The sequence below is a fragment of the Paralichthys olivaceus genome, chromosome 8 (assembly GCF_024713975.1).
Source record: "Paralichthys olivaceus isolate ysfri-2021 chromosome 8, ASM2471397v2, whole genome shotgun sequence".
Lineage (NCBI taxonomy): Eukaryota > Metazoa > Chordata > Actinopteri > Pleuronectiformes > Paralichthyidae > Paralichthys > Paralichthys olivaceus.
This window is the reverse complement of record NC_091100.1, coordinates 12,138,125-12,253,344: the sequence shown is the minus strand read 5'-3', so window position 1 is coordinate 12,253,344 and position 115,220 is coordinate 12,138,125. Positions and strand designations below refer to the sequence as shown.

Below are 115,220 nucleotides of genomic sequence, written 5' to 3'. Positions count from 1 at the left end.
TGATTTATCTGACAAAATCTGAGAAGCAGATATTCACATCTATCTGCTTATATTATTAACCATCTGCTTTATAATTCATCATTATTAGAGTACTGTATAATCCAGAATTATAAAGGAATAATGCAACAAGAAAATAGGAACAGAAATTAAAAAAATGTTTTTTTCTTTCTTATCACATTAATTATTTAACAGTTCTTATCCCTTCATTAAATGTTGATAGAATAATATATGAATAGTCTCTTGGAACCCTTGGGTGTCCAGACTCACAGGTTGAGGACCACTGGTTTAAGACAGTCACTATTTAATTTCAACATCATCTTATGTGTACTCTGTAATAAGGGGAGAAAGACTGGGGGAAAAGAAACACATCATATCAAAGCAAGTGGTTTAAAAAGATGTTGAGGGGTAGATCCCAGCAATGTTATATGTCCTATGTGTGAAAAAGGCCCTAGAGAAAGAGAGGGGAGGTGCACAGTAAAGGAACCAGGCTGCAGAATTTTGAGTGCGTGTGTGTTTTATATTTTTTTTTCCTGCATCTGAGCTGAATCACTGATTATTAAAAGATTATGATTATTATATTGGTATATGTTCTACTTAGCATATTGACTTCAGAATCTACTGAACCTCTCTGGGTGTCTTATTCTGCAAAGCTAATTGTGATATCAATTAGAATTAATGACAATAAAGCACTTATGACAAGCAACTGGAAAGATCAAACCTTCCCCGAAGAGCGACGACAGGGTCGCTTTGGTGCAGAAGAAAATATGGTGATGGGAGTTTGGGTTAACAAATGCTGTACATCCGGTACATGTGAATGACTCCGGCACAGAGGGCCCCATATGGGTGATGCATGGGAGCCATTTTTGTTCAGAAGCGCTGATCCAGGGCGAGTCTTTTTTTTTCAGAGGGAATTCCTCCTGCCTGGCTGCTTTGATACCGGGGCCTGGTTATATTTACATACATACAGTAACAAGGAAGCCTGCACCAACGACAGAAAGCGAAGCAGACTTCCACTTACAGAACTGAAACAAGCTGATGCAACAACGGCTAGAATCTGCATCCGAGCAGATGCTCAGACAATCGGTTTTAGAGATGCAACTAACATTCACATTTTTGATGAATCTTTTTATGTATCTACAGACTTTTGTCATGGTTAATCAGGGTTTTGGTCTAAGGAGTGTCCTCAAATTGCAAAAAAAAAAGAACAATGAAAAGGTTGTGTCTCATTTCAATAGAAAATGTGGTTACTATGGTGACAGCAAGTGCCATTTACAATTAAAAGTAAATGGAGGAATTTCAGAACCTACCATCCATCGACACTTGGTTCTCATCTATACACCCGCCAGGCTTAAACTCAATTCACTGTGAAAGTTAACGAGAAAGTCAAATGACAGACAGACAGATTCGTCTGGCTATAGATTGATGGCATCACCAAATCTTGATATTTTTTACTTTAACATGAGATAAATCATATATCTAAATAGTCATGATATAATTTTACTTGGCTGGATTAGGTTTCATCATTTTTGAAGATGCACCTCAGGCAAAGAAAACAACAGTTTACTCAGAATTCTTTGAATTGTGGGTTTTGTACAAGAGGTATATATTAAACTGAACTGTCCCAAATCAAACACATAGCAGTTAGAAAATAATATGAAAATAATATGAATAAATAGCCAAACACTCCATAATTAAGTCTTAATCCTATAGTCTTCAGATGAGCACTTGTGTAAACCGATGGCCATCAGTTGGAGACCATTGCCAATACAACACAGCAGCTGATGAGAATCCTGTTTTGATGAAACACTCCATCGCAGTGCTGGCTGCAGCATCTGGTGCCAAATGGAAGCAGGAGCTACTGTGGCACATAAAAACACCTTCAAATGAGAGCAATGACATGCTTCTTTTAACTCCTACTCTTCAATAAAGATCATTCATCAGGCAGAACCATCCCTTTGGAATGTGTGATTGGAAATCAGGGGACTTTAAATCCCTGTCCCAGACACTCCATCCATCTTCAACACGCCACTGGTCTGGACACTCGGAGATGAACTGCTGAACCAGACGCCTCCATTCAGACGGCCTCCTCCACCTTTTTTAAAATAATAATAGTAAATACCGGCAAATGCATGGAACCCAAAATCAGGCAGACACATCACAATTTCACTGAGGCATTGAGGCATCCCAAACCTGCATCCAATTTAGAGAGATATGGGGAGCAGGGGAGGCAGAGAGGGGCCCCCGTATGCACTTCCCAAAAACAAAACAGTTGCAGGATATTGAGTGTGTGTATGTGTGTGTGTCAGATGTATACATGGGCTAAACGAGGTGATAGTGTTGAGACATGTGGTGCAGCCTAACCTTTGGAAGGAAACAATCCAACTCCATGATGGCCTTTCCTGTGTTGACACGCATGGAGAAACCCATGGAATCAGATGGCATTCACTCTCTGAATCGCTATCAAAGCGCCATCCGCTCACTATCATTACAATGCCGATGCCTATAGTTGGTTATACAGAGTTCACAATTATTCTCATGATATGGGGAAGGAGGAAAAGATGGATGTTAATGTTACACAGTGTGCAGGAGTGCCAGGATGCCATAATTTTGCTATGTGTTATAAATATGACTGATGGCGATAGCTAGACTGTTGAATTACATTTACATATAGATTTACATTCCCATCAACATGTAATAATAGCACAGGCCTGAAGGTCCATACTAGTCACTCAGACATGCATGCATACACCCAGTGTGCACACAGACATATTCTGACATTTCATAACTAATATTTGTGCCTCATTGAGAAAGGTGAAAATGCCGGGCATCCATCAGACTGACAATATAGTGAATGCATTGAGAAACAGTGCGAGGCCCCGCTGGACCTTTTGTCTGCAGAACGAGATACGTGAGCTCAGAAGTAAAGAAGTCCAGTTTACAATTCCATGTCAATAATGACATTTTATTATCAGAGTATACGTTCAACAATGAGAGAGTGAGAGAGGGAGGGAGAGACATTATGAACTGAGAAATTACCTGATGAAACTGTTTGGTAATCCTACAATTTTAGAAGAACTCCACATCACAGCACAGAACAGTTGGCTAGGATGCCTTTGATATTATAATGCTGATGGGGGATAAAACCAATATTCATGAAACAAGCAGTGTATAGATGCAGACTCTGAACATACCAAAACACCTCTGGAGACACCAAGGTAATGTCAACACTAATCACAAGGACTTTTAATGTCTTCAAACAAATAAAAATTAGTTTGTAGCTTTTTATTAGTCTTTTCATCATTCACACAGAGTTCCATAAATATATGTTTATACAAGAGACACAATAAAATGATGACTCATTGTTGCTGGTCATTTTTGCTTTGTTTTGTTTATTTGCATTTCTTTCGCACACCAGTCGAGGCTCCCACAAACTTTTGATTAATGTGTTCTAACTTTCTGAAGAAAAAAACTTGTGAACTTGTGTATTTGCCCTAGTGACCTAATCTGCTCAGTTATTCACCAGTTAGGGACCCTTGTACACATACTTATCAATAATTATTAAATCAACCAGTCATGTGGCAATAGCAACGACAACATCGGCAACAACAGCAGAATACTGCAGGTGTTCCAGTCCTGTCTGGCACCAACACAAACTGGACTCACAAATCTGGACAGTTGAAGAGTGGAAAAACTTATTCTGGTCTGATGAATCTGAATTTCTGCTGAAGCTCTGTGGTAGCAGCAAAATTTAATGTCAGCTGCATGAATCCATGGACTCAAGCTGTTCTCTGTGAACAGCCCTGGCTGCTGGTGGTGTAATGGTGTGAGGAATGCCGGCACACTTTGGGCCCCTAATACCAGTCAATCATAGTCTCAATGTCACAGACTCTGAATATTGTTGCTCACCATGTGCATCCTGTTATGGCCACAATTTGACCATCGTTGCATGGCTAGTTCTGGCGTGACAACACACTGTGGCACAAGGCAAAAGTCATCACAAACTGGTATTTCAGTAGAGCCCACCCACCCACCAGATCTGAGACCAGCCGAGCACCTCTGAGATATGGTAGTTAGGCCTGTCACAACTAACACTGCAGACACTTTTAATTGATTTTAGAGGATATCCATCCCACCCACCATTGCAGTCCTTCACTCAGGGCATTGGCATTGAATTTGCTGAACAGAACAAGTATCTTGGAACAATCACTGACAACAAACTGAGATTTAATGTTAATGCTGAGGTAGTTTGTAAGCAGGGGCAGAAACTATTCTGCCAAGCTCTGCAGAAATAATGTGATGCATTCTAATTATCATGGGGCAAAATGTTTTCAACATGTTGTGGAATCAATATTACGTAGAACCGATGTGGTTTTGTACTGCTGTTTTAATTCCATACAAAAGCAATAAATAAAATAAAAGTAAAAAAAATAACAATTCTATTGAATTGTTTTTTGATGTGTTTACTTTGTTACTTTACTCTCGACATTTGAGCCCTCGTCTAATGAAACCCAGTGAAACGTTATGGTCGACCAACCAATTTACGAAGGACAAACCCGGAAGTAGTTGTCCATCTCCCTCTGGATGGAAGAAGCAGGAGCAGCCAACCTCTCCTCTTTACCTCACAGAGGTGAGCTCCTGTTTTCTGACACTTAATCTGAACCCTCTTCAGTGAAGTCTGGGACTAAAGCGACTCAGGCTCCGCGTGTTTCTTTCATTTCTTTCGTGGTTCAACTTCAATTGTTTACATCCGACCGGCTGCTCAGAAACACGTGGACACACTGGAGGGTCACATGCTAACCTCGGCCTGTCGACATGTGGGAATAAACCGAAACTATCGCTGCTCTGGGACGAGTTTTGAGTTCGTCTGTGTTTCGGGGCGAAATGATGTTTAGACGCGTAACGACGGATTTACACGGAGCTAACGCGAGCCTCGGTTTGCATGCTAGCTGGTTAGCATTAACCTAGCTGCAGCTAGCACCAGGCTAACTGCAGTCTGAGTTAATCATTACTTGAGTAACACAGGGAGATTTCTGCTATTTGTGTTGTTGTGAACCAGTGATCGGTGTCCTCCGGACCTCAGTCTGTCCCTTTACTCAGTCTGTGTTCTCTTGAGCAGCCAAACAACAGAACACTGCATCTTCAAAACAATGCATTTATCCACAAGTCTCCCTGTCACCCCTCCTGATGACTGACACTCAAACTAGACTCTACTGTGAATCAAACATACACTGTACAGTAGTGCAGGTTAATAGGGATTGCCAGCTGATGTCACAGTGTGCATTCAATGTATGAATAAATGATTCAATAGTTGGATATAGAACCGATTGTATCTGTTTTCATCTGTATTGATGTGAAGAAGAGGCTTTGTCATCAGAGGTGTCCGCTCTCCAGAAGAAGTGGTGAATCATTGCACATGATTGTGATGGAAGCTGACAGGAACAAAGTCCTGTACTGTTCCTTGTCACACTGTGAGCTCCAGAAATCTCCTACTGAACATGCTCTGCTTTTTGACCAGCTAGCTGTGGAGGGGATGTGACATGTTCCGCATGATGTTCAACAGTTTGTTGTGTCACTGGCTCTGATGCAGTGAAGAACATTGCACTTGTCACCACAGGCTGGTAAAAGATCTGGAACTTCTTAAAAGGAGATAAGCTGCTTCATGAAGTAGCATCTGCTCTGTCCCTTCTTTTAGACAGCATCTGGGCTGCTTTCCCAGTCTGGACTATTGCTCAGGGGGACTGGACTCCATGGATTTTGTATCCCTCCATCTCTCCAAGAAAGGAAATGGTGTTTAAATCATTCCTTTTGAAGAGGTGACATTAACATCACTGGTGGTGACATTATGACTCTGTCATAAGCAGCAAACTGTAGAAACAACACACTGATGTAAAAGTCAAACTGTTAAAAAAGAACTGAGACGAAGTAGAAATACAAGACTAAATAAAGCACTTGGTTGTAAAAGATGCTGTAACAAGTAAAGCAAACTCTTCTGAAATGAGCCAGTAGCTGTTTCATTAGGTTGGGGGATCTTGGCGGTACGGAAGCAGCTTCAGAATGTGGAGAAGGACTCAAACTTGAGCAACAGCTGAGGCAAAAAGGAGCAGAGAATATTTGTATGTTATCCAGAGCTGTTTGAATGTGAGAGGTCAGGGTTTTGTGGGAAAGCGTTGTGAATGTGAAATAATAAAAAATTGTACATTACAATTAAAATCCTTCATTTGAAATTAATAGAACAGATGATTTAGGCACAAAATATGCTTAAATGATCCCAAATAAAAATACTCATTATGTAGAAGGACCTCTGTCAGTATTTAAAATTATTGTCTTGTTATTGACTCATTACATACAAGCAATACTTTAAAGTTGATGGTCAAGATGAAACTGCCTTTAACTGCATCATACTCCTTTGGGTAGTTTAATCAATAACATTATATTTTGCGTGTAAATCCTCAATCTGCAAAGCAGCATGTCTCTATGGCTGAAAAATAAATGTATTCCAATTTCCCCCCTGAAATGCAGTGGAGTATAAATGTAAAGGATAGTCTAATCAATGCTGGATGTTTGAGGCCGATACTCGTATAAGTATTCAGGAGGTACTTCTATAATTTACACCTGTGCTTTTTCAAGTGGAACATGTCAAAATGTGTAACACAGAAATGTATGTTTCAGATGTGAGAGATCCAATTTCTACAGATGCAAGCGAGCTAACAGGAAGAGATATGAAGATGTTGAGTACAGTTTGTGTGTGTGGACATACACTCACATATTCCTGAGCCGGGCTTTAATTAGAGCGACTGAAAACACCTTTATTGTTGGACCGTGACTGTCCAGTACTTTAAATTCCACCACTGTAAGACACAGTCATTTGTCAGGTCCAGGTCCATGTGCGCTGCTTAACTTCAAAACTGTCGCACACCCTCACCCCAGGCTCCTCTTTCTGTCCCTTTAATCCCCGGTGGGCAGCTTGTGACTGTCTAGCGTGGCGTTTCAACCGTGTGTGCGGTCTGGGAGCCAATCATCTCCAACCATCATGGCACAGACACGCAGGACTGGACAGAGCAATGGGCCAATGCTCCCTCTCTGCTCAGTGTGTGTCTGTGTGTGAGTGTGAGAGACGGGGTGAGAGAGACAGAGCTTGGGAGAATTAGCAGTCCAGTTTGTTTTAGAGTGTAATCAGTGGATGATTTCACTGTTTCTAGCACAGTCAATCAAAGTGGACCCCAGATTATGTCATGTCAGGTGTATTTTGAAATCTGCACCATTCAGATGATGGACCTGGATCCAAGCTGTTTACAGGTTAAAGATGAGCACAACTGAACCATGCTCTGTTTCAGCTTTGTTAACAAGCCCTTTTGGATTTCAGAACAAAACCGAAAACTGCACCCTTCCTGTAATGGCTGCTGTCTCGTGTCCACTTACTTCACTGCTGTAGACATTGTCCAGATAGTTCAACCAACTTTTTAAAGTTAGCATCGAAAGATTATTTTTGTTATCAATTAATCAATGAGTTTTGTCTATAGCTATAGTTTAAGAAAAGACCCTCACATTTGAGGCGACATCTTTTAAATATCTCGTCTTGTCTGACCTGTCTAAATATTTGATTTACTGTCATGTGCCAAAGAAAAGCATTAAATTCACCTTCATTCACAATTTTCGTTGCAGCAAATGTTTGGCACTTTTGCCTAAAAACAAATTGCTATTGCAAACTATTAATCATCATCACCACTGTTGCTCATTCATTTTGTAGCAATTAATCATCTAAATGAGTGATTTATATTTAACATATTAAGGCAGTAACAGTTCAGATTTGAGCCATGATTTTAAATTGGAGACTGAAGAGACAAAGGTGTTAATAGATGAAACAATTATTATTATTATAGAATTGACTTCAGGATCTACAAAAATCCTGGGTTCTTGTGATTTTGGGGCAAATATTGAGAGCAAACGTGTAACTGAGAGATAGCGTCAGATTTTTATGCGTCTGTGTCAGTGATGGCAGTGCGTGATATATTCAGGTTGTCCGTCTGTTCTAACCATGAACACAGTATCTCACAAAGGTGATGAAAGAAATGTTCACTTGGGCTCAACGATGAACTGATTAGATGTCGATGGTCAAAAGTCACTGTGGCCTCACAAAACATTCTTGGCCACAACTCAAGAATTGAAACACTTATTATGACCTTGTTTGACACAAATTTCTGATAAGATGAAGTGATGAGGTAACAACATTAAATATCTAAAAGGTCAAAGGTCAACATCACTGTGGTCCGAATCTGCAAATTCACTTTTTAAAGCAGTAACTCAAGACCATAAGGGAAAATTGTGTTTCCTTCAATTTGATTGGTTGGCAAGGGTATATAACAGTGAGGCTGTAATTAATACACATTTATAATTAATAATAATGATGATTAATTAAAATACATTTTTTCTTTGGGTTTTAGAAACCTGTGATTTAAATTGTGCTTTATTTTCTGATATTTTATAGATTACAGATAAATTACAGTTAAGATGATGAGCAACTATATTAAGTGTACATTATTAATAGTAAATGGGCTAAACATACAAAAGAGTATTTTAAATACCAGTTTAATACAGTGTTATGTTATTACCTGCATAAATAGTTTATTGTCACGAGTTGATTACTAACCTTTTTTGTATATCTTTTAACCACTGCAGTCGGCTTCAGCCCATGAGTCCACCGTCACCCCTGGAGTGTGTGTGTGTGTGTGTGTGAGTGGATGCTGGTGAGTGTGTGAGGGTGTTTTGGGGTGATGTACTCTCCATATCAAGACCGTGAGGAGTTGGAGGATGATCTCTACCAAGAGGAAGACAATGATGACTCGGATGGGTCGGAGGCCCACAGCGAGGTGGAGTTCCGCCTCTACAGCCAACTCCACTACTCCTCAAATGCTGGGGAGATGGAGGAGCAGGAGGACAGCGGTGAGACGCCGGAGGTGACTCTAGATGCTGACGGAGAACTGGAACACACAGAAGATTTTGGACTTCCTTCATCTAAACAACGACTCCTGAAGAAGAAGAAGAAGGTGGGAGAGAAAAATGATAAGCAGAAGAAGGGGAAGAGTGATCCTAAAGGTCAGAGGTCATCATCAGTCTATGAGGAGGTCATCGTGATTGACTCCAGTCCAGATGTTATCTCCATCTCCGAGGATGACACTGCTGACGATGACGGCGTCTGTATCATGAAGGGTCAAGGTTTTCACCGGCTGCAGACGTCCACCCCAGCACAACAGGTACAGGATCGATTGAGATGCTTGATTGCTATGTATGTAATTGTCTTTGTTTACAGTCTTGGTCATATAATTATTTTCCATCAGTTAAAAATTAAATTAAATATCTAATTGATTTTACAAACCTTATAAGAGTAAATTATTCAAACACCTGTTCAACTGTACATTTGCAGAAAAGTTCTCAGACTTCATCATCACCCCAATGTTTCAGCCACAATTTACTCATTGGACTAAAGGCAAGTTATTAAGAAGCTTGAAGTAAAGCTGTTTCTAAAATGTAAAACCAAATCAGTCATGTATTCCAAAAATGTTGTTGACATTTTGGCTGTGACAGCAACCCCCCCCCCCGACTCCCATACCGGCCCATCCTCCCAGCAGTGACTCCACATCAGTATTAAGAGAGAGGAAAAGAGAGGATTAAGAAGAGATGCTCATTATTTTCTCTGTTTTTACATCCTTTTGAAATTTTACTTAGTTTTTAAATTTTCGGGATACGATTAATTTTTATGAAGGATTAAAATTTTAAATGTGTTCCCAGGGAGATATTTGACCTTATAATGACTTTTCTAAAAATCACCGAAGATGCTTATGAAACTTTGTTTTGTTTATGTTTTGTTTAAGATTATGAATAACTTCTAATCCTCTTTTCAATGTAGTATGTTCTGCACAGTAATAAAAAAGAACTAATAAGATTAATGGTCTAATCCAAGTGAAGACCTGCTCCTCTTTAGGACTGTGTCCTTTAGATCATACCATCAAGTGTAAGTGTTAAAGCTGATGCCTCATTCTCGCAGTTGTGGCTGCTGATTCATTCTTTCCTGCTAAAGCTACTTTTACATAATATAGATAGAGGTAGAGCTGGAGAAAAATCTCTTACCTTCATCAGTGCACTTTGACTGATGGGAGTTATTAAAGGTTGAGGGCCTTTTTCTGCACCTCTGTATTGTAAAGCATGAGGTCAGACATATCTGAGTTTACCAGTCATCAGAATGTAATTTTGTTGCTCCTCTGCAGCTCTGCAAAGAATTGCTGTCTGCAAAAGCAAGAGAGGAACTCTCATGTAACTTTGAGTTATGTAACTCAGACTGCTGTAACCTAACTATACCTAGATAAAGTCAGATTATAGTTCTTACTTTAGGTCCTGTCCTTCACTATTCAAATTGGATGTTTGTCAGAAAGGGGTCTGTTAATGTCCAGGGGAATGATTAGTATCTATGGCCTTATATGTTGTTTTAAGACAGACTTTTTGAAGTTCTGTTTTTGACCAAATATTAGCCAGTAGGCCACTTAATGTTCCCTGTACTCTTAATTAACAGTGATGAGTGCTACTTTGTCAAGCTACTGTCCAGTGGGCAGTTGCAGCTAGCTGACTCAGTGGTGACATGGTAGTGAATGACTTTCTGCTTCACCAGAGCATAGACCAAGTGCGTGTGCGTGTATCACGCTGCAAAAAAGGTTCATGCGAAACAGTGGCTGAATGGACTGTTATATTGTTTTGTTCTAATTAACAATGGATGCATATGGTGCAACTGAAAGTTTTGTATTGACATCGACAATATGGTTGTTGTTTGGATTTAGGAGGGCCAGAAACGGAAGATGAGTCTCGATACGCCAGTGAGCATTGACTCCAGCAGCTCAGAATCGGATTCAGAAGAGTCGGAGTCCAATTCTGAGTCTGATTCTTCAGATTCATCGGATTCAGAATGTCTGGAGAACTGGATGATCCTGGGCCGAGGGAAGCAAGTCGAAGACCAGTCCATCTCACTCAACCTGGAGGGAGGGTCTGACGGCAACACAGGTGTGTCTTTGTGTACGTGCGTGCACTGTAGAAAGCTTTGTGATACGTTTCTGTGCATTTGAAAGAAGCCGTGAGTAATTCTGCGAGGTCCAGCTCATTCAGAACACTTGTCCAACGTGCAGCACGTTGATAAATGTGGTCTCAGTGCTGAGCTGCACTGGGAGCAATCTGTGTGCGTGCATGTTTGTATGTACATACGCAGCATCTGCATCTGCATGTTTACAAATTTGTAAGCTCTTAACATTCCTGGCACTGTCTGCCCAGTCGCTCTCTTCTCTGATCCATCTTTAAGTATGTTTGTGTGCATTCTGTATTGATATGTGCGCGCAGGTTTGTGCGAGTGTGAATATTTGTGTTTATAAAATATTCCCCTTCTAATCAGCATGCATGTGTACATACACACACATACCAACAGTTATGGCGCTAATGCCATAAACAAACAAACGGAGAGACAACAACGCAGGAGGAGAGGGAGGGGAGGTTGGGAGAGATGGGAGTAATCAAAAAATGAATAAAAATGTTCCTGGCAAATCTCTTCAGATCTACACATTATCTTAACCTGCAGCCTCAGCAAACCTCTCCAGCTTCTCTCCAGCTCCCCCCTCCTCCTCCCTCCTACCTAAAGCTCACCCATCTCATTCTTTTATCCTATTTTCTCACTATTGTGCTCTCTCTCCCCGTCTCCCTCTCTCTGTCTCTCGCTCGCTGTTTCTTCCTCATTTGAATTTCCCTGGGCTGATGTTTCTGCAAGAGTGCCCACTGCCTCCTTGACACACAACTGGGCTAAAGGAGGGGGTCTGGAGTTGGTGGGAAGGCTTGAGGTTTTTGGCCTGGTTTTTTGGAGGAAAGGAGGATTTTAGGTCTCTGTGTCTCTTTCTCCCTCTCTTTCGTCTGGCTTCTCTCTGTGATCTTTGGAGCTTGACCTCATGTCTGCACATGGGGGGCCATGGGTGTGGTGTGGAAGGGGTCTTAAAGTGGGAGGGATGGGGGAGGATTTTTTTTCATTAAAAAAGGAAATGAAAGCAAGGAAATTTTAGGGAAGAGCCTCAGCAGTCCTGAGCTGTGCCCCAATTCTACCACACACTCATTCTAAGGGGATTTTAGGTGAAAAAAGGGGCAACATAATTTTTTTCTTACTGTTATAAATCTCATAGAAATACCAAAACCAAAAAGTAATTGATTCTTAAAAGAATTGTCTGTGAAATCTGGAATAGCTTACAGCTCTGTGCCTCAGTGTGGATCATTGATATGTTTTAATTGTTTCATAACGTGACATTATTTCATTACAATTAAATATAATTTATTTTGAGTCCGGCGTGCTGCAGTAAATACCCACGAAGCACCGAATATGTATTAATCCGCTGGTGAAAACAGTCCCCAAGTCGTGCACCATTCACCCCAGCTTACCCTGGTTGAAGAGCGTTTGTTAAAAACACTTTACCCAAAAGTGTGAGCCCTTTTCTGGAAAAGAAAGTATATATTTGTGACCTGTTTTATAAGATTTACTCCTTAAGGTTGAGGGTAGGAAAGTAAGAAAGTTTGAATGGCTTTTGTTCACAAATTGTTGGTTTTAGTTTTTTTCATGGTAATTATATATATAAAAAGGAACAAAGATCACTTCTGCCAAATTCACCAAAAACAGTGCACGTCTATTAAATAAACCACAAAATCAGTTAAGACCATATACTTCATAATGATGAGGTTGTAGAACTGGGACACAGTTTTGATAATCTCTACTCTCTGCTGGTGGAGAGTTAATATGGTTTGAATTAGATCAAATATGAATATGGTCTGAATTAGATTCCCTTTTATTTTGAAAAGAATTGTAAGATAAGTCCAATGTGATGAATTTGACAGTAACCGTTACATCCACAACCTATAGGCCTGATGGATGAATGTAAAGATTGTTTTCTGTTACTGGCCATGTTGTGTGTCGACTCTTGCCTCGCTTGCCTTTTCACCTTTAGTGTTTGTTTGTGTGTGTGTCTGTGTGCGTAACAAGTTCGCGCAGGAGTGACTAATAGTATTTGTACGGCAAAACCCCATCTCAGCATCACCATCAAATCACATTCACTACACTTAGTCCCCCCCTCTCCCCCGCAGAAATTGAATCCCTTCATCCTCTTTCTCGGTCTCTCCCTCTCTCCCCTACATGGTGTCACTTGTTCACATACTTTTAAAATCTAATCTTTTCTCGCTCCCTCACAATATGGTTTTTATCAAATGCATGGAGACACATACACACACATGTCACAGCCCGAGTGGCTATCTTGTCACCTGGCTGTAAAGAGGCAGCTGCTGGTGGGTTAGATCTGTAGAGACACTGGATAAGGAAAAGAGAAAAGATAGTAGAGAAAAGGGGGATGAGCGAGGGCCGTCTGCCTGTCCGGCAGCCATGCAGCAGCAGCGAGATGGAACAAGAGAGGAAAAAGCAGGGCTTCCCAAAATCCAGCTCAGTGCCTCTCCCACCCGGAGAGGTGTGTGTGTACATGCCTGTGAATGAATACGGGGTGTAGGCGGGGTTCGCTGAAGCTAAACTTGAATCGTAAGTGGTTAAACTTCACTCAGTGGTCACACTTTTTCTTTTTTTTTCTCCTTTTTTTTGTCCCCTCGGTCTTGGTCAGTGCTCACCAAACTTTGCTCGAGGCTTAGAGTCAGCTCTGGCTCACTATCAGGGTGGCCGATCACATCAGAGTGTGTGTGTCTGTGTGTGTTTCACCTTCGAGAAGAAGAGTGTGTTTGTACCGTAAGGTTAGCTAGCTCTCTCTCAGAGGAGGAAGGTAAGCACTTCCCCTTCTCTTCTCTTCTCAAGAAGCTGTGGTACGAGTGTTTTCTCTCTGTAGATTCATGTGTGTTTGCAGACCTCAGCTGGCCTTTGTATCATTGTAAGTTAAATACCACTGTACAGTACAGACAAAGTGAAATATGGATTTAGTTTGCGCTTGTGTTTGTGGCTCTGATTATGAGTGTGTGTTTATGTTCAGGGAATCGGGATTATAAAATGAGATTACAGTGGCATGTTGGGTGCCACACTAGGCCTGTGTGTGGGTGTGGGTGGGTGTGTGTGGGTGTGTGTGTGTGTGTTGTGTGTGTTGTGAGTGTGTGGGTGTGTGGGTGTGTGGGTGGGCGGGTAGGCACTGCAGAAGGGAGGCATGGATAGGATCAGCTCTTATCTTGGCTGCCCAGTGCCACACGAGGTGTAACGCCACACCCACACTACCACACAGTGTGTTTGAACAGACACACACACAAATACACACAAGCACACACACACACTCACCATGTAATCGCTGTGCCATAGTTTGACTTGTATTATCCAGTTTTTACAGCGGTCATGCAATTTAGATGAGGCTACTCAGTACGCCTAATATTGGTGCATGCAAAATAAATGGTATAAATTCAGATGAAATTTGCCTGATGTTTAAAAAAAATCTGTACTCTGGAAAATGAAACAGCAGTTTGTTAGTGGGCGGCGGCCTCCGTTAAGTTCCTTTTAGTTCTCTTTGTGACAACGTCAAAAAATAGTGGCTTCTTGAAAATATGTATTTTTGTTGTTTATAGTCATTAGTGATGATTATATTTGGCTGAAGATGACATTTGGTCATTTGCCCTTTTTTTTTTTTCATGTCGTCATTAGTATGTGATGAGTACCGTGAACTCAAACTTCACTAATAATATGTTTCATTTTCTCATTTCACTCTTGGTTCTCTTTAGTTCGTGTCATTGCTGAACAGATTCACTAGATTGTTTCATCCGTCTTTTAACTTTTGGATAGATTTTCCCTGCGTTTTCCTCAGGAAGGAGGAAGTAGAAATTTAGCTCAAACCAGAAGGAATTTGAAGTAACACATGAGTTTGTGTCCAAAGAAATCTGTGTGGAAGGACGTACAGCGGGGTTCAGCATCACACAGAGGGAGAGAAAGAAATGAGAGCTGGTAAGCCAAAGTGGAAGAGACAGGCCTTGAAAAGGAGCGGCCACGGTGTTGCTGTCAGTCAGGCCCAGTTTGTCTCCAGGCTAAGATCTCAGAACGGCTCGAACATGGCGGGATCTCTGTCTGCACATCCAGCGCTGTCTGTCTGCCCCGTCTGCGTGTAGCTGATCTTTCTACAGTCCAACTCGCTCGTGTCAAAAAAGACCGCCGATCTGGTTTCAACGCCAGATGAAACTGCGGTTAATCCCTTTGAAATTGGCAACATGTCGGCAACATTTAAATTTGTTTATTTGGAAGCTTATTTTTGAGTCGTGATGATGTTGTTAAGGATCGGTTTTATTGGATATATATGTGTGTTTATTGGATTGGTGTTAGGTTTTTCTTCATGGTTCTGGTCAAATGTAAAAGTGAACAATGTGATATGGGCAAAAAAAGGTTTATTTTACATAATTCCAAAAATTGCATTTAATAAGGTTGAATGTATGAGTTATTTATCTCAACCATTTTCAAATGGAAGATTTACCATTCCACCCCTCGCAGACATTTTCTAAATGTAGCCGTTGTTCTGTTGCAGAAAGGTCTCAGCTCTCTTTTGTGTTGAACTGCAGTCTTTATTTATTTCTCAGCATCTGGAAGGGATGAGCCATCCTGTGTGAAAGTAATCTTTGTCAAAATAATCTATGAAAATTTCTCTTTTTTTCTTGGAACACCCACAGACATCTGTGGTTGCTGCTGCAGGTGCTCATTTGTATTAAAGTTCACTGTTTGGTCTTTACAGTAAGTGAGGGACAGCATTTAAATATAATCTAGTAGAAAGCAGTTTGGTTAAGTTTACACACACACACGCACACACAGACATGTATCCCTGCTTTAGTTGCCTTAAAAGTGGCATCTATCGGTTGATGGTAAGCAGGTTTTGATTTTAAGTTTGTTTAACCTTCTAATAATGATTTATATTATATAAAGATATATTTTATATATGAATCTTATCAAAGATGTTTATTATGGACTGTGGACTTTAATATTTTGTGTTGTGGAAATGAAAAAACATTGTTGGGTGAAAGTGAAGGTGTGAGGTATGATGTTGTGTGTGTTGGGGTGTGAAGGTGTGTGTATCCAAAGACAAGTTTGTGTGAGTGTGAGTGTGAGTGAGTGTGTGAGAGTGTGTGAGAGAGCGAGATGGTGTCTGCCTCACCACGCCTGAGGTGAACCCAATAACCGTGCCTGGGCCCACTGGAACACAGTTTCACCGTCTTTAGTTCCGAATAGAGAAAGAATGTGACACTAAATCAAATAGTCTTCAACATGTTACTGTTTTTATGTGCCGCTGGTGTTTTTTGATTTTTAAATATCAAATGTTCTGACAGGCTCATCAGGTATTTATAATCATTTCTTTTGTTATTAGTGAAAGTGCACAACCTCACCTTTACAGTAACTGCAGCCTGGAGAAAGAGGTAATAAACTGGAGACCGGAGGGTCCCTACTGTAGTTTTGTGTGTATGTGATGGTGGAGAGAGGGGGGTTAAATTAGGGAACCCCACTTTACCCGCTTTAACCTTTATTTAACCAGGGTATCCCATTGAGAGCAGAAATCTCTTTTGTAAGGAGACCTGCAGCAGACATTGTGCCCTAAAGCTACAGGATAAGACAGCCACATACACACACACACACACACACTGACACACACACACACACACACACACACACACACACACACACACACACACACACACACTCACTCACTCACTCACTCACATATGAGACTCACTCACATATGAGACTCACTCACATATGAGACTATAACAGTATTTTAAATATCACAGTATTATATTTGCCTATTTCCCCATCAAAACCATCTCCCCATTTTTTTCTTTCTTGTGCATTTTCACCACCACCAGACCTGGAGAGGAGGACAGGAAGGAAGGGACGAAGAGGAGACCAGTGGAGGGAAAAAATGTCAATTACAATTACCAATAATAATCATTATAATTAAGCAATCACTTAATAGGAAATCAAATTATTGTGGGGGGTGACAGAGTGACAGAGGGAAGTCCCGTGGGACTGTATTAATTTCTATTCTTTTATTTGGCCGGAGAACTTTTCGCTTATTGTCTTTCCTTGGCTTTTGGGCAGGGAGGGGTCGTTGAGAGGGCTTTATTAACTGGTAGCCTCGGGTGGTGATGTTTTTTTTTCTTCTTTTTTTTTGGGCAACAGAGGAGTTGAGGGGAAGGGGTTGGAGAGATATGTATTAATATTAATACGTTTTGGGGATGAGGAAGAGGGGTGAGCGGGATGGGAGGTTGCATGGGGGATGCAGCAAAGGCAGTCATGGATCCACAAAATAACCCCTTCGCCATTGGCCTCGATCTTCTCCCCCCTTAGTTCGGCTCCTCTCGTTCTCTGTGGGCACCGGCAGGGGTGCGAGCTGTTTTGGAATCAGAAGTTCAGTTAAACAGTCAACAGGATAAGAGGGAGAACCCCAAACACACAAAAGACACACGCTTAGGGTTAGAACACCAGCTCCAGTATGCAAAGGGTTGCCTAATAATAGCGAGGCAATGTTTTTCCACAAGGCCCCCAGAGGACGATTGTGCGTGTGTGTGTATTTGGCAGTGTAGCACACAGACACACATGTACGCCTGTTTAGCAGCTTCCTCTCCAGAGGCTCCTGGCAGTGTGTGCGTGGCCATTCCAAGGCTTCTCCCCATGTCTCTTAATTAAGGCGCTGTTCAGACAGAGACCAGCTGGGCCTGGTCTGGCCGAGCTGGCACTCACCACCATTTTAGTCAATCTCGCTCTTCCCTCGTCCTCCTGTCTTTTTCTTTCTATTTCCCTCCATATTTCCTCCTCCTTCTTAATTGATTTATTTTCTGTTTGTTCTCTTGATTGAATTCAGATTTTTACAAATTGTCACGTACCCTTTCACCGCTGTATATCAATGCCTGTGCTCGCCCTGTTTATGACACGTGTAAAGCTTAACTGGTTGACCTTTCCATTACACCTACCTTCAGTAAAGCACTAATTAGGAGTCCCATTAGGAGAGATTTCCAGTTAATAGTCCCTTAAATACCAGGATTTATGTGTTTGGTTTGGTGGAACGTGCTGAATACTTGAGCAGTTGTCAACGGAGATAAATGCCAAATCACAACAGTTAAGTCAGCAACTGTTTCTTTCCAGACAAAGCCCATATCTGAAAAAGGTCCTATATGTAGCAATGATAACACCAGAAGAATCGGATTAACAAGGATTTTCAGTTGTTTTCATACTATTCTTTCCTTATACTTCCTATTCACCAAATATAAAAGAATTCGACTGCTTCTCAGATTTTTGCTTCTGTGGTAACCTTTCCTTTGAAAACTGAATAATGAGACAAAACCACGACTACATGCTCAGTTTTGGCCTGTGTTGAACATTTCGGAAAAGAATACATGAGCGTGATATTGAATGAAAGTATTTAAATGCGGCTACGAGGGGAAAGGAATTCATCGGCGTGATCTCCTGCAGTTTTTATAAACGATCAAATACTGTACCTGCGCCTTTCTTCCCTATACCCTGCTGCTCCACCCATCCATCCATGCTTCCACTCCCATTGCCAACCATCCTTCCATGCAACATGACCAAGCCCTGGTTACGTGGCAGTTGCTATGCCCGGCCCTCTGGCTCGGGGTTGATGCTGTAGGGTTGCCTCTGCTAATGCAGCTTGTTTCTGACATTAGTTGGAGATGTCACACTGATGATGGTGAGCACTGTGTCCTCATTCTCCGTATTTAGATGTCCGCCAGAGAGGCTTGATGTGTGGGTGTGATAATTGGTGATTTATCGTAGGGGTAAGTTTCCTGTGTCGGCGAAATAACCCAGAACTGGACCGACTAGCTCACCTAACACATCTGTGTACCTGTTTTTTATAACATTGTGTCTGTGAGGGAAGTTTGTTTTTTGCTGGTGGCGTGTCCCTGTGTGCACACACACGTGCCTGTGCATTAGCACACCTAGGCTGCCCCTTTTTCCGAGGGATTATGGTTAAATGGAATGCTGAGATTCTGGCAGCGAGCGAGCGATAAAGCTGAAGTCGGCGTTGGGAGAGAAAATTAATTATTGAGGATAAAATCAGAGTGAAGGAGATAGTTACCGACTCGTTGGGGAGTTTAGTCATTGATATTTCAGCGCAGGCTTCCAGACAACACGCAGAGTTCATCACACCCTTAATGTGAGACCACTTTTGTGTGTTTCTGAGTGTGTGTGCATGAAGCTACGATTAGGGCTTTGCAAGCTCTTAAAGGTTCTGGTCAGACATCTTCAAATAGAAGGTATTGCAGTCATACTGATCAAGTGTTATTTTCATATGTGGATTAGCTGGAATGTCCTCAAGGTCTCCTGCAGCTCCAGGTTTCTCTTTAGAGCATTAAAACTTCACAGCAGTTATTCATGATAGTCTTGTATTTATCATCTAAACCACTATTTATTTCTGAAATATATATATTTTTGTTACTTCATTCATTTAAAACTGAACAAGATTTTCAGTCTTCCCAGAAAAAAAATCAATTTAAAAACAAATTAGAATTTTTTTAATTTGAGATAATCCTATTAACTCTTGATCAAAGGGTTTCCGTGGCTACTGAATTAAACCGTATTAAATGTCAGCTACAGTAAATAAGAAATATTATCAAAACTAGACTTTAGAAGTACTTTGTTTAGTTTTCCCACCTCTTAGCAGATTTAAATGTACTTAAAGCTGAAAAACATAAATAAACAAAATATGTATTTAATATAGGAAAACTCTCCATATTGTGCAAGTCAAGAAATTAAAGGATTATATTTTGGGTACACAAACAGGTGAATGTTCAGGCAGGTTGGGATTCAAGAAACGTACTGTAATAAATATCAAAACTTCACCAGCATTCAATTATTTTATTTCATTTCTTTAATACTGGCAAAACCACCTTGATGTGAGTCTGCTTTTTCTTCTTCTCTGGTTTTGCTTTATATTTTTCTTCTTTGTGCCAAGCTCTTGTTTAGCTAATCAGACCAAAATAAACCTAAATACATAAAGTTGCAGTAGATTTATCAACACTTCTAATGTGTAACTATCGTTTTTATACCAAGCATATGAAAATTAACCAACAAATCAGACTCTTGTTTAAGATTCCTGCATTTGTGTGTGTGTGTGTGTGCGCGCGCTTGTTTGACCGCGTGCATGTGCAGGTGAGCGCATGTCTGTCCTCTGACTGCAGACTGATCAATAGTAATTGGGTTGAGTGTCTCAAGCCTGTTTCTTCCCTTTGTACTGTGGCCCTTTTGTAGGCTGACACCGGGCCAGAAGAGAGAGGGGGACAGTGGGGAGAAAGAAAAGGAAGGAAGAAAGAAAGAGGGGGGGGGCAGAGAGAAAATGGCGGATGTTTGCAAGTCGACGAGCATGACCGACTCCCTCAACCAAATCTCCGGATATTTATTCAGCATTACTCACTAATCTAAAAAAATCTTCCTCCTTTCTGTCTCTCTCTCCTTTCTCTTCATTCATACGCCACACTGAAGCGATGTGTGTGGGGATACTGTCAAAGAGTTGTGATAAAACAGACGGATAACTTGTTCAGATATTAACCAGCTTCTCACCTCTTCGTCTCTTTCTCCTCCTTACTTACAAACACACTCCCAAAGCATCTCTCCATTCTCCTCTGTCTCTTTTATGACTTCAATAAAAGCAGCGTGTGTGAGGGCGGCGGGCTCCAGCAGTATTAGCAGGGAGGCATTAGGCATAAACTCTAAGGTATATTAAAGCAACGGCCCTGTTGTTCATATAAACACACCAATTCAATTTAGCCTGCCCCACGGGGAATGGGATTTCAGCAGCTACCGAGAACAAGAGGAGGGAGGGAGGGAGGGAAGGAGGGAGAGGAGGCATGAGTATTGGATGAGGTAAGTCGAGAAGAGGTGGGATGAAGGGATCTTGGGCTGTAGAGAAGGCAAGGTGAGGGAATAAGAGAGAGAGGGCATTGAGGAGAAAGAGAAGCAGAGGTCGGGCAGAGATCCAGAGCTTGGCGTATGGGAGTGGCGTGGTGGCTAGTTGGAGGAATGCATTATTTTTGTTATATTGACTACCATGACGTAAGCACCTCTGTGTTTGTGTACGTGCGGGCATGCAGAGATGAACACCACACACACACACACACGCACATACACACACGCACATACACACACGCACACACATACACACACATACACACACGCACACATGCACATACACACACGCACTCAAAAAACCCACACCAGAGGGGCTGCCAGTGTCTGTGCAGCACTGCACGCTTGGACAGAGCGTTCTGTGGGAAACCCTACAGTTATATTATTCAATCCAAATTCAAATGGGCTTGTCAGGGAAGCTCCCGCTTTTTATTACCTGTCAGAAAAACCAAGGGATGGACGGTGCAGAGGGGAGCAAATTAAACGACAGTAAATAAGACCCCCTATCTCTCCACTCCCCCCCCCCCTGCCATTCTTCCCTTCCTCCCTGAACGATATTTTGGAGACTCTGACAGCATGTTTTTGTTCGACTCCATCTCTAGTTTACGTTTCTTTCGCCTGCCAATCAGATGCAGGAAGGCCTAATTATTTTGTTCATCACTGAATACGATCTCCTGTCACGATGGAATCGACTTAACCAAGCAGTGGATTTGATATTAAAGGAAAAGTCGGTCGGACATTCATTGAAAAGGATATGATGCACATGTGATGTCTATAAGTAAAGAATCATGGGAAATGGAAGGAAGGAATGAACGGAGGGGGGATGGGAGAAAGCCTTAAGGATGAGCCGTGCATGTGGAGAAGTCATGGCAGAGGGTGGTATATCCTCACACACCCTGAACACCCCAAACAGCTTCGTCCCGTCAGCCAGGCATAACCTCTGCCATCTGTCCACCCCTCCTCCTCCTTCCTTCCTCCTCTGTCTTTTTCACCCTCCTCCTCATCTGCTCTTCCTCATCTGCTCTTCCTCCTCTCCCCCCCAGAACCTTCTGGGAGAAATGAAACTTTTACCCACTCTCACTGTCAGATGGCATTCAGAGAGATGTGGAGTCTTAAGTGCGTGACAGGAGGAGGAGTATCGGAGGGTCAGTGGCCGAGGCTTGAAGTCCCTCGATTCATATTGAGCATGGAATTAATCAGTGCCGTCTATTCTTTTTTGGTCTGAGCTTCATTCATCAACCTTTAATTCTCAGGCTTTCTCATAATTTCACACACTCCCACAACATATTTGATAATATCAGCACTGATCACATAATGATCGATACTTTACTTAAATTGGTAAAATCCTCCTTTACAGCTTATCTGCACGAGATTTATTCAGAGTCCCCCTGACTCGTCTCTCTATCTCTCTTTTGCTCGCTCATGCTGACACAGACACACACACAAACACACACACTCACACACACACACACACACACACACAGACACATGCACACACACGTGTTTGTTTGTATAGAGAAGCGGGATGAGATCTGACCAAGAGCCACATTTTAGGTGTGAACGCAGGCACTCCGAGCAGTCCACTTGTGATCGGATCTCAAAAAACACAGGTTAATACCAGTTGTGTCTGGGGCCTGATTGGTCCGTTCTCAAATGCGTCCTAAATGTGTCATGGTCGTCCATCTGAAACAGATTTAACACCGGGGCTGAACAGGGCCAAACAGACTATGAAAAAATAGCCAGACTCTAACTAAGGATAGTTTGGTTCATGGTCAGAACTTAAAACCCCCGAGCCCACCACGCCATCCCATTATTTTTGACAAATGTCATTAAAATTCATCACTTAAAGACCTAATCTTTAGATTAATTATTAGCTTAATAAAAATAACTAGTTGCAGTCCTAAATGGGCAATATTGTTTTTGTTTCCATTCTCTCACAAAACTGCTGCCAACTTCCAAATTTGCCAGGTAAAAAGGACAGCTGGATGCATTTATGAACTGCATTTGAATCAGGCGATAAAAGAGCCATATTAGGAGCTCCACGTCTAATCCTTTATTGTTCTTTGTCTGTCCCCTTTCCCACAGAGGGGCCGCTCTAATTAAAGACTAATAATTGTATTGTTTTATAAAGCCTATAGAGACAGAGATTCTGCTCTTCAATCATTCACTCTCTCTAATGTACCCTGCCCATGGAGGGCTATCTCGCTTTATGAAGTCTATAACACACTGTGAGTGACTGTTTTGGGTGGGGGCGGGTGTGTCTGTGCGTGTGTGAGCTGTGCGGCATACAGTAGGCAGAGGAAGGAAAAAGCCAAATCTAAATTAAAACTTTAAAGCACCATTATTTAATTACCCCAAAGGCTGAGGATTTGAAGGATGAAGTGTGTGTGTGTGTGTGTGTGTGTGTGTGTGTGTGTGTGTGTGTGTGTGTGTGTGTGTGTGTGTGTGTGTGTGTGTGTGTGTGTGTGTGTGTGTCCATCCTCATGCAAATGTTTGCTTCTGTCCAGGATTATTTCAGTTTTTCAATTTGCCCTTTCTTGTGTGTGTGTGTGTGTGTGTGTGTGTGAGTCCTCAGTGTAACCCTTTTATTGGTTGCCCTCTCTTGTTGCCCCTCCTTCACCTCTACCCTTTCCACTGACACACACACATGCACGCATGCATGCTGAAGCGCCCCCAGATAAAAAGGCATTATGTTAAATTCCACTTAATGACAAATTTTTAATTTGGGGAACAGATTCCGGTGAATGGAGCTTAATTACTGGGGCCAAAGATCCCTCGGAAAAATAACCCCCACGATGTGCCCAACCTGCCCGATAATGGAGCGCTCCACAAAATACCTCAGATAAACCCACAGCGTTTATCTACCCCCTCCCTCCCCTGCTTTCTCTCTCTGTATAATAACAAAAATAACAATCATGAAAATTCTATCTGCCTCCCAGCCCCCATCACCCCACTTCCCTCTCCCGCCTTTCTGCCCTCCCGCCCACTGCCTGGCTCACTCCCGCAGGAGGAAATTCATCAAAATGAAATTGAGGTTGCAACTCACTGGTTTTATTAAAATATATTTGCCCCTTTCAGATGTTGTGTGTTGGTGTGTTTCGCTGTAGAAGACAAAAGGGACACCCACAATAATTTGGTCAGTGCTATCAGCGGTTATTATTTGTCGGTGTACACAAGTATGACTATGGCCTTAATACACAAACACTTGTTGCTTGGTAGGCTGCTCTGCCGACGTACTGCATTAGGATAAAAGCACCTTCTCTGCAGATGGGCACATGGAATAAAACATGGTGCCAGTGATTATATTCACTTTTTCATGTATAACTGTATAAATTTGTACTCTTTCAAAACTTTCAATTCACAAGTATAAATGGGATAAACTTCAGTTGTGACTAACAATTTTCCTTATTATTTTGCCTCAAATTTTGCCTCAAATAATCTTTAATTCAGATTCAGATCACCTAAAACCCACAATCCTCACATATTTTAGAAGCATTGATAGAGTAGATTTACCTTTTCTGTCTTCTATCAAAATACACAAATGATTATTTGATGTTTAACACTATTCCCATAATTCCATAATTCATTCATTCCTAAACGAATGGTTGTTGTTTTTTAATTATACAGTGAGTCATCTTGAATTATAAAAATTAAAATCGTATTGTTTTTTATTATAATGGATATCAAATGTGTGCAGGTTATATCCAAGAGTGGGGTTATTAACTCGCGATTTCACAGCCCTGATTAGTTTTTATGATCTTCAGGTTGATTTCATGTTCAAAGCCATTCAAGTCAGAGTCTGAGTCACTGTTTTAATCCGATGCTGAGTCGTCGTTTGATCGATATGACTCTAAAACCATTATTTTTTATCATTATAGAAAATCTTTTATTGTCTTCTTTTACTTTATCTTTTTTCCTTTATCTTTTTTCCTTTAATGTCATTGCCACAACCCATCCAAGCATGTTTGGGGAAGGTAAAGAAGTCAGATTTTAATCCAGCCTCTTTTTTGAACGTGGATAGATGATTGGTGAGAGCAGCAGAACTGGTCATGAGTCAGGACTGAGGGTTTAATTAGAAGCACTCTGATTATCAACAGATAGATGGAGATACATTTTGTGTCTGAATTGAACAAGTACACAAAACAGACCACTAACGGATATTAAAAAGACACAATGATTACCTGTCTTTTGTCAACCCTGCAGACTGGTTTTAAATAACTTGATCAGGATACCGCTCTCTCTCTCTCTCACTCACTCACTCAAACACACACACACACACACACACACACACACACACACACACACACACACACACATACATACACATACACACATACACACACACACACAGCATTGCTCACTTTTCTTGGCCTTCTCTGGTCCCTGTTGTTGTGTACCCTGATTGGACCATGTGGTTGCCATGCGGTTGCCAGGCCGCGCCCCTGCTGTGTGGTAATTGGTGTCTGTGGTGTTGCCGCGTGGCGACGGTGCTTTGACTGACAGGTTTGGCCACCTGCCCTGCCCCGGCTGCCAACATGGCGTGGAAGGGGGTGAAGGGGGTTGGGGGAGGAGGTGGCACGGGCTGGCAGGGGTGAACGCTCAACGTGTCAGAGGGTGGGGGGGTTGGATAACGAGAGATGGGCTGCGATGAAATATGTGATGGCCGATCTCGGGGCAGATTCAACAGGGACCAGGGTGATGGCATCTGCTTGTATTTCACTTCTTCACTAAGCTACAATTGGAAAAAAATATTGTGAAACCACCACATTTTCTCAATAAACCTTTGGTTATAAAAATGTCCAGTTTTACACAGTATCTCTGCCATGCTCTTGTTGTAAACAAGACAGAGTTCTGCTGCCCAATGTTGTTGGACTTGGGATTTGTTTTGTTAATAAGAATAGGGTTTGGGCCTTGAAATAATTGTCAGTATTATGAAATTCTTATTTTTACCTCCACCAAGAAAGTTCTGTTTACTTGACCAGTTTCGACAAAACCTTGTGGGCGCATGTGATATGGGTCAGGGAAGAACCCATTACATTTTGTTTGTGGATCCTGATCAGGGGCGGATCTTTGACATTATGAGATTGAGGTTTTCACCAATTTCCCAGAGAACAATTCATGGATCAGTTGGGCCTTGGCGGAGGTTTGCGCTCTGAGTGCTATTCTGGTTTCATATCTGTAGCCCTCATAGGTGTTTTTCCTTTTTTCCGGACAGTTTGACGATTTCCCTCTTGTGAATGGAGCAAGTATTTGGAAATGGATTTGAGTTGTTCCTGGGCAGTTGGACTCTTTCTCTCACCTCCTGTGTCTAACAGAGAGATCAGTGGAGGCAGAGAAATAGCATGAAATGAAGCTAAATGAAATCAGCTGCTTTAATCTATAATGGGCCTGTAAAGCTATTGATCTATGTCCTGCATGGTGAACATCTATACACATTCACATGCACTCTGACAGTCTCTCTCTCCCTCTTGGTCTGCATATCCCCCCCCTCTTCCACCATTAATTCCTCACGCACTTTGTCTTCCTCTGTACCTGGCTGCTGTTTGCTGTCCAGTGGGCTTCAGACTCAGCCAGCCTCTCTTTTATTGAATGGCCAATTCATTTTCAACACCTCCTCCTCTTCCTCTCTTCCTAAGCCCTCTCATCTCTTCCTCTCACTGTTCCTGTTCATCTCAGTTGTTTTACATCCTCAGCCAGACTTTAATGTTTCACAAAAGAGCAGAGTTGAAGATAAGCTGCGTCTGTGCGTGCGTCTGACTTAGCCAACCTTTTGGTGTGTTTAACCTTGCAGAGGGCAAAATTCTAGGGCAAGGGTGATGTCACAAAGGAAGCATTTTTTTTCCAACACACACACACACACACACACACACACACACACACACACACACACACACACACACACACACACACACACACAGCTTGCACACTCCCTCCCACCCTCACCATTGTCATGTATAGTGTTGCTAATCCGGCCCTGTCGCTTCAGTATCAAACATAACCTCTATTTGGGGGGCAAGGCCCCTCTTTCACTCCCATTTTGTGTGTGTTTGTGTGTGTGCGCTGGTTGGTGTGTTAATGGGCCCGGTCAACAGTGTGGTACAATGGGCGGGCTGGCTGGGGGATGCCTGTTTAAGTGTCAGGACAGGGAAAGAGGGAGAAGGGCAAGGCAGACCAACACCAAGGTTTTGATGTCGCTAAAACAGAGGGGAGAACAGCTTGTGGATGACCCACACACACACACACACGCACACACACGGCTGGAAACTGGTGTAGCCGCAGTCAAGGGTTGTTGTCAGAAAAGACTGACACATTGAAGGATGGGTGTGTGCCTCAACGTTCTCAATCTCATCCTCGGGTTATCAGACTTAAACCACCCTGTCTGGACCTTGTCCCGTGAGAAGGATGTTCCTCATGGTCCCCTAACATTGTAGTGTGTGTATGTGTGTGTGTCTGTGTGTCTTACCCCAGGAGAGCCGGGTGTTCATGGTTCATTAGCCACACGTACACTTCCGTTCTGTTCTCACTGGTACAAGGGACAAATTCAAAACGCTCACACACACACAAATGCACACACAGGCTCCCCCTCACACATGCACATACACACCCACACCCAATTCCTCTGTTTTGTTCTGTTCTGCCGGCTCTGATGAACTGGCAAGCAGCCTCCTCCCCTCTCCTCCTCATCTCCTAGTAATCAGGGTACCTATGAGACTGACAGGTAGCATCTGTCGCCTTCTCTCCCCTGATCCCTCTCTCCCTCTCTGCTTTTCTCCGTCTCCCCCTCTTCTACGCCATTGTGTCGAATTCCCCTCGACGGCGGAGTGATGTGATAATGTACAAGTTGTCCCGTAGAATCAAAAGCGATGAAAACCGGACAACTGGAATGCAATGGAATATTTCTCCGTTCTTCAGGAGAGGAATAAGACACAGTTGGAGACTCTGATGTTTGTGGTCACATCTGTTATCTGTTATCGTCCTACAGAGTGGCTGAGGCTTCGTTCCATAGCTCCCCCAGTCCGCTTGTCGAAGTGTCCTTGAGCAAGATACTGAACCCCAGTTGACTCAGATGGTTAAATTGTAGTGTAAAGCCCTTTGAGTTGTTATTAAAACAAAAAAGCACTAAATAAAACAGTCCCTTAACAATTTACAATCTTTAGTCTGCTAGGGAGACTTTGCCATTGGATCTATTAAAATCTAACATTTGCAGTCAACATGGCGGAGGCGTCTCGAGTGCGTTCAGCTGCTCAGTGAAGCTGCTGCCATCTGCTTATTCAGCTCCAGACACCTTCAGATCTGTTGGGCCACGATGGAGAGAGCGGCTCTGATAGTTTGGTCTTGAACAGGGCTTCAAGGTTGATTAGCATATTTTCACCCAGTCTACAGACAACGGTAAACCCCCCCAACCACCCTCTCCTCTCCTCTTTTCCGCCTCCACCCCCCATGTGTTTGATTCCTCGGCCGTGACAAAGGCTTCACCCTTTATCCGTGTGTGTGTTGGTGAGATGGGGGGCCCTTAGATTAAGGGAAAGCTTCCTGCTCTTTATTTGGGGAGTCCCCCCAGGAGACGCTTTGGGAATGACTTTCGTTGAGTCACTGGCACATGCATGCACGCACGCACGCTCACCCCCCCCCCCCACACACACACACACACACACACACACACACACACACACACACACGTTCACTTTTACACGCACGTTCACTTTTACACGCACGTTCACTTTTACACGCACACCTTTCACCCTTGCCTTTTATTCAAGATGCCCATTGACTGGGTGCTGGTTGTTGTGTAACACCAACTACCCCTGCGCACACAGACACAAGCACGCTGACATGCACACACACCCCACTGAGGCCCCCCACTCTGTTCACATTAGGTGAGTGCTGCAGAGGTTCCCTACACACAAAACTAACCAAAGCCTAACTACACTAGAGTAACTCTTACTCTAGTGTGACAGCTCACAGGCATATACGCAGCAAATAATAACATGAAACTATCAAAGTGAACATACCACATCAATAATCATAGATTCTGTGGGACACTGATGCACATGATCTGCTAGTGTAGAGCATTGTTTAATGCAATATTGTGTTTTAAAAGGTGCAAATATATAAGTTCATACAGTCAAGATATTCTCAAAAAGATTGCAAAAATTGCAACATGATTTTTTTGTGATGATCTATATGACTTTGGAAGCTGATCATGATGAACTCATCCAGCCAAACCATTTGAACATCAGCATCATGTCACTCTCAAAGAAATATTAGGAGAGAACACCAATAATAACTCGTCTTTCTCCCTTTCAAGGTAGTCTCATCTATAACACTGAAGGAAAGCTGAGAGAGTAATAGGTCAATCATCATAAAGTGAAACTGTTTTGATAATGGGGTAATTGTTTTGACTGATTTCTACTTGGGACAATGAGTAAATATGAGAAATGAGTCTAAAAAGTGTTTAAGGAACTGTCAGAGACTCTTTTGCTTTAAGCTAAACCATCGGCTTTAAGTACATTTAATTGTTTCTATCTGGGGAAAAATAAAACAACCCAGAAAGCCCTAAAATGAAGCTAAAAGTAAAAATTACCTAGAGTAAAGTCATAAGTTTGTCATACGACAGTGGCACTGATTTGCTTGCATTTGTGCATGTGTGTTTTTTGGAGGTGAAGGTCATGGCGGAAAGAAGCCCCATCCAAACAGCAGCCATTTTAATTTGTTTGACAGGGAAGAGAGGTGATAACCTCCCACAGCAGCCGCGCACCCAGGAGAGGGGGGGGGGGGGGGTAAAGAGAGGTAAAAAAACAAGTAGAGAGAGAGAGCGAAAGCAAAGGAAGGAGGGCTGAGCAGAATTACGATAAGGGGCTGGATGGAGAGAGTCAGGGTAAAAGGAAGAGAGAGAGGTGGAAAGAAGAGCGTTATATTTGATTATGGCTCAAGGCTGTATGTTTGTCCAAAGGCTAAAGACTGTCAACCAGCTAATCGCAGGGGTCGATGCGAGGGTGTGTCTGTATGTGTTTGTGAAAGCATGTGAGGCTGTGCGGGTCATTGCTAGGAGCACATAATTTATGCTGTGTGTGTTTGTGCGTGTGTTTGTGTGTGTTTGTGCGTGTGTTTGCGCACGTTTTGACTTCTGGATGTCAGTTACAGTTCTGTGGGCCTGAGGAGAATACAGTGGTCTCCCTCAGGGTGCTGTTAGTGCCACTCTCATACAGATGTGCTGCGCTGTCTCTCTCTCTCTGTGTGTGTGTGTGTGTCCTTCTCTTACAGGAAACTGATCTTGCTCCTCAGGGTTTACACTTCTTTACCAGGCTGAATATTATCTAGAATATATCCGTTCTTGTTTTTATTGACTCCTGGTTCCATTTCTTGTCATATTGTTAAAGTAAGAAAAACACTGTTGAATGCAAAATCAGGTTTATAATTCAGTTAAATCTATTCACAGATACATTTGTCGTTACTTATGAGTGTGGCCCTGCTCTGAATTGATGCTCATAATTTCCAATGTTAGAGAAGAAACTTGAAGTGATCAGCACATTTAAAAGGCATATTTCACAAAAAATAAAAATGGCAGCACAGTCAACCTAAGAAGGGCACAGAAGAGCTGTTCATTGACCTATACATTATATTTGTACATTCCTCCTCCTTTTTTCTATGTTGAAGTACTGGATTCCATATTTTGAAAAATATCTCAATGCTACATTTTGTATCTTAAGCACTCAACATGTAAAACTATCCAGAGTTCTTTAGATTCAAAAGGAGGAAACAAACTCAGATTTGCACAGTTTTAAAACACAATTCATGGCAATTACCATGTCATATATCAAGGATGTGCAAATGTTAAGGTCCAAGTCCTCCAACGCAGTCATGCTGTTAGAAGGGACAAGCAATAAAAGTGCCCCCTTACACCTATAACACAAAAGTGACAGCTCAGGGAACATTTTACATTCATTTGGCAGATGGTTTTATCTAAAGCGACAAAGCGATGAAATTCAGTGTGTTTCTTAAAAATGGAGAAGTTGCAGCCTGGAATTACTGGAGTGGCACTTAATTCCAATAAGGGTTGTGTGTAGTTCTGCTTCCCACGGACTTTTGATTTTGCATGTTTTTGCTGATTTGTTATATGAAGTAGATAAGAATCATTGAGCCTCAAGATTTTTCTGTTTTTAATAAAGCTCCACATTGGCAAACATTAAAAAATAACATACATGACTTTTACAATATTTTAAAACGCCTTTTGCTCTTTTCCTGCCAGATGCTGAAGAAGAGGAGGGCACCTGGTTGGTCTCCGACAAGGACAGGGAGGTAGGCGGCAATTAACAGCTTTAAAGTGTGAAAAATAGTGTGTTCTATGACACTAGGTCATTTTACAAGGTGGTTGGTGCTTATTAAAGACTTTTTCTGTGTGTAAAGAAAGGGGAAGCATATCCAAAGATAAAAAAATGTAATTTGTCTCACATATATATAATACATCACTATTGTGTTGTGCCAAGTGGTACAAAGTACAAATAGTTGAATTCATTCTATATAAGAATATTAGTTATATATGCAATATGTGAAAAGTGTCACATTTCTATAAAGAATATTGTAATCTGAATATATATGCTGTCATTAGAAGGTATTGTTCGCCTTGATCTCACAGCACAAACCTATTTTTGTCAAACCCAAAGAATTGTAGTATATGATTTATAGACTAACATCCAGCTTAATCCATCGAGCCTGAACAACATGATGCTCATGAGGAATTAATAATCTATGTTTCAGGCTCAGATCTTCAACAAAGCGAAGGGTGCCAGGATAGTGACGCAGCGGGTGCCCAACAGATACTACACCAACAAGAGCGTCCAATGTAGAAACTGCAACAAGACCGGGCATCTCTCCAAGAACTGCCCCGAGCCTAAGGTCAGTTACACCACAGTTTATACACAACGATGAGCACAAGTATGTAAAACCACTAACTTATGTGTTTTTGTATTGTTCGTGTGTGCGTGTGTTTGCAGAAGTTGACATCCTGCTTCCTGTGTGGCACCCCCGGGCACATGGCCATTGAGTGTCCCAGTAAGCACTGCAGCAACTGTGGCCTGCCTGGTCACCTGTACGAGTCCTGCAGCGAGAGGCCATACTGGCACAAACAGTGTCATCGCTGCAGCATGAAGGGACACTTCTTTGACGTGAGTATAGCTTCCTCTTTTATTAGGGCTGCATATCTACTAAGAAAACCAAACTTCTCTTTATCACAGCAAATAGCAATACATGGCCAAAAGTAGCAAATAATGTGCAGATGTTTCATGCTGTGACTGGAAGAGGGTGTTTCCACAATAAAGTTTGGGGGAATCTATAATGTAAAGAGTAATGCTTTGCTACAAAATGTATGTATGTGGAACCCCCTGATACATAGTGGGGCCTCAGCCTGTAATCAGGAATCAGAAGAGTCATCAAGCATTTATAAAGTTGGCACCCTGCTTTTAATTTCGTTCCTCTACCTCCTCTTCTCCCCCCTCAGTTACTTTTCCCCCTCCTTCCGTCTTCTCTTCCCCACTTTCTCTCCCAGTAGTAATGAGTGACCGGGGTCAGCACACGCTGCTGTTCACATTAATTGATACACTTCAGCAATTACAGCTTAGTTATGTCTCTGCCATGCTGCATATTCCAGCTGTGTGTGTGTGTGTGTGTGTGTGTGTGTGTGTGTGTGTGTGTGTGTGTGTGTGTGTGTGTGTGTGTGTGTGTGTGTGTGTGTGTGTGTGTGTGGATGCTGAAGGGTGAATCTAATGACCATCAATGACAATTATCCCACCGCAACGTTCATTACCTTGCCCATTTACACTAATGCCATAGAATGGAAACCCTGTGTGTATGTAAGAGCCTGTCTGTATACCCCCCCATCTCGCTCGCTCTCTCCTCTCGTTGTCTCTCGCTCGCTCTCCGTCAGTCATGTACTGTTCTCTGTGTAATGGATGAGTAACCAGGTGAACACCAGAGGGAGAGGGGAGACCAGGACACAGCCCTCTTTCGTTCTTTCTTTCTCTCGTTTTCTCTCTCACCTATTCTTTCTCACCTCTTCGTCCAGATTCTCGTGTCCACCCCCCCCACACTCTCTTTTGCATATCGTTTTTCAGCAACAAAGGTGCATAGTTGTGTGGTATTATAATTACCCTTTTCTTGGAACGCATAACTCCCCCCCCACACTCACAAATTACACTGTATGTCTTAGTGTGTGTGTTTGAGAGATAGAAAGAGAGTCAGGTCTCTGTCCCCTGGGTCTTTCTGTGTCTCTCATTAAAGACAGACGGTTGACGGAGCGCGAGTGTGTCGCTCGCCTCGCCTGTCGCCCTCGACAACAACACTCTACCCCGGTGGACTGGAGGGAGAGGGGAGACGGGAGGGAGCGGGTGTGGGTGGAGTGGAGGGGGGTTGTTGAAGTAAAGAAAGCTAGATGAGAGGTGGAGGAAGATACAGCTGTCGAAATTCATATTCAGTTCTGAACAGTACAAATTAAACCAGAAAACCTGCCTCTCATTCTTTAAAGGCAGTTTAAAGGCCAAGATTTGAACAAGCACTTTGGTCCAAAATAGGCAGTGAATTTGCACAGCATGCAAATTTCTATAGGAACTTGTTTCGGGTGTGCAAGAGAGAACTAAACACACTGAGCAGGCTTAAATCTTCCTCTCCTCCTCTCTCTCCTTCTGTCTCTCTCACTCAGTAGGTGTGTAAGTAGATAAATCTTGTTGCCTGCGGCGACTGCGGCATTTTCAATTTCCCAGTGGGAAGTGGTGGCGGTTGGGAAAGGATGTCGGAACGCTTAAGGAACAGCATGGCGAAGCCCCGGAGATAATGCTTTAGCCACAGCGCGACAAAACGACTGACTGCCTTACTTACTGACTGAGTGACTGGAGAAACACACACGAAGGGGAAACGGACTTAGAAACAACACTGATAAAGGTTTAGTGAGAGACAGAGGGGGAGACTTAAAGAGTCAGAAAAACAAACAAACAAATAAATCATTATGCTGCTGTTCAGGTTCTGTCCTCTTCTGTGTCGTCATAAACATCGTTCACTCGCTTCTCATCAGCTCCTTCAGTGATCAATTTTTATTTGACCAGTTTTGAAAGTGTTTCCTCTTCATTCTGTCTTTACTGTCCAACTCAAGAGGCCCAAAAACACACCTCAGATTCCTCTTTAGATAATTTCATCCCGCTCTCTTTAATATTCGTAATTATTTTTACATGCTCTGTAAAAGTGTGTATTTACACACGTGGGTCTGTTTTTGTTCTTTCATGACCTTATGAAGTGTGTGTTTTCTTTTCACAGGCCTGTCCAGAGATCTGGAGACAGTACCACATCACAGTGAGTAGAAAACCAGCACTTTCACCTGAGCACTGCTTCTCTGCAGTGTTTCCATCCGTTCTTGTGCAGAGCTCAGCTGGATGTAGATGCTCTGTATAAAAGTCTTAAGAATTAAGAGGTCAATAACACATTTTCCAACGTTTTCCTTCCACATTATATGTTCATTTTCCTGACTTCTCACAGGACAGTTAACAGTTCATAGGTGTAGAAGAAATTCAAAAAGTGGTTGAGAATATTCATATGTTATTAAACAATGATTGTGAGCGATTATGTGTGTTTATTGTATAACACAGTTTGCCTATTAAGTTTGAAAAACCTTTATCCTACAGACTGTTAGTACAGAAAATGTAAATAATTTAGGTATTCACTAAGTATGTGGGAATGTTAAATATGAAGCCAGCTCTTACTCTGTCAAAGTAGTTTTATTTAGGTTATTCGATTACTTTGCAATGGCCAAGCACAACACATCCATTAAGCCAGAGTTGGTTATATAGCCAATTTGAATCTAGAGTCCCTGGGCAGGAAAATATATTATTATAAATAGTTTCAGACAAACAAACAGTTCAGGAGAAATTTTCTAAACAACATATGGCTACCCTGTTCAAAGTCTAAAGTGTACAGTATATGTTCATGATAAAAAACAATTCGAAATAAGTAACGTGTCAGCACACCTCAGCTTTAACATGAAAGGTCCCACTACATGCACACGGCAAATGATGCACATATGTTGGATGTGCCATGTTGAAAAAAAGTTTTAAATATGCAGAATCAGTTTAGAGTCAACCTGTGTCAAATTTGGCAAAATCCCACTTGACGTCTAGTTTTTCGCACAGTCCCAATTAAAAAGCAGACAAATGTAAAAGAGGACTATGGGACCAGTGGAGGACGGGGACTAAGCCACCAGCTCAGTGAAAAAGGTCAATTTACAGCCGGCGGCACTTCTTAAATCTTTTTTTATGCAGAACGCGCCTCATCAGAAAAGAAATATTTCAAATCTCATCTTAACCAATAGTATCTCCTGCAGTTGTTATTTATTAACTGAGCTGCTGAGAATTATACACAAGTGCTGGTTGTGGTGATTGTGCATTAGTGGGTATAGGCTGCGCTTATCAAAGCAAACTCTCACCACTGATGACCTCAGCGTTCGGAGTGATAACCCTCACCTCACTCTTTCTTTACGCTTCATCCAGCATCTTCTGCTGTCAGTGATTTGAGCTGTGTGACAAGGCCTGTACAAATCATTTGGAGTTTTAGCATATAGATGTTCCAAGCAGCCAAAGGAAAGAGAGTTTTGGGGTTATTGTGAAGGGAAACTTGTCACCAGATCGCTGAAAATCAATAAGGCAGTTGTTTGCGTTGCCCTGTGGCAGATGATTGAACCATGGCGGTAAAAACATATCCAAAGATTAAGGAGATGCCAAGAGTGATGGGAACCTTTTACTCTTTTTAGCTTAATTTTCAACCTAAGTGCACATGTGTCATCCATGGTGCTGTGTGAGAGAAGAAAACTGTGTGACAGTCACATGGGCCACATGTCAGCGGGGAGGCATTTGCTTATATCTGCGTGTGTGTGTTAATCCAAAATCGGAAAAGATAACTACTTTTCTTGGCTGTGTGCATGTGTGCGCATCTGAGCGAGGGGGTGATATAGACCTCAGCCTAAGAGAAAAGAGCAGCTTGTTTGTCAATTAAAAGACGTGATAAAGCATGAAATGGGCTGCCAACGCCACGCGGGACGAGGGAGTGAGAGAGAAGGAAGAAGAGTGTGTGTTTGCATATATCTTGGCGTGCACTTTGTGAGTGTGTGTGTGTGTGTGATGGGGGAGGTCTGTCACTCTCCTCTATGGAGATTAATTAGCAGGGGCTGTCTAATGAAAAGGCAGCATCGTTAGCGCTAGGGTAGCACGGTGGGAGAGACAGAGGGAGGAGGAGGGAGCGGTACAGAGAAGTTCCTGGGGAGAAGCTGGCAGAGAGGACGGGAGCCGAGTTTAATTGTTGCTCATATGTAGGACGGGGACACGATGTGTTCCACTGTAGGGTTTCACTTTAAACCACAGATGAGAGGAGACCCTGATGAAAGAACAACTGAAAATTCCCTGGTCCACACGTGGGATGATGAAACCTACATTTTTGCATGTTTTTCTGTGTGTTTGTGTGTTTGTGTGTGACGGTGTGCTTTAACGGGTGGAGGATTGTGACCCAGGTCTAATTGAAGTATTTAAGCCATTTAAGCACAGGGAACAGAAGGTCGTTACATATCCAAACTGGCATGGGGGTTAGACACACACACACACACACTCACACCTGCAGACACTGTGCTCCTTCTGTTTAAGAGTCTCATTTTATTCATGATGCTGTTTATGACCCTGAACTCCCCAATGTGAAGTGCGTGTGTGTGTGTGTCCGCCCGCCTTCCCGCTTTGGGAGATGCGACTCTGTCACCTTCCGCTGGGCTCAGCCAGGTGTGAAAAGGCATTCTGTCAGACCTCCCTGCTACTGGGTCCATTTATCCCATGTTTGTGTGTGTGCGTGCGCGCGTCCACGCACCAGGGTCCGTTTATCTTCCGTGAGTGTATGTGTTGCCTGCCTGCACCTGGCCCTCAACTAACAAACTCCTCCAAACCACACAGTATAGACCACAAAGCCCTGGGGTATTTACTGAGAAAGTAAGATACTGACACACGTGGACACACAAATACACACAAACACACAGTTCTACAAATATATATAGAGCAGTAAATGGAGTAAAAGGCGATCCACAACATTTTCATCATGTCTGTGATGCTGGGTTTTAAAAAAAATGTTTTACACAACTGTAATATTTACACAAAAAGGTATTCAGTTCACACACACACACAGACACACACACACACACACACACACACACACACACACACACACACTTCAGTCTTTTGCTTACAAATTTTGAATATGGAGGTGCTCTTTTCCCAACGGACGCCATATCCTTACCTCCTCCAATCTCACCTTTTTCTGCCTCCTCTAAATCCTGCATATACAAACTATCCTTGGAAAAATCCTTAAAAAAATACCCACAAGTATCACCAGTGTTATGTTTGATGCCTTCTCGCTTCATCGCTGTCTGAGTTTCGGTTTTTTCCCTCATTTCTCAGAATGCCTTTCTAACAGGCCCAAAAAGATCAGGTGTAAACCTCTAAATTTTAGCAAAGACGGGTGTGTGGTTGTGTTAGTTTTGTTATCAATGCATGCTCATGATCACACCTACAAACCTTTTCACATTTCACTGCATTGTATCATTTCCTTTCTGCTAATGGTTGTGTGAGTGTACGAAACTGTGAGTGCCAGACAGGATTTTGGGCGTTTGCTCTGAAATGGTGACACCAAAAGTTTGTTGTACACTGTTCATGATTTTCTACGACTGAAAATGTTCTTGAATGCATCAGAGCGATTTCATGTTGCTGCTGTTTATCCAATCATCCACACAAAAATGCAACACAAAGAGATGACACAAATGTAGCGTGAACCTGAAACTAATCTTTATTTTCTTTGTTAATGTTTCTGTCAGTATTTTTATTTCACCATTGCCGACTTTCCAACTCTAGTCAACACAATATCTAAAAAGATTCACTTGGACTTGATGATGAAAGGATAATGTTCTGAGGGTCACAGGTCAAGGTCACTATGACGACACACAACACATTTTTGGGCGTACCTCACACGTCAATCACGACAAAATTTCACAAAAAAGTCTCGACATTTTCTGTTCCAAAGGTCAATTTCAGTGTGACACCATCATAATGTTGACCAAAAACACATTTCTGGACATTATTCAACCCATAATGCGACTTCACTGGTTGGTGGAGGCGTACAAACACAATGGTAATGTCAGTTTTATCTTTATTTGAGGGATTAGTAAGTCAACTGTTCTGTTTGTAAACAAGTCTGAATGAGTAAAGCTCTACATAAGATCAAAATGCCTAATTTTGTCATGTTGATATGATTGAAGACATCTGGCTTGTAATAATAAACAAGAGACATGTCTCACATTTGTGAAAGAAGTGAATTATCAGCATTCATGCTTGAGAAATTCCTCAAAATGATAAAGAAACTATCCAAATGCTGATTTGTTTTTTGTAAATATACAAATTGTTTTTTTAACTAGCCCAGATATTGAGTTTGAAGAAAATAATGATGATGTTTTGGGGAGAATTTCTGATGAAAAGATGGAAAAGCATAAAGGGCCATATTTCAATCATTACCAGAAATAAACAGGAACAGATGAAGAGAACAACGATGAGGTTTAAGGACAGGGAGGGAAGAGGGAAGGCATGAAAGAGCAATGGATGGACGGACTGATGGAAGGATAGAAAATGAGCAGCAAAAGCCATAGAGCAGGTTTAGTGACCCTCTGCCTGTGCACAGGCTGCATTAATGCATGTGAAGATCATGCATAAATACGTGCATGCCTGCAACACACAAGTCACTACTGACTTTTTCCTTCCGTTAGTGTTGTCAGGACCCTGCTGTGCAGGGTTAAGACCAGAGCGCCGCCCTCTGGCTGCTGCAGGAAGTGAAGACTTACTAAAATCCACAAACTCGGATATTTCAAATGAGAATCCTTTAATCCATCTAACTGACTTTGGCTTAACCCCTCATCAGACCTTTGTTCTGTGAGGTTACGTTGCATTTACTATGACTCACCTACACAACAGCAAGGCACTCTGTTTGAAGAAGAGACAGAGAGCGGAGGCTACAGAACGCTGGAGAGGGTGCAGGTAAGGGATTCAGAAGGATGAGTGGAGCGGGGAGAGAGAAAGGAGCAGGGAGGAGTGTATTAAAGGGGGGAGAGCGAGCAGTGAGTGAATCTGAGCGCAGAGCAGCTGATTGGTACAGGTACTATAGTGGTGTGTGAGCATTGATTGGCCTCTCTTTAGATAGTAGCGGTGACACCTGTACGTGTGTGTTTATTGATCGGTAGCTCTGCCCGTGGCTGTGTGGATGGTGTGTGTGTGTATCGAGCGGATTCTCTCTTCACTGCGGTATCTCTGTGTGTGTGTGTGTGTGTCTGTGTGTGTGTGTGTGTGTGTGTGTGTGCTCATGCTCATCGATCTTTTCTCCAGGGACAGGTGTGTGTGGGTGTCTCTTGGTACCAGAAGAAAACAGTCTTGACCTTTTTGTTCAACACAGGAATTAAGTCATTTTAACTCCTCTGCTTAAACTCCATTTGGTATCCCTCTTTTCTCACCTGACTGCTTTTCTTTCACCTTTCCATTTAGTATGTTTTACCGTTTTATACCTTTTTGTCTCTCCGTCTTTCTCCAGAAGCTTCTTTGCTGTATGCTGGATTCACACATGCCTTTGTTAACTCAAGGTTAGGGCGGCTCGTCCTTTAAAATCCTCCTTTCATTTACATTTCTTTAGAAAAAAGTATTTAAACAAAGTAGCCCTCTCAAGTTCGTCCAAGTTAAAATATTTTATGCGTAATGTTAAATATAATGCACTTTGGTTTAACTCTTGCAAATAGTCATTAAGTATCAGGGGTTTAATGAAGCACTTCATACTTTACCTAACCAAACCTGTTTTCATTGGTTTTACATAGATTTTATTATAAAGGAACAAATGTTCATTGTGCTCGCTGCTATTTTCAAGGTGTATCAATGAAATGATTGTTGTAGAGGTAGAAGTTTAATTCTTTGATTTGTATCCTAAAATACATTATAGATGTTTAGAGTGAACATAATATTAGCATCTGTTATATGAATGTGATTTTTACAGGCATGAGCCCGATGGTTTAAATCATTTTACTTTTTTTTTTTTACTTAATATGCTATCAAGGAACAACAAATAAATACCTATAACAATGATGTAATTTTTAAAATATATTTTTATTTATTTTATATTTTGAGGATATTGCGATTGTGTTTTATGTGTAAAAATATTTAGGTTTAGGAATTGATAGAATTTTTTTGAAATTGATAGAATACAGCAATGGAGTTGATTTTTACTCCTGTGCAAATGTTCAATGACCTCTGCATCCATCAGACATGTTAGTCATGTGCTCCGTTTAATTGTGAAGCGTGTGGTTCTCTGTAGTACACTGTGTTCCATGTTCACTGTTCGTCCTGCTGAATTATTATTGTTCTTGCAGAACTCCAGGACAAGACTAGCCACTAAATTAAGTAGCTTAAAAACATTTTTGCTGTTTTAAATTGGATTAGAACTTGTTTTCTTCAACACAGAAAAATAATCAGTGCATTAAGTTGAAGCTGAACTTTGTCCCTCATGAACCAGTCAGGACACTAAATACAAGATATTGTGATTCTGAGGATGAGAAACATATTTTTCTCTCCAAAGACTCACGTCAGAAAGAATTGGTTTTACTGTTGATGCATATGACAGAGTAGATCTTTACTCTTACATCGACCACACTCATTTCCTCAGTTGCCACTGGCCTCAGCTAAAATTGTAGCGGGACCGTTTTCAGCTTTTTGTGTGGAGTTGTAGCGCCCTTCAGTGGTCAAAGGGAAAACCGCACTCTAATCCAGCTACCAATGAAAGGAAGAACACAAACATGGTATCAGAATCAGAAGTACTTTATTAGTACTGTACATTAATGGGATGTCATCACAAACACTGAATTTGTCAATTTAATAATGATCCCCCTCACCATTGTGGAGTATAACTAAAACCTCATGACTTAAATTGCTAATTGTACAATTCCAGTAGTAATAAGGTATTAATATTCACAATATAAATGAATAGGATGCAGACTAACAACCGTAACAAAGAAAACTAAATAAACAGCAAAGCTTCAGCTGAAAAATATATAAAAAATTAAGTTTTAGCAGCATCAGGCGACTAATAAATCTCTAATGAGAAAAACTCTACACAATTAACAGCTCACTCACATCTCCACCCATCAATCCCATTATTCAAAAAGTAATTAGTCTGGGTCTCAGGAGGATATAATGCTGAACCGCAGCGTCTTTAACTCTTCTGTTCTGTTCTCTTCTTGAACTGACAGGTTTAAGTTTTGACCTTTATTCCTCTTCTTATTCCATCCTTTCCTCTGCCTGGCCGACCTCCTTTTGTCGTTCCTCTTACAAGAATGTGCTCAATTCAAATGGCACTCTGTAAAAGTCCTTTAAATTCACATCTATTCAGCAAGCTGTTTTTGCTGTCTCATCATTGTCCAGTACAGATTCCTCCAGTCTTCTCACCTCTGCCGTCTCAAAAGCCTGCCACCTCTTTATTACCTCAGACTGAGACAGTGCAGGCGCAGGAGGCAGGGGAAGGTACATTTGTAAAAGAAAATGGTTTCTGTGCATCTTCATTCTGGTTTTATTAGCTGCTAAAGGTCATCAGTGCAGAGAAAGTCAAGTTGGTAGTTCAGCTCATGAAGGAGAAAGCAGCTCAGAACATGGCAGATAATGATAACAACTAGTATATATTAATTTTATTGTTTGCACAGTATCTTTCTACATGAGACTGTTTTACATTCAGCTCAAAGACACTTGGTTTAGTTCATTGTTAGCAAAAATAGACAAATACATATTCAGAACAAAACAATGAATAGAGAACAGAATTGATTTGTTTCAATAATTGACAGCTTGGATAATTTAATCTTCTGGTATCAGCCTCTTAAATTTAATTTCTTTCTACTTTTCTCTGTTTTTCAATTGAATATTTATATTCTTAACTGTAGTGTGGACAAAACAAGCTATTTGAAGATGTGACTTTGTGATTTGGAGAACTGATATTGCCATTTTTCATGTTCAAGTGTTTCATGTTTCAAGTTAGTTGCAGCCCTAAAGCAAATTATTTTGCTGAAAACATTTAAAGTTTATAGTAATTATAAAATTAAGTATTTAAGAAAAGAAAAATGGATAAAATAAATAGATTAAAAAAAAAAAGACAGATCCTCGTCAGACCATGTGTATAGTTCACTGTTATTACTCAGGAGGACAGGGACACTGCACTGGTTTTTCTTAGGTACAGGTGTCTTCACATACACTGCTGGATGTACATGAAGAACCATAGGAATGTACACACAAATACACACCCTCATCGTCACACACACACACACACACACACACACACACACACACACACACACACACACACACACACACACACACACACACAGACAGGTTGAGTGTTATCAGAGGTCTTGCAGGCTTTACGGGTCTTTGTGCATTTTCGCTTAGCTGGATGGTGTCGATTTTTGGTGTGTGTGTGTGTGTGTGTGTGTGTGTGTGTGTGTGTGTGTGTGTGTGTGTGTGTGTGTGTGTGTGTGTGTGTGTGTGTGTGTGTGTGATTTGTTGGCTGAAATGTGAAATCAGGGTTTAACATCCTGACCAGGGCATAAGCAACTCAGTCCATCTGTATATAGCACATCTAAATCCCTGTCTCTGATGTCCACATGTGTTGGCTCTGTCTAATTGCTGGGAATATAGTGGGTACTAGTTTTTGATTTTTTTTATTTTAAACACAGCCTCACTAGAAATAATTCTCTGAACACAGCAGTGATTACTAAGAACAGAAAGTGAATGACTTTAACCTAGATTTGAAAAGATTAACTTGTATCCTCTATTCCGTCTTCCACGGTGTGACCAGATTACCTCCAGTCACTGCCCCTCTAAGAGGGGGGGGGGGGGGGGTTTCTTCAAGAGGTGGCAACCCGCTGCCTTTCACCGCTGCATCACATTATCATTACATTCCAGGAGAATTTCCTCTCTCCAAAGAGAGAATCAGGACTCCTACCGATTGTCTCCAGACCGATTGACTGGAGGAGATAGGACGAGCCTTTGGGAATTAGACTGTGTGCGAGTATGAGTCCTCGCAGAGCGCGGGGTTAGGGCTTTGGTCTGGGTCTTTGTGAACTGGCAGACACAAAGGGGGCAGGAATCACATCTGGTTATTTAGGGGCTCTCCCTTCCTCCTCCTCCTCCTCCTCCTCCTGTGTAGCCTCCTGAACGGCTCACACGCACACCTCCACTTTTAACTGTCTCCGGAGAAGGATTTATTTTTTTCTGTTCATGAGAGTAAACATGATAATTAATTTCTTTACAATTCTGGAAACAACACAGTTCATATTCCAACATGAAAATAAGAATATTAACGCTTTGATTGGCTGCTTCTGTTCTGCTGCTTGCATGTTCACCTTAGAGCCATTCCATCTCTCTAACTCACAACTGTCTAATTAACCCTCCATGTTAACCTAATATGTACATACTGGCATGTGGCAGGAGTCTGTTTGTTTTGGTATGAGCCCAGTCGTCTTGTGTTGTGTTGCGAGGCTGTTTCCTATGATAAAGCATGCAGAGTTGGTCCCCAGCGGGTCCTGTAACATATGCAAACCTCTCCCCATCGCTGCAATAACATATGCAAAACAGCGCCACTGGCCTCGGCCCCCACGCTCCCACCACCCGTTACTGTTCAGATCCCACCCCCTGTCTTCTGTCACACACACACACACACACACACACACACACAAGCCTGTTTGCTTCTCGGATTGCGTTTGATAACTGTGTGTGTGTGTGCGTGTGTGTGTGTTCCTTCAGATTGTGGTCTGTAACAGTCGGAGCTTTGTGTTGGCCAAAGGATTATCACGGCTTTGCCACCAGCAGCTAAGGCAAGGAGCAGAGGAGAGCTTAGAGAGACACAGTGTATGTGTTGGGACAACTGTGGGAAAACACTGTGTGTGTGTAAGACAGAGTGCACCCATGTGTTTGTGTGTATGCATGAGAGGCCACGGATGGCTGGTTGTCTGTGTCCACACAGTGAAGCCCTCAGGACCTTCTCAAACACACCCAAACTAAATCGTGGGTCCTCCTCGTAGCCTGAGTCCTTTTTCTGTCTGAATGGAAAAGTGTTTGTGAACAGCTTCAGATGCTCCTCATGTCGTATCAGCAGGCAGCGAGTCAGAGCTGGAACTCTACTGCTGTCTCCACACTCAGACGACTGTTCGACACAGACAGATGTTTTAAATATAACTCCCTGCTGTAAAGCGTCAAACAAGTTCATGAATGAACAGATTCGGGGCCTTAATAGAAAATTGGAAAAGTGTAAAGGTACTATTTTACCTCCGCCACGTTAATCAAGTTTTTTTTGTTCAGGATTATGCAAAAACTACTGAACTGATTTATATAAAAATGTATGGAGGGGTAAGTCGTGACCCCAGGAAGAAACCCTTAAATTTCGATGTGGATGAACGGGCAGATCCAGGGATTTTTTATTTTCACTTTCTTTGACATAGCGTGAAAGGGCATTATCCTTAGTGGAGGTATGCAGTCCCTGAGTTCCCATCTAGTTATTAGATTAGATTAATTTCTGTAAAGATTCACAGAACAACACACAAATATGAAATACAAAAAAGAAATGAAATCAAATAACCTAAGAAGCATATAACAGAGACAGTGTTATAAATAAAACAGGATTAAATCAATAAAAGTTGATAAAATATTTTCTATTGTACTGCTTTGGTTGTAAGAAACGGTTAAAATTAAACCCATGAAGTCCAAATGCTAAATATTCAGCAAAGTTTTACTGCCCATCAAAATGGCAACAGTGTTTGAGTCAGCAGAATAAATCATTACTCGGAAATGAGATGATAAAGACAGAAGCTGTGAATACAACGAGTGAAGCATTACTGATGATGTAAACTGCTGAGTGCTCTCTGGTGATAGTGTAGGTCAGTGGATTCCATCTTGAGGGTCAGGACCTGCACAAGAAACCAAATCAAAAGAGTTTTTACACTTTAATTTGCCTTTCATCCATTTTCTGTCATTTTACAGCTTACACCTTGTACAAATAAAATAAGGAATAAAACTTATTGGTTTTTATCTCCAGTTGGGATATTCTCAAGCAGACATTCTTTTGTTCTAAGACTTTTATGAAATCAGTTTTCAGTTGAGAGTAAGTCCAGTGAGACTGTTTGGATGATCTGTGACTTGCTCCCCTAATGGTGTCAACAACTATATTTATAAAGAAAAATATGCAATAAAATAATGTATGGCTTTGCAATGGCAGAGCCTGTTTCCTTTCAAGTTTAATCTGAAACTAATTTGGGTGAATGTTTCTGGAGATGTGACCTTTTCAGATCAGTTGCCATTTTTAATCCAGTAGTAATTCAAACATAGGAGTTTGTGGCAATTTGATACTGAATCGATGTTTAACCTGAGAAATCCACATCCAAAATTTTGGCACACGTCTTTGTCTTTTTGACTTTCATTGCACAGCCACACTCTTCTCCAAACCCCTGAGAAAAAAAGAAACCAAACTGATTTGATCCCTCAGGCCCTCGCCCTGTTAGCTATTTAGATGCTTCTGATAGGGAGCGCTGGATGAAAACAGAGAGCAGGAATGAGAGAGGGATGAAGGTTTTTTCCCCAGTTAATTAATATTGTATGAGGCAGACAACACACAGACACACGCATACAGACGCACATTCACTCCAGGTTTTCAGACAACCATCACAGGTTGATGGGAGAATAGGAGGGGATTTCATTTCTTCTTTCTCTCCCTCTCTTGTGCTTTCATTCATTCTGTCGATGTGCTGGATCAGAGTACTTGGAGATAACACAAGCCCAAGGTCAGGGAGGAAGAGACACAGGCAGACCTACTTCCAATTTACATGAGAGATGAATGGGAAGAGGGGCAGGAAGGGTGGAGGTCGGGGGGCTTGAGACAGGGACTGTGATCTCCTTAGGGCGCACATGTGTGTGTGTGTGTGTGTGTGTGTGTGTGTGTGTTTTGTATTTGTTTGTATTTGAGTGTGTGTGTGTGTGTGTGTGTGTGTGTGTGTGTGTGTGTGTGTGCGTGCGTGTGTGTGTGTGCGTGCACTCGCTCGCAAGAGGTCTGTGATCTCCTGGCCTTTGTGATGGAGATGGGCCCGGCCGGTCTGACCCGATAATGACGCGAAGCTCTAATAGCATTCATCCTTTCTGCCGCAAAACTGCTCAAGCGGAAAAGAGAGAGAGAGAGGGAGAGATAGAGGAGGGAGGGGGGACAAGTGTGAGGGACTGAGGAGAGAAGGAAGAAGGGAGAGGAGGAGGTTAGCTAAGCTATGTTTAAGAAATGACATGGGGCACAAATCATTTGTAATCTCGGAATCGGGGCAGAGGGAGGAGGGAGGGAACGCCAGATGAGTGTTTGCAGGTGTGTGTGTGAGAGAGGGAGAGAGAGAGAGAGAGAGAGAGAGAGAATAGTATGATGCATGTGTGTGTGCAACATTAGCAATAAATTCTCTCTCTCTGTCTCTCTCTTTATCGGTGTATATTTGCTGTGGGCACTGGAGCATGGAAGGCTTTCAGAACACTGGCCCATAGGGGACGGGACCCCATGTCCAACACACACACAGACGGTTACTTATCATACAGGGTCATTACAGCCTCTAACTATAGCCCCGGTAATCTGGTTTATATCAGCTCCCATATTCACCGTACAATACACAGCAGCCCGTATCAATAGAGTGCAAGGGAATGATGGCAGGAACGAGGGAGAATAGGAGACAAATGGTCTTTTAAACCACTGTTATATTGAATCCATCATGTTTAAAGAGGAAAAATGTTTGGAATTTATACAAAACACCATCGTTTTCAAATGACAATCTTTTTAAATATAATTGTTCTTTATTTCTAGACAAAGACGGGTCCTCCTGTGAAGCAGCAGGAAGAGGACAATGGTCGATCTCCTGCCTTCTGCTACAACTGCTCCAGGAAAGGACACTTTGGACACGTGAGTCGCTCACAGAAGTCTTTTATTTAACTTCCTGCTATGGTAAATGTGTAGGCATTTTTCATTCTGTGAGCAGGATGAAAAAACACTCAAAGTGTCTTTACTCATGTAGGAATGTAAATGTTTCTTTTAGATGCTGATGGAGATAAAAGATAGTTAAAAGTACAGTGTATTTTTCGGTCAGATTTGTTCCTCTACAATTAATGTTGTTTTTTTTCTATATAATATATATATATAATTGTATATGAACAGCATTTGTGCAGATTCTTTTCAGCACTTTATCTCTTCCTCTTATGTTTTTCTCAAACACTGAAAGTGTCGTCTTTATATGTGATATCTGTGTGTTTGTGCACACGCTAACATGCATTCACGTGTGTTCACCTCAGGCGTGTACACGGCAGAGGATGTTCAACGGGGTGTTTGCCACCATCCCTTTTATCAACCACTATGACTCTGTGGAGGACATCAACCGCAGACAACACAGGATCAAGTGGAGGGTTAAAGGTGAATCCCACGTCCGTTCTTATAACTTTTGTGATAAGGTCTCTCTAAGCTGGTGCCCTCTACAAATAGAAAGTAAACAAGTAAAGTTGATTTAGTCTATCGCCTTTCACAGAGGAAAGTCACAAAGTGCTTCACATAAATAAAATAACATCGTAAAAATAGCAATAAATAATATATGTGCAACATAAAGACAGTGACATGCAACAGATGGACCATAAAAGTGCATTGTTTGCAAACACTACAGTGCACATGGTTGACGTAAAACTGGTTTTCAGCTCTATTATAGGCTTCAGCATTCAATCATTCCACGATGTTGAAGCCACAACTTCAAAAGCATGATCACCTTTTGTTTTTAAAAGAGTGGGACGACCAGAGAGCCCTGGTCACATGACCTAACTTACCTACTTGTAATACATGGATGAAGCAGGTCAGAGGTGTATGCAGGCGCCTGACCCTGCAGGGTTCAATGAATCCTAAACTTGATGGAGAGAGTTTGGACCATTTATAGACGTCCAGAGACAATACACTGAGGCACCTGAAAAGTAAAATGCATTAGCTGGAGAAGCAGTGGAAACCGCTAACAGTGATCCTGTTTGACACACACACACACAGACTCAGCTCTCTCTGAACCGCTACAGTTTAAACATCGATTTGTGTGAAATGCTTCAATATCAAGAATGATCGCCAAATACTGACCGTTACTTTTCTACAATGAGAATGTCCACGATGAGTATGTCCACGATGGTGTGGCAACGTCCCTGCATGTAGAGGAAAAAAAAAAAAAAAACGTAATGACATCCTTTGTGCTTTTGTTTTCCCCAGAATTGAAGAAAAATGGCTGTTTGTCCAACACCTGTGAGACCCCTGTCACACCAGGACCGCCAAAGAAGAAACAGAAATTCAGCCACCACAAAAACAGCCACCAACATAACAGTACGCCTCACCAAACCCCGAACAACCATAGAGCCAGTGCTAGCCACATCTTTTTTAGTGACAATGACTTGAGGGACACGACCCCGAAAACAAATAAGTTCAACAAGAACAAACCAGAGCAAAGCACTGGCAATGTGAAATCATGGAAACCCAAGAGACCAGTCCCCACATCAAGACACCCACTCCCGTCATCGAAACTCAGTTTTGATGAAGCAGATGACTTTCCCAGAGGAGGAGCCAAAGGAGAGAACATGGAGAAGAAGAGCAGGAAGAAAAAGATGAAGAAGACAAACAACGTCCAGAATGAGGGACACAGAGACAACAGACCTGACCGTCTCTTCTTGACTGTAGCTGGTGCGATTCAGGGGTCAAAGCAAGAGAACAGCAGGAAGAGGAGGAATCGAGCCCGAAGCCTCGCCAACAAAAACAAAAAAAATGCATCGAAGTATCCAACCGATGAGAACCTGTTCATCATCAAACAGAGGAAACGCAGAAGATAGCCTCAGTGTGAGGGGGGTGTGGGTGTCAAGAGGCTGTCAGGGCTGTGATCCAAATGATCAGTGATGATAATGTCTGTTCACATGACTCAGACCTCAAAGCTCAGTTCTCAGTCACCAGTTCTGCTTATGGTGCACATTTGGACATGTCATAACAGGAAGAGCACAGATGGACATGATAAGATTAATAATGGCTGGGACATTTGATTAGATTGGAGACGAGTATTAAAGGTCATGGCCTCATTCTGTGGAGAAATTTGAATGTTTCTTTGAAAGTTTTTTTTTTCTGTTCCCATCTTTCCACCGCAGCTGAACTGGGTGAGACTTGTCAGGAAAACTCTCTTTAATGGCAGTAGATGTGGAAGATAATGAACCTATTTGATTTGTCCAACTCAGACTGAAGTTTTAGACTTCAATACATTTCTAGACAAAATGAGGACTGCAGATTTTGTTCCTCATTGTTTAATTTGTAGTATGAACATGACAAAATAAACATCAAGCAAACATTTTTTCCGCACTGATCAACCAAAGGGTGAAAAAATACTTTAAATTAAAGAATAAGAAGTAAATCACATGACTAATGCTTCAAAACAGGCCATGGACACTCAACATCTGTCACAATAAATCTAGAAATCCCCTCTGTGATTAGCCAGATTGAAGTCTAATTTGAAAAATGCTGGACATATCCTAAACTCTGTGCTAATCTTTATTACTTATACCTGTGCTTTTCCTACATGACCAGGTACCTCTGTGTTCTTGAGTTTGAACCTGAACTCGGAGCTGCCTTTTCATGTTTCACCCTGTGGTAAATGTGAATTTATATACAGCACCTGTTGAACATGAGGCATGGATTCATGACCTCTCAGTGTTTCGGTCACTGATCTACAGAGGAGGAGGTAGACATTTTAGTACCAGGAGTTCATGCAGTTAGTTCAACAATAATTTGTTCAATAACAACATTAAAATTCTAATAGACATAAAGAGAGAATACTACTTCAATGGATAATCGAAAAGATAATGGTTAGAATAAGCTGTAGCCATTATCGTATTCTTTCAGTTTGTTTGTTCACATTAATTTCTCCACTTTGTGAATTTGAATAAAAGCAGACGGCTCACTGAAGTCCAGTATTGTGTTGTGCTTCAGCTCTGATCATCATTTTAAAGTTGTTGCAACCAAAGGACAGTGATTTTCTTCTAAAACTACTGTTGGATTAGGATCCTTTTTTCATTTAGGAATAAAGGGGTGTCTTTTTTCAATAACATCTATTCATTTGTAAATTATTCGAAAATATGGATATACTCATATTTATTACATATATTTGATGCAAATCTGCTGATTGGTGTCACTTCACCAGTTCTTGTGTGATCTGGATTTTATGCATCACTGACATGCAGCCCTGACGGTGTTAGCTTTTAAACACCCACTAGGTAAATTCAGTTATTTATCTTATCTGTTGTGGTTATAACATGATAACTCACAAAGAAAGAGTGGGAGATGAGACCTTGATAACATGAACACTGGTTAACCAACAGCTATGTGGAAAAATAAAACTTGAATCTGCTTCATCTGACTACTTCTGTGATTCAGGTAAAGAAACCAGTCAATGTTTTTTAATTCAGACTTTGATCATGATGATGATTCATGTTTCATTCTCCTTTGTATAATTTCTATAAATTATACCTGATTCCAGTCACCTAATTCATTTCTTTTCTGATAGATAATTGTATTATCATAAGCTAATGAGATTTTTATCATCTCTGGAGTGTGTCATTAGTTTGTATTCCTAACTAGAACTGATGAAGAATATGAGATGATCCTACAACTGAGTCATCCTGTTGATTATAAATAACCTCATTATCAATATAAAAATAGCCATGCCATCAGAATTAAAATGACAATCATGAAACTCCCCAAATTCAGTTATTAATTCACTTTTCAGGAGCAGTGATGCCAGAAATTAGAGTCTCACTGCTGCTACTGTTTCCTCCATGTTTGTTTATCTGTGGACACAAACATACAAAAGTCTCAAGTGATTATTAATTAAATTTGCTACATCTCAATGTATTTCATCTTCCATATTCCCCACTGCCCAAACTTCACACTTTTATCACTTTTAGTAAAAGAAGAATATATTTTTTTATTGGCCCAATGCTTTAAAAGTAAAATATGTAATTGACCAGGGTTATATTATAATGTATTAACTGATTATTATGAAGTGTAATAAGATTTTATAATGTACAGTTGTGGGCAGAAGTCTTGATCATTTCTTTTTTTGCTGGTGATAGAAATAGTTTACAAACTGTAATTTATGACATAACCACATGTTTTAACATCAAGGGATATTCTCCATCTTGTCCTATGTTCTAAAAAAGAATGACTCTCCCCCTCTCCCCAATGAAATACAATTGAATACATACAAATTTTAAGTTGAGGTCAACAGTGGTGCATGCAACTGTATTTTAGAGTTAAATTACCACATTATTAAAATCCTAACATATAATAACCACAAATGAAAGCAATGCATATTCTGTGGTGGAGTAAAATAATTAAGTTGCATAAAATCAAAGTAGAATAATAAAACTTCTTCAAAACTGTATTGACATTTAAGTACAGACTGAGTAGATACAATTTCCACCGTTTCAAGATATTGTTCTTTAACTCTGCAGCACTGGCACAATTCTATTTAACTCTCTTTACATACATCTTGTTTTTTTTGTATCTTTACACACAAACATAAATGTATGAATCTCTATGTGCAGTCACTGCTCTGTCCCCATCACTGTGTCCACGAGACAGAATCCTACATTGTGAATAAACATATTCAATTTAAATTAACTGTCTGTGGAGTAGTCACATGACAAACCCGTGACGCTTTACGTCGTTCCGCCTCCACCCGCGCTGTCACACGGCTCAAGACCCGCCTCTGCCTGCTGATTGGTAGTTCGCTCCATTCCTCACCAATCCCCGTGCTTCACGCCCTAATTGACCAACCAGCAGGCAGAGGCGGGTCCCAGAGGGGCGGTGACAAAGCGCCACAGTTTGACAGCGTGTTCCGGGGTCTCTCGGCGGAAAGGTTTCCGGGGTGAGGTCAGGATCAGATCTGAGATCAACTTTCTGTTCCTGGACTCGGCTAAAGAAGAACAATGGAAAACGGTTCGACCACAACCGGAGACGCGGATCTGGACCAGGCGATCAAACTGTGGCTGCAGCATGACAAGGTAAGCTAACTGCTAACAGCTAGCTCAGTGCTGTGACATGTAGAGAGAAGCTCCTCTGATGATGATGGTGACAAACGTGTATTACTTCATCTGCTATTGACTCTAGACTCACTAACGAACACAGCGATTTAAAGATTGTTGGTTTAGTTCTCGAAGTGTTGAGTTTGTCTCCAGGCAAGCTAACAATGCAACATGGAGAGAAACATACACTTCACAACCCTGAGGGAGTTTCTCCTCCACAGTGCTGCTCATTGTGGGAACTGTTGGGTTTCTCTATATTAATAAGGTTTGAAAGTCTTGACCTTCTATGTAAAGTGTCTTGAGAGAATGTATATTATGATTTGGTGCTATACAAATAAAATGAATTGAATTGAATTGGCTCATAATAGAGCAAGGGTTCACTGCATTATAATAATAACAATAATGATAATAATAGCAATACAGTAATACAGTAATGATGATGATATTAAGAAGCTTTGGAGGAAAAGATACCCAAAAAAATAACAGACCTGCAGAATAAAAAGTGACCTTCTCTTATTAGTCCAACACAGAGTCATTCAGGACAATAAAAGAGACACAGGACTCTTCCACCCAGTCCTAACATTATTACATTAGCTCTCAGTGTCCCAGTCAAACAGGAAGCACCATGTGCAACCACTTAGTTTTCACTTTCATTTTGAAAACGCACCACAGTTGATAAAGAGACCATATCTTTAATAAATTCTTTATATCTGCTTCTAATGTACTCAGATAAATACATGAATTAGAGCTTAAACGAACAATCACTGTGTATTTTCTTCCCCAGAACCCAAAAACGGCGTCTATGGTGCAGGAGCTGGTGAAGGACGGAGCAGTGGAGGCTCTGAAGAAGTGTTTCTCCTCCAGGATGGAGTTTGGTACGGCCGGTCTGAGAGCAGCCATGGGCCCTGGCGTCTCATGTATGAATGACCTCACTATCATCCAGACCACACAGGTTGGTTAATGGATAAACTTCTGTAGCTTCCACACGCTAACCATCAAGTCACATGGAAAGTCACATTATTGATTCTATGCGTAGCTGCGTCGCTCATGTGTCACTGTTGTTAAATGTCCTCCACTGCACGTTTAACACGTTGTGTCTTGTCTTCTTCCATGAAAGGGTTTCTGTCACTACCTGGAGGAATGTTTTGAGAACCTAAAGGAGCGAGGGGTGGTGATCGGTTACGATGCCCGGGCCCACCCTCCCAGCGGGGGCAACAGCAAGCGTTTTGCCAGCCTGGCTGCAGCTGTTTTCATCAGTCGAGGGGTTCCTGTGCACCTCTTCTCTGACATCACCCCGACGCCATTTGTGGTAAATGGTGAAATGAACTTTGGTCATTCATCATATTGTTTTTTTGTCTATTCACCACAGAAATGGAGGATATAAACGCCTTAAAACAGAAGTATCACATTTACATTTGAATAATCTTTCTGTGGTTATTAACTACAACAAAATCAGATCCTGATGTTGGATCAGTTTGTCTGGTGTCATGTTTGTCAGTGGGGTGAGTGACAGATGTACTGAGGCTACAGGGCAAATTCCATTCAAAAAACTCCCTGCCCTGTGTGTACTGTACTAAAAGTTGCATAATGTGCATATGATTCACTAGATTACACTCAGTTCAGGACCTGTGACAGTAAAGTTCACACCCTTTGGTGTTCATACCAGGATAAGGTGATATGGCAGAAATATTATCGAGAAGAAATCTCATATCAGTTGATATTTATAATCATCACAATACAAATCAAATAGTTATTATTCATCTCAAATTTAAAGAATTTATAGGAAAAGAATGACAAACATTTGCTATGTTCTCACTGCAGCCCAAATATTTAGTCTTGACACCAGGTTACTTTAAGTGATATGATATTTACAGCAGTTTTCCTGCCTCTACTCCACATCATGACAGAGTTCATTATATGGATCCTTAGAGGAACTTTTAAATACAGACTGACTCTCAGGCCGACAGCCATATGAAAAAGTGGGATTACCGTTGGCCTCTTTGTAGGAATGTTATTTTGTCTGATTTTATCTTATCTTACCTTTCTTCATCCTCACATTTTCTAACTCATTATGTTTGCGTACTTGTAGGGACAGTTCATTTCGCTTTTTAATCAGTCAACATCAGTTTAAAGTCTTGTCACCATCAGTTCATGTTTTATTTATATAAACACAAGTAATTATGTTCCTCTCCTTCCTGCAGCCTTTCACAGTTTCCCACCTGGGTCTGTGTGCTGGTATCATGGTGACTGCCTCTCACAACCCCAAACAGGACAACGGCTACAAGGTAAAACTTCTTTCATGTTTCTTTTCCTACTTATCCTACTTATACTTATACAGGTGTTGTAGCTGCCGTCACATCTGTGTTTTCTGTCTCAGGTTTACTGGGAGAACGGTGCCCAGATTGTGTCTCCTCATGACAAAGGAATCTCCAAAGCCATAGAGAAGAACCTGGAGCCTTGGCCCGAGTCCTGGAACACAGAGGAGGTCTTGAAGAGCCCCTTGCTGAAAGACCCGTACCAGGACATCCACACACAATACTTCAAAGCCATCCAGAAACACTGCCATCACAGGTGCTCGCAGACAAAGCCACCCACTGTGCAGCATGTATCATTTAAAGAGCAGGCTGTAAAATTAGATCAACCGATTCTAATCATCATCTGTCACTTAAGGCCATTTTGAGAATGAAATGTCGTAAGAGAAAGAACCAACATGTTTTCAACTGAGCCTCTGTCTCCGCAGGGACATAAACAAGAGTTCAGAGGTGAAAATCGTGCACACATCTGTGCACGGTGTTGGCCACGCGTTTGTCCAGTCAGCTTTCAAGGCATTTGACCTCCACCCTCCGTATGCAGTAGAGGAGCAGAAAGATCCAGACCCTGAATTCCCAACCGTCAAGTATCCCAATCCTGAGGAGGGGGAGGGAGTCCTGGTACGTTCTGACCTTCACAGGTTGATGCCGACACTCGTCACATGCAGTCTTACACACTGTACAGTAGATGATGTGTTTTGGTTGAAGGTGTAAAGTGTGTGTGTGTTCTGCAGACACTGTCGTTCTCACTGGCAGAGAGGGAGGGGGCCACCGTGGTTTTGGCGAATGATCCTGATGCTGATCGTCTGGCCATGGCTGAGAAGCAGGAGAGGTGTGTGTTTGTGTAAATTTGCTATTGCAGTGATTATATTAATGGGGCAGGTTTAAGGGCAGTGACGTTTAGAACCAGGGTTGTAGGAAATGAAGAGATGGTTAAAAACACTCTGTGGAGGTATTGAATTCAAACTCATGAAGAAACTTTCCTTTTTTGAATTTTTACTAGCCACCAAAATATTATTTTCTATTTTAAGACTTAATTATTTTTCATCACCCAGCATCATTATTAAAATGCAGTTTTAAAGCCTCCTCCGCACTCTTAAGAATATACAGTAAATGAACAAAATTCTAAATTCACCCTTTTTATTGACATTGGATTTTCCACAAATGACAAACATTTGAATTTGCTAAGCCCATAAAGTGTTAGTGTCGTGCTTTAAACCCCATTATGTTTAATTGTTTGAGGAATTGTAGATTCTGAATTCCTTCTCAGGTGGATTTAAAAAAAGAAAACTCATATTTCTTGAAACGGTATTATGGACATGACCGTCAGTGGAAAATGAGTTTGTATCTGTATTTGCACAACCTGTGTCTCTCCCTGTGGCAGCGGACAGTGGCGAGTGTTCAGTGGTAATGAGTTGGGAGCGCTGCTCGGTTGGTGGATGTTCCGTTGCTGGAAACAGCAAAACTCAGACGCCGACGCTGTTAAAAACGTCTACATGCTGGCGAGCACCGTCTCATCCAAGATACTGCGCGCCATTGCTCTCAAGGAAGGCTTCCACTTTGAGGTAACACAATCAAACTCAGCACTGCAATGTTGTTGCGTTTCCTGTTGCAAGCCTGTACTACTGCAAAATCCTGCTAAGCCAGTCTCCTTTTAGTTGTTGGGTTCACCTTTGTAAATGTTGCAGAAGTCAACATTTCAAACACCTCAAGTTTACTGTTACCCCTGTGCAAACCACAGGAAACCTTGACAGGATTCAAGTGGATGGGGAACAGAGCCAAAGACCTTCTGGACACGGGGAAGAGTGTCGTCTTTGCTTTTGAGGAGGCCATAGGTAGAAACACACACACACACACACACACACACACACACACACACACACACACACACACAAATGAATGTCCAGTGCCATAATTACAGGGATACGGCCAGTTTTTATAGTTTCTCTGTGGCATCACATTATAAAGGGTTGTGCATATAATGATCTCCATGATGTCACAAGCTAAATTTAATTTGATCTGTCTAACAGTATTCACGTGAAGAACATTTGAACATTTTTATCAAATTAAGTTATCAGGTACAGTTTATGATGTTGCTGAGAAGTGATTGGAGTTACATTTTGACCTCATAGACCTACCAACCTGTATGAAAGTTTAATAAATTAAAGTAATCACAGAGCCAGTGTGCTGTAAAAAATAGATTCATTTTGTCACACACATAAGCTACTCTGTCAGTGCATCGTATGGCACTTAACACCCCACCTGTACCTGGGCAAAGCCAGTATGACCTTTAGCAAGGCAGTCTCTCCAGTTTGGGCTCCAGTGGGTGACCACAAAAAGTCAGTCTTCAAATTCTTCAGCTTTTTCTTATGTACTGAAACTTATAGCAGATATCATACACCTCAGTGTATATCCATGAGCTACTTGTTTGAAGGAAACATCATTAAAATCAGTAAAAGAATGACATCAGAAGTTTGTCGACTGAGAACCTTGGTCTCAGATATTTGCAGTTATTTGGTCGATGCCCTCAGTCACACATGAACTGGGTTAAAGATCGTTTGGGGTTAACATGACAGACGTACATCACATAGTTGAGAGCATTCCCATGAAACAGGATTAGGATGCTCTAATTGGAATCACTTGCTGTTGCACACACTGTTAGTAAAGTGTGTGTGTGTGTGTGTGTGTGTGCGTGTGCGTGTGTGTGCGTGCGTGCGTGTGTGTGTATGTGTGTTTCAGGGTATATGTGTAGTCCCTGTGTATTGGACAAGGATGGAGTGAGTGCTGCCGCCATTGCAGGAGAGATGATTTCCTATCTGGCCACAAAGAACATCAGCCTTTCTCAACAGCTCACAACTGTCTATGAAGAGTAAGACACACACACACACACACACACACACACACACACACACACACACACACACACACACACACACACACACACACATTGTACTCATCAGACATTGGTTTCTATAACCACAGCATTAAAACCAGGGGCACTTTCAATTTCAAAAATTTTTGCTCCTTTTTGCTTTGGTTTATGGTTGAAAGACATGTTTGCTTGAAACTGTGTGCAGTGATGTGTAACAGGCGTCGAGGTCGTTTTCTCTCGTTTTGTGGGTCTATTGGAGCATCAGCGTGTTGATAAACCCTTTCATATTAAAAAGGCTGTGCACACTATGAATGTTCATTGACGTGTTTGTCACAAGTTTTATAAAGAAGTTATAATATAGTAAGCTAAACCTCACTCTTAAACATCAACTGTAATACATATTAAACACATATTTAAAACTACCTCCAAGATTTCCTCCACACCAACGTAGAAATAAACATTTTGCTATGTTTTGTCCGCCTGAACGCTTTATCGCTTTAATGCTGATCGCTGTAGGTTGTTTCAACACACTTTAATCTCTCCACATTTCATTGTCAGGTATGGCTACCACATCAGTAAGAATTCCTACTTCATCTGCCACGACCAGGATGTGATCTGCTCCTTGTTCGAGCGCCTGCGCAAGCACGGTGGCCAGAAAGACTCGTATCCCACCGAATGCGGTCGCTTCTCCATCTCTGCTGTAAGAGACCTGACCACCGGCCACGACAGCAACCAACCTGATAAGAAAGCTGTAAGAGCACAAACGCACAATGCCTACATTAACTTTCGCATTCACATTTACCAACTTCAATTTATAAACCTTGATGTTCAGATGACAGTTATTGCAGCAGTGGCAAAAATATATATTCTGAAATCAGATTATGAAAGGTTATGTTTTCACATTTGCTGGTTACTCCTCCTGTTCGTCCATCAGTTCATGTGTCACTCGCTCCTCTCGTCTATCAGGTTCTTCCCACCTCCAGCTCAAGTCAGATGATCACTTTTTCCTTCTCTAATGGGGGCGTGGCCACCATGAGGACCAGTGGCACTGAGCCAAAGATCAAATATTACACTGAGCTCTGTGCTGCTCCTGGTAACAGGTAGGTCAACAAGTGACATACATGTAATGTCTGTAAGGCTGAATATATTGATTGTTTTCTTTTTCAATCATCTATATTATATTATAAATATCCACCACATCGCATTATCTGTATTGGTTTGTTTGACCATCAATCCAAGAGACAAGATATTCAATTCACAGTGACATAAAACTGCAAAGTCTCACATTGTAAATGATGGACCAATCAATTTCTTGATCACTCACAAACCAATAATAGGTTTTCAAAATAGCTGCCTATTAATTTTTGAAATTTTTTCAACAGTTACCTCATGATATAAGTTTAATTTCCTCCCCTCTCTCTGTGTGTCAAACAGTGACGTGACGCTCCTGAAGAAGGAGCTGGACGACTTGGTTGATGCAATCGTTGAAAACTTCTTCGAGCCGCAGAAAAATAAGTTGCAGCCCAAACCAGAGTAGCACTGACTAGATGTACAAACGCACACAGAACTAGTTGTGGCTAATATCTGACCAGTATTTCACACAATGTCTTACTTACTCCAGAAGGGATTCTTGGTAAATATAAGTTTTATTTTGCTCTATAATCACATTAATGAGCATTTTACCACAGTTTGGTTTTGCTAGTTGAACTTGTTGGAGATCTGAATATTCCTGATGAATGTCTTTATTTTAATAATCTGTGGTCAGTGACCCAAGATTGAGTTTGTTTAGCCATCCATCCATTTTTGATTTATAGTTATGGGTCAAGTACCAGTTTTACATCCAGCAGTCATCATGATGCAGATACAGTTTATCACAGCGCTTGAGATCTGAAATGTCTGTTATACACCCACAATCATTCCTTCTTTCTGACTGGGTACTTGTATATTCACGTGAATTTAACATGATGCATTCCACACTTTGCTTCAGCATCAAGTATGAGGCTGCGAAAATGAAGAATTACAGACAAGTGAATAGTTGTGACCACGATTTTGTAAACTGCTTTAAATGTGTGTTATCTTATTTAACAGTAAAATATAATACAGAGAGTGACTGAAAAATATTTTGAAACTACGCCAGATGTAGAAAAATATGCCCCTGCAAAGTTGGCGGCTGGTAAAACAGCTGAGTATTAAAGCTCAAGTTATCAGGAAGGAGACATTCTGTGGATTGAGTAGTTGTTATAACCAAACTAAGTTCAACATACAATCATCAACCACCATTATTTCTGCTGCTCACTTTTCCTCTTGTGCCCTGAATTCTAAAATGCTGTTGCACTGTTCCAGTCAATAAAAACCGGTTTCTAACTGTGCGTGTGTGCAAATGTAAAGAGAATAAACACGTGGTGATCATTCTTCAGTTGTGAGGGCACTGACTGCAGAATGTGTCCTAGCTCCTATACAAGGAACCTGCGGTCACGTGGTCCGTTGTTTACGGGAACCCGGTCACGCCAGTCACACACACAAAAAGGATGCACGTGTATTTGTGGTCTTACGGTACAGCTCCTCGTAGCGGAGACTAAAAGTTTAATGACACTTATTATTGACAATTGTTTCCATTTCCACACAATGGAGGTCACCATGAACTATGGTGTTCTAATATTTTATATGAGGAAGTTATGTGTACCATGATTAACAAGTAACCTATTTTGCCTTTAAATTTCATTAAAAAACATATAGAGGTGATATTCCATTTAATCATGCTTGTGAACACAAACAGACACGCATCGACTTTCGTGTATCTATATTTCTATATTTAAATGATGGGACACTTCTATTGAGAGTCATCCAGATATACAGGGAACAGAAACCGTCTCGAGGCAGTTCCATATCATATGAATCTAATATAGAGCTGGGGGAGTATCTTTATCTTTCCATATGCTTAATAAAGCCGGGGGACCTAGGAGCCGTCCTCATGTTCCTATTATGTGCCATGGAAATATTGCTCAGGAAAGTCTCCCCCGGTCCAAAGCAACTAAAATGTCTCCACAACATAATTTTCTACACAACATTCGTCCACAAAAGCGTGGAAAGATATTTGCACACTCTCTCTCTCTCTCTTTCTCTCTCTCTCGCCACGACACCCCTGCATCCTCCTGCAGCGCATGCAGGCAGCATGCACTTGTCATGCCCCATCAGAGCACAGGGAGGAGAGCAGGGAGGTTGTGTCGGTGTCGTCTTCTATATTTAACTCGAAGTGTAGAGAGCTGGCTGTGGAGCTCCCTCTCTCTCTGTCTCTGAGTTGCTCTGACAAACATTACAACCTCCCTTCGTCCAACTTCCACCGCTCCACGCAGCGGGCAGGACTGTGACCAGGTAAGGAGACTGTATTCAGCTAATTGATGACTTTACTAAAATACTTATCTTGCTCGTCGAACGTAGCACGCATTATACACTCTGCTGTTCGCGCAACCTCGTGCGCAAAAAGAACTTGTTCCGTGCGTAAAATGATGATTACGTGTGAAATATGGCATTTGGGGGCCGAGCCCTTAGGAAATACGATGTCGTTTTCATTTCCATGTTCACTGTTATTGTGCAGAACAACGACCTGCATGTTTCCTGTCCCAGCTGTTAAAGTGGAGGGTTTTCTCTACAAGGTCACACACGATCGGTACGTCAGCACCCGTTTTGGGTTCATTAATCAGTAATGACTTTTCTATAGAGATGACGGTGTTAACTGCTATCATCTCGTCCCTTTATTAATGTTTAGACGTTGTTGCCCATTGATTTCACATATATATTGCCACACCTCTGTCTAATGAGTCTGTTGACAATGTAGAGCAGGAGAGGTCTGCTCCTCTATCTCCTTTCAGTGTCTTACACACCAGTGGCCAAACCTGATCCCCATACTCTAAATGTTATGTGTTTGTGTGTCCTTGAGACAAGTCATGTGTCTAGTTGGTTAAACAACACCAGGTGGTCATTTGGTCACATACCCTTTAAATGACCCTCTCCCTCAGGGGAAACTATCCTGTTGCTACACGAATGACAAAGTGGAACATACTTCCAGCAATAATTAATACTGCTTTGAACGTTTGCTTCTGTTTCCTTAGAATACAGTGATTAGATTTGGTGTGTCCTTTTGGTTGTTGAATATTGCTTTTAACTGTCTCTGTGCTGTAACTGGTGTTTTTTCAGGTGAAGTAGAGGCAATCAGTTTCCTCTGGCTTCAATCATGGAAGGACTCTACTTTGAAGTGAAGCCCAGAAGAGTTGAACAGCGCAGGTTGGGGAGCTCTGAGAAACCCCGTTCAAATCTAACTCCAAACCGCCAGTCCTGTCCATCGTTTTCACGTCTCACCTCTACCACACACTGTCCTCAGAAAGTCCCCCATGCTGCAGAGAGGACCACAAAGGTGGAGGAAGAGGGAGAGGAAGAGGAGGAGATACAATACAAACTGACATTGATTGGTTCTCGGGCGGTCCACCACCTCACGACCATGACCATGCTACCCTGGGTGGTGGCTGAGATCAGCAGGTCTCGGCCTACAGAGAAGGAGCTGGGCGCGGGGATTCAGCGTGCAGGGTCTGGAGATGGACGGTTGGACTCTTCTACTTCCAATCAGATGGTTTCTCTGTGTGTGTCAGCATCGTGGATGCGATGCGTTTCCATTCCGGGAGAGGGAGTCGTCTGGGATCCTTTAACACACACCGTGCTGTTTGAGTGTCGTCCTCACCAGGTCACTAAGCTAATCCGCAACAGCCAGGAGCCCAGCAGCTTTGGCTGCCTGGTCCGAAAGACCCCAAACTGTGCCTGCTACGTCTTCCAGTGCCAGGACAGCACCAAGGTAGGCGTTTGTGGATGTGTGCACAAATTAGGAGTATACTTATAATATTAAGGGATACATATACCGTTAAATACTGCTAAATAATTCTACATGATCACATCCACAATAGTGTGTCACATAAGTGTGAGAGAATCTCGGCTAAATCTTAACTCAGACGATGCTTCGGTAGACAGGACACATCTAGGTCAGGTCTGTTGTGTCGTATTTCTTTTTAATCAGTTGCACACAATAAAAAAAATGTCTCTAAATATATCTGTGTGCTCCAGACCGAACCATCACTCTGTGACATGTTCAACCAATTATTAGGATCAGTCAGCGATATAATAACCTTGATAACTAACTCCAGACATAAGAATAAACTCACCTAAATTAAAAGAGCTGCAAAGAGTGAAAGTCATCTGTGATCCAAGAAATAAAAACAAATTTAGAAAGAAACATCCACATTTAGATTCACAAGATCTGAATTTTTAATTGGATCTCCACCGAAATGCACACGCTTGTAAATGTCAGTCCCTTAAACATGCCTGATTTTTTCATCCAAATCTGTGAATTATTCTCTGAGGAATCAACAAAAAGTAAAAAAAAAACCTCTTAACTCACACAATCATGGAGTTTTGGGATGATCCGTCCAGTGGGTTTTCCAGTGTTTTTTTTAACAGACAAAACGTAACCTAATTCCATTAAGGGGGAAAACATATTAAACAAACATACCAAGTTAAAACAGCTTCACAGAGTTACTGTGTGTCGGACTATAGAACATTTATTATGGAAGAAAGTAAAGATTAAAGTGACACGAAAATCTTCTCCCTCGTGTTTACTGATAAAGAGCTGCCTGAGCTCTTGAGTGTGGCCACTTTAGAATTTATCATGACAAACCCACCAACAGAAACTGGATTTGGCTTTGGTGTTGAGCTCTAACTCCATTCAACAACACAAGTAAACACCAACAGATCCACAAACAACCCACTGGCACAGTCTGCTGACTAACACACCTTACACTGACCTCTAATCCTTTCAACTCTCCTCCACATCCTGTGCCAGCAGCCCGTGTGTGTGTGTGTGTGTGTGTGTACACTGTAAAGCTGCAGCTGGTGTCAGAGACATTTGATAGCATCTTCATTGCATGCCATGCCCGACATACTGCAGACTCAAAAGAGCCGGCCAGGCCAGAGAGCTGGAGACAATGGAGGATATTAAACAGATTACATGAGTCAGAGAAAAGCAGAAAACGTTATGTGGAGCGTGAGCTGGATCTATTTGTCTTTCTCTGAACCAAGTACATGCACACATGCCTGGACTCACGTCACAAAACCTTCATAGATTTCACACACATGAGCAGCCAGCATGAATAATGTAAATATAACTGTATGTGATGTAACTGCACACAAATACAGTTAATGTCAACTGAACATGAGCACACAGGTTGTTCAAGGGTTTTGTTGTGTGTGTGTTTGTAGGTTTTTGTTTTTGATTGTGTGTTTGTGTGAGTGTAAGTTTTTTTGATTGAGAGCAAATGAGTTTGCATTATATAGCCCAAGTTGGATGCAGACCCATGTTACCACGGAAACCACTTCTTGCGGCCCAGCACCTGTTTGTGTGATAATGTGAGTCTGTGTGTGTGTGTGTGTGTGTTGATCATGCTCTCTTTTTCAGCCCTACAAAAATGTGATAGTGATGTCAGGCTGACCACCTGTCGCTCTAGTTCGGTCCCAACGGGCAGGCACACACACACACACACACACACACACTATTGCATGCATGCTGATTATGAATGCAATCCTCGGGCACCGCCGTGGGCCTAACAATACTCCACCTGTTGTTAACGCTGCTCTTGCTCAAGTTTATTAGTTTCATTTGGGTATCACTAATGAAAGTTTCTCTTGTGTTATACAATAAACATGTATAAACAATAACAAGCTGCAGGGAGAATTAGATGTATCTCTGTTCCTCACAATCCAAACCACAAACACACCATCACATCTCTGAACATTTTCTACAGGAAGCACTGCACCACATACCCACACAAGCTAAATCACACTCTTCACCCTTGTCACTTTCAAGTGGGGGAGGTGATAATGACATTTACAGATGATCTAATTTACATCTCTGTTTTATGTGAAGTTCACATTCAAGTGTTTGTGTTTTAGTTCACACAGAAGAGACAGGAGAGGTACGTACAGTACAATACTGTACGTACCTCTATATATATATACATATATATATATACAGTATATGTATATATATATACACACATACATTTTTCTCAAATGAACTGAATCATTAGAGGTGTGTGATGGATCAATGTGACATTAAATCTGTATTTCTTAACCCATAATTTAATTATTAAGTATTTTTTTAAAGTGAAAGTTGCATTTGTACCAAAACGGCCTAAACTTAGAGGAACAATAGCATTTGTCCAGAGTGCACTTGATGAAGGTTTTGAAAAAGCATTACTGAAGTACTGATGGCAAAGTGCTGTCATGATTTCTTTTGGTCGGTCAGAGCACCTCCATGTGAGTGGTGCCATCCTGGTGAAGCTTGTTGCAGGTTGATGAAAAGATGCAGTTGGAAATTATAAAGTGTGGCCTGGAGGAGAGGAACCCCCTCCCCAGGCGAACAGAGACTGCAGTATGGGTTTTTATTTCAGAGAAGTGTATGGGTGCAGGTGGACATGCTTTTATAATCCTCTTTTTGTAAGGACAGATTAGAGTTTTTGACATTGAGAGTAAGGCCATGTTAGATGCTTCTCACTTCCTCAAAGGCAGCGAAGGAATTCTGTTTAGGGTAAAGTATACATCTATAGGAGTCAATGCTGGGGAATGCATCATGTCAACAATGGTCCTTATATTTTACATGACACATTTCATCAAGCACACTCAAACCCCAATCAGTTTGTATTTTGACTTTATATTATACATTTAATAAAGATATGTAAGTGTGTGTTAAAGAAAAAGTAAAAGTAAAAGAGAGAGTGAAACCTGAAAAAGACAAGGGCAAAAATCATGTTTTATGTTACAACTAGTTTATGTCTTTTACAAAAATAATTTGTTTAAAAAAATATATCCATAATGGCAAAAAGTCCCTTTAGTGCATATTTTCAGATCAGCAGAGATAAAGAGGAACTTCATCTTCTGGGTCAGGGAACAGAAAGTGTCTCAGAGAGTCTGTGGGTTCCTGCAGTATGATACAGGAACCACTGGGTGTCCTCAAACGTGAACTTTTTTTGTTGTAGCAGGTCATTTACAAGCCAATTGAATCACTATTACTAGTACTTATGTTGTTTAAATGTTGTATTGATTATTAGTTATTCATTACATATTAATTAGAGGTTAATTCAATATTTAAATGTTATTTTTGCTGTTATTTCTTTAATGAAAGATCTGATACTATAGAAAAATAGATTTATTTTGACCACTGTGTGATAATACTCTAAAGGCACTAGTCTATCATTATTATTATTAGTTGTAGTTGTAGTAGTCATAGTAATAGTAGTAGTAGTAGTAGTTTAATGTATTCATATTACGCACTTGTTTATTTTATTATTATTATGTGAAACTCCATTCTCCATCACTAATCTATGTATATAAGTGTTTCTACAATTAAATATTTAGTTCTTTTCAGCTACAGTTTTTTGTTGAATCCTATATGATGAACATGTGGGTTGTAATATTAAAACAATTGGTTAAAAATGTAATAAAAACATAAACAGAAGACATTGAATTAAATTAAATCACACTTTAATGGTATCAGTAAAAATGCTGCCAGTAGGTCTCAGTAGTTTTCCTAATATTTCACTTGAATCATGGGACTTTAATGGCATCAGTTGTTCTAATATATTATCTATCTATCTATCTATCTATCTATCTATCTATCTATCTATCTATCTGTCTGTCTGTCTGTCTGTCTATCTATCTATCTATCTATCTATCTATCTATCTATCTATCTATCTATCTATCTATCTATCTATCTATCTATCTATCTATCTATCTATCTATCTATCTATGTATCTATCAGTTACGCTGTGATGAGAGTTGTTTAAGAATGCTGCTGGTGGGTCTCACAGTAGTTTTCTTATTATTTCATTTGAAGACGTGGGACTTTAATGGCGGCTGCAGGATGCTGTCTAAGTCACCTCCGGTATAAAGTGTAATCGGTTCTGCTCTGAGGCTGTGGAAACAAAGATTGGATCGAATGTGGGTCACGGGACCTGGACAGAAAAACCTCAGGGTGGTGAAGTTCATTCCCAGCACTCGTCCATCTGCTTCCCAGAGGAACTGATGACAGGAAATACAGATTGTTGTGATAATGTTCAGTCCCACCAGTGAGACCGTCTCTGGCGTTTGAGTGTCCCGGGACAGGAACCGTGGCCACACCAGCCTTTCCTCTGATTGGCGGAGCCAGGCTGCGTCAAGCCAACAAGACTTCGACGACATGTAAACGGAAGTGCGCAGAATTGCCTTCAAAATAAACGCCAAACGGCGAGGGAAATCAACATAACGCAAACGGGTTCGTTTTACTTTTTAAATCTTTCGAAGGAGACGTGATCTCGTTTCACAATGGGCAACTTGTGAAGTTGCTTCAGGGAGCGAAATCAACTTTCCACTGTCATGACAGAGAAGAAGTGCCTCTCCCGGGTTCTGACCAGTTACGTCTCGGACTCAGAGGTCTTTTTGGGAAGTTTATGGCGGATGGGATGAAAGCGAGACTCCAGCGACTCAACCTGTTCAATGTCAAACAGGAGCAGAAAGATGTGAGTTGTGTGTGAGAGCTCTGTCGAGGACTTTCCGTGGGCAGTTAGCTAACTTTAGCCAAATTAGCGCAGGCTGCGGTTAGCCAAGTTCAATAAATTAGCTGTGGTTAATGTTAGCAGATTAGCGGTCCTGTGACGTGTTTTTTCTCTATAATGACGCCGAATGACGCTTTCACCGTTAATACAAGTAAACGTTTCTTTATTTAGCTAATTTCTTGACGTACGTTCTCGCCTTTCCTCCACATTCACCTGTGTGCTGGACCCAATAAATCCCAGGTTTACCAGAGTTACTCACATGTGGATCTGATGTCTGGGCTCATCTGTAGCCGATCAAGTTTCACAACGTAACACAACTTACTAACTAACTGCCCGTTGACTTCTGGGTGTCGTCAATATCCAGGGTCCGGTTTTCAGCTTCTGCAGGGGACATGTTTGATTTGAACCAAAGTGTGTTTACATTGAATGAAGAAGAAAGTGTTCATTTGACAAACTTCTCCATACGTGTAAAATGTCAGGTAGAGATTGTTGTTTGACTCCTGCAGCTAATGGTTGTTTATATTCTTGATTTATCTGCTGATCGTTGTCTCCTTGGTAAATTACGACTAAGTGCCATAAACACTTGACCAAAGCTCAGTGTGATATATTATTATTTGTTTTTTATAGATTTGCAGTTACTACGAATATTATTTATGAAATACAGCCATTCCTGACATTTGAGAAATGATAACCAGAGAATATTTGGCATTTTTGTGATTGAAATGATTAATGATGATTGGAAATGATTGACCTCTCTGTCTTAACATGTTTTGGTTTTGCTTGGCCAACAGTCTTTAACGAAAAATTAAAGATATTCAGTTCACAAGGATATTCAATAGACAAAATTATTAAATCCCCACGTTTGTGAAGATGGAACCAGCAAATCTTTGGTATTTTTGTTGAAAAGGTTTCTTTAAACTGATTAATCGACTGTCAAAATAGTTGCCACTTTATATTCTGTCAATCGATGTCAATCAATGAATGGACTTATCATTGTGGCTCTATATCAAATCACATCAGGATATCTGCCATTGTTAATCAACTACAGATATAGTGGGTGTGTGGATGAGGGGGTCACAACCAATGTCAAAGCTTCACTGCTATTGGTTATGTTATATGAAGTAAGGTCCAATGTAACTGACCAGTCATTGAACTAAATTATTAAGTAATGATTTGAGAACTTATTTGTAATTCAAATTCAAGACTTTATCACGTTGAGCTTTTGGAAAGGCTGATGGGCATTTTACATATCATCAACCATTTGTTGCCAATGATTAATTGATAAAGCATGCATCACACGTGGGGAGGATCCCTCCTCCTACTTCATGATGTTGCTCGACCTTGTTTTTGACAATGAGTCACTGTAAACAGGCTAGTTTTCTTCTACTGGATGTTGTTTGAGCTGCTGTTCCTGTTAAGAAGTGTCTTACTCACTGTCAGACCCTTTTTAAGAAGCTGGATACACTAAAATCATGTCTGCTTAGCTTAGTTGTACAAACCAAATGTAGGTGTATGTGAGTGAGTGTGCTAGTGAGTCATGGCGATATCATCTCCAGAGCCATCGTGCTAATGCCAAGATCTACTCCAGGAACAGGAGCCATTTAGTCATGTATGTACACCATATTAGGCACAAAGTCTGAGTGGAGCTCTCTCTTTAGCTGTGTCTCTCTTATGGTGCTTTCATTTACATGCCACCTTAAAGCCTTATCTTGTAGTGTCACCATTTAGACATCAGAATATCAGGGATGGCGACACTACTTGCTTTTGTTACCTTGTTTTTTTGATTGTGATGTAAACTGTCACAGCTTTAGGCAGCTTTCAAACACTGTCTTTTAGTTTGTTGACTAGTTAGTTATGCTGATTACTATTGTTTACTAGGTTCTAATGAAAGTTGTTGAAAGTCATTTTCCGTCTAAAGAGCTGACTTTACACCTTTCTAATAAAACAACTTCCGTCCCATCTGTCCCAGCCTGGAAAATACTGCCGGCAGCAGCAATTAGAATTTGGACAACAGGCATACTTAGATTAGAGATTTGGGTTAATGATCACCCAAATCATCTGTGGGAGACTGTACCGCTTGGATATTTAATCCTCCTTTGTTATTTTTCCTTCCTGCAATCCCTTGGTCTCACATGCTTTTCCACTCCCTCTTTTTTATGGGACTTTCCTCCCCTCTTCATGTGACACAGTCCTCGTACTGTAGCAAAAACAAGCCAGTCCTTCACTTTGCTTGTCTCACCTGTCATTCTGTAAGTGTTAGAGCTACTGTACTCCTAACACAGACTCTCTCAGTCCTCTGAGGGCAGAGCGTTGTGGTTATCTCTGAGCCTTACTGACATAATTTATTCTTAGCCGAGAGGTCGCTCCGCCTCAGCGCTGAACTTTGACAACAAGCCCCTTCAATGTCCCTGTTATCATATGTGAATGGGTTTTTCATCTTGTCTTTGTTCGGTGAAGTGACTGCTCAATCCAAATACAGTGATGTCAATGTTTTTGCCATTTTCAGCCATTCAGTTACACTTCCTGCTTCACAAAACTTTAAAATTTTCCCACTTCTCTCTTTTGTGCTTCGCCCTCTGTCAGTGATGCCTTTCATCTGCAGCGTAGCTCCTGAACTTTGCACTTTCTGAGCACTGGTTACAGTCCACAAGGCACAAGACCGAGGCACATGACCATGGGAAGTGCAAAACTTGCACTTTTGCTTGACTCCTCATCGTTGTTGATTTCCAAGGCTGGCTGGTGTGTCAGTGGGTGTTTTGTGGCATTTCGCCACGTTTTTTACCTGGTATCTTCAGCAATGTGTGTACATTTGGGAATGTATGTTTTGAACTACATTTTCATTTATTATTAATGCTGTAGATTTGTATCTTCGGGTAGAGACTTCGAGTCTGGTCACTGTGTTTTATTTTCCATCTTTGTTTGGGGAAAATCCCTTGTCGGTTCAGCTGCTGTTTTGATAAATGTGGGACACATTGCTATACTGGAATCCCTAAACCTTGAAACAGCTTAGAAGACCAGTTAGTTTAGAGGGCCAATAGAGAAAAATAGACGAAGATAGAGGGATGTAAAAAGATGTATTTAAGTGAGTAAGTTCTGCTATAATCTCAGGGACATTCATCAATATTTTTTGCTCCTGGTAACTGACTATGCTCATTATATAAAATCCTCACCTTTGACCCTCTTCCTCTCTTAGACAAACACTTAAAAGTTTATTTTGTATTGGACTGAAACGCTGCTTCTCGTTGACTGGCAATACTTGTGTAACTTCCTTCTTTTCGAGGTCAGTACTACAGTAGTTCTGTGTCATTCTGGCCTGGTGCGAAAGGGTGTGCTTGTTCAGTGTTATTCCTCTGTGAGAGGCCAAGTCTGTGGATCACAGCCCAAGGCAGTGTCCAGCTGCCTTCCTGTCTGAGATCAGCCTCATGTAAACGCTTCACTGAGCAAGATACTGTGCAATATGTGTCTTTAGCGAAGGCTGCTCGTTGAGGAGCAAATCCTCTCTCGGCACCCTCAGCTCCAGATCAGATGTTTTAAGCCTTGTACCAGCAGCAGTCTATAAAAGGAGGGAAGTTGAAGGAAGGGATGTAACATAAAGGGAAAGAACTAGAACAAGAAATCCAAGAATGACATAATGAGGAGGATATTTTTGTCCCTGCCCATTTGTTGTTGGTTTGCTGAAAGGATTTCTATGAAACTTGGTGGAAGGATGGGATATGAGCCAATAATGAACCCATTAAATAACTTTGAAGATTTTATATTTTCATCAATATCCCAGAGAATAATTCCTGGATTTTAAATGAAAAAATAGTCATGTTTAGGGCACTGAGATTCATGATTGTGTGCACTTTGGTGCATCTTGATTGAATTTAAGGAGACTGTTGGTTACTTTCTTGATTAGTAATTTTCCTGAATGTAAATTGTCTTTTGATCATCTAATGCATTGATTGACTGTTTCCACTCTGTATTCCTTTCAATTTGACCTTTTTTCAAATGAGGAAGTGTGACAAATATTCTAACATTTAAACAGTATGATATTTTATATACTAAAAAGGCATGTCTGTGATAAGTATATCTGAAATGGATCTCCAGTGAAAATGCATTTGGGATGGGGAGTGTTTGTATGAGAAAGTACAGGAGAGTGATAACATCATCACGCTGAGAAGTTAAGGAGCAGCAGAGCCAAGTAAAGCACAGGGAGTAAAACTGGGGTCTGAGAAAAGGTTAGACAAGGACAAAAAGAAAGAAACTAATCCTCCTCCTCCTCCTCCTCCTCCTCCTCCTCCTCCTCCTCCTCATTGCTGTTCTATGTCTTCAACACCAGAAGCACACACACAAGAGTGAAGGAGTGAGAGGAGGCGTGAGCGAGGACTCACTGTACAGTATCTGTTGGTTCAAGTGCTTCAGAGAGTCAAAAAAGCAGAAGGAAGAGGAAAGGGTAGATGGAGGAGGGGTAGGCAGAACACATAGAGGTCTGTTGTTAGTGGACAGATAACAGACTCCGCTCTCATGCCACTATGATTAAAAGAAAGTTGATTCTAGGAGCTTGAGGGTAAGGGACATGGTGTCTTGATGCTGACGGCATGTAAGATAAGCCAGAGAGGGACATTTTAAATACAAGATGTATTTAAAGAAAGTGCTTGGTTTGGAAATGATTATGGGCTAAATTAAACCTTTTTTACAATTTCAGTAGAATAATTTAATGAATAAAATATCTGCCTCCTCAAACATGTAACACATGAGAGTTGTGCAGTGTAGTGCAGAAGTTATTTATATAGAATCACCATGTGTCTTCTGTTTCTCTGCCATAAATCAAAAAGTTATAACAAAATAATAACTTCTAACTGTACAATTGAGGCATAATTGTAATGGAGTCAGCAACATTAGGCTTCAATCAGTGAAAGTATGTGTTCCTCATTGTTTAACCTGCACTTTCAATGGGGTCACAATGCCTCATTAATCACCTGAAAGATCACTGATCTGGTTGGACTAATGTCTGGAAGAAAATAAATCAGAGATCATATCCATTGATGGTTTGTGTCAACAAATTACTGAAATGTTCCAAAGGTCAAATATGTGTTATTTTCATTCTTGTTAAAACTCAGCATTTGTGCAAATTTTCTATTTTCTTTTTTTGTTTCTTGGTCTCTCTCTCTAACTTTTCCATTTTGTTGACATTTAAGGACCTTAGATCCAGTGTTTTTCCATTTACGAGAGGTTGAATCTGTTTATGTATCCACAGTAGCTTAATCCAGACAGCAGAACAGAACACAGCCGTGCAGGTCATGTTTTGACAGACAGACCTAGCAGCCAGGCTTCATACCCATCATCCCATCGGCCACAGGTTTCTCAGTCTTGTCACAAAACAACAACTTCACCCCCTCCAATGTCCAGGAAGTGAAAAAGTGTAAAACTAGTGCTCCAGATTCTTCAAGAATTTGCAAAGTCACACAACTTAAGTTGCTACAGAGGTCGTGACCAGAGGAAGGCTCTTGACCTGGTTTGGGATGATGGTTGTTCTGCCTTCTTAGCGGCAGTCTCATTATTGTATAAATGTGTGTGAATGGAAGAGCCTGAACAGCAGCTGACACTGTTCCATGTCACGGCTTTGATTTCAAAGTGCCAACATGCAACCTAAAATCCTACAAGAGAGAGGTTGTATGTGTTTTTGTTTGATTCAGTGCAAACAGATAAATGGGGCATAACAATGGGTCCTCTTGACGGTAATATTCTGGAATCTGCATATAAAAGTAACTAGTGAAACCCACACAAGTGTGTTGTGTGTAATGGTAAAGTTTGCTATATACAAGATGGATGGTGGACTGTAAATACACCTGAACCTTCTCCAATCCTCAACGTCCTTCATGAGTAACAATGCTTCTTTTCTCACACAGCACTAGCGTCTTGTTGAGATGAGTCATGTCCCCACATAATGCCACTGAAGGAATTCCAGAACAAATGTACTGATGTGAAGCAGACAGTGCAAGTTTTAAAAACACTCACCGCCTGAACGACTCTGTTGGAAGAAACCTCCAACAATGAGCAGGAGCTTTAGGTCTGGTGGTATGTTGATATTGGTGACCTCACATATTTACCATTATAACTCTGCCAAACCTTAACTGGAGCAGAGGTCATATCATTGGATTGTTGTTAACACTTCATTCATATTTAAGCGACATTTAAAGTTTATAGCTGTTTGAGGTGGATGTAATTTCATCAGTCAAAGCCATCTATAACACTGGAAACACTTATCTGTCAAACATATCCTGAGCAGCTTACAGATAATGGAGGACAAAAGTCTGGTGCAAAGTAGATATTGTTTTGATGATTAGCAGAGGTGAGCACACCTCATGCCAAGGCAAGACACAGCAGGACCTGGCTGGAAGTGTGTCAATGCGACGGCAGATTTAGTAGCTGCTCAGGCATCTCACATAAATGACATCACTGATGTATGACTCAAGCCCTGCTTCTGCTTAGCTCGTCTACTTCCTCCTTTTTGTTCCTTTGTCTGGTCAGAAAACTCAACCCACAATAGCAGAAGCATTTTTACCGTACAGTGTGTTGGCAGTCATTTGTATGTTGTTGTTGTGGTTGTGGTTTGCTGTAGGGATTGTGTGTATTGATAGCAACGTCATCCTCCTGAACAAGGATCAACAAATTATTATATTTCTTATTCATAGTACCACATACGTAACATGAATGCTAACTTCCTAATTAGACTAATTCTAACTTCTCACATTTTTTCTGTTTTTACTCTCCATTACTGGAGCGACATCGAGGATGTTGTCATAAGCAGTAGCCTGGGAAAGGTTGATGAACTAATGAAGAAATGATAATACATGTTGAAAGAAAAGTTCTTTGATCCTCTTTTTACAAGAAAACACCTCACTGCATTTAGTTATATATTCCACTTTTCTCCATATGCTTTAGCATGAAGGTTCCTGGTTACATTTCTGTGCAGCGTTTGCAAGTTTCACCCGTGTCTCTGTGGGTTTTCTCTTGAGTACTTCTTTCTACAGTTCAAAGACATGCAGATTGTGGTTAGGTTAATTGGAGGCTCTATTGTCCGTAGGTGTGTCTGTGAATGGTTTGTTTCTGTTTGTCGGACCTGAGATACATTGGCAGCCTGTCCAGGATGTTCACCACCTCTCCCCCAATGACCATCAAAGGATAGATAGATGACCACAATGATCTGGTGGTGCACTGAAATTCAATGTTTGCAGGTTTTTACTGTGCTGCTGATGCTTTCACAGTATCAGTATTTATTATTTACCTTGCAAACCATTGCTATATTGAGCACATTTTGTGATCATATTCCTCTCAGGCTAATTTCAATGCAGATTGCATGATTGTGGTTAATGTCTGATATCAAACCAAGTTAATAATGGAGAACTGGCTTATTGCAATTTTTACAAGTGTGGTGTAAAAAATTTCTATGAAGATTTTTGCTGTTTAAACATTTTCAAATGTTGTGGCTTTATTTTACTTGCATAGAAGGGCAACTTCTAGGTTTGAATATGCTTGACTGCTTTTCTCCGAGCCTTTTTTTAAGCTCTATTAAACTTGTGTCAGTTCATTATGTTTGTGTTTAAAACTGGCACACTGCTTTAATGGTCATGGAAATCCTGTGTTAGTCATGGAAAGAGTGTTTTTGTGAGTGAGTGAGAGAGCACAGAATTGTGGATTCTTTTTCTACTCTGTTCACTTAACAGCAATCCAGAAAAAAAAGACTAACAGCACAAAAAATAAATAAAATAAACCTCTTGGATTTGTTGTCATATAAACTATATTCATGGCCAAGTAACCCGACAATAGTTTAATACATACAATTTTTATGGCAGTCCAACGTAAAGTCTATGAATGAAATTATTGTGTTTAATTGCTCAGAAGAAAGGGAAAGTTTTCAACTTGACATTTTTCATTTTTTTAAAAAGCAGTTACATTTAGACAGAAAGTGTTTCTGTCGGGACATAGAGGCAGAGCTGTGGTCCTATCTAATAATGTGTCCTGCTTATTTGTATCCTAGTCTCACTGTGCTGGAATGATCTGGCTGCACCCATTATCATTCTACTATCTTGGTAAAGGCTTGTTTGTATTTTGTTAAACCAATCACTGTCATGATGATGTGATTGCACAATCCAAATCTTTGTCTAAACAGGCCCTTTTCAGCATGTGGGTTTCTCATCATTGTAGTATCACCTTTACTTCAGGTTTTGGATCACGGGTTCCCAAGCCTAAAGTCACTATGTAACTTACTAATGTACTTTGAGCACAATATTATCAAGTTGTTTTTGTGATCATATTCACACTCACACTCTGTTTTCTTCCTCTGTCCCTATTTGTACATTTAGTGATATGGAATCACAAAATGTTTCTTTGTAGTTGTGACAAGGTCTCTTTCTCTGTAACTCTCCAGGTCCCTGAGATCATCAGTACGTTGAGGCAGGCCGGCAAGAGCTCTGCACGCAACAATGATATCGTCACCATTTCCAAGAAATCGTCCACCGGAGGCAGTGATTCTTCAGATTCATCTTCTCATCTCTCCACATCGACAACCTCCCCAGCACCAACTCCTGTCTTGTCTCCGACAGCTTTTGCCAAAAAGTTTGAAGTGCTGTTTTGTGGCCGTGTGAGCGTTGCTCACAGGAAAGCCCCACCCGCCCTCATCGATGAGTGCATCGAGAAATTCAGCCAGTTACATGGCTCAGGGACTACTGATAAAGGAGGAAATGGTGGGGGGTTGGTGTTCGGGCTGAGGAGGGCATTAAACTTCCAATCCAATGGGCTGGGGAGTGGTGCTCTTGGTAATGGCACTGCTGGAAGCCCTACTATTGGCAAGCGGCCTGTCTTGTTCAAGCGAGACCACAGCTTTCCCAGTCTAGAGGGCCTGGATGAGAACGGACTCTCACCTGAGATTTCTCACACCAACACTACTGATGCACTTACACGCTCCGCTGAAGTACAGCCCACCAGCCTGCAGGAGAACAGGACCATGCTGTTCACGGTAATTTTCAGAGATGTACTGACATGTGGGAGTTAGAGAAGTAAAATATGATTGTGTGAATGGCACAGCACTGTTATTTGTGCTGATAAGCTTGGTCCAACTGTCAAACGGCATAAATATTACTCGGGAGGGTATATGTATATGATAAACGTTTGGAGGTGATCAGTCAAAGATCAATGTCAACAAAGATTTGGTCGAGAAAACACATTTTGCAAGACATCTTCACAAACAGTACGGCTAGAAAACATTCTGAAGCTTGATCAGAACAAATTATTCTCCACCATATAAGAGATGTTATGAAGAGGTTACAAAACGTTGACGTAAAAAGAAAAAAGAATTAAAAACATGATCAATATTCCTTATACTATACGGTTCTGCCAACGCACCAATAACACAAAATTACTCAGCTCACTACTGGTTAAAATAAAGTAACATCAAACCTGAAAGGTTTGCTCCAAATTTTAAACAAAGGCAATGTTACAAAGCACACTGCTTTTCAGATAAAAGGTCTTCTTCCAACTCGCACTCAATGGTCCTCTCAGACATCTCTGTTGAAAATAAGAAGAGTCATTTATAGTGCAGTTAAGCACAATTTTGGAGTCCCAAAATAACAAGGCCTAGAAAAAACATAAGAACAAAAAAAGAAACCCCCCTTATGACTCAGCAAGAGCGACTGCTGACTGCTGCTTAAAATGAGCCTGGTCATGCTCCTCAGATTGACCTTCACCTGACCTTGGTGACCTCCTGCCAACTGGAGATTTCCTGTTTGTCTTACAGACAGGAAATGGTGACCACTGGCACAGGAACCTCCAGTGCCTTTTGCTGTGGCCCTCAGTAGATACAAGCAGCGACATTGCTGACATTGATGATACATCCTGCTGCTGCCATAGATAGCAGTCAGGATTACCTCACCCTGGTGACATCTGTGTCTCATTGTTTATTTAACGGGATTGAAGAGACGCATGAAATCCCTCTTTTACTCCAGATCTGATTATGTAATTCATACTTGATACTGAAAAGGGGAACTTGTTGATAGGGGAATATCTATGCTGTGATTCAACATACTTGCTTGTTATGAATCCCTTATTGAGGTTTATGGTGACTCATGTTCTTATGATGGTGAGATTTAGAATATCCCCTGCTCTAAAGTGCATCTGTACTTTTTGAGCAGAAATGAAACAAAACTTCTCACACGCTCCCTACGAAGACACTTCCGTTCAAAGAGTCTAACTGTATTACTTTTGTGTTTTAGGTTGGCAGGTCTCAGATCTTCTTGGTCAGTCCAGACACTAAGAAAGTTGCCATAGAGAAAAGTTTCAGAGAAATCTCCTTCTGCTCACAGGTATAAAGCACTGTGATTCTACATACTGTCTATAACTGTCATATTTGTGTGTGATTTTAAAACCGATTGTTCATCTGTCCAGGGTATTCGCCACGTGGATCACTTTGGCTTCATTTGCAGAGAGACGGTGGAAGGAGGGAGCTGCCATTTTGTTTGCTATGTCTTCCAGTGTACAGATGAATCACTGGTGAGATGGTGTCATGAGCACTTTTATCTACATTCATAGTTAAAACATTTTTTTCCCAAAGCACAAAACTGGTAGACATATTTTTAATCTGTAAAATGTATGAATCAAGTTTATTATCTCTTATAAACACCTAAAATAACAACTTATTGTTTAGCCTGCATTGGTCAGATTCAGTGTGTCAGTGGTCTCAGATTTGTAAACTGGTCCCTCAAATCAATCCCCTCAATACTGAAATACTGATGACGAACAGACCGATTCCTCTATTTATGGATAGATGTTTATTTACTCTAACTGTTTCTCTTATACTGTATTTCCTTATCAGTGCTTCACACTCCCTGTTCACATTAGATCAGCTCTCTCAGTCTAATTTAACACTTGGGATTTAAATCTGAGTGCCACAATGCACAAAGCTGTTCACCACCATGTTTGTTTTCAATCAATGGAGAATAAATGCTGCTACAGACTCATGATTCAGAGTAACTCTGTTCCACTGAGTCACGGTGCACCTCTGACAACACAATCGAAATAGATTGTCAGGTTGATAAAAAGCATTGATTAGTAGTAGTGAGCTAATGTTGCAGTGTGATTGGCTTTTACTATGAAGATATATTGCTGCCAGAGTAAACGACCTGTGGTTCCATGTTCTTCTTGTCTTTCAGGTGGATGAGATCATGCTGACTTTGAAGCAGGCGTTCTCTGTGGCAGCCCTGCAGCAGACTGCAAAGACCCAGAGCCAGCAGTGTGACAGCTGCCCCATGCAGCAGCTCCACAGACTCTGTGAGAGGATTGAAGGTCAGAAACTGTCTCTGGGCTCTATAATGGAACAGAAGTGAAAAATAGGGAAGAATAAAATCATAGATTTATTTGACATCAGAAAACAGGTGTTACTCAGTCCCCCTCAATCCCAGTTATTTAAGATATTGTGATATATAAATAAAACAGATTTTCATCATAGTAATGGTGTACAAAACTTGTTTTCTATATGTATTAGCAGTCTTTATTTGTGGGAAATATTATTTGTTTAGTTGGCAAATAACTTTGATTTACAAAGAAGCCAAATAACTTCTTTCTAAATATAAAGTTTGTTTTATGTCATGATAAATGAGTCACTTGCCTGAAAAAGTTTTCCTTTCTTAACATCTTTGAACATTTCATATAATTATACGTTGTAAACTTACAATAATGGTAATCAGACAAATGTTTTAGTATACATGGGTCTGGTCTAAACGAGGCCGAGTTAATATGTTGAAATTGTGTGTATACACCCTCACAAACGATAGCAACAGTACCAAATCTTTCCAGATAAATAAATATGCAACAAAGAAACAATGAAAGTAGGACCCTATAAACATGAATTTACTATATATCAAACAAATGTGTGATGAAAATATATTTCTCTTTAATTTATTTTAATAACGTATTTTATTTTCAGGGCTACAACCATCAAAAACCAAACTGGAGCTTCAGAGACATTTGGCCTCTCTGGACAATCACGAGCAGGCATCAGTGTTTGAAAACACTATGGTAATGTGTCTGTTCTGTCTGTGCCCCTGAAGAAAGAGGTGTGAGTTCTTAGTGTAGAAAAAGAAAACCAGTCAGTCTGCAAGTTGTACATTCAAGACTGAAACTGTGGTATTGCAAGATTGTCACCTGGGACTCATGTCTCGCATCTCTGTCACCTCAGTTTTAAGTATTTTCTCTTGTGTCTATCTTCTCTATTACTCAACTGACATCTGCTGGTGACGCAGCCAAACTGCAACACTGCTGCAAAGCTGTTTTTGTGGAAGGAATTTCCTTTTGGTCTAGAGTCATTGTGCAGCTTTTGGTTTACTGATTTCTGTATAACAAGCCTTACTATTTGCCAGAGTTAAACAAATATGAATTAGCTTTTAAAATATTTTTTTGTGTTTGTGTTTCAGAGGGCTCGTCCAAAGAGCGATCAGGAAGAGAATGAGTTAGTGATGACCTGGCTGAGGAATCTGTATGAGGAGAAACAGAGAAGCCATCAGCACACACTCCCTGGAGACAGCAGCAAACAAGTAACTTTTCTACCTATATCATGGACATGCACACACACCCACATGCTCTACCAGCTCTTTCTCTGCTTTATATTTCTCATTTCCTCTCTTTTTTTTTTATTGTGTCCCACATATCCTCAAACGTGTCATTTTGAAAAGACAAAAACAGAAAAGGGCTTTTTTTTTTTTATCTTCCATGTACAAAGATATCCATGTACCTGCCCCTCAGTCACTGACATGCTTTTTCTGCTTGTTCATTTCTCTATCAATGTATATGTAGGTGTGTGAGGAGGCAGCAGCTCCAGCTCCTGTGGAGGTGCAGCAGCAGAGTAGCAGCCGGCAGCGACTTGAACAGTTCAAGAGCCGAGCCAAGCGTTCTCTCACCGAGTCCCTGGAGGGCATCTGGAAGGTACTTGTTTTGGGGCACTTGAGTGCGCTTGTGCATAGGGAATGCTGTAAATGGTGATGGTAGATTTTATTCACACATTTTATTTACCACTACATCCTTAAACTAAGCGGAGTGGTGTGGCAAATATTTGCAGTCTTTTGTTGCATGTAAAAGCTACATACATTTACTTAACCATGGAGTCTGTGTGGTCTTGACAGGGGAGCAGCAAGGCCAGGATTCACAGGGACAACAGTGAAGAAAGTGACAGCAGCTCCTCCATCTGTACTTTCAACAGCAGCCAGGATCAGCCCTGCTTAGATGACCCATTGCCTTCCTCATCCCAGATACCACCCACCAGCCCACTCAGGTAAACACAGGTGTCCTGACATCTGACAGAGCCAGTAGACACAGAGGTGTGACAACTGAACAGAATTAAGTTATACAATGCTGTCCTGGTCTCTCTGACTTTTTTATGGGATTTATGTGCTGTTATACACAATATCACATCTACACTCCTGAGTCCTACTCCCTCTCTTGCCTTGTCATTTTTTTCCAGATGCCACAACTCAACAGGGGACCTGAAGCACCTTGACACCTCTCTCCGCCTGTCTCCCTCCTCCTCCTCTCTACCTGGTGATGCGCAGCCACAGGGCTTCCGTCGACGGGCCAGCACCTTCAGCCACCCTCCCACCCCCTCCTCAGGACTCGAGTACTCACCTGTGCACACACTAAATCACACTCCACAGGACGCCACCGCCGCTACCAAGCCCAAGCTCGTACGACACTACTCTGTCAGCACTGACACGCCACACCAAAGCAAGTAAGGAGGATGTTCGTATCCACGTTGTGTGTTGGCAACAGCACAAACAAAGATACCTTAAACCTGAGCTTGGTTAGTTTGAATAGATTGATGACACTGTCCAACTTCACGAACCTCTTCCTCTCCCGGTTAAGAGGGTGTTGACACGACATAGCTTTGTTAAACATGTGTTTTAAGGGTTGGGATAGATCCTGTTAGCTTTATAAGAGAGGTTAGGGGAAAAATAATAGTTCAAGCGAGACTACCATAAGACAGGAGGAAGAACTCTTGGAGGAGAGTGAGTTGGTAAAAACTACAGCTGTTTATGCTGTTGATGTTACTTCATGTGGACAAAGTGACAGACAGCACTTTTTGGGTCTTTCTCAAGAGGAACATTATCACAACTTCCTCCACCTTTTATCATGTTTGTTGTCAGAAACTCTTGACTCTGCGATGCCCTCTAGTGGAAGTACTGCTGAACAACCGTCTAACGTAAATGGTGACAGTTACATCGTTTGAAATGAAGTGTTTGAGCCGTGTCTCTTAACATCTTGGGTATCAACTTATTTGATCTCTGCTTTTTCTCTCTTGTTTAGTCCACTACACAAAATCTCCTGACATATAACAACATTAGAAGTTTATACAATGAACTACAATGACAGATTATTATTAGTTTGTGACAATCTGCTGAAACTTGCCTGATAACTGCTCACTCACACTCCATCGTCAAGCTTTGCCTTCAAAATCTTTTCTCTTCCCTTTTCTGTGCTTTGTCTCTTTACCTCTTTTTAGTTTTCATGCTTTTTTCAGTTTCTTTGACTTACTTTGCACTTTTTCTTTCTCTTCTTCTCACTGTATTTGCACTGATCCTCAGACTTGCCTCAACCAACTCTACCCTTCCTCCTGTTCCTCCCTGCCAATCATCCTCCTCTGCTCTGCTCCCTCATCATCCTTCCTCCCCTTCCTCTGGAGCCAGGCTCATTAAGAGAAGGTGAGAATCCCGCTCTGGTTCTTTGTTCAGCCCATATGTCATCTCTGTTGGCACAAATTGATTTCTTTCATGCAAAATTTGTCTGCATGAATTGGCCCCAAGTTTCTCTTGTCATCATGTGTTGTTCCACTTTTTTTCACCTCCATCTCTCCATCTCAGTCCTCTGGTTGGTCTTCGTGCTCGTCTCCACTCCTCCTCCTCTGTCCCTAATTTTCTGAAATTTCCATTTCTGGCCCCTGTCCAAGAGAATGATTGTCCTCAGCCAAAGAGCAGGTACATACACATGTACACCAAGCAATCATGCCATGTTAGTGTGTCCAGCATGATAATTAGTGTTTCTTTCCTACAGTATGACCGACATGATTAAAGGTTAATCATGGTGCATGTAAGCTTTTCTGTGTTTGTCTTCCCAGTGACGTTGCGGCTCTCTCTACACCAACTGCTACCTTCGGGGTAGGGGAAAGCCCTCTGCGCCACCGCCACTCATGGAGGCAGCAGATCTTTCTACGGGTTGCCACCCCTCAGAAAAACACAGACCCCAATGGTAAGAACCCACATTCTTACAAAAGGCCTGGAGAGCATTTACCTCCATCAAGGCGCACGCCCAATCTTGCCATGTTGAAGAAAGTGAAAAGAATTCCTGTTTCTACCTGTTAATACAGTTATTCATAATGTAACAAGTTCTTCCCTGGGTTATGTCACACCCCTCCACAAAACTACCTGGAAATTGGTTCTGTGGTTTTTACGTTATCCTGACCGACAAACAACCTCATTGGCGAAGGTGATAAAATTACAATTTATTTTTATCCCACATACTAAATTAGTAGTATTGCCTTTGCACTACTGCTGACATATTTAATGAAAATAAAATAAATGTACTGCACATTATCGAGGCTAATTAAGGGCAACATTTTGACATCCTAAAGGTTGAAAACAAAACACTTGATTGCGACACAACATTGCACAGGAAGGTGCATGAAAGAGTTTGAAACAGTGTCTGATTCTATGATACTATTTATTGCCCACTAAATGACCTGTTTAAATAACAAAAATAACAGCTTAATGCACTTGGTGAGTGTAAGTGTCTATGTGTGCGTAAGAGCTTTTACAAGCAAAGCAGAGGGATTACTCTGCATGCTCCAACTGAAATTAACAATATGTCTTCTACTCAGGAAGTTCGCAGTTCTAGGTCAAGACACTTGTGTAATCATGTGTACTCAAATGTGTACATGCATGCCTTATAAGCTACTTCAATAAAAGAACATGGGCAAAGCACTTCAAATGTGCTTCTTCAAACAGCCAGTGTCAACAGAGGTGCAGTGACAAACCCTCTCCACTTAGTGTCACTCTTTCATTTACACATGTTTATTCAGAAAAGAGGAATGTAGTGAGACTGTATTCATTTACCAAAGTCATTATTCCTGTATGAACTTGAATTGGCTCTTATCATCGTCCTCCTGGCAGAAATGTTTTGTTTATTCCCCACTAGTTTTGATCTTTAATATCTGTTCTGAGTGTTAATTTGGGCCATTAAATTTTTTACTTAAAAAACAAACTGTCAAACAAACCAAACAAGTATTGACTGCTTGCAGGACCACAACAGTATACAAAACTAATTTACTTTTGAAATCTCAAGAAAAAGGTCATGCATGAATTACAATATTCTTGGTTCTCACAAAATCTCATCAGATTATTCAAAACAGGATATTTTTTGGTTTGTTGGCAATTTAAATTCCTGTCCCTGGGAAAGATTAGTCAGAATCACTTAGCTGATAATGTTCCTGTACATCTAAATTAAACACTTCAGATTGATAGTTGCTCGGGCATCTTGTGCTTGTCTTGGAGCTTTGAATTTTCCATTGCTCTGTCCATAGGACTAATGTTTGTCAATGAAGTGAAAAAAAAAACTTAATGATGAGCAGAGCATGTTTACCTGAAAAGCTTGAATGCCCTATTTTAGATTTATGAAATACAATAGAAAAGGGCGTTTTACATTTTGCTGTTATAAATCAAAGCAATCTCAGTATATGCCCACGCAGGTGTGTGTGTGTGTGTGTGTGTGACTGTCTGACTGTGCAGAGAGTAGGAATCATGCTTGTGCTTGCATGTCCTCAGATCCTATTTTTTGATAATTATGTGTGTGTGTGTGTGTGTGTGTTTCTGTCTGTCTGTCTGTCTGTCTGTGTTTCTGTCTGTCTGTGTTTCTGTCTGTCTGTCTGTCTGTCTGTGTTTCTGTCTGTCTGTCTGTGTTTCTGTCTGTCTGTGCAGTATAAAGAAGTGTTGACAGTTGTAATTCTAGTTTGACGCCTCTATGAAACACTGAATTAATTAGTAAATGTCTAGAATATGTATGAATGTGTGAAATTATGGATGTAATTGAAAACTGTAGTGGAACCACAATTCACCAGTAAACATATTCATGACATCATTGAGTCATATTAGCATTTTGCCTTGGGTCAGCTGGTCTCAGCCCGTTATCTGTTTGTGCCTCGGCTCATTTGGACATTACATGGACACTGAACTAAGGTTTGGCAGAGTAAAGTCCACTTAATGTCCAATTCATCCCATTCGGACATTTGCTCTCACACATATGGTTCCTTTGGTAAATGTCTCGAAACGTTCATGTTTGCAGTGCATGTATGAATTCAGTCTGTTTCTGGTCTGGCCCAAAAAAAATTTCAGAGTTAAAGAGTTTGTTTGAGTAACGAACATTAAACCGAAATTACGGTGGTAACCAACAATTGTTATTCCTGTTTGATGTAGCAGTTATCTCTAGATGTTGCTTTATGATATTTGATATTTTAGGGTGATAGTTTTTTGTGTCGTGGTAAATAGATCCCAAGTTTCAGTATTTCTTGACAGATTTGTTGTGACTGATATGACCACTGTTATCTTTGAATATGTGATTTTTCTTTTTAATTTGTGCCGTGCATCTTGTGTCTGTCTGAGCCACCTGAATTCCAAGAACACATCATTTGTCATTTATAATATTATGGTCTTTGCCCATTTGAAATGTGCCACATTGTGGAAGAATATTGGGAGTGCGCAAACAGAAAAGCATTATGCATATATATAATTATGCATAGCTAGATATATATCCACTGCTTCCCTTGATTAGGGAGTGTTTGTGTGTTATTTCAAATATTGAGTAGTGACGTGAAGATAAAGTCACGAAGAAATGCCAAATGTCAACCTGCATGGAACCACAAAAGTAAACTGAGGCACTTTGTGTCACAAGGTGTTGGATCCACCTTTATTCTGTAACTGCCATATTTGAAGTACTATGGATAAATCACACATAGAAAATGTAAAGTGCCTAAAAATATGACAGAATAGGCCAAACCACAAGAAAACTGCAACAGCAAAGAGTTTTAGTCGTCTCTGTTTATTACATAGTTTTAAGAGCCGTGCTTAAGCTACCACTGAGGGGTGCCAGAACCCAAAATGTACAAATCCATCATCATGGATTTAACTACATACTGCAGCCACAAACATTTCCATTCAATCCAATCATCAGCTCTCTGATGCAGTTTCAACAACAACTTTACAACCTTCATAAGGGCAGGGATAGTGTTTTATAATGATAAGCATTAACATTACTTTATTCACTCCTGTACACACCCCTTCTGGATTTTGTGTCAAATGAAACAGGAATACATTTTTCCGCTGGATATGCTTTTGATCATAGGTTGTGTTTAGAAGTGTCATCAAGTGTACACTAAATGACCCATTCAAGTGAAACAGGTGAACAGCAGGTAAACATGCTCTCCTCATCATTAACAGGTGAAATTGAGCTGATAGCTTAAATCTGGCATAAATCATCTCTTCTCATTTTGAGATAAAATGTTTTTGTGCATTGTCCTTGTTTAATAAAAAAAAAAATTAATCTTCACCAAAGTTTATTTCAACAGTCAACTGCCAGGAAGTAAAATAAGAATAGTGCTTTTACCAAGTCAGTGTGCTGGCCTACGTTCTGCCTGAATGCAATGCGGTGTTGGGTTTGGAGTTGGGTGTGTACTTTTATGTGTGTGCTTACATGCATGAGGTCATGGGTGTGTCGAGTGTGTGCTTGTGTGCATTTGTGTGAGTGTGTGTTTGAGGGGGTGGCGGTGTCTCAAGGTCATGTTGACAGTCCACACACAGACAGCGCCAGAGGAAAGCGCCAGCCTTGTTGACCCTCTTTACATGTTGTTTGTGCGTGTGTGCGCGCGCACTGGGACTCAGTTCTTGCCAAGGTGGAGTGTTTGCTTAGGGAGTGGATGCCACTTTTGTACAAATGCGTGTGTGTGAGAGAGAGGGATTAAGTATTTACAGTAATGAATCTGGTTATGGTTAAGATATGGGGTTAAGGAATTATTGTACAGTAGTCAGTGGAGAGTCCCCACAAGGATCACAGAATATGTTTGTGCCTGTGTGTGCATTTTCACGCCTAAAAGTAAAGTCTCTGTTAACGCAGTATAACAGTCTGTTGATCTAAGAAATACATGACTCCTCAAGAGTTTACCTTTTCTGTGTGTGTCTGTGTTATGCATGTGTCTGGTATGTCTTAGTGTCACTTTTAACTTAAGAACCATATGTTTGTTTAGTGACTCTGCTGGGTTCAAGATGCCACACAGTCTCCCTGACACACACACAAAGAAACACATTAATGTTAACCCCATCAGACACAACGAAGAAGATACACGTCATCGTGTGTATGTGTCTGTGCACACATGAGTGTATATGTGTTGAGGTAAAGTATGTGGGTTTGTCTTTGAACAAATATGTGGTGTGTATGCGTATTATTTAGGTATTGCTCATGTGAAATTTAAGGTGAACACAATTGAAGGTTAGGTTAGGTTATGGTTAAGCATCAGAGTAGTTCTTAGAGGTTAGATCAAGTCTACATTAATTTAAATCAATGTAATGCGCGTGTTTGCGTGTGTGTGTGTGTGTGTGTGTGTGTGTGTGTGTGTGTGTGTGTGTGTGTGTGTGTGTGTGTGTGTGTGTGTTGCTATCTGGATAGTTGTTATGTCCTTTTTCTAAACAACACAGGGTATTTTGAGGTTTGGGATCCACCCTGTACTTTTGGGTGGAGTCACAAAAACACTTTTTTTACTCTGTTTGTGTGTGTGCGCGTGTGTGCACGCACGCCTGTGTGTGTAGCGTGTTGCTACCAACTGTGTCAAATGTATCTTTGTTTAGCATTTAAATTTTATTTTCCATGACTGTCAGAGGGATTGACAGAGAGGGAAAGGTCAGACAGCCTCTCTGCGGTTTTAACTCATTCGATGAGCTGTGGTCCGGATCTGAAACTGCTCAGATTGGGTTCTGCATTTTGTCCGTTTGACCAATTGAAATAAAGCTGTGATGACAATGTGAGACTCAGAAAATATCAGTTAATTTGTTGTAGTTCCATCCCATAAACATTCCCTCTTTTAATTGTGCCAACAATCACCATATACCACATAATCACAAAGCTAGCTGAAACCTGCTTCCAAATGTGTTACATAATTTCTGTATTATCCATATAATTCTTCTGTTGTCTTGTTTGCTGCAGCAACGGACACCTAATGTTGCACATAATCTTACCTAATCAAATGTGGCTAATGCATAATTTCTTATGTCTTTCAGAGCGGGGGGACTCCTGTCTCGATGGTGGTCGAGTGTGCATGGGTCTGGTGGGAGCTGGAGGAAGTGGAGACTCGTCCATGAGAGCGGTGCCTGAGGAGAGGCCGAAGAGGAGCAAAGAGGAGCTCAGGGATCTGTGGACGAAGGCCATCCTGCAGCAAATCCTGCTGCAGAGGATGGAGAGAGAGAACCAGAAACTGCAGGGTGAGTCAGATGCATTCTGGGGCTTTGTTACCATACAGGATCTGAAAAAAGCCTACACCCCAATTCTTTGGATATGCACAAAATGGCACCCACTCATAAACATTAACCCCTATATATAAACATATATGATTTTTTTTATCAACATTCCCATGTAATTCTTTCATCCCAACCCATATCAAAATTCAATGACCCACACTAACAAACAAACACAGATGAAAACATAACCTCCCTTACTCACTATAATGAACAATGTAATGTAATTATAATTGTTATTAACACTTAGTGCTGCAACAAATTGTGATCATCTTATAATACATGGAACAGCCAATATTGCTTAACTTAAATTAAGAATGTTTGCCTAAAATGTAAAAGAATAATCCAGTGCTTATAGGGTTAAGCTTGCTGCCCGAGACACTATCGTTGATATTATTGAGCCACAAGAGATTTTACTAGTACCATTTCTTGTAAACTTGGCCTGCATTTCTTGGCTTCACCAAGAGCAGCTGCCAGCATTGTTTCATTAAGCTCTTTCTAACGCTGTTGAAGAAACATGATGAGTTGGTTTTTGTAAAAGCTAAGAGCACGTCTTTCTTTGATCTCATCTCTGGCAAGATGCCTTTCCAGATGTGCATACAGACAGGTTAGGTAATCGTGTACACACCTGTTTTTCTGTCTTTGAATATATGGACCCACCACAAATTAAAGGGTTATATAATATATAGTTGTGTGTGTGTTTTCTGGTTAGCATATCTAGGGGTGTGTTCACCACCTCTTTCCTGACCCAGTTGGCACATATCAACACACACCTATGCTTCACACCCGTAACTATGTGCACTCTACACAAAACATTAATTCACACACACGCAACAGATAGAAATGATGCCTCCGCAGCAGGGTGTGGATCGAGGGAATATAGGTCAATATTGATGTAAGAAAATCCCTCTATTCAGATAGTGACACAAAGTTGTTGTGCTCACCAACATTCACATCTCAAGCGTGTGACGTCTTTCTTTGGCGTCTATGTTTTAAGTGTGTTTTATTCCTCCCACTGTGTGCACTCCACCTTTCTATCTGTTATTTGTCTGGGTGGAGCACATCTCTCTGTCGTCCATTCTTTCAGTTTATCTCTCTCACTGTTGCCTGGTTTATGGGTCAGCTGTGTAAGTGTGTGCACGCGCGGCTCCATCAGTGTGAGTGTATCTTTGTCAGCTCCAGGGTGGAGTATCCTGTCCCGTTGTGGGTTGATCACGACCGGGCAGTTCCGGCAGCAGTGAGTGAGAGAAACTGAGAGATTTAGCACTAACTGGGCCAGTTGGGGCGAATCCTGATAGACGAGACTCTGCCTGCTCCAGACAGCTGATAAGACAGGCAGCAGCCTCTCCAACAGCATCTATTCTTACTCTGGGTGTGTCAGCTATCTGCTCCGTCCAAGTTTTGTCCCTTTATTATGTGGGATACGCCCTCCAGGTCACTCCCGCTACTTTTCTGTCGTTGATTGCAGAGGCCATGATATGCAGCACTTCATAAGAGGCACTCGGACCTCTTGAGATCTTCTCAATTTATCTTGTGCTTGGTTATTTACACAGGAGTTCATTCTGGAGTTCCTCTATGTATAGCAATCCACTTTTGCAAGGCACGGAATTTACTTATCCTCATTTTGTTTTTTAAAGCTTTTTTGCTATTTCATTGTATCTGTTATACAAGCGTCCAGCGAAGTTCCCCCTATCGTTTCCTGGAACGTATTAGTGCAGTGTCTCCTTCCTGTCCCACAGTGATGACATACTCTGTTCAGATCTGCCAAGTTGCACTCGGTCACTGGGTGGACACCACACATGGAGGGGAAGGGTGGGGACGTCCAGGAGGGGAAGAAGGGAGAAAAGGGAGGGGGAGAGCGTGGTTAACAGATGAGACAAATGTGGGATTGACTGAGAAGAAAGAGTTGAGTGTTGGCAGGAAAGAGAAAGAGAAGAAGAGATGGTCTGTGGGGGGAGAGATTAGTGGAGAGTGAAAGGAAGGGTGTTGTCATACAGAGAGCAACAGAAGAGGGGGTGCTGGGTGTGCCCTCACCTTCTTTGATCACTGGTGTCAGCGTGTTGCAACGAAACACAGCTTGTGTGTTTGTGTTAAGTTTGTAAACTGAGAGTCCACAGACGGTGTTTCCCTCATGCAGTGTGACAATTATAGTATGATTGGATCCAATAAAACACGTCATACAACTACACACTCTTTGTTAACTTGATGGCCCTTAATACCTGTTAAAAAGAAGCTGTGAGACATTAAAGCAGCTCCAATTGACATTTATATGTAACGAAAAAAACAATGCATGATATTTTTCAATGTAAGCCTCACTGCATTCATAGAGTTGTATTCAGTTGCATCAGGCAGTTTTCAGCAAAGAAGCTCTAAAATCAACTGCACACCAATTAGCAACAGTTGGCCAACACTGCAGCAGGTGATCCCAGTGGAGCATTTAGTAGCTTAAGGTCCTGATGTTTCTCTCAGGATATGGTAGAGACCAAAACAGAGCTGAAAGAAACTCAACTGTGGGTAGGAACACATTTTCTAAATGGAGATGCTACTTAACTGTTTACTTCCCTTAACTAATCTCAAAAGGTCATAATGTTTCACGGTTGTGCTTAGAACAATTTTTTTTGTCCCTTGAGTGACCACACAATGTTTTGCAGGTCACAGAACTTAACCACCAGCACTACTCCTGTAGTTATTTATCCCACCGTCCCAGCTGTTGCTGACTCTTCCAGCTGTTTGCCTCCAAGGTTTCCCAACCGATACACATTTCTGTAGATGATGATGACTACAAAATAAATTTGATGTAACCTCAAATCCTCTTTTATGTAAAAGTGATGGTTTTATTTTATAAAACTGCAGTCACTGTCACATAGTCTCCTCTATACTGTTTTTACTCTTATGACCGTTTAGCTTAATACAACAAGGGGTAAGTAGAAGTCATTATTCACACTTGTGATCCGTGTTTTTATGTTCTTAGCCTCCGAGAGCGACCTGCAGAACAAGCGCCTGAAGCTGGACTACGAGGAGATCACTCCATGTCTGAAGGAGGTCACTCTGGTGTGGGAGAAGATGATGGGAACTCCTGGTAGAGCAAAGGTCAAATTTGACACAGAGACCATACATGCTGCTGTTGCACAAGGTACATGTTTGGCTCTACCTTTGTTCTTTTTCAAAATCACCAGGTATTTGCATATGTCGGCCAGAGCGTCATGCATCAAGGTCCAAAACTGAATGTTTTGTAACTTTCTCCTTATCATCACCGTCGATCTGGCCTGTTTTTCCAAACATAGCAAAAAGAGAGCATGAATTCAATAAAGTATTTCTAATCCAGTGTTTGTGATCACACTGAAGTTTGTATTTTCCTTGCACAACTTTACCCTCCGTTTGCGTCTCTCACTGTCAGGGCTTTCTGTTCTGTCCATTTTCAAGTATCAGCATGTTTTGCACATATGACAGGAAAGGTTTCCTCCTCTGCTCTCAGCCCTGAACATATTGTAACAGGCGAGATCTCAAGGCTATAACATACGAACACACAGAGAAATATACTGGCAACAGCAATGTTCCATCCTCTATGATGCAAGCTGATGGCATCAAATAAAAATTCTGACCACACCTTCTGATAGGACAGGAGAAGTCATGGTCTCAAGTTTGATCTGTACATGATGACAGTTTGATGGTTGTAATCAGGCTCTTTATTTTAAAGACCCAATGCTGATAAGGTTTGCATTAGCAAGTTAATTAAAATACTAATTCCTTTATTACCCTCTCTCATTAAAATTACTAAGGAGCTTTTGACCAAGGCTATTAAAGGAAGAGTTAGACATTTTGTGGAATAACTTATCCCCTTTCTGGTTTAGAGTCAGATGAGAAGATAAATATCACTTCCAGGTCTGTCTTACAAATAAGGCTCCAGGCTACAGCACCCTACACTTGCTTATATTCGCTTTGCATGTGACTGAAAATGCAAAACGCTGAAAAAAAAAAAACGTTACTGATGCATTGATAAGTCAACTATTTACTAACCACAGTCCTAGCTGTTAGGCCATTTCCAGTCTTTATGCAAAGCTCAGCTGATTTACTTAGCTAAGTATCCCTTTCCTCTTCTGACTCGTCACTCAAAAGCAATTAAGTGCATTTTTTAAAATGTTGAACTGTTGCTTTAACCTCCAACTGCTGATTTGATTGTGGTCTTTCTGGGTGGAATCCAGGTGCGGATGCGCAGAGTGAGTGTGGAGTGTGAACAGGGTGTCACTGAAATAGAGAGCATGCTCTCAGTGAAGATACATTTTAAATATGTTTCTCTGCTAATAAATGAGTAACAATGCTCCACCCCACCACTTGTAATCCAAGCAGTGCACAAGTCAGTAATTGTGTGATGCACCACATATCAGAGTCCATGGGATTATAATAATGCAAAGCTCAGAATATTAAATCCTTGTTGTCAGATAATCTGAAAATATTAGTTGTAAAGTCAAGGTTCTGATTTACTTATTTTCCCAATCCAATTATCATATGTATACTTATCCAAGTTTAATAATGAATCTCCCTGCAATAGAGAAAATAATGTAGAACAATGGCACACCTCACCTCACTGTTGAATGTAGAAACATTAACATTTTCAAACTGTTGTCTGCCACTCAGTCAAACTAATTACTGGGCTGACATGAGGCATTTTTACAGTTGAGCCACTTCACCTTGTTTCCTGGTATGACTACACATTACCGTAGAATTTGGACAACATGGATACATTCTTCAGACATTCACAAATAGAAGAAACCAGTTTTTGACAACATCCACAGATAAGAAACGTTAACATGATTTTCTACCTTTGCACTTCCTCACCTCACCCCACTCCACCCCCCTTCATCTCTGTCATCTCCAGCAGGAGTCCCGAGGCAGCATCGAGGCGAGATCTAGAAGTTTCTCTCTGAGCAGTATCTGCTCAGGCAGACGGTGCCCTCCCGACCCCCAGCCAACCCCACTCCATACAAAGAGCTGCTGAAACAGCTCACCTCGCAGCAACATGCCATCCTCATAGACCTGGGTAATGCACGCAAATGCATACACACACAATATCTGTTCACTCACGTCCATTTTCAAATGCTTTATTTTGAAGCTATTCTGACATATGGAAAGGAAAGAGACTAAATACCCGCTGCATAAACATACTAATATCATACATATGCATCCACACAGACTTTACAAATAGGTTTTACGATTTCAACTTTTTTAATTAATTATTTTTCACTGATTGTTCTAACCATCCATTTTCTTTAAAACAATGCCTATATTCACCTGAGTAGTACTGACAAGAATGTGATTTAAATGTTTTTTAATCAAAACTTTTTGATTAAATAATTTATAATTGATTGTGTGACCAACATGCATTTAAAATCTTTACGTTTTAGTTAGTGAACATTGCAGAAAGTCTGCAGAGTAGTGGACAAAGTTTCATTTTTAACACTTGCTTCAAATGCTTCCAACACCTCTACCCCAAGCACTCTCTCACACACACACACACACACACACACACACACACACACACACACACACACACACACCCACACTCATACATATACACACACACACACATACAGTTCCTACACCCCACCCATTTAACACCCACATACACATATATACACATCCACCCGCACATTAATCCCTGTAGTGCTTAACCTCCTGTGTTTTTGTTTTTGGCCTTGTGTCTCTCATCTGCTTATCATGATCATGTTCACGCCAAAGTGGGTTGGGACGACAGTAACGACGTGTGCAGTGAGGTTTTCTGACACTGCCCAAGCTGAAGGTGTTAGATTCTGTAGAATGAAAGCACACACAATGTTCATGATACTTTGTGGGTAGAAGACGCTTGTCATGAATTGATATAAGTTAGGCAAGAGGAAGGAGGTTTAGAATTTAGACTTGTTAAGGTCACTACTCCAACACCTAACATTCAGCACTCATAACAGTGGTATGCACTCCCAGTTACTTTCCTTCTGGCGAGGGAGGGGTTTGTGCCATTATGTACACAAACATAAAGCCCCCTTCTCCCCTCCACTCACAAGTTTGCCATTGTCTTTTCCAAAGCTGTACTCTCACACACTGTAAGACAAGAACCTCATTCACACGACCACAAGCACACACACACACCTATTCCCAGCCTGTCAATGTTAAGAATGTTCTTTTACAGATACCAGGCCCTCATTATGTTGTCATTTCTGAAAGGTACAAGTAGCATGTGCTTTTACATGTTAATCTTCTGAAGCAGGACGGTATGAGGTCTTTGTGTGAAGCTGCATTCATGTATGTGCGTTTTCGCGGAACATGTTTGTAAGCATCGCGGCCTAGCTCAGGTTGCCACATGCTCCTTTTCCAACACCAACAGCAAAGTGTGAATTCTAGCGTCCCCAGGCAAAGTCATGAGACCTTTTGCTTTAAACACATGTACACACCCAAAGCCTTTGGTCTATTATTGTAGTTCACTCAGATTCTTGACAGGAGTATGTCAAAGTAAATCGAATGTATTAAAGATCTTTTGGTGGTTTTAGATGTATATCAGTTTGATCTCAGCCATCAAATAGATGCTTGAGTAGCATAGTGTTTCATACTGACTATAAATAGTGGAGATGTTTTGCAATGTAGATCAATTCTTGCTCTTTTCTTTTGTCCAGGTCGCACTTTTCCCACTCATCCATATTTCCAAGCCCAGTTGGGGGCAGGACAGCTGTCTCTGTATAACATACTGAAAGCCTACTCACTGCTGGATCCTGAGGTATCATTTCAAATTTTTTTCATGCCTTCTCTCTTTCTTCCTCTTTCACTTTATTTTTCCTCCCTCCGACTTTTGATTGACTAAATTCTCAACTGTCTTCCAGGCTTAAGTTTTTTTTTTCCTCCTTCCCTGTGTGCGCGGATGTCAAGTTTGTTATTGTTGTTGTTGTTGTAGGTGGGCTACTGCCAGGGCCTGTCCTTCATAGCTGGAGTCCTGCTGTTACACATGGGGGAGGAGGATGCCTTCTACATGCTCAAATTTCTGATGTATGATGTAGGACTTCGCAAACAGTACAGGCCTGACATGATTATCCTGCAGGTAAGATTTGTTCTCGCACACACACACACTGACACACAATCTGTTTATATGTCCATTCATCAATCAGTGCATTCATCTCACATCATCTATGTGAAATGTGATGCATCTCAGTCTCTCTATGTTTTCAGAATTGCAGTGATCAGATTACACCCAATGTTTATACTAAGTGACGGATTTAAAAGGTGCCGCACCATCGGTGGCATTGAGATGTAGTTACTGATGCTTTATTTGCATGAGAATTCAGCTGCATTTTTACCTGGTGTGAGGGGTTAGCACAGGAGTCTTGTTATTGATACCTACAGCATACGTTTTTGATTTATAGTTGAGAGCTGGATTTCACCTTCTAATAGAACTACTGCAACTCTAGAAGGATGATCCGTGATCAAGCAGCATTGTGCTTTAATTATATACCTAGCTGTTTTTCATTCAGTGTGTGAAATAGTGCGATGGGACGATTGTTCACTGTAAAAGTTGTGCAATTGTTCTTTTACATGCTGTGATAAGGCACATTTTCCATATTGCAAATTTGAGCAACTCAGCAGAAGATTTGCAGTAGAAATGGCTTCGCTAGATGTGTGTTACCCAAAGAGAGCGAATATCTAAAGATCCTTGATGTTGACTTTATTCTACACCAGCATCAGAAGAAAACAAAAGCAGTCCATTAACGGTTCCTGTGGTCTCTTAATGGGATCTGGTTAGCCACTAACATTTAAACCATGTACAAAACAGTTAAAGCACAAGCTCCATACACTTGACCACATCCTTCCAGTCAGACCAGTAAAAAAAATTCAATCTGTTGATGTCAGATTCAGATGTACCAGTTGTCGCGGCTGCTCCATGACTACCACAGGGATCTCTACAGCCACCTGGAGCAGCAAGAAATCGGGCCCAGCTTATATGCCACCCCCTGGTTCCTCACTGCCTTCGCCTCGCATTTCCCCCTCGGCTTTGTGGCCAGAGTCTTCGGTAAGCACTTGTCCGTGTATCTCTGTAAATTCACTCAGATAAATTACCTTAGTTCTAGCTGGTCACACAAAAACAGAAGATGTAGAAAGTTAAATGCACCTAAAAGACTCGTGGCAGTGAAAACGTGAGTAGAAGAAATAAAAGTATAAACTGAAGCTTTATGATAATGATCAAAACTTTGCAGTTTCTGTGAGATGAGGGCTGTAATGGTGAGTCGTGCACATTCCAGACACATTTGCAATTAAATCTTTGTCACTTCAAGTTAATGTTTTTTTCCTCTAAAGCAGCATTTATCATTTGTGTAGAACACATCACACACCTCCTCTTTGTGTACCGTGTGTGTTTACTTATGTCTTTGCTCTTATGTCCCTCATTTCCTGCTTACCGTTGTTTTCATGGCAAATTTCTGAGACAGTGCTCAGTTACTGAACCAGGCACACTGGCTCCTTGTGCTCATCTTAGCATAACACAGTGTGTGTGGGGGGGGTTGCGTGAATGCACACATGCGTGTATTTGTGTAAGCTGCAGTTAGAGGGCATCATCATTATATCACTGAAGTTTCTGATATCATGTTTGGGCCTCCACACCTCCACTCCCATTCCTTAATCTTTTGTATGATCTCATGCAGTGGTGCTCCTCCCTGATTCAGAGGACAAACATGAACACGCACCTACTCTGACACTCAGCCTGACCTGTATTTATTTTTACTCAAACATTTTTATTGACATCAAACCATCCATCATTTGAAAAGCCCTTTAATTCCCCAATCAACACCTGTCATTTTACCTTGCAGAATTTAAAAAGATGTCATGTCACCATTTCTAATCTCCTGTCTCTCTGCTTTATTTTTTCTCTTCTTTTATTTCGGACTCCTCCTTGTCGTGCGTCAGACATGTTGTTCCTGCAGGGGTCAGAGGTCATCTTCAAAGTGGCCATGAGTCTGCTGGGGAGCCACAAACCTCTGATCCTTCAGCACGACAGCCTGGAGTCCATTGTGGACTTCATCAAGACCACGCTGCCCAACCTGGGTCTGGTGCAGATGGAGAAAACCATCAACCAGGTTAGAAGAAGAGACAAATGTGTAACTAACTCCTGAATGTAACACAAAAAAAAAAGACTCATTTGTCTCTGCCTGTTTTTATGGATCTGATCTTATTTGAGAGATCATAGTTCGTAGTAAACAAGAAAATGGAGAATGAGTTACAGAGGCTAAACAATCGGAGCCACACCTGCTGCTTATTACAGGAAGACTACTGAACGTCAGCACCCGGCTCACGTGTTGAACGACTGCAGTTACCCAGCTTCAGCTTCAGAATTGCATGTGTCAGGTTGTTTTTATGAGGCCATCTCATGTAAACTGATGTCAATATAACAACATTCAGCATTAACATGTGTGATAATGTCAAATGTCAGTCATCTGGAGGTGGGCAGAGCTGAAGCTCACCCGGGCTTTGCTGTTATTGTAAGAATTATTTCCTCAGTGCACAGCTGATCCAGGCCACCATGCTTTCAACTCTCTACTTTACTCCCAAATAAAGTGGTTTTGAGTAAATCAATTTGGGAATAAATGTTCCCTCTGGCTGGTCCAACATTGTATGTGTCTGTCAGGTTTCTGAGATGGACGTGTCAAAGCAGCTCCAGGCCTATGAGGTGGAGTACCACGTCCTGCAGGATGAGCTGCTGGACACGCCCCCGACTCTCAACCAGCACCAGCGAGCAGCACAGCTGGAGAGGACCAATCAGAGCCTCCGACAGCAGAACCTCGACCTGCTCGAGGAGCTGCAGGTATACACACATACACACACACGCATACACACATGCATGATGCATGAACACAAGTTGTGAGCTCCATTGTTTTGCCCATTTTTATCCTTCAATCGGTCGTCTTCCACCAGGTATCTCATGCTCGCGTGCGCAGCCTCGAGAGCCAAGTGGAGGTGTTTGTCCAGTCGGAGGGTCGACTGAGGGAGCAGGTCTGTGCACTGGAGGAGGAGAAGAAGCAGCTGCTGAGCACGGTCACGCACCTCCAGGACCTCCTCACCTGCCTCGGCATACACAACTCCCTTGATGGACACACACTCCCTGCCACCCCCCCACCTGCTGATGGACACACAGCCTCAGCAGAAGCAAAGACCGACCGGACTGTGGAATCACTTCTCCACCCGTTGGCTCTTCCAGAGAGTTCATGACTGCAAATGATAAAATGTCCAAATAGTAAGGTCAAAGAGAGGAGGGGCTGGCTAAAGGAAACAGGACGTTGAGATGAGCTCTACCTCTGTCCTCCTCCAGGCTCCAGAATGTTTTCGTAAAAAAGAGGAGAGACAGATGAAGGAGGAGAAGAACGGCAAAGAACAAAAAGTTTGCATAATGTTAAGAAAGAAAATAAAGTTTGACCCTTAAGTATTATCCCAGAACTCCACAGACGCCCTCTTCCAACTCTCTAACAAATAGAAACAAAGAAGGGATTTGACCAACGATCCCCAAAGATAGCACCGTCTCACTTGCTGCAAAAACAATACAGTCACATTTGCACCTGTACTTGTACATTTGTGTCTCTGAATGTATTTTATGCCTTTGTTTTACTGCGTCGTGTGGAAAGTAGCCAAAGAGTAATTATTAATGTAAAACAAGCTCAAACAAAGTGTCACATACTCTGATGTTATCCTGGAGCAGCATGGTATTGATCACCCTCACACACCTAAAGTACAAAGATGAAATGTTCTCACAAAAGTGGGACAACAAAGTGAAATGAGGAGACGGGTGAAGAGATAAACTTCACGACAAATAGTTATGTTCTGTTGGAAAGTTTGAGTAAAACTTAATTTAAATGATCTTGCACAGTGGTGCTGGTATTCAGAGGTCAGACTCCTCCACAGTTTTGTTTTAAATTTCACTTAGCTTCAGTAGCTTTCAGAAAGAGTAACTCTGTAAATCCAGTTCATTTCACATGCTGTTTTTCACCCTTGAACACACTTTTGTGTAGGAAGGTGAATAGATGCAGTTTCAGCAGAAAACCTTAGAAGCGTAGTTGTATTTTTCTAATGAGGGGAAGAACAGACTTTTTTTTTTTTTTTAGATTGATTTATCGCTGGGAGACAAACTAATGTCCAAACCTTCAAACAGGAGACCTCTGCTGCTGAGACAGTTTGTCAGCTGTAAATCATTTTACTGTATCTAACACACTGAATTCATTCAGCCTGAGCTGCAGCTTGGCGTGTTTCTATGTGAATGTCTAAATGTGCGTCTGCGTGCTACAAATCTGTAGATTCACACTGTAAAGATGCTTCGCTCTTACTCCAGACTCTCCTTGCACATGTCTTTTGTAGTTTTATTGATTATTACTTGTCATAATGTACTTTAAAATACTTTTCATATCCTTTCAGCACATCTGAAGCTTCCATTATTTATTTCTGTGCGTGCAAACCATATGAACTCACATGTCAGACTGTTAGAGATGGTGTCGACTTTACAACCTCCTGTCTAAACATGCCACTCACTTTGAATGCTATGGGCTTGATATAAGGTTTCAGGCATATGGAAATATACTGTACACAGTATTTAGAACACAGACATGTATTTGTTTCTAGGAGCCCATGAGGTTGAAGCGTGTTGGGGCAAGTTGTGGCTGTTACCGTACATGAATACGTAACCTATAGCGCACCAACAGCAGAACCAACAAAGGTACACGATAACACAAGAAATTTTAGTTTCCTGTCATTTAAAAAAATATATATTTGTGTATAAACATCTTTCTTTCCTTGCACGTTTCTCTAACCTGCCAAGTGCCCTGGTTTCACCAATGGATTTTCTTTTGTTTTTTGTTTTGTTGAAGGGAACATTTCCTCAAAATAACAGGAGGATACAATTACACAAATCTCCCAGCGAAGTCTTTTCTCCTCCCATTCGTCAACCTGTTCTCTGAGATCTCCTCAGTGCACCCATTAATCAACCAGCTGCTCAGGCTGGAGTTATCATAGGTCACACAAATAACTATCATCAAGTCATTACAGCTGGTTGTGTGTCTCTGCATAGAAATACTCTTGGAAAAGATTTGTTTGTGCACTTTGCACAAATCGTGGTTAATCCAGCAGCTTGTGACGTTTAGTTTTTGTAAATATAACACAGAGATGACAAGATTTATAAAAGCTAAGTTTCCACCTTTCTGCTGAACAAGAGCAGCAGGGTCCAAGCCACCCAGTCTCCACCCTGCTGTAGTGTCTTCAAACAAGATCCTTACTGACTCATATTTCCATATCACATACAGTTTTCATCAATAATGTTTGTAGATTCATTTTATATTTCATCTGAAAAGAGAAGCTCAAATTAACACCTGACTAGTTTTTTAAGCCAGTACACTTCTATTAGCCCATTTTTACCTTTGCAAGGAGGCCATGTTTTCATTGCTGTCCATCTGTCTGCAGGATTGCTCAAAAACTACTGACATCATTTCTATTACATTTTTGTTAGAGGTGGGGCATGACCTGAGGACGAACTCGTTAGCTTAAGGAGTGGATCCGGGTAAATGGGCGGATCCAGGATGTTCAGTTTTTTTTCTTAAACATGGCGAGATGGCGTAAGCCTCGGTGGAGGCACACACTCTGCCAGCACCTAGTTTTGGTCGTAAATCCTGCACCGTGTGGCTCGCTCTCATGATGGGGGTTGTATTTACACATTCAGCAGTAGATTTCAGAGCTGAATTCCACCTGCTCACCAACAGACAGCAGACAGACTCAAGTCAGTGATCAGCAGTGAAAACCAATAGTCGGATACTATTTTCAGGAGCAGGCCGAGAGAAAAACGCTGCTAAAAGGAGAGATGATACTGAACATATATTCATCAGGAGGCCAGAAACAGGACTTAAAGTAAATGCTGTGTAAGTGCTGGGTGTGTACAGAAATGATCAACTGTTTGCTGAAAGGTTACACATGCAAACTTATAATGTATGATAATATCACATTATCAAAGGGCCCAAAAGTTTGACATTGTTAGGAAATGGATAAAATACATGTCCCATCAGAAATCATTCATGTTGTGATGCATTCAAATCCATCCAACAATCACACTAAAGAAAAAGCATTCATCCCAAACATGTGCAGCATTTTCTTTTAATTTGTTTCTTTCCAGAGCCATCACACCACAAGGTCACGTCTTCGCCCCTATGCTTTGGTTTGTCGGTTGGTTTGTCAGCAGGTTTACTGTATCACAATCACAATACTTTCGTTTTTTTATTTAGATTTTTTTTTTCACTTTTCAAGCATGAACACAACATTACTCTTTAAATTCTGTTTTCTGTTATTGGTCATTCAGGAGTCTCCTCTCTCTCTGTCTACTTTACCTGAAGCCCTGCACCAGCTCCGGAGATGCTGCTCTCTAAAGGACATTAGACTCAGGATACAAAAGGCTTTCTCCAACAAAAGAATTGCATTGTTATTGACGTTAAGACCGTAATTAATTCTGTCAGCGAGCTCTTACGCTGATCTCTCCATTTCAACGACGCACGGCCACTGTCTTAATCCAAAGTAGACACTGAGCTGAATGGAGATTTCCATGAATCAGCAACAAAGGGAATCAGGTTCTTGACATAATAACCAGGAGCTGGAGCCACCTTCCCATACTAATGAGACTGATCAGCAGGTAAACTGCATGACTGCTTAATGTGAGGCCGCACCTTGCAGACAGACCATAAACGCCCTCACAGAGGCTTGATGCATCTAATCTCTGATGAGCTCCTGGATTTTCTTTCAGCTACATAACCCCTGACTGAGCAGCCCTGCCCATCTCATGTGAGTGTGTGTTATGGCCTGGTGTTGCAACAGCTCAGATTTTTTTTGGTCGGTGTTTTTGCATGTACAACTGCCGTGTCAGAGATCCCACTGTGACAGGGTGAATAGGGCACAAACATCCCGGAGCTTCTCTCATGGACATTTGTTTTTATATTCTCCGGTTGAGTGAATCGCAAAGGTGCAGGAACACCCTCCGTTTAGAGTTCTGCCTGTGCACTGTGTAAACAGGGTGTGTGTGTGTGTGTGTGTGTGTGTGTGTCTCTCTCTCAGGCGGAGCACACTGCCAGGGGTTGTGCCATTTTGTTTTATTTGACTTGGCATGTGTTCCTTCCACACTCCACCTCAGCCCTGCCCTGCCCTGCCCAGCTCTCAGCTCTACCACATGCATGCATCCTTCCTCCAAGCCTGACTTCAACACACTGTGGGGGGACCTGAGAGGGATTTTCAGTGCAGTAGTTTATATGTGTGATATCAGAGGTTATCCAGCTCTGATTCTCCTCCATCCATGTGGTGGTTTGGGGCAGTAAAGTACTTCAGTGATGTAGAAAAACACAAAAAATACAATAATGCATGTACGCAAAATGATACATTAATGCGTGGATTCATGGTAGATATAACGTCTCCAAAGTGCTGGAAAAATTTGCTTTGCCTTTGATAAGAAATAAAAATCTGATCACAGAAGTCTTCTCCATCCAGCTTCAACGACCACCGCCCCGTCACACTGACTCCCACCATCACGAAATGCTTTGAGAGGCCAGTAAAGCATCACATCAAATCCAACCTCCCTCCCACCCTCACCCCCTCTAGTTTGCATAACAGGTCTCTACTGACCTCCCTCCACGTTGCCCTCACCCATCTCATGTGTGAGGATGCTGCTCACAGTCTTCAAACTGGCTGCTGGACTTCCTCACCAAGAGACCACATGTCTGTGAGGATCTGCAATAAGACATTGGGCACCATCACACTGGGGGGTCCCACATGGCTACGTGCTCAGTCCCCTGCTGTTCACCCTGCTGACCCACGACTGTGCACCAACCTACAGCACCAACCACTAAGAGTGAAGTGAACCAGCTGTCCACTTGGATAACAATCTCTATATCTCAGCTCTTTCACAACGAGCCCTCCACTCAGCTGAACTGATCCAAGAGTGAGTCTATTTCCCTAATGTGTGCCCATAAGATAACAGAAGTAGACCAAATAATATACAGATATAATGAAAAAAACCCTCAAATCTGTCATTATCCAAACATGTAGTCCTTTACTTTGATGATGTGACTGTTGTAAGGCAAGTATTCCATCACAAGGCTAAAGTAATAATGTAAAAAATACTTTGACATCATCTCAGTTCATCATGAGGAGGATACAAAAACCACAAAAAGAACCTCATGGTGGCGCTAGAAACAAAGTGAGGTGCTTGATGAACAAAGTCATGAGGATTCATCCTCTGGGAACCATGAATTTCATCTGGAAAGATTCTCCAGGTCATAGTATCTTTGGCAACTGGACTTGCTTGTGTTTCTTGAAGACGTTTCACCTCTCGTCCACAAGGCGTCTTCTTTTCTTCACTTTTCGTGAACTAATTTTATGACATTTAATTGTTTATTGCAGAAAAGAATCTTACAGGGTAATAATATAATGCTATAAAATACAACTTTTGTACCAAACTATAAACCAAAGTTACAGTAAAGCTGTCATACTGTAAAACAGGTACTGTAAACTGGTAATACAGTAGCTTACAGTAGCTTTTACTACTGTGAAAACACAATAAAATGGATCACAGTGGGCTGATCCATCCAGTGGTTGTTCAGATATTTCACTGGATGAGTAAAGAGTTTCGCCTGCTGGTGGCGCTGGAGGAAAAGTCAGGGGGGTGATTTGGTTTATTGCAGACTGGATCACAGTGTTGGACCGACAGAGACATCTATAGAGCCACACCACCTGCAGGTTAAATATTAAAATAATGATAATAACATGACTGTTCACCTCTAATCAAACCACCATCTACTTTAGTCTTTAATGTGGCTCGTAAAATCATTGAGTCGGATGTAATCATTAATGACGCTGCTGTGTAAAGACACATAACATCACATCCAGTGCTCAGATGAAAGTGCACCGGTTGGAACAAAAGGTCAAACAGTGTCGGTAACAGCTCATCAAGCACCACTGCGACACTAAATCTTGATAAGCAGCTACTTTCCCTGAAGTACCTGGATCCCTCAGAGGGATGGAGGCTGTAAAGTTGGCTCCCGATTACACCGGGCCTGTTGACATTGAGCCTGTGACGGCTGCTTACAGTTACATCTGTCAAACATCGGTCTTAGCTTTAATGTATGAATCTGAGTGAAGGTACGTTTACATAGCAAAAACAACTCATGTCAAACAAGTGATTTAGATCAAGAAAATTCTTCTCTTTCCTCCTCAACCTATGATCGAGCTTATCTCTGCTGCTGCTCAGGACATGATGCATTTTATTACCTCCACCACGTTTTCTTTTGGAAATTAAGTTGATGATACACTGACTTAGAACAGGGAGACTGGTGCTGCTTTCATTCCAACTCCTCACCACACTTGTGTGCCTGTTCTTCCTCGATGTAACAAATTCAAGATTATCACCAAACTGTAGATTAGTTAAAAAGACTTAGAACTAATTAAAAGCAGTGTTCTCCAATATTCAAAAAACTTTTCAAATGTGAAGAATTCTAAAACTGTCTGCTGCACCCGGCTGCTCCACCTCTCACCTGAACAATGCAAAGGATTCAATTCAATTCAATTCAATTTTATTTATATAGCGCCAATTCATAATTTACATTATCTCAAGGCACTTTACATTTAAAGGTCAAGACCTTAAAACAATATTAACGTAGAGAAACCCAACAGTTCCCACAATGAGCAAGCACAGGCGACTGTGGAGAGGAAAAACTCCCTCATTAACAGGGAGAAACCTCTGGCAGAACCAGGCTCAATGTGGGCGGTCATCTGCCTCGACCGGTTGGGGTGAGGAAAGAAAAGGAAGGGGGGAGGAAAGGAGAGATGGGTGGAAAGCGGGGGAGAGAAGAGAGAGCTGAGTTGGAGAGAGAGAGACCGGGAACAATTGGGCACCATCAGTATCAGGGCTGACTATAACAATAACAATGTAGTGATCTACAACAGGATTATACAGGATTTGTTGCTGTTGTGAACACATCTGTGCAGAGAACCTCCTGCTGTGTTGTGCATGTGTGAAAGGCAAAGTCTGGGTAAACTCTGCAGCCAGTTCTCCAGATTTTACCCGCAGGTCATGACGGAAAACTGCTATAGTGTTGCTTTAAAGAAAGGATCCAGGATTTTTTTTCATTGTCGTGATAGAAAACGAATCGTTTCTGCAAGTTAATTAATAAGTCCTGTAAACAAGTTAATAACATTAACAGTATTTTAATTTTTAATGCAGGAACTTCCTATTTTTGAATATATTTGGATAAAACACAACATCATTGATGGCAAAGAGTATTAGACCAAAGTTTACATGACCTTTACCAAACTATTTTTACATTTGTTCAGTGACATATTTAAAAATAAATTTTCAGTTCCTCCTCAGGTTGATGAACTCAGTCCTGTGTTTATCCTCGGCCTTGTCTCGCACTTTGTCCTCAATGCTCCACACCGCTGCGAACATTTGCATATTTACAGAACTCCAGTGTGTGCAGACTTCTGTAGTTTGACACATTGTCTCGAGAAAAACCTGATGATAAAGTAAACCAACAAGTCCTTTAAAAGAAACGGCACGGAAATTGCACATTTCTCACCCTGCACCTTACAACATCGCTGTGTTATATGTGTGTGTGTGTGTGTGTGTGTGTGCGTGTGTTTCACCACACTAGACATTGCAGCTGCTCCACATGCTCAAACTGCTTGTTAAACATGAGCGATCTGATTGACATTTATGAAAATTAAAAACACTCCCTCCTGCTTCTTAGTTTAGCACCTGTTCTCCTCCTCATTGTTCTGCAGTAAAAACAACACTGGGGATATTGTCTGTATTTGTGGTTGTCATCACGTGGCTGTGGCTGACAACACAAAAATGAAAAACCACCGTGCACATAGAAAACATTGTGTGAAATGAGAACAGAAGCATTTTCCATCGTGCTCATTTGTAATGGGAGTGTTGTGTTGATTGGAGGTAAAACTGTGTTGGAGGTGGTAAACTGTGTAATAACAGATGGAAGATAAGAGACTGTGATTTATAACCGGTGATATCTGAGCTTATTAACACTTGTGAAATAAAAAGGTCATAAACAAACCTGATGTGTCTAAAGTCAAAACCTCAGACGTTACCTCACAACTCTTACTTAGTATATGATAGGATATGAAATACAAAATCGTTCATTATTCTGCTGTTTGTTTATTAACCATAGAGGGCAGAACTACTGGAGCATGTGTGGGCAGACAAGTTACCACAGATTGAACTGAATCTTATTTGCCGATGCATGTGGCAGGTTTGATATGAAGGCAGACTTGGATATCAGCAGGGTCAATTCTTGCTTATCACAGGTATTTATATCAAGTTTCAATGTGTACAAGAAAACACAAAACAGAGAAGCCAAACATAAGTATGAGAAACTGTGTGTGTAATGTGGTGCAGCTTAGCATCAGGTATACGCTCTACTGAGTAAAGTCGTAATTTAATAACACATTCGTGTATTCAGTAACTGAATAACATCAGCCGAACAACATCCAGGATCGGTCTGACTCACGCGGTATATTTTAATCAGAGAAAACATCAAATTGTTTTGCTCTGGACTTATTTAGACGAACAAGCAACATGGTGTGTACCTCACCGGTTAGGGAAATAAATAATGTGAAAGGGGCCTACAAAAAACCACTACATATATTATAAACACATGCATACTGTATAAATATATAATTCATTATAAACCTTAAAGAAAAAATAAATAAATACACCAGGATTTCTGCAGGTTCTTCAGATTCTTTATATAAAATTATTTTGAATAATATCTTTAAACATGATAAGCAGCAGAATTGATGGATGGATTAAGCAACAAAAGAAACAACTGATTAATTTTACGTTCACGTGTGTGAAAACATTCAAACCTTTCTTAAATGAGTTTATAAAACCTTTAAATGCCTTATAGACACTGAGATGGATGCTAACCTGCAGACGCCCTGTACCTGAGTACACCAAGTTTGTAACTTCAGTAAAATGAACTCGGTTACTTTCCAGCAAAGAGTATCTTAGACTCAGGGGAACAATGAGCTGCTGAGGCTCCACCAATGAGAGAGATTATGAAAGAGGCAGATTGTGTCGTCCTCCTGCTGAGTCACAAACTGACAGAGAGAAGACGTCCTCGAGGGAGAGGAGGGGAAGATGATGAGTGTGTGTGTGTGTGTGTGTGTATATATATGTGTAAGGGTGTTGCTGTTTGTTGTAGAAGGTCAGGCGCCACAAATTTGGGTGTGACCATCGCTGTCAGCACAGTGAGTGTCCACAAACCCCTCCCTTCACCCCCCCTCTCTTTCTGTCCCCCCACCTCTCCCTCCCCTTTCCCACCCTCTTTCTTCCTCCCTTCCTCAGAGCCAGGGTGTAACCAAGACTACTTGTCAGTTACTCAAATCTGTAAAAGGAGAGGGGGGTCTTTGTGTATGTGTGTGGGTGTGTGTGTGTGTGTATGTGTGTGTGTGTGTGTGTGTGTGTGTGTGTGTGTGTGGGTAGGCAGAGACAGATAGCAGGTTTTCTTGAACAATAAAGCTGTCTGTTGGTTATTTCTGAACCCTGGAGAGGAAGCACTACTCCCTGCAGGGTGGGGAGATGTTTCATAGAGCCCCCACCCAAACACACACACACACACACACACACACACACACACACACACACACACACACACACACACACACACACACACATACACACACACACATACACACACACACACACACACACACACACACACACACACACACACACACACACACACACACACACACACACACACACACATACACACACACACACACACATACACACACATACACACATACATACACACACACACACACATACACATACATACACACACACATACACACATACATACACACACACACACACACACACACACATACACACACACACATACATACACACACATAAAACACACATGCACTCTCACAGTACATTGTACATAAATAGGCATACACTGACACACAATGCAAGTTGCACCAACTGGCTGTATTTGAATCCTCAGTGTTTTTCTCTATCCTGCTCCACCCTTCTCGTATAAGAATAGATAATTGTGTCGTGGAAGGAATCATCAAATATAAAGATCTATTATTATTATTATTCCAGCTCAGTTTTTAATAACTATATAATTTCCCTCAAACCTGATCTGATCTGTCTGATCACTAACTAATAACAAAGAAATATATAAAAAGAAGAAGAAGAAATGTTAAATAAAGAAACTCCAAAGAAATCTGTTGAAACTATGTGAATTTAATTGGCTTCTCTGAGACTTTTATCACCACGTTTAAGTTTAAAACCTACCGAGGTGCATTTCCTCCACACAACAAATGCATGAATACATGTCAACACACACTCTGTTCTATATGCAGCATTACACCACACATTTAAGTATAGGCTTTTGTTTCATGTGTGTATTATGCACCCTTACTGCACACGTGTGGAAAAACACACCACTACTAACATGCACCTGATGATGATGTGTGTGTGTGTGTGTGTATGTGTGTGTTTAGAGCCTCATCAGCTCAGTGGTGAGGTACTATAATTGTCTGAGATCTTAGATTTTTCTAACACAGTGATGGGCATTGAAAATGACACCGTGCTTGTTGTCGTGCAAAGTAAAGATGGAAAATAATTGATTATAGATTAATAAACAGTCCAAACATCGTGCAAAACAAAGCAACATCTGAAAATATACTGGACAATGCTGTTTTCTGTGTAAATTCTGTTAATTGCACGGAGGAGATTCTACACTCTAATTTCCTCAAACACACATTTTGCCCTGACTTTACAAAAAATCATCAAAAAACTTCATTTATTAGTTCAGGGATTATTTCTATATTTTTACAGAACCAATGAGTTTATTTCCTCTGTGTTCGTTGTTTGTTTGTTAGCATGATTACATAAAACTACCTGAAGGAAGCAGTTTGGGTCAAGGAAGAACCAATACATTTTTTGCGTGGATACAGATCAGGATTTTTTTGGATCACTTTCTTCCACATTGTGATACCGGGCGGCTCTCAACATTTTTTCTTTATTCCTCAGAGTCAGTCATGGATCTTGATGATAAAAATCTGGCATTTTTAGATGACTGATATTTACGAGCATGTGCAATTTGATGAAGATCCAAATAAAAATCCAGATCTAGTGAATTTAACTGTCGATTCTTGAGGGGCCTGTTGGGCCTTGGTGGAATTGTGAGCTCTCTTGAGTGACGTTCTTGTTCTTTTTGATCAAACCATAAGTAAAATTCCATTTACACACACACACACACACAGGCTCTGGGCTCTGCCTCCCTGAGCAGTGTTTTATGATATCAGTTGTTTCATTGAATGAACTTTCCAGACTCATAAATCAAAAACTATCACAGCTCACAACCTGATCCTCTGCTGAACCCTGTTCACTGTTACTCTGTGTGAAACTCCATCAACACACCGCGCTGCAGATCATCCCACTGTGTGGTTCTGTGTCATGGTGAACCAACCAAACATAAACAGATCAACTGCTACAACTTTCCCCTGAGGCATCTTTAAATCACAATGCACAATAACTGAATAACAATAGCTCCTTTTTTTTTTTTAGATGTGTGTGTTTTGTGTGCATGGCTGCATTCTTTAGTGATATTTTAAATAACGCCAGGAGGCAAAATCAATCTGAAGTAACATGCCAAACACACCCTGCTCTAATTCTCCCTCTCTACACCTGTACTGCGAAAGTTAAGATGCCAGAGACACGAGTCAGAGGTGCAGCCTGTGAAGGAAAAACACCCAATATGAACAATTACAGTATTTGTTCTTGCAGTTTATATGTGCGGTGCCTGTGGTGAATATAGAGACAGAGACAAGATTGTTCCCCAGGGAGACATTCAGATACTCTAACACGGCTCTTCTGTTGTTATTCCACATGCACACATACAGTATCCATCCAGCACACACACATATGAGAGACAGTAGGCAGATCGTAACCTCACTGTCACACTCGTATTTTAAGGTAGCCAGAGCTTCACACATCCATCTGTCTGCTGTCAGATCAAGCTGGAAATCATCCAGATATCGTTTACACCAAATGAATTATCTCTTATTTTTTTATGACAGTATAACTGTCTGTTTAATAGTATTCCTTCAAGAGGGTCAACCTAGTCATCGTGCACAATGTTTGCTCCCGTCTTCTCCTTGTTGTGTTTCTGATCCTTTGCCGCCTGTCCTCCCTGCATGTCCACAGGCGAGAAACAGAGACATCAATGGAGATGACATCAATGGAGATGAACTTTTCAGTGTTTGTCATTGATCATAATCAAGCTTATCAGTCTGGAATCAAATGGAAATTACCATTAAAGAGTCTGGACGAGCACAAAGAGAAAGGTGCGTCTCCTGTCTGCAGCAGGTTATTGTTGGTGTGAGGAAAACGTTTTGTTATTGCAACAAATACATCGATGTTGTGTTTTCTGTGTGAGAGTCGGCATTTCTGCAGACATGAAGAGGCGGAGGCAGTGAGAGAGGTTCAGTTACATGTCCTGATCACACGACTGTGCGTGTGTGTGTGTGTGTGTGTACGTGTGTATATGATGTTTTACATTTAAAACGTTGGACGATGTGAGCTGGGATTAGCTCCTGCTCTCTCATTGATGCTTATAGGATAAGAGGTAAAGATAATTAATAGATGGATGTTTTATTATCTATGGTATAATAGATATTTCCTCAGTGTGCAGTGAAATGTAACTGTTTCATATGTTACGTTTCATCCCTAAAGCCAAATAATCCACAACTTCCGCTGACGATATCATTAACTGTACAATCATTGTATTGAGTTGGTTTTTTATCTGTTGTTTATTGGCTTCCTGTTGATTCAAAAATGAGCAGAAAACCTTCCTTCTAACAAGATGTTCAGTAAGAAGAAGCTTACAAGTATAATGTGTGGGTCAATCTATACATTTATACACGAACACAGCTATAAATTATGTAAAAATAATAAATTCATTAAAAGTCGGAGGTTTACAATCCAGTCATTCACATCAATGATAGACTGAGCTCGTGCAGCGGAACAATGCAGCAGAAGCAAGAAAGAATTTCAAGTGTGCATGTGATGTTTCCTCACACAGGGTGTGATCTTCGCCAGAGGGGACAAGCTTTCTCAGAATTGGACAATAGCCGACATTTGCGTCACTCTGCGTTAAGGAGTTAAATGCAATCAAACTTATTTGTTCAAAGGAACTATACAACCAGTTTGGGCTAGTTAAAGAGCTCATGCAACAGAGGAACACAACAACTTAAGACAGATGCATAAAGAGCATAAAGATTCCTCTTTGGGAGTATGAGTGGCAGCGAGGTGTTAACACATCGATGCCCAGGGGCCCATTGTCATAGTGTCTGTCAGTGGTCCTCATTGTAAATCTTTAGCATGAAGCATTTAAAAGACGACTTAATGTTCCTGAGCAAGGTGATACCAGTAATGAAGTGCAGTATGAAGAATGTTGTTTGGATTAATAGTTCATGTCGATGTTGAGTGTGTTCGCTGTGGACAGGCTGTGGGAGCAGAGGAGGACTTTGTGTGAGATGGGAGATGACGAGGACATTTCTATGTCATTGATAATATTTACGAAAATGTGATGGTTTTTTTCAACCACCTCCGCCACTGTTTTTGCCCCTGTCTGTTGATTGGTTTGATTTTCAGCAGTATGACACTAAAACTATTGAACAGATTTCCACAAAACTTTGTGCGAAGGGAGGGAGATGGGCCATTAAATAACCCGTAACATTTTGTTTTTTGATCACTTACTTTAACATTGCAAGATTTCTTTTGACATTTTCACAAAATTGAGAATAAATGATGGGTCTTCATGGCAGTACTCAGGCATATTAAGAGGATTAAATGAGGATCTATGAGTGAATGCAATGGGCTGAGGCTTGATTGATTTTAATGGGACTGTTGGTATCTGCAGAGCGACATACTACCTAGATTCATAGGTTTTCCATTTTACGCCAAACTGGTTTATTCACTGACGTCTTAACCGGAGTCTTGAAGCATCGTTATTAAACAAAAATAACTGACAGTAATAATACTTATACTGTTCAAACAGTGTATAGAGAGAGTATTAACAGCAGCCCCAGCAAGACTAACGTCTTGTCGTGAATAAACACAATAAAATGTCACATGCGAGCACATGCACACATACAAACAAGTATAAACTCAATCTTTCTTGTTGAGTTTGGTGAAAACTCACAGAGCCAGTTCTCTTCACTGATTCTAAGAAGGGATTTTATGTGTGACAAACACGACAAACTGAGGAATATGTAAATCACACTACAGGCCTGCTACATTCTAATTTTGGGTGTGTTGTCAATGCACACAATTTTCCTACAGTGAAATTGCTGTGCTGTCCTGATGCATTTCACTTTCTACTTCTCCTCATTATTTCCTCCACAGGAAGTTGTCAGAACACACATTAACCTTAAGCTCACACCTGCTCAGTCACGTCCAATGAAAACAATAGAGTCATGTTTTCTTTCCTGAGAATTTGTGAGAGGGCTTGTAACCCGAGAGTGGACCGAAAACGAAAGAGTTTTGTGTAAAAAAAAAAAAGTAGAATCAACTTTTGTTGTGCTTTAATCTGTCCGTGTCTTTGTATGCATGTGCATGTACATGAGGTATTTGCACTTCATGAACCTGACCTGTCGACCCACTAAGCTCGATGTGCTGAAAAGTCAAAGCTTCTTTTTTTTCCCAGTGGCCGCAAACTCTCTGCTTTGTATGCGTGTGCTTGCTCGTGCTTGTGCAGACACACACACACACACACGACAAACACACGCATGCACACACAAACATACGATACCATAGCACACAAGGTTTAGCAGGTAGTTGTTATGGTTTGGAAAATACTTGGAAGTTTATGCCAAGCTCCCCAAATGTGACCCATGACAACATGTTGTGTGTCACATGAAGCATCATCTGTCATCATGCGTGTTTGTTGTGAGGCATGACAAGAGACACAGAGAAAACAAAGAGGAATAGGACTGACTGTTAGACAAGAAGTCTGCACTCAGACAGGAATTTAACAAAAGAGGGAGAACAGGATGAAACAGGATGAAAAACCTTCTCATTTATCTTTTGTGATCGTTGTGATATTTAGCCTCTTGGAATGTTTTATTTATTTTCAGAGGATCTCTTGATTTGCATTGTTGAAACATCTGCCTCCAGCAATTTAATGGATGTGAAGATCGTTTCATGAAGAAACCCTCAAAAGCCACTTTGTTTCCCCTCAGCGACAACGTCCCAGTAATTTGAAATAATCTATAATGACCATACAGTGGACAGTTTCCCAAAGCCATTGTGTGTTTGGCTGTGTGATATATATCTACCTTGGTGGGCCCAAATTTAATGTTTTGGCTTTGATTGTAATTGAAAACAGAAATAAAGAAAGGAACATTATAATTTGAGTGTGTGTGCATGTTTGGTAATATCCTGCTGGAATGTTGAGGTGGAAGAATTTGGCAAAAGAAAATAAGCTAGTCCACAAATGGTCCAGGAGAGTGGGCATGCTGAATAAAGGGGCTGGAGTCCTCATCCCCATCTCATGCTTGAACTATCCAGTCAATGAAGGCGAAATGCCAAAAATATATGTATTTAAATAAAGATACATACCTTTACTGACCTTGCCGTGAACATACACCCAGATTCCAGACATGTTTGTGTTTTGTCTGCCTGCTTTGTCTCTACTGAGCTGGGCCTGAGTTTGACGTTTTGATCATTAAGTTGGAAAGAAATATTTGAAATCAGGAAATGTTCATGTCATTTTTGAAAAATGTGTCAGATCCAGCTAAATTTTAATTGTGTCCAAATATCAAGTCATTAACATTTGCTCAGACTCAGTCCTGAAGATGCAGTGATGAAGAATTACTAAACACTACTGTACATACTTTGTAAATGTAGTAAAATCACACACTGGTGTTTGACTTCTGTAGATCCTGGTCTCTGCAGGATCTACATAGTTCTCCCTCAGGCGCTTTTGACACACAGACACAGTTTCAGTGACTCCACTGGACCCACCCTGAATCATACATTGCACTGCCGCCATGTACATTGAGACATCACCGAGTGACATGCTCCACTTCTCCTGCAGACAGAGGATGTGTGTTCAGACTTAAAAGGCCCCACACCTATATAAAAAAACATGAAGTCACAGCTGTCACATCATCACTAACTGGTTTCGTTTGAGGAAGCTGGGAGGGCAGGGCTGCGATGATAGATACCACCATGCGTATGTGTGTGTGTGTGTGTGTGTGTGTGTGTGTGTGTGTGTGTGTGTGTTAGGTTAGCACTTTGCAGTCTTTGTCTCTAAATCTGTCATGTATGTTACCACAGTTTAAATACATGATAAACCAAATAAGGTTCTATCATTCCTCGACACTGACTATTTGATTCGGATGGAACTGCATTAAAATAAACTAGAATTTCAATGGCACTCAGTAGAGAGATACATATCATTGCACACACTTAGATATTAGTCCTCTAGATAAGCCAGATTTGTTTCCATCAAGATCCATGAATTATTCCCTGAGAACACGTCCCTTCTCACAATGTCAAAGAAAGAAAATCCAGGAACCACTGCTCTGATCCTGAGCTGAAGTTTCATGGTTAATCGCTCTAGTAGTTTTTGCTTAATCCTGCTGACAAACAAGCAAACCAACCAACAAAATTCCAGACAGGGGTGAAAACAAACATCCTTGGTGGAGGAATATCAGCAAATGCACAAACTATACTTTATACGTTATAATAATACAAAACAAATCTAATAAACAAGGTAGTACAATGTGTTGTTGATGTGGGAACACTTTGTTGCACGTATTACAATGACCTCTGTGTGACTGGAATTACACCTGAGGTGTTGTTATAAAACATTCTGATGAACAAGTTTTCTCTGTACAGAATAAACCTGCATTACTATATGTTTCTAAAGTATGTGCCAGATGAAGAACATACTCTAACATACTGCAAGCAAATTCCTTTCCCAAAGCACTGTGAGATCCCAGGTGACATGAAAAGACATAGAGGTCACAAGTTTAAATATCGAAACTTTATGCAAAAAGAAGTAAAATGAGCCCAGGACTCTAGAAGGGATTTGCTGAAGAGAAAGTTCAGTGTTGACAATGGCAATGGATCAAATTTAAACAAGAGAAGATCTTTATTGTATTATCTGGATTATATGTCCCTTTACTCCAAGGTTACAGGTACAAACAAAAACAGAGTGGCAAAGGTGGCGTGAGATAATTAGTTTGTTGAGTCTTTACTAAAACAACTGCTCTGAATATTTTTTGCAATGAGAAGATTCCAAAATAAGCTGAGGACAGATAACCTGGACGACCCTTTCAGAAAATAGTCATCATTCTGGCCACCGGACAAATGCAAATGTGTTAGGGGCACGTTGTTTAACGTTTAACTCTGATTCCAATTACCAACTCCTGAGAAAAACAAAAACAATAATGTAGGAGGTGAAGGCGATGATGTGGTTTACCTGTAGCTCGTATGTACAGTCACGTGTTGATAGGCGGTTCTTTGTGTTTGTTGTGCTGTTTCACTGGAAGGAGTCATCGCTTCCAGTGAAACAGCACACACACAGT

The 115,220-nt window shown here is 41.2% G+C and overlaps 3 protein-coding genes and 1 long non-coding RNA gene across 4 annotated transcripts; 3 read left to right on the top strand and 1 right to left on the bottom strand.

Annotated features, from left to right (window-relative positions):
• Positions 1–4,478: 4,478 nt before the first annotated feature.
• Positions 4,479–50,487, top strand: zcchc7 (zinc finger, CCHC domain containing 7). The gene is made up of 10 exons (XM_069529749.1): positions 4,479–4,627; positions 8,677–9,251; positions 10,827–11,046; positions 31,182–31,231; positions 31,691–31,828; positions 31,927–32,097; positions 34,235–34,270; positions 46,892–46,987; positions 47,374–47,491; positions 48,314–50,487. The coding sequence occupies exons 2-10, from the start codon at positions 8,772–8,774 to the stop codon at positions 48,922–48,924; spliced, it is 1,920 nt and encodes a 639-aa protein (XP_069385850.1). The 5' UTR covers positions 4,479–4,627; positions 8,677–8,771; the 3' UTR covers positions 48,925–50,487.
• Positions 50,488–51,932: 1,445 nt separating this feature from the next.
• On the top strand, positions 51,933–59,711 carry pgm2 (phosphoglucomutase 2). Its single transcript, XM_020101398.2, has 13 exons — positions 51,933–52,140; positions 52,946–53,113; positions 53,279–53,470; positions 54,363–54,446; positions 54,539–54,732; positions 54,902–55,091; positions 55,205–55,302; positions 55,855–56,035; positions 56,212–56,305; positions 57,210–57,339; positions 57,901–58,093; positions 58,309–58,442; positions 58,777–59,711. The coding sequence occupies exons 1-13, from the start codon at positions 52,066–52,068 to the stop codon at positions 58,877–58,879; spliced, it is 1,836 nt and encodes a 611-aa protein (XP_019956957.2). The 5' UTR covers positions 51,933–52,065; the 3' UTR covers positions 58,880–59,711.
• Positions 59,712–60,571: 860 nt separating this feature from the next.
• On the top strand, positions 60,572–98,974 carry tbc1d1 (TBC1 (tre-2/USP6, BUB2, cdc16) domain family, member 1). Its single transcript, XM_069529945.1, is given in 24 exon segments — positions 60,572–60,714; positions 60,938–61,009; positions 61,537–62,185; positions 75,386–75,973; positions 77,226–77,315; positions 77,398–77,502; positions 78,162–78,294; positions 78,935–79,026; positions 79,422–79,541; positions 79,801–79,929; positions 80,127–80,275; positions 80,465–80,728; positions 81,582–81,698; positions 81,858–81,971; positions 82,112–82,242; positions 87,312–87,512; positions 90,517–90,678; positions 92,425–92,583; positions 94,208–94,308; positions 94,483–94,626; positions 95,433–95,592; positions 96,483–96,652; positions 97,201–97,377; positions 97,488–98,974. Coding segments are annotated over 22 exon segments (4,212 nt in total). The 5' UTR covers positions 60,572–60,714; positions 60,938–61,009; positions 61,537–61,573; the 3' UTR covers positions 97,782–98,974.
• Positions 90,681–91,647, bottom strand: LOC138411122 (uncharacterized). The gene is made up of 3 exons (XR_011243779.1): positions 91,563–91,647; positions 90,917–91,022; positions 90,681–90,811 (listed from the first exon to the last, which is right to left on the bottom strand). It is a non-coding gene; the product is annotated as an uncharacterized lncRNA (long non-coding RNA).
• Positions 98,975–115,220: the final 16,246 nt, after the last annotated feature.

Bases quoted from the DNA above. Each gene is read 5' to 3' on its own strand.
- zcchc7 (XM_069529749.1), top strand. From the start codon at position 8,772: ATGTACTCTCCATATCAAGACCGTGAGGAGTTGGAGGATGATCTCTAC. The intron at 9,252-10,826 runs GTACAGGATCGA...GTTTGGATTTAG, and splicing joins CGTCCACCCCAGCACAACAG to GAGGGCCAGAAACGGAAGAT. The intron at 46,988-47,373 runs GTGAGTCGCTCA...TGTTCACCTCAG, and splicing joins GGAAAGGACACTTTGGACAC to GCGTGTACACGGCAGAGGAT.
- pgm2 (XM_020101398.2), top strand. From the start codon at position 52,066: ATGGAAAACGGTTCGACCACAACCGGAGACGCGGATCTGGACCAGGCG. The intron at 58,094-58,308 runs GTAAGAGCACAA...CTCGTCTATCAG, and splicing joins ACCAACCTGATAAGAAAGCT to GTTCTTCCCACCTCCAGCTC. The intron at 58,443-58,776 runs GTAGGTCAACAA...TGTGTCAAACAG, and splicing joins TGTGCTGCTCCTGGTAACAG to TGACGTGACGCTCCTGAAGA.